Source organism: Denticeps clupeoides, chromosome 13 (assembly GCF_900700375.1).
Source record: "Denticeps clupeoides chromosome 13, fDenClu1.1, whole genome shotgun sequence".
Taxonomy (NCBI): domain Eukaryota; kingdom Metazoa; phylum Chordata; class Actinopteri; order Clupeiformes; family Denticipitidae; genus Denticeps; species Denticeps clupeoides.
In genome coordinates, this window is record NC_041719.1 from 16411118 (window position 1) to 16551258 (window position 140141).

Consider the following 140141-nt stretch of genomic DNA (forward strand, 5'->3'; position numbering starts at 1 on the left):
GGAACGCCTTCAAACGTACTTTACACGTGTGTGTGTGTGTGTGTGTGTGTGTGTGTGTGTGTGTGTGTGTGTGTGTGTTTCAGAAGATCCGTGAATGTGAGTAGTACATTTTAAGGAGTTAATATCTAATTGAATTGTTTTTCCCCAACACATCCCCCTCCCCCCTTGTTCTCTCTTCTATCATAAAGGAACACACAGTACACCAGGGCCCTCTAAACTACATATTTTTTAAAGGCTAAAAGAATTTCATCAGAAAAATTTGATTTCACAGTACTAATTCAGGAAATGTGTCATTTAAGAAAAAGGAAAAGGAAAATGTATCAATCACCTAGATTTGAATGTATGAAAACAGTTGAGGGTCAAAGAGGGTTCGTGAGAACAGTCACCATAAAGGTACATTTTAAAACGTGTTTAAATATATGCAGATAATCACAAAATATGAAGTGGTTCCATCGCTGATGTATTTACCGAAGTTAATTAGCCAGCAGCGGCCCACCCGGAGCCGGGTTATCTGAATAATGGCTCTTCCTCTGTAGCTCCGAGCAGTTGTGAACTGTTCCTGATCGATCGAACGGCCATTTCTATAATCAGTGCGGGAAAAGCACAGTTAAACGTGGTGCTGATCTCTGCACGTGGAGAGGTCATCCCCTTCTCCCCCACGACCAGTGGATTACGGACGGCAAGTTGGGAATAAAATGGGATGCAGGATGAGACTGAGCTCGGGTGCATTCTATCGGACGTAGCAGCCTTTTTTTTTAACTGTGTTACCAGACTGAACGCTGTTCTCTTTTGCTTTTTGCGTTGAGCTTTTCTTTTTGTGAGGTGGAGCCAGGGCACCCAGCCCTGGGCGGGGCATTCTTACTTCCAAAACCAATAAACATATTTGCCACAAAAACATTGCTTTGTGACTTTATTTAGATTTATTTAGAGATTTTTTTTTTGAAAATGGATTAGCCCAGCTTCCTGGTGAAATTCAACACCACAAACAACACCAGGGTTCCGTAGTTCAACGTAACGTTTAACGATTTAGTCGAGGGCTAAATGCAACCTCAAATCATGGTGTGTTCATATTGCCGTATACTGCCATACCGCCAATATCAGACATGGCACTGGAAGAAAATTTGTGCAAGTAAACCAAAGCATTTAGTTTTGAGAGCAAAACATTTTCGGCCAGAAATAAATTGAATCATTAAGGCATCTGGAACTGCTTTTTTTCACAGCGGCTGCAGCTTTGCTGGTTTTGTAGTGTGACTGCTTCTCTAAAATGGGTTCAGTTTGTTTGCTGCATGGCCCTATTACAGAAGGTGGGCACTGAATGTAATACAGTAATACAACGAGCAATATAATTATGATTATGAAGCCATGCCTCATCAGAGGAGATGAAGGCAGGATTCAGCGATTATGGACAGTGTGTGTGAGCGAGATCCTGGAACATTATTAGAATCGGTCTCCGGCGTTGGCCCGGTGTAGTTGAGTGAAGGTTTACAAATCATTCTTTTAAAAAAAGAATTAGAAGAAGGCATTTTTCAGTAAGGACACAATTAGTTGTCAGGAGTATCGGGGATCTTAGTTTTTTAACTCAAAATCTATAGAAACCGAATGAGAATTGCTGGTGTCTTCCTCTTGTAAGTCGCTTTGGATAAAAGCGTCTGCTAAGTAGAGTAAAGTAGAGTAAAGTAAAGTAAAGTAAAGTAAAGGAGTGTGAACATGCTTGGCCTGTGGGGATCTTGTCCCCGGTGCTGCTAGTGATACCCGGATAGCGATGTGTTGGTTGCGAACGAAATGGCTCCTGGAGCCGGCTCTTGGAAGTGAACGACTGGAGCCGTATCAGACGGGATCATCCTTTAAAGAGAATTCAGCGAGGTCTGGAAGATTGGGGTATAACCTATAATGAATGACATCCCAGAAGGTTTTACTATAATTGCACTCGTAGAATAAATGATCTGTTGTTTCAACTTCCGCTTCATAAAAAGAACACCAATTTGACTCTAAACCAAATCGATGTCTCAAAAACTCTTTGGAGGGGTAGACGCCATGCATCTCTTTGGCTTTTGGGGGAACTGGGTATTTTAAACAATCAAGTCAAATTCTTCGTGAAACAAATTCAGAAAAGGGATCTTATTCAGGGAAGAATGAAACTCGTAGAGAACTTCTACAAAAAAAAAGTTATATAACAGAGTTAGGAAGTCTATGAGCAGCAAGGAGGCAGACTGTGGGCAGACTTTGAACTTTTCAGCAAGAAACCTGAAATAAGTTAGAGGTTTGCGCAAATATATTGGCCAGGATTCCATTTCACGTGTATGCATTTACATTTACATTATTTATCAGACGCCCTCATCCAGAGCGATATACAGTCAGTAGTGACAGGGACAGTCCCCCCCTGGAGCAAATTAGGGTTAAGTGTCTTGCTCAGGGACACAATGGTAGTAAGTGGGGTTCGAACCTGGGTCTTCTGGTTCATAGGACAGTGTGTTACCCGCTAGGCTACTACCACGCAGGTCTTGCAGGTCATATTTGATAGAAATATCACTTTTGTCATTACTGTCTTGTTGTCATTCAAAGGGTACATTAAAAAAACCAAATGTCGTTGTCCATCAATGCAGTGCTGACTGAAGTTGGACATGTACCATGTTATAAGCCATATAATTAATAATTATAATCAATAATTATACATTCATATAATGTATGTTTTGTATGTTAGTCATTCGTTTTATTGATAATTTTCTGGCAATAACTCTAAAGGGCCTTTCTCTTTCATAGATATGCATGTCATAAACATCATTACTACCGATACCAAGACAAACACCCACCGAACCTCTATCTGCAATTCAGCAATTCATGTCGCCGGGTCATAATAATAGATCTACATAAAGTGATTTTTGCATTATGGGATCTGTAGTTTGTGCGTTGTATGTATTATTGGATCTGTAGTTTGTATGTTGTATGCAGTATTGGATCTGTAGTTTGTGCATTGTCTGCATTACGCGATCTGTAATTTGTGTGTTATTGCCATTATTGGATCTGTACTGGATCTTTTTGTATTATCTGCATTATTGGAATATTAGTTTGTGTGTTATCTGCATTGTGGGATCTGTAGTTTATGTGTTATCTGCATTGTGGGATCTGTAGTTTATGTGTTATCTGCATTGTGGGATCTGTAGTTTGTGTGTTATCTGCATTAAGGAAGCTGTACTCCATGTATTATCAGCATTATGGGATCTGTAGTTTGTGCGTTGTCTGCATTACGGATCTGTAGTTTGTGTGTTATCTGCATTATGGGATCTGTACTTTGTGCGTTGTCTGCATTATTGGATCTGTAGTTTGTGTGTTATCGGCATTACAGGATCTGTAGTTTATGTGTTATCTGCATTATTGGATCTGTAATTTGTCTGTTATTGCCATTATTGGATCTGTACTTTGTGTATTATCTGCATTATGGGATCTGTAATTTGTGAGTTGTATGTATTATGGGATCTGAAGTTTGTGCGTTGTCTGCATTACGGATCTGTAGTTTGTGTGTTATCTGCATTATGGGATCTGTACTCTGTGCGTTGTCTGCATTATTGGATCTGTAGTTTGTGTGTTATCTGCATTATGGGATCTGTACTCTGTGCGTTGTCTGCATTATTGGATCTGTAGTTTGTGTGTTATCTGCATTATGGGATCTGTAATTTGTCTGTTATTGCCATTATTGGATCTGTACTTTGTGTATTATCTGCATTATTGGATCTGTAATTTGTGTATTATCTGCATTATGGGATCTGTAGTTTGTGAGTTGTATGTATTATGGGATCTGTAATTTGTGTATTATCTGCATTTTGGGATCTGTGGTTTGTGCGTTGTCTGCATTACGGATCTGTAGTTTGTGTGTTATCTGCATTATGGGATCTGTACTCTGTGCGTTGTCTGCATTATTGGATCTGTAGTTTGTGTGTTATCTGCATTATGGGATCTGTACTCTGTGCGTTGTCTGCATTATTGGATCTGTAGTTTGTGTGTTATCTGCATTATGGGATCTGTAATTTGTCTGTTATTGCCATTATTGGATCTGTACTTTGTGTATTATCTGCATTATTGGATCTGTAATTTGTGTATTATCTGCATTATGGGATCTGTAGTTTGTGAGTTGTATGTATTATGGGATCTGTAATTTGTGTATTATCTGCATTTTGGGATCTGTGGTTTGTGCGTTGTCTGCATTACGGATCTGTAGTTTGTGTGTTATCTGCATTATGGGATCTGTAGTTTGTGAGTTGTATGTATTATGGGATCTGTAGTTTGTGAGTTGTATGTATTATGGGATCTGTAGTTTGTGAGTTGTATGTATTATGGGATCTGTAGTTTGTGAGTTGTATGTATTATGGGATCTGTACTTTGAGTGATTGAAACTGTAGCTTTCGTGTTGTAGGTTGCACGGTAGTAGTTATAAACGAACAGAATTCACTTAGGGAAAATGGCGGCATATTTACCATGCACTACGTCCACTTGAGGAGATCAAGATTAAACTAACATCAATTTTTATAGTCACCATGTTATCGCCATCACTCTGTAAACACTCCTCTCCTCATCTCTCGTTGCCGACTGATGAACGGTCATCAATGGCAGCAGCGTGGAACGTGAGTTGCAGCTGCTGCCCGATTCGCGCTCAGAGAGAAGCGTTACGCATCATCATCGTGAGTAGCGAGACACGACACTTCCGAAACGCATTTCCAAGTCAAGAACTATAGAAATGATCCCTGAAAGTATAGTCTTAATCTTCATCGGCTCTGCTGAGGAACGCGTTTCCTGCTGCTCATGGTCTCTCAGACGGTGAGCAATTCATAAGAGGTTCTCTAACGGCATGAACAATGTTATCGTGATGAACTTTATATCCGAAATAGCACTTAAATATGATTGTAATGTGTAATTCAATATGTTTCTTATTCTGTTGAAATAAATGCGCAAATATTTGGCTGTCCCAGAATGCTTTTCGGCAACGAGTAGCAATACCAACTTCTGATTGGCCTCAGTCAAACATGACGTCTTTAAAACGCGACCATGTGCCTGTCAGCAGGCGTCAATAGCGCCGCCATATTGGGGGGGTTCCAAGCTCATTCAATCACGCTTCTCTGACGGTACAAGCGAAGACGTAAATAACGTTATTCATGTTACAGACCAAAGCATCTGTCTTCCCTCAACCATAACATAGGAAAGGCACAGCTTCGGTCCCTCTATATATTGGAGTTGAAAGACCTATGTGTACGGACCTGCCCTGTCTAGAGTTATTTTTTTTTCCAAATAATCAGGTAAAAGTATGTTCATCTTTCATATTAAATATTAAATAGTTTTATATAGTTTTCTGATTAATTTTCTATAGTTCTCTACAAATCCATACAAATGTCTGTTGCTTTAGATAAAAGGGTAAATGTAAATGTATGAGTGGTAAAGGATTATCATGAAGACTGCTAGGGTCTTTCAGTGAACATTTTGGATGTGTTTGTATTGGCATTGTTCTGCATGTAGTACGAGTGTAGTTTAATACCTATATGCAGATTACACTTTAAACCTAAAATGATGCTAGATTTTTAAAAACCTCTTCTTTATCAATGTATTCGTGGCTTTGTCGCAAATACGTGTATGACATTTGAAACGAACCAAGACAATAAAAATCGCTTCTCGAATTTGCGGGTTTATAGATCTTTAATTCTGTATTCCACATCGGTCCTGTCAGACGACCGTTCATTTAAAAGGAGCGCCAGCCCCTTCCAAGATGGCGGCTCTGTAGACGCATTCGCTCCCACAGACGCCCGTATTTAATGCGACATCTAGGGTTGATATCTATGGAAAACAGTATGTAACGAAAGGTACTGAATCTGTAGTTTGTGTACTTATAAAAACATTAGGTGATTACCACCTGCTCAATCCTACAAAATCTTACATAACCTTAAAAAACTAAACACCACTATCCCCAAACACATAGGATAGGATAACATCCAAAATTGATGTGTTAAGATTACTTCTGCATAAATAAACCCCGGTAAGTATGAACAGAAGATTTGTTGGGAATATATTCTTTCACCTGAAGCACTTAAATTAAGGGGCATGTTCTCTCTCATGTGTGTGTTGTATACACTGCATGCACGTAAAAGAATGACAGGAAATACTTTTCCCATATAATATTAATGAAATTCCAGTCACAAAATACTGACTTACAGAGTCATACATTCCAGTACAAACATGGCATGTTAAAGCTAACTTACTGTACTGGTGTAGGCATTTATACTACAGAATAATGGTCAGATGCCACCTGAAATCCAAAAATGTGAGGTATGAAAAGTAGGCTACAAACATATATAACTTCTTTTATATAATGTTTTGTCATAAAGTACAGTTATATTTTTGGAGAGGTCCACATCTGACAAGGCCTTTAAACAGTATTATAACTACACCAACATTATAATTACATTGTATCTGACATACATAAAAATTTAGCTGAATCCACATGTTTCAGTTCAGTTTCTTCTCCAATGCATGGCACACAAGACTCTGCAGGGTTGAGGCTGGTCAATTTTTCATCTCCAAAGTAGCCTCTGGTGTGAGCATATAGCCCTTCCCCGGAGGAACTCCAGCAGCTAGGGCTTGTACCCAACTTCCAGTGTCACAGAATGTCAGAAGAATTTCAAAAACTGAAAGAGAAAGCGAAAAAAAAAAGAAAAAAAAAGCGGGGAATAGAAAAAAAAATAATTCTTGTAAAACCAAAACAGATTCACTTTCCAAAGTTACGGAAGTAAAATTCCAGGTTATAATAGGAAACTAATCTGACTTCTGAACACACCCTGGTTTATGGTTAGGATCTTCGAGTGGAAGTTCTTAGGGTTATCCTTCTTAATCATGTACTCCTCGATAGGGAGCCTGGCTGTACACACACCAAGTTCCATTGCCTTTGTGTAGCTCATCTTCTGCAATCACATATAAAAAAAAAAAACCTGGTTTAAATTTTTTTTTTAAATTGTTTAATGCCCTTAAAACATCATAGAACAATTATGTAAAATTCCTAAGAAGGCAATTATTCTAACTCTCCCACCTTCTGTATACTTTCATCCACCAGGCCACCAAGGATGTAGACCTTTTCTGTTTCCACACTCTGTAAAGCTGAGACACGAAAAAAGCAAAATGATTATGAAATCATATTATCTGGGAATTTCTGGACAGAACATTTGCATGTGGTATTTTCCCTTTTATAGTTACCAATTCAGCACATCTTAAAATAGTACAGGTATCTTGTAACGTCCTTATATGTGTTGCTGAATTCCACTGACAGCCCGTTAAGAAATGTACTTTTCAATGTGCCTGTACTGTATTATTGGATTTTTAAAAATGGATGCAATAAATGTAATTCTATTCGCAGGTATGTGAGGTTACAGATAAAAAAATATTTTGTGACTCCCAGACCATAAAGTGTCCATACCTTCCTCTGCATCTGGTGTTAAGAAGACAACATCATCTTCAGGAAACACTTCTAGCCAACTTTTCTCAGTCATTTCCATCTGAAAAGATCTGAAGAGAGTTACACTAAAAGGCTGAACTGAATGTGAAAATCAGCCGTAGTGCTTCTTATTAAAGCAACAAAGTGGCAGGACTGACCGAGTACTCCCGAAACCCATCATTCATTCTCACACACTCCCTGTAGAGCAGGCTGTCCTGGCTTAGATCCGTGAGGAACAGGTGGAAGGGCTGTGCTGCTTTCCGATTCAGTCCATATACTCTTCTAATCTGTCCAGCCAGTCGACTAATCTCCTGAAATAAAATGAATACATCAAACAATATTTTACACACCCTAGATGATTCAGAAGTAAAATATTGCTTTAAGTGTAAATACCAAAATCATATTTAAAAATAAAAACACACCTTGTGGGACATGCAGTCCGTCATGCTAAGGTCCACACAGAGCCTTGGACCAGAGAGTCTGGCCTCTTCTAAACGTTCCTTGGTGATTGCTTTTAACATACGCTTGCTCAGCTGAGGGCCTTTCGGGCAGATGACTGCATGACATGCACAGTTAAAAAAAAAAAAAGAGCAGCTTTAGTCTATAAACAGCAAGATATGTGAAAGTGAATTGATTGTCATTGTGAAGCATAGCACACGGTGACAACGAAATGTGTATAATCAATGCATCGCGATGTAGACTCGGACAATTCTACATCGATACAGTGCAGAAGATAATCTATTATTATCTTCTATTACCTCTGTTTTTGCTGCTATTACCTTCTGCTTCTGTCCACTTTCTGCCAAGTGCAATTTCCCACTTGTGGGACTAATAAAGGTTTGTCTTATCTCTTAATGAATGGAGGAAAAGCTGATCTTTCTCTGATTGTCCAGAGATCTACAACACGGCATTATCGGCATTTATCTTTCGCTGAGCCAGTTCGGTCTGAAAGCGCCTTTAGATTTTCTCCAAAGAGCATAAAAACTATCTATGACGCATGTGAGCTACAGCGGTGAATGTGTGCAGGGCCTGTAAACGCTGCTGAAAGTGTCACATCTAGTCTGCGTTGTTCCATTGACAAAAATGTTTAGAATCAAACCGCCCACAATGGGAGGCATTCGTGTCACCTTTATCCTGGACACGATTCTGTTTTCGTCTCCGCTTTTCCTCCTTCCTCTTGCTCTTCTTCAAAGCGAGCGTCCTCTCCCAGTTACGCTGCTTTCTCATCACATTTTTCTAAACAAAGAAAACGGGAGATGGAATAAAGCTCAATTGGGAAATGCGCGGAGTGGTAGGTGGAAGGTGGCCTAGCGGCGGAGGAAGCGGGTTCGAGCCGCCAAGTTGCCACTGAGCAGAGCACCGTCCCCACACACTGCTCCCCGGGCGCCTGTCATGGCTGCCCACTGCTCACCAAGGGTGATGGTTAAAAGCAAAGGACATATTTCGTTGTGTCACCGTGTGCTGCGCTGCAGTGTTTCACAACGACAATCACTTTAAAAAAAAAAAAAAAAAAGTCCAGACTGGGTTCAGACGCGCCGGAGATCGACATTTAACCGCGCAGCGTTACCAGTGTACTTACCGAGCAGCCGGGGTCCCACACGGTCGAAGACACGACTCCCTCGTCGATTTGAAACATCTCCAACATGTCGCAGATCGCGATGCCACCGGCCTCGCCCTCGTTCCTGTTCATTTTAAAGCGCTAAAACAGCCCGACAACATTCGAGCCCGTTCACTCGTCAAATTCATACTTCAAAACGTCACTAACATTTCACCGGAAACTCGTGAGCCGCGTAATATGCCGACGTCCAGCCATTCCAAGTTCTTCTGGCGGCGGTCCGAATCTGGCAGCGACAGTAGCGACAGCCACTACCGGATCTGGGGACTGCGCATGCGCAGAAACACTTCGTTTCCGCTTCCACATTACTTTACTTTACTTAGCAGACGCTTTTATCCAAAGCGATTTACAAAAGGAAGACACCGAATTCTCATTCGGTTTCTATAGATTTTGATTTACAAAACTAAGAGCCCTGATAAGGCCTAACTGATGAGGAAAAGAACATGCTACGGAATTGTTTAATGCTAAACGAAAATCTTTTTTTGTGCTGTGTGTGTTTTCACCTTTTTCTGCTCTGCTATTCCAGAATCACACAGAAACACATAAAATCCTGATTAAAATTGAGATTGGATTAGGTGATTTTACTTTTTCCGTTGCACAACCCATTTCAAAATTCAACCCAATCTGTTGTCCGAAATCCTACAGAATTTCCTTTTGAAAAAATGGGCCCACCTCTTTTTTGTGGCTTTGGACTACATTCCATAGTCTTAAGTGTGTGAGTGTTAAATTTACTTCCAAAAAACATGATTCTGATTGTGTTAATGGCTGTGATCATTTACTTTCCTCTTTTATTCCATCTGCCCCGAATCAAAGTAGGCACCAGGCACATAAACACATTTTGTACAAGATCTATTTATGTTAGTTATTAAAAACAAAGACATATACATATAAACACTGAACCATGGTAGCCTACCCCTCCTGTTCTCTGAAATACATAATATACATAACAAATAACACTTCAACGTTTGTCTTCCAATATTGTAAGGTTTCAAAAAGTTGAAATAAAAAAAAAAAGAAAGAAAAATATTGTACATCGCACAATTCTTCTGTTTGTGCAGAAACAAGCACACAAGGCACAAGTGAAAATCCTAAAACTCACAAGCCGCTGTTGGCATTGGTTGATAAGGTGCATATCATCCTCAACATCAGGAGGTTTGTGAGAAAGAAACCGTTCTGGCCAAAACGTAGTGTAACACTTCCTGTATATGAATGTATTCTTTAAATAATCCGATTTGATGTTTGGCATACAAAAACAAAAGTTCGCATAAACAATAAGGAAAAAAACTTCTTGAGGCCATATCATCTGTGTATGGGGGGCGGTGCACATTCAGGGAGACTTCATGACAACAACTGACTAAAAAGAGTTCCTTGTGCTCCAGAATTTCCAAAGGAACATTTGTGTTTTTGGTCTTGGAGACAGTATGGCAGTATGCTTTCACAGAGCTTCTATGGCATGGAGAGCAGTGGTGTGCAGCCATGCCTATGTCCAGATTGGCTAGCGGTTGTTTTTCATGGCTTCCTTGGCAGCCAGAATAAGCGGCGTCAGGCTGGACAGTGGCTTTGCCAGCTTTAGGAATGGGTGCTGTGAATGGAGATGCAAAAGGAGAAGATACATTATATGATGAGATATGATTAACCAGGAGACATTAAAAGAACACCGGATAAAAGGACTGATGTGTCAAATAGTACAGTAGTACAGCTAAAATATAACAACGAAACTCACCTGCAAAAGCTCTTTTCCTCCCCCTCTCTTTTCCACGTCCATCTCAAGGCAGCGGCAGAGGAAGTCGCGGAAGATGGGGGATAGTTTCTCTGGACTCTGCAGCTCCGGAGTGCCATTTGTGGCAATTAAGTAGAGCGCCTGGATGAGATAAAATTAATGTAAGATAAGGATGTTCAAAAAAAGAAGATTCAGCGTATCAGTCCATGCGATGCAAACACACCCTTAGTGGATTCTCATTGAGATATGGAGGCTCTCCTTCCACCATCTCAATAGCCATGATGCCCAGAGACCAGATATCTACTTTGGGCCCATATGCTTTCCTGGTCACAACCTCAGGGGCCATCCAGTACGGTGTTCCTACCATGGTGCTACGCTTGCTCTGCTCTGGAGTGATTTGAGCACAGAAGCCAAAATCCGCTGCACAAAAAAATAAAAAATAGAGAAGGTTAACTTGTAGATCATTACTAATAAACAAACAAAAAATATATAGTTTGAAGTATTTTATTATGTGTAGGGCAATATATGTGATGTTCAATTTTATGTTGCTTTTGTTTGTTTAAGATGGGTTTTGAAGCAAACAAGGTAATATACAACTTCGTCCTTTTCTTGGCTGCTCCCATTAGGCGTTGCCACAGCGGATCAACCAGTATGGCTGTCCACACAAACAACTTGGGTAAAGTTTTACAACGGATGCCCTTCCTGACAGAACCCTCCCCATTTACCCAGGCCTGGGACCAGCACCAACAAATACATTGTCACATGCGTCCTCAGTGACTGGGTTTAACCTACATCTACATCTAAAATGGGGGGGGGGGGGGGGACTGAATGCATTGTTAAAATACCCATTTCAAACTATTTAAAACAACTTACTGAGTTTAACAGATCCATCCATTCCCAGCAGTACGTTATCACTTTTGATGTCTCTATGGATAACTTGGTTTGAGTGCAGGAAATCCAGTGCTTGTAAACACTAGAAAAATAATAGAATGAAAGTAAAAAAAACACAATGTGAATTTCATCTTGAAAGCGTAATATTTCATTAAGGATATGTCAATACTTCAAAAGCACACTTTAATGGTTTCCATATTCATATAGAGCATATTTTACTAATGTATGAAATCATATTTAAAATCTCCCTAATGACCTAACATATACTTTACCAAGATATCTATCAATAAAACCACTGAAGGATAGGGGCAAAGAATGGTTCCATTGTCACCTCTCTGCAAACAGCAGCGATCTGGGCTTCATCCATACATGTTTCTGTTACTACATCAGTCAGCGATCCACCAGCAAGGTACTCCATCACTACAAAGAGCTCTTCTCCTACTAAGAAGCTGATAAAACACAAGTAATCCTTTAGTATCATATAGAAAGACTAATTTTCAGTGATAAATCATGTCAAACAAATTATTGTCTATAACTATAACTGTCTAATTCTGGCATTTCATAATTCAATTTACTAGTTATGCAAAGGCACCACACTTTAAACATGTCTTTCACAAATTACTATAGAGGTGGTGATGGTATAGTTTATTGCATCAAGGTAGTTCTCTATTTTCAGTTTCTTCACCTGTCTAGGAAGTTTACAATGTTGGGGTTCTTCAGTTCCTTCATTACCAAGATCTCATTGATTATTAGCTCCTTTTTGGGCTGCTTCTGAAGGTTAATCTGTTTAATGGCGACCTGCACAGTCAGGCAAACAAAATGTGATCAAGTCATCATTAATATAACAGACACAAACCTAAATTATAACACCCAAGCAAAGAAAAATAATTGAATTAATCACAGTGCAGTTTTGTGGCTCTAAAGGTGATAAAATATTCGTACCTCTTGGCCAGTTGCAACATCAATGGCAGTGAACACAGTGCCAGAAGCCCTAAAAAAGGCAATAAAATTTAATCTCACAGCCTGCACATTATTCTTATTAAAGATCAACCAGTTCCAAATCTTACCCTTGCCCAATCTTCTCATAACGCGTGTATTTCTTTTTGGGATCTCCAATACTGACAATAGTTCCTGCACCAAAGGGCATTGGCATTTACAGTCATATGTATTTGGAATGTGAAATACTGACAAGGAACACATCTGAAGTGAATGGAAGTCATACTAAGTTTGTCCATAATCTCTTCATCGGTCATCTTCCCCTTCTTCCTTTGCCTGTCCGTGCTCTTTGAGGCTGCATCTCCATCTGTACAGGTGGCTGGATGGGGGATGGGGTCAATGACTGAGGGTCGTGTATACACCTGGAAACCGTAACGGAATTAAAGCGAAATATCAACATATACGGAGGAATGACAGAAGTAGCCTGAATACTCACACTTTTGGTGTGTTCTGGGCGAGGTGCAACAACCGGTGGAGGTTCCTCGTCATCCTCTTCATCGTAATCACCAGTGTCAATGTCTTTGCTGTTTGGAGATGAAGGCTCTGTGCCCTTCTTGATGGGCTATTTTAAAAACATTTGAAAGAAAACTGCATACCAGGGTTTTTAAATCAGCATTGTGATGACGCCATCAAAAGCTCAGTACTTACAGACTGCGGGCCATCTTTTTCTAAAAAGGAAAAGCCCGGAAAATTAGTCGACAGGTGGTGTAACGTCTCAAAATCACAGTGTCACTGCGCACACTGGAAACACACATTCGCTCACAGCTTTCCACTGGCATTTAACAGCAAACCAATCCTACAGGAGGCAGGGTCTAATAGCAACAACATCTTGAAGGGGAATTGACAACATGTTTGGGATGAGCCTATAACCTAATGCAATACACTGAAATGGAGCACCTATAACACAAGCAGTTCCCGTTTCAACAGCTATTCAATGGCCATGCTGACCATTAATGCTCAGGGTTCTGAAATATGTTTACACAAATTCCACAAATTTTCATTACCATATGTGAAAAAGAAAAAAAAAATCCAGAGACGAGTAAAATGGGACCAATCGGATTCGAGTTATTTACGTGACTTTTAAAAGGAGACACGCAGGCTGTGGAGGTGCTGGAATACAGAAGCAATGCATGCAGCATCACATGACGTGGTTCACTATGTAAAGCAAGCAAGGATGCTATAGGCCTACATTACTTGTAAACGTTGTAGTTGTAAACGTGAGCAGTCTTACGGGAAATATGAACTTCAGATTTAAATTTCAGAACTTTAAATGTTTATTCTCTCTTCAAATTCCATTACTTTTCCAGGTTTTTATTGACCACTGGGACCGGAATGTTTTATAAAATATAACATGCAAACCGAAACCATTTGTATAACCTGGACTGCTTAAGAGTGTCTATAAGTAGTCTACCAATCACTGACATTCTGAGCAAATACCTGAGGAGAAGCTGAGGTACTTTTGCCGGCCATTGCCAGTAGAGTCGTAGAACTTTAGAACATCAAGCACTGCCTGAGGGTTCTTCTTTTGCTCTGATTTGGTGATATTAGAGGTCTGCAGAAGCCGTGCCCATTGCTCAGGCATACCCTAAAAAGCCAAAAAGGAGTGAAATTACAACAAGGTACATTCTAACGTCAGATGTCATAAATATAAGGTCTTACCGTGAATTCGCCAGTGACTGCATCAAAACCAACATGGATTGTGTGCTCAAAATCTGAGGGTGGTGAAATCTCAGGTCGTTCTTTGAGTTCTTTCCTTCTGCCAGCTGCACATGAAAACCCCACCGTAAACATTTAGATAAAACTTCCAGTGCAAGTAAAGAGTGAAAGAAAAGGTTGCTTCCATTGTCTAGCTGGTGTTGGTTGCGCTATACAGAGCAATAAAGCAATAACTTTCTCTTTGAACAAAATATTTTTGTTTACTCCTTGACTGACTGAAGTACAGACTCAAAAAGAATCAAGTGACTAGAATCTGCCAGGTACCAGATTATACCAGAGCAAAATTAATGTATGAAATAGAGCCTCTTTCCATCACATAATAATTGTTAAGGAGTATAAAACAAGTGTATCCCATTGTTCAGGTGACCCCTTAAAACAGCCCTTCACTCTTCTGGTCTGATTTACTGTGTTACTGACTGGGTCCTGACAGTTCAACTTTATTTGTTGTGAAGCGCAGACCGTTAGAATACAATAAAACTGCATCTATTAAGCGGCTTAAAAAAAAAAAAAAAAAAAAAACGGCGTCTTTTACGCTGTTCTGCAGCAACCTATAAAATACGTCACGAACCTGGAGATTATTGGCCGTGACTGCTTGCCATACATGACAAGCCGGTGTAAAAACCCGGCGGGTTCGGGCGAAGGCCATCAGTTCTATCTGCACCTAATGTGGCACCTGGTGTAACGACAGGCATTACCGGAAAAGGACATGCAGTTATAATTATGAGCAATTTGATGCCAATCTACGGCGGACCAACGGGCCAGACGTGGCCCAAGGGACGTAGTTTGCCCACCCCTGAACTCGAATCACAAAGGTACCAGATTATACCTGAGCAAACATCTTATACAGCTTTTAAAATTCTGCACAAATCCCCTACCTCTGCCAAAAATGACACTCTTTGTACCTAAAACCTAAAAAGTGTCCGTCGGCTCGTACCTTTCTCTGCCCCCGAGAATATGGAGATGATCTTATTGCGTTTCCTCTCTTCAGGCACCGATGGAAGCGGCTTGGAGGTGTGATTAGCTGAGAGAGGGTGGTCCTTCCCACTGCTGCCAAAATTTGTGCTGCTCATCCTAACTGGTGGGGCAGGGGGTTTATCCTCATGATCCCCGTTATCACACATGACCACACAGTGCAGCAGAATGAGGAGAGAGGGGGAAAAAGCAAACCAGGATGGGAAGAGAAGACACGCAGGAAGGCCGTGAAGGTGAAAAGGAAGAAGTGCGGAAATTTGAGGGGGGAAGAAAAGAGAAGGCAACGTTCAGAAAATAAAATGAGCCCTAGAATTGCAAAAAAACAAAAACAAAGATAGACGTCACGCTGATTACACACTGTACGGCGTCATATGATGGATGGATCTTCAAAATCAAATGACGTAATAATGGTCAACTAAAATTATATTGGTGAAGTTTTGGAAACAACGTTAAACTGGCTAAAAGCACGACTAAAACAATCATATTACGTGACGTTTCGGTAAATTAATAAAGTAATGCACATTACAAAAGAATCACATAATGTCTTCTGAAAGCTGCCAGAAAAACGAGGTTTTGGGAGCATTCGTTCATTAAAGTAGTGCGCCTAATCAAGGACAGTAACTCTACTGTAACTACTGTAATTTGTTCAGTCAGCTTTACTAAACTTTCTCTAAACTTGCCTTGCTAGCTAACAAGCTTGCTAACTGGTCAGCCGAAGAGCTAAATCCAGACTTAAAGGAACAGCCTGCGACATCCGGGCGACTCAAGGAAGACGAGACAGAGAAGCAACTCACCGAACTCGCGCAGGCTTTAATTAAAAACCACCCCCTGATCCACTATACGTCCAGAGATGCCTTCTATTCAACGGGACAAGGCGAGAGGGTGAGCTGCGACCTGGATAGAGCTAGCTTAGCAGCCGGCTACGCCGAGGGCCACGCCTACTTCTGGGTCACAGCTTTCCATTAAACGTCAAAATAAAAGTCACGAGCTTTTCATTCGTTTCTGGTTTCCAGCACAAAGTCTCTTTTGCATAAGCCTTGGTTGATTGACATCACTGTTGTTTGAGCTTCACCAGGTTCAATTATGAAGAAAAAATCAAACAAACTGACACAACGAAATTTATTTACAATTGAACACAATTTAACAAACATACTCAGAACAAATATGAAAAATGTCAATGTTTTTTTTTTTTAATGTAATTCAAAAAGTCCCATATTTCCAGATAGTTTGTGAGAGATATAAACTGCAGATAACTGTGATAGCTAATGTCCCACCACATACGGGCAACGTCAAGGACAAGTCACCAACTGGCAAATCCAGAGTCACTGCTTTTGGTCCCTAAAGATGAAAAATGATACAGCCATTTACATTCATACATAGTCGTATAATAGGTTTCTGTGCGTATCCGACACAAAGTATTGCAAAAATACCTGCAGGTTGTCAAACTCAATCCATGTGCAGAAACTATAATTTTTTGCTGTGCAAGGGGCTTCTATGACCTTGTGAGAGAGGCTGGAAAAAAGTGGTTTACCTTAAAGAAAAAGAAAGCAAAATACTAGTTTAGAGCCAATACATTTAGATTTTAAATATATTCTGTTAGTTCATTGTGCATCCTAAAGAGAAAATGTCTTAAATCACTACCATTACATGTGTGTCTATTTTATGACAGATAAAACTCACAGATATCTGACTTAAGAAGCAGTTTTGGAGGTTCAATCACCAATTGTTCCCACTTTCCAGATAAAGAAGGTCTATGGTAGCGGCCATGAAAGGGAACCACAGCCTGGAGATGCCAAGGCATTGTTGGATGTGAAGTAGGATACACAAAAGCAAAGAAAGCAGGAGACCAATAAGCTGGGGCCTCAAGGTCCACTTCTGAGTTAAGCAGCACCTTAAAAGAAAGACAAGACAGTTTATGAATTTAAAGGGAATTTTCAGGAATTCCTTTCAACATTCCTTGTCATTTGAGATTTAATATATAATAAATAGTTTGAGATATACACGTGATGTGAAATTGAGAACACCTTATACTACTGATAAATTACAAAAAATTGGTACCTGTAATCCTGCATCTTTTTTTAGCGATTCCAACTGGTAAACATCCATATAGATCCCACTGGGCAGCTTGTGAATCAGAAGAACCCGGAGATCAGCAGGAAGACCATTATCATGCCGAACAGAGTACACAAGATCTCTAAAAAAATTATAATAAAATGAAAGATGCTTTACTTTATAAAGTTGCAAGGGGCAACAGCAATAACGAATCAGATGGGAACATGCAGTCTGACACGGTTTTGTATTAGAAATTCTTTTTAACATTAGCGTAGCTTATTTAATTTTTAGATAAGAGATTAAAAAGCTTTTATTACGTCGAATCGAGTCATGAGGATGAAGAGGAGGCACAGACAGAACTCCTATAAAGCGAATACCTGTGAAAACCCCTTCTGTTCACATCCACGAGCAGCCTAAGTGAACGAAAGCCCTGCGCAGTGAAAGGACAGGCGTCGTGCTCTGTGAGATCAAACACAAATTTACAGGCTACTCGTGTAATGTCATCAATCTACTGCGTGGAAAGAACAGAAACGTATGTATTTTAACCTCCAGTAGCAGCTTCACAAATCCCAAGCAACAGCATAAATAAACAAATGTACATGTTAATCATCTCTAGCATTAGTTATTTCATTTGTCGTTGTGAAAAATCAGAAAGCGATATAAATGAAAGTTATTCTTCTCAAGTAAGACTGTAAATACGCCGTCCAACTCTGTCAACATATGGCTACGTTTTAGGTCCAGCATAAGCTGCCCTCAAATAAGCCAGTAAAGAAATTGGTTAAAACTAAGAATCTATATATATATAAACTCTCGTTTTTCTTAAAGAGGTATGGGCAGAACAGTTGTTCAGGAGCGGATTTTGTTTTCTTTATAAAAATTCTGACACTTTCAGGCAGTTGAATAGACAGCTCTGCAGCCTAGCAGCATTGGTGCGTTGCGTTCCGGTGAGAATATGTGGTCATTTTAAAACGTATTTATTTAGCTGTACGGATGGCGAGTATGTATTTTTGTTGGTGCAGGATTGTTGTCTGAGCCATAGCTACTCCTTGGCTTACTTCGCTTTCCACTGCTCAACAAATAACAGCCGATGGCACGCTAACTATGTCTTGCGCTGCTAAACGTTGCGGCGTGATATTTCGTCCGCCTTCGGTCGTATTGATTTACGAAGACAAAGACACAAACAAGATGCGGCGAAGAATTATGCCGGTTCGGAACTTCTCGCAGTTTTCAGGTAATTTTCATCTGAAAGTTTCTGCTCCGATTTCTACATTCGGTTAGAGATGGAAAACTAGCAAAAAAATAAACAAATCGATGAAAATGTTGCTAACCCACTCAGAGAGAGAGGGAGAGGAAAATATGTCATATATATATCTTATACGAATATATCTTTAAATATGTCTTGGTTGGTGTTATGAAACAGCACATTGACCCTGCACTTTTCTACAAACTCCTAATAACATCACCCTCTCAGTAAACAGGCCTTTTTCACTTAAAACCACAAAGATAAAGCTGAGCTGTGCAGAATCCTCTGACTGTGTGTGATGTGTGTTATACACGACTAGTAGTGCTGCTGATGCTCCCATTTTTGGGCAGTGGTTTCCTAGAGGGTAAGGAATCGGACCCGTAATCAGAAGGTTGTGGGTTCGAATCCTGAATCGCCAAGGTACCACTCTGCAAAGCACCGACCCCACACAACTGCACTGTTTCACAATGACAATCACTTCACTTTCTACAATGCATGGATGTCTTTGGATGCTCCAGTCAATATCTCTACAATACATGGATGTCTTTGGCATAGCATCAAAAGTCTAAATGTTCATAGTCCACTCAGTTAAAAAAACACACACATTTTGAGCATATTGAATAGAATATTGTCAATTTCTTATCAATTAAATAATTGGACCCCGATCAGTACCTGCTTACTGTACTCCAGGGTCACAGGTGCCAGAGTCCTTCTTGGGTAACTGGGCACAAGGCAGGACAAGGCATATTATGTTTGCAATATTTTCTTATTGGTTCATTGTATACTTGCAATATTTGCAATACTTTGATCTGTAGCAGTTGCTAAAGCATTTCACTGCATATCATACCGTTTATGACTATGTATGTGAAAAATAGAATTTGAATTTGGACTCACCTTTGGTGAGGTGCCAGCCCACCACAGCACTCGTAACTGTTAAGTCGTTTAAAATAAATATATCTGGCTCATGTTTTGTTCAATATTCCTTTTTTTTTTTTTATTCTTATAAAATATATATCTTGTAATGTTAAGGCTTATATTCTCAAACTATTATCTTTAGATGTTGAAATTTTATTGTACGAGAATAAAAGAACAATGCGTTACAAAGTAACCTGTGCTATAAATCACACAGTTCCTTTGTCTTTTTGTGTGTAGATTGTGGTAAAGCTGCGGAGCGGCTGAAACACAACGTACGCCACAAGGACTATTTAGAGGATGTGTCCGTGGCTCAGCTGGAGAGGCTCCATACTCTTCTCAGAGACCACTTGATGGGCATCAGTCTGGAACAGAGCCTGGCTGCCCAGCGGACACAAGACCCAAACGAAGAAGACCTCAATAAACTTGGTGATGAAGAGCTGGCATGCAGGAAGGCTCAGATGGATGAACTGTTTGAACGAAACCGGAAAAGGAAGGGAGATCCAGATTTTGTGTATGATCTGGAAGTAGATTTTCCCGATCAGGCAAAAAGAGAGACTTGTAGTTGGGATGAAGAGGAATCTGATGATGGTTTTTAGGGTCAATGAATGAATGAATCTCCAAACACGAAATTACAATTTTCCTCTTATCGGACATGTTTTTTAAAAGTCATGTTTGAACTCACAAATATCATAAATGCTGCATTTATTGTTTTAATATTTTTGTGAAACACTGATACAAAAGGTACAGCCCTCCTCCAGAACTGGGAGCCGTGTGCCAGGCAGGGTACAATCACAGTAAAAATAACCAAACCTCTGTCTTGAAAAAGAACATTTCAGTAGTTGCCTTTTGATTCGCCTGATGATCATCAGGTTGACGTCGGTAACAAATGACAACAATTACAAATTCAAAGCAGAATTCAACATCAAGTCTGCAAATTAAAAAAAAGTATGTCCTGCTGCAAACTCTTTAACAAATGCTGATTCTTATTTTATTCTTCACATTTACATTTGGTCTCAAACACAGAAAGGAAAGTGTTGAGCTTTATATCTGGACATAATTTCACAACCCGTATTTAAATTCAATGAAGAAAACAACAGCTCAGTAACAGCAGCAGACGTTTATGTGCTCGGTTATAATTATTACACAGTTAAGTCACTTTAGTTGACCGGGTCATTTTAAGTTTAAATATTCATAAAACTGAACATTATAGGACTGCTGTTCAGTGCTTAGAGTAGCCAGAACGGTGAACAACATTTCTCTGAAAGTTGTAAAGGTTTCCCCATTATAGTACATTCAAAACCAGTTAATTTGCTGTTCATTTGGATGGAGTAAATACATGTTTTCCTTTGGTTCAAGTCTATAGAAATGCTTTAAGTGCAATAGATGTGGAGTAGTTCAATTTTGAATCTAGACGTCCACTTTGGTGAGTGACAAAACTGCAATATATGGAGGCATAGGATAAAACTCTAAATAAAGCAACAATTAGATGTTAAATACAGGGATGAATTCAGTCAAGAAATAAGAAATATTGTTACTAGCAATATAGTAATTATGTACACTATCTGAGTCCCCACCCAAAACCTAATTTCAAGTACTTTTAGGGGAAAGAATAAAAATTCTCAATAATATTTTGTAATTATGTAAGGAAATAAGGTTGTATTTATATGTATAATATATATATCACTATTTTCTACATAAACAAAATACATTTATATAAAAATTTGTTAACTTTATACAGATCTTATTTTTTCTTCCGATCCTGGGTGCAACGAGGACAAAACCTAAACGAAAGAGAATTTAGGAAATGTATGAACTTTATTGATAAACAAGACTGTCAGATTCAATATTATCTGCCTATGGATTCATAGAAAAATATGTATTATTTCACTTACCATTTGCCTTTGGGTTTTGTGGTAAGATCAACACATGCAAAATGGAACCACTCTATTGGACACTGTTCAAAAAGTACATTGAAACATTAATAAATGCAATTAGCAAATGGCACCATGCACTGAGGTACAGCAAGAAATCATATTATAAAGAAACCTACATCTGGATTATCACATCCAATCATTTCACCATATGAAACCTGGTGGCATAAGCAGTAGGTTGGCTCATTGGGATCAACTGGCATGTCTAAGACATCTGAGGGCTGTACAGACAAGAGCGAATCCCCAAAGTCTGGGCTGAAAACGAAGACGGCATATAATACAAGCTTATTCAGTCATATTTCAAAAATCAAGTCATTGGACAACTCTTACTTATTTTACGTTAATATTTTAATTCCAATTCTTCAATGTTAGTGCAACCTAGTTATTTGCAAAAAATCATATATATATATATATATATATATATATGTGTGTGTGTGTGTGTGTGTATTTACCTTTTCATTTTTTTCTTTTTCGGAGAATCGTCATCTGACCCTTTTCTACCTCTAGCTTTTGGTCCTCGCTTATCTTTCAGTCCTCTTCCACTTTCTGCCAATGAGACCACAGAAGCCAATTAAAGCAACAAAAAAAACCCACAAACATTGGTTGGTTCTGTACCCACTCTTTATTGCACGGGCATCTGGACTCTCATAACCACTGAGGTCAAGCTTCTCTTTCAGTTCATTCTCAAAGCGTGCCAGATCTGCATCAAGCCGGCGAATGTGTTTGTCCACCTGGAGAGTGTGGTATTTAGGCAATATTCACTGATCAATGATATTCAGCGACACTGCTTATTGACTAAAATACCTGTGTGCCTTTCAGAAACAATTGTTGACAACATATGATAGATGTTAAATAATAGACATAATTCCATTCAGAATTACATATAAAAAAATGAATGGTGTTTAAACCACTTAATGGCAATAAAATAATTACCATTTCATATGTCTGCATAGCAAGCTGTACTTTGTCGTCGCTGTACTCTTTACACTTGCTGTAGGCATTCTGGATCTTCTGCAGATGCTCGACCCTCTGTTCAGATTCCAAACTTCGGACACTGGCAATGTATTCTTCTGCCAATTTATCGATCTCCCCCTTTTTTTCTATATTCAATTGTAAAAATAGTTTATATTAAGTGGACAAAAACTGCACGGTGGTTGGGTTTTCCCGGACTAACCGCATCCTCATTTACCTTCAGTTCTACTATCCAGCTCCCTCATCAACGTGAAGTTCCTTTGGAGTTCACAGGGCAAGTTTTCAATGCCTAGATTGAAAGAGGAACACGTTTCTGTAACCCAGACAAAGGTGAACGATTTGCACAGCATATAAAACTGCTTTGTGCGACTGACGCCTCGTGTTCTCTGGTGACCCCTGGAAGAACCGGGGTCGCCGACAGGCAGTAGACCGGAATTGTCCGGCGACTTTCCGTAGCCGCCTCATTCGGCCTGTGACGCACTTTCAAACGAACGATCCCGCCCTCTGTTTACTAGACGGCCAGCTGGGCTCGGGGAACTCGGCTAGCTGGCTACGAGCTAACTAGGTTCCCCCGAATCGCTGAAAATGAAAGCGAACACGGCGCTAACATTGACTGTGTGAAGAGTCCGAGTCTCGGACGATTTAATTCCCCTCAGAGAAGAAGTAAACGCCGAATCCGACGCCGCGCGTAGGGCTGCTGCTTCCTGGTCCACGAACTCGCACTTGAGCAGCTACGCAAGTTTCATTACCCGTGGATCAGTCACTCAAACTAGCACGCACAACACAGTCGTCCCAGCCCAACTTCGGGGTTACGACACAAAAAGGTTTTCGGGTATCGGACACAAAATTTGAGGTATAAAAGTATGGCTAAGCTAAGAAGCTACCCGGACAGCCTCGCTGTCAGGTCGCGGAACGCAAGAACGCCCGGCAGTCGCCAGTTTGTCCAAGCGGTTGGCTCACCAGTTAAATAACATTAAATACAATGTTAAATAACGTCAAATAGAATGTTGCCCTCCTCGTTAGATTCGGTTACTACTCACTGTCGAGATAATGTTCAAGGTATATTGCAGTCGCCATGTTTTGAGTTTCACTCTTTATTTATTACTGTTGATTGTTTTGCCCCTGTTCTCGCCCGCGTGACGAGCGAGCAAATTGAAATTATTCCTTATTAATAATTCATGACGACGTGTTTTGCCATTGGGCGACGGCGCCTTGTATTCGGTCTGCGCCGTCGTTGCGATTGGGCACCGTGTGGGTTTGGCTCATTTCGCCCCCAGGCCTGTGGAGGCGCTGCGGCTGCGCGACGTTTTCCGAACACGGCGCAGGTGACGGAGAGAGACAACCGCGCAAACGTGCATAACACACGGCAGCAACCTTAAAACCTTCCCTTCAAACGGCGTGTTTCTAGAAGGCCGTGCCGCCAGAAGAGCGTAATAGAATTGTTCCAACAGAATTCTTGTCGGAATTTCTTCCCAGTGTACACATGCACAAACAAACAAATAAGTAGATAACTAGATGGGGGATTATTAATAGCGAATAACCGGTAACAAAGAAAAGCCGAGAAGTCGTCAGAAACAGTGTGCGCATGCGTGGCAGGGAAGGGTAGGATTGTTACACGGCTGGAAAAAACGACAAAACACTTCTGTGCACCACTTTTTGTGAATTGTTGCATTGTCCATGAAATTATTAAGCTTGATGATTTAAGATCGACGACCTGCTATGAAATGGCCCCGTTTGCGTTTAGAAACGGAAACCGACGCTCTGGATCGTTCTGACGTCGGTCGGCTGATGCTGACGTCACTGGCAGGGAGGTTCTGTTGTGGTTCCGCGTTCTGCGACCGCTGCTCGGAGGTATACTGTTTCTATCACATCGTTAGCGACACACAGCAGGAATTATAAAATGAGGTTAATTCACATTAAACATATCAACGAGTTATGGGGTAAGTTAAGAGAAGTGTTAAGTGGCGATAGCGAGCTTAGTTCGCTAAACAGGTAGGCTTTTAGTGAACCACTGTTGGTTGAGCTGTAGCGAGAACCGGGTGTTTAGAACTCGTTTCGACTTAGTTACTTCTCTCCCCTTTAAAATGTTTCATTGGTTACTTATGGCCTGTGTCATTGAGGGCTTTGCGCACAGACTGTTGGGGACTGTGATACTGCAGACACCAGATCGCAGCTTTGCCTTTTAAAGAAACCCCAGTTTACTCTCAGCATTTTCTGTCTTTGTCTTTAGTGATTGTCTCCAGGGATGGCTTTTGTGAAAAGTGGGTGGCTTCACAGACAGAGTAAGTATGCTACATGGTTGTTCAGAATGTGTTTACTTTGTGTCTGTAAATATGAACTTCTTTGGAACGTTATCTACTCAATAACGCACAGGCACCATCTTGCGAAGGTGGAAGAAGAACTGGTTTGACCTTTGGTCCGATGGGCGCCTGGTATTTTATGATGATCAGCAACGGCGTGACATGGAGGATGAGATCCACATGAGGGTTGACTGTATCAACATCCGTAATGCCAGTGCATGCCGAGGTAAGAATGAAAGTGATATTTGTACATACAGTATAGGCCAAAAGTTCACCTTCTCATTCATATTTTCTTTTAATTTACATTGGTAGATTCTCACTGAAAGCATCAAAACTATGAATGAACACATATGGAGTTATGTACTTAACAAAAAAAGGTGAAATAACTGAAAACATGTTAGTTTCTTCAAAATAGCCGCCATTTGCTCTGATTACTGCTTTGCACACCCTTGGCATTCTCTCAATGAGCTTCAAGAGGTCGTCACCTGAAATGGTTTTCCAACAGTCTTGAAGGAGTTCCCAGAGGTGTTTAGCACTTGTTGACCCCTGCAGTCCATCCCAAACCATCTCAACTGGGTTCAGGTCCGGTGACTGTGGAGGCCAGGTCTCCACAAGTACATAACTCCACATGTGTTCATTCATAGTTTTGATACCTTCAGTGAGAATCTACTAATGTAAATGGTCATGAAAATAAAGACAACACATTGAATGAGAAGGTGTGTCCAAACTTTTGGCCCGTACTGTATATAGCCTGCTTTCATTTTGAGGAGACTAATGCTATGCTTGGTGGCCTGTGTGTTGCTCTTTGCTTGGGGGCCTGTGTGTACAGACCTGACACCATCTGAGGGCAAGAGCCGAGATGCCCTTCTGCAGATTGTTTGCAGGGATGGACGAGTCATCAGCCTTTGTGCAGACAGCTCTGATGATGCCCTGTAAGATGCTCTTATTCATCTCCTTTTGGAAATTGTCGATTGCTTAAGTGAGTTAATCCAAGTTGATGACTTGATAGCAATACAATAATTATTTCAGGGCTTGGACAATGGCTCTCCAGGACGCCAGAGTAAACACTGTAAGTAACTGTTTGCATTCTGGGCTGTGTAGTTGTGCGTAGTTGTGCGAATAGTTATTTTCATCTAGGCAGGGCAACAGAATAGACTATGAAGGTCATAATTGAATTTTTTTTTATCATACATTTTTGAAGACCAGCACACTCATTTGTGTTTAATTGTGTAAAGTGAATGTAAGCCTTTGATTGTCACTTTACACATGTACAGTGAGATTAAATGTAATTCTTCTAATGCAGACATATGTAGTACATAACACAAGATAAAGCAAATAGCTCAAGAAGTTCTTCAGCGCTATATGCATGTGGAAGTGAGTAATTAAATAAATGCGATCTTATGTCGACATTATTTAAATATTGCACAGTATACAGATATTTTGCAGTGTTTTCAGTAACATTAATATTAAATATTCCGGGGCTTGGGGGGTTAGTCTATGTAGTCTATTTGTCTTTGTTGTGAAGCACCTGTAGCGTCTTCCTGAGGGCAACAGGCCAAATAAAGAGCAGTCCTTGATGGACTAAATGAAAACGCATTTTTCTTTTGTTGTAGGTGGTGGCCACACCCCATGTTGGCCTCGCTGAAGAAGTCATTGCTTCAGCTCCTCCACCTTACTCTGAATTTCCACAAACTCAGGTAATGCTTCATTTCACTGGCTGATAACAGACCTCAGATCAGTTCAGTATGATTAATTCACCTTCTCTGTCATTATAACCACACCAACGGTTGAACAAACCCATTAAACCCAGGGTGGTAGTAGCCTAGTGGGTATTAACCAGAAGACCCAGGTTCAAACCCCACTTACTACCATTGTGTCCCTGAGCAAGACCCTGTAACTACTTTGTAAGTCGCTCTGGATAAGGGCGTCTGATAAATGCTGTAATTGTAAATGTTAACCTGTCAATTCTTGGTCTCTCGCGCAGGTTTACTACCCAGACCAGTATGGAGGATACGTTCATCCACAAGTTCATGGCACACAGGTGGTTTATACTGCTGATGGCCATCAATATGCAGTCGCATATCCATATCAATACCAAGGTAAGGATTCCATGTTTTCCCTGCCCAAATGTGTACTGTACTGTGTTAATATGAATACATTTACAAATATTCAGAGATGTCGAGATAATACTTAACTGAAGCAATTAACATAGTTTTTATTCTCCCTTTGCATATATAAGATGATTGTATTATAATGTGCACAAGGGTATAATACCTTTGTCTGTTCAAATATGCAAATGAGCCAGTGAAAGCTTTTTCCCTTTCAGGACCATATTCTGCACCTGCAGTCAACCATGTCATAATTGAAGAGCGTCGCCGTGACGATGCAGGGGATGTAGCACTGGGCATGCTCGCCGGTGCTGCTACTGGATTGGCTCTTGGTTCCCTCTTCTCTGTGTTCTAATATACATCTTGAAACACAACCTTCAGCCTCTGACCACTCATACTGTCCACACAGTTGCTTTGTGGTTTAACCACAGCAGTGTAATATTTATTTGCTTGGCTTGGAGATGTATATTTGTGGTCTGTGTATAAAATTAACCTTTTGTCCTTTGTACCAAAGACCTTTTAACTCATGTCACACTTTGCCATGCTGTATAGAGTGTGATGGTAACTCTTCTTTATGACTATGACTCTTCGACACCACAGTATATCACAAGATATCATTTAAGTAATTCAAATAAAAAAGCTAAACAAACACTAAAAAAAGTGAGAATTGACACCCGTTAATTTTAATTTTTACATTTACATTTAAGGCATTTGGCAGACACCCTTATCCAGAGCGACTTACAACGTGCTTTCAAGTTACCATCGAATATTTAATAAATGGGCGTCAATTCTCACTTTCTTTCCAACAAACTGGAATGGTAAATATGTTATTCTTTTCCATCACATTCTAATTTAATCTAATTAATTAATTAATAAGGCCTTTGCTGCAGGAGGATGTAAGCTTGTTTCCCCATGTTGCACTTTGCCTTTGTTTTGCACCTGTAATGCTGTCTTTCACTGCCTTAATTTCACCCCCCTTTTTAAGCCCTTTGTGTGCTCTTCTGTTTCGATATATGCTTTATGTTCTCATTTAAAAAGGGATGCTTTTGCTCAATTTGGACTAAGAGCCAACAAGTTGATAGTTTTGTCTGGAATTGGAATCTTTTGTGTTTTGAGGGCATTTTCATAGATCACAGTAGTTTAATTTTTGTTTTCTCAAAGGGTTTACAGATACTTAAAATATTTAAGTTACTAAGGGTGAGGTGAGCCCTGTTTCACGTAGTCATCACTCATCTGTTAACCAAAAGACACTTCTCATAACAACACTAGGACAGCACTTAGTATGAAACTGGCACTTTATTGCTTGTGTGGGTATGGATTATAAAAATTTGCATCATATGTACTGTAAATAAACAAATAAACTCAGATCTTCTTGTAAAATCTCATGATTGTGTGAAAGAGAAAACCTGCTTAGAATAACACATGCTTGTTACCCTATTAGCCATATAAGTATATTATAACTTAACAATTTATATAGTATCATCTAAATGTGAAAGGTTAAATATTAATAGTAATAGAAACTTTACTGCAATATGCATGTAATACATATATAAAATTAGGTTAAGGAGCTCATTGTACTATATATACACTCCCCTCAGCCACAACATTGATTTGCTCATTCAAATTGACATATTAGGCAGCAAGTGAGACAGGTAGTGCTGGGAGAGGGCTCTCAGAACACAGTGCATTCGATCTGGACCATGAGGCAAGGTGACCTGAAGATTTATAATTCTACATATCATGTTGATCTGAAACTGTGCAGTGTTGCAGAGCACATAGACAATGCAATTTCCTGATTACAATTTCTTCCTTAAAAATCTTTCCATGTAGCCAAAATTCAGGAATGGTTTGTCGAGCAAGACAAACTTTACGGTGTTGTTTTGACCTCCACATATCACAGATCTTAGAAAGCCTTCGGGCAGTAAGACTGGGACAATAACAATATTACTCAGTTGGGTTCAGTGGCGTAACATGAAGTCATCAGCCCTCTCCTTTAATAGACAATATCCATTATCAAACAAAAGCCTTGTTTCAACATATTGGTATTTCTTGACTTTTCCAGTTTACTCTAAAATTATATTATAACAGTAGCCAATATAATGATCTTAAATAATGCTTAGAAAATGTAATTTTATTAGAGAAGCATAAAGTTTACATTGCTGTTGTGCAAGGTCAGTCTTTGCAAAATAAATACTTCTGTTAGAACTCGGTAGGTTGCGCAATGGCTGACAAAACAGCACATAACACAAGGCATGTGCATACATTTACGTACAACATTGGCACAGTCGATATGATAAATGCTAATTCTACTTTGGCACATTCTATTCACTCCTTTATTAATAAACCCCTTCTATACAGAAGTCAACTATGTAAACAATAGGATAGGCACATATTTAATGTAAAAAAGACAAAACCCCTTGGACTTAAACAATGAACACAACAAAAATAAAGAATTCCAGTGGCCACCTCTGATTCATCTCTGTGTTGTTAACCTTCCTGGCCGAAGTCCTCTGTGAACTGCTTCAGCTTCTCCAAATCATCCTCATTCACAGTGGGCTTCGTCTTCTCAAGTGACCTCAGCATGTCCTCCTGGAAACAAAAGCTGAGATCAGCGACCTACCGCAGCTCTGCAGTTCAGTCAGGCAGGTCATCTGTCCTTACCATGCCAACAATAGGCTCCAAAAGCTCATCCCCTGCCACATCCACCCAGGTCATCTGTATGGCACTGGGATCAGATGGAGAGCAAGGAGTCAAGAGGTTCGCAACAATCACATCTGGGTTGTTCCCTTGTTTGCCTCTTACCTGATGACATAGGAGAAGATGGCATACGTAACAGTATTAGCAGGGCAAACCTGAGTAGAGCTTTGAATTGTTCTGGCAAACTGTCAGGGTTAAGCGTAATGCAGCGGGTACTACGCGGTTTGGACGATCAATGCACTTTCCATACCCGCTTGAAGTGTGTGGCTGACTGCACTTTGCGGATAGGCTGCATGAGAGCATCCCGCACAACAATGCTGACATCTGCACCCGAGTAGCCCTCAGACTTCTGTCCCAGGGTGACAAAGTCAGCGTCCGTGAGGTCATTAGGGGTGGAGCCCAGATGTAACTTAAACATAAAGGAGCGAGCGTGTCCTTCAGGAAGGGGGATGTAAATGCGCTTTTCAAACCTGTACCAAGTACACATGCAGCATTACATACAAACCAAGGCACTTGCATGTAATTTTTGCTTCCATTTAGGTTCTTCAAATGTAATGCAAGTCTTTACCGTCGCCTAATAGCGGAGTCAAGCGTCCATGGGATATTTGTTGCACCAAGAACAAGAATTCCTTCATTGTCGTTCCCAACTCCTACAAAGTGAGAAGAATTGTAAGTTGAGGGCGCCCATCTTTTGTGAAACAACCCGGGTGTCATGCTCACCCTGCATCTGGACCAGGAACTCAGTCTTGATTCGACGAGCCGCTTCGCTCTCATTATCATTTCTTGAGCCACACAGGGAATCAATTTCGTCAATAAAAATGATTGACGGTTTGTGCTGCCGGGCCAGGGTGAATAGGTTCTTCACTAGTCTGGACACAGAAAAGAAGGTAGCAAAGTGATAAAATGGTGGAAAATGTGTTTTTTTTTATATTTTATATTTTTTATATTTGAAATGCTCAAAACATATTTTTATTATGATGTAGAATACTACAACATCTTGAATGCACAATGTCTCACTTCTCACTCTCGCCGAGCCATTTGGATACAAGGTCAGAAGAGGAGATGGAGAAGAAAGTTGAGTTGTTTGCCTCTGTGGCTACAGCTTTAGCCAAGTAGGACTTTCCCGTTCCAGGAGGACCGAAGAGCAGGATACCCCTCCAAGGGGTTCTCTTTCCTGTAGAAATATTGACCAACAACTGAGGTGAGAATATTTATTCCTCAAATATGGCACAAGTCTTCTGCATTCATCTTGAGATGTTGGGAAGGTGGACTCTTCATCCTCCGTACCTGTGAACAGGTGGGGGAATTTAATGGGGAGGATGACCGCTTCCTTTAACGCCTCTTTGGCTCCCTCCAAACCTGCCACATCATCCCATTTGACGTTCGGCTTCTCCATGACAATCGCACCTGTGGCACATGACAGAAAGTCCCACCTTCACAGCCCATTTCATTCGTACAAACACTGACTATGTCCGTACCTTGAAGTTGGTTTTGAAACTTCTTTTTTTCTTGGGCTTCATCATCATCATCACTGTTGTTTCTAGGAAATATGTACCACAATCTTACGCAGGCTTGCATAGAATCAGTGAATAAAGAAAGTATCACAGATGTTCCTGCCTTACATTTCACTGTTGAAACGAAACAAGAGGAGTCTACATTAGAGACTGACTGATGACTTGGTTCTACTGACAAACCCCACATATTACACGAACGAGTCAAAGGATTTCAAAAAGACAGCGTTGCTGTCAAACTCTTCCCTGATTTCTAGAAACCCCAAAGGATCTCTTACCCTTTGTTATCACTCTCTTTGACAGGTTTGGCTGGTGGAGCATTCTCCTTTTTTTTCAGGTACGTCTTCAGCTGTTCCGCACGGTCCAGGTAGTCCGAACACTTTGCCCTGATGCTTTGTTTGGACTTCTCCCCTTGAGCTTCATCTGCGAAAGAAAGAACGTCAACGAGGGCAATCATTTAAAGTATCATGGCAGAACTACAGCAATTCAATTTAATAGGTCAAAATTAGAATAATGTAAAACTCCAAATCTGGACAGCTGCTTAACAAAATTCATCATCCCGGGTTATTACAGGTTGACTGAAGATGGAAGAAATCTGGTCAAATCCACACGAGTACAGTATCTACTGCATTAGCAGATGTGGATTTGACCACATCATTATTTCCATGGTGTTTTCACTCTAAATGACCCCAGTGTTCCGTACAACCGTAACACACATCTTCACAGTCGGGTCTCTTCAAGATGATAAAGGGCATTACGATCAAGCTCTAAAACCGACTAAACCCAACTGGCCTGAGTAAAAGGGAAAATACTTGCAGAACATACATTTCACCACATGGAGAAAGTACTGTATTGCGTGCTGGTACAAGCTCAGTGCTTCCTTGTAGTTCTTTGCTTTATCTTCTTCTGCTGCTCTATTCGCAAGGTCGATGGCTTTCTGCGGCGGGGGAAGAAACAATCCAGACCAAAGTGAACGGGCGTGTCCACATCTTGTTAAACAAGATGCTTTCCCCGATGACATCAGGAAAATTACCACCAGTCACAACCTGAAGTTGTAACATCTTTCTTATTCTATAACAATGTATTCAGAAAGTACCTAGTTCCTCATTTTAACTGGTTTAATAGGAAGTCGACGACCATAAGTTACTGAACTGTGTACTTTATTACCAAGTATTAATTGTATGAATTCCCTGTATTTCATGATTAATTGTCCTTCGTTGTAGGAGCACCATCTCCATCGCTTACCTGTAAGTTGTTTGTCATTTTGCAGATAGACGCGTCCAAATTGACTAGTGCGACAAAACCAGGTAAATAATAGTCCCAGACTTAAATATAAAAGGCCATTTCAGCTCCCGGGCGCACCTACACCACCTGGCATGGAGGCGAGGGAAACAGGTAAACTGCAGCCTGGGCTTCCGCGTTACCGGCGCCCACGTGACCCCCAGTCGCGCAACGCGGGCGTCGAGGATCCCTTTTAAAGGCCAAACTCCTACACGGACCCGCGCCGCAACTCGTTACGCGTGACGCGCTTTTCCGCGCTAACCGGGCTTCGGAAGGTTCAGTAAGTTTTGTGCCGCCTGCGGACAGGCAGCGGAATCGGAGCGACGCCGCCCTCTAGCGGACTGAACGCGTTCCTGCTCATCCAACCGGTCTTTCCAAAGTCACTGCGCTCCCAACCTGCCACATGCACCAACTATGCTGTTAAAGGTCGCCCGAGCCTAATTAAATGGTGGCTGGGGAAAAAAAGCATAATGAAAAATCCAGGATGAATTATCCAGAAGACTCCTGGGTAATAATCTATCTAATCATATGATGTATGTCATATTCGTCTTTCCTTAATGGTTTCAATTCGAGACAGAAAGTAAGGATGTGTAGGTATAAGTCAAAAACATTTTTATTCCACATTTCCACAAATGTAAAGTTTTCCTGAAATCAGAACTCAATTAGCAAAATATCTATATATTTAACAGCATCCAACATGAAAATATGAGCAAAGGTGGCAAATTCCAAGAGAAAAAACAGAAACAACTCTCTCCAAATATGGCGCTGAATGATGATTATGATCATGTAATGAGGCTTTGAGGATCAGACAGCTATGAAAATCCCAAACTGTCCCACAAGACCGTCAATATTTTTTTTTTACAGAGGCAGGGTCTCTCAGTTTATTGGCTCATACTATGTGCGTTTCTATTGAAATAAATGCATAATGCTTAATGTATCTCATGTAAACTATATTACATATTTTTTCAATGCGTGTCAAAGTACAGTTGAAAGGATGATATGGTGAAAAATAAAATGTAGCTCGGTGCAGAATTTAGCTGAGAAACCTTTCCTTGCACGTATTCATAACGCCACATGTGTAAGCAAGCACCACAGGATCTCTTGTTTTTGTTCTTTTTCTTAAATGCCTCTGGAAAATTCCAGATTTCAGTGGCAGGGACTACAATATTTTCTTTACAGTGCAAGATGTCCAGAGTCCAATAGTCATCAACTTCCATTAGAGAGATTAGGTCGTAGAATCCTAAGGATGCATTCATTCTTCGTTAGATCAGCAGGGAGATCGTTATTCTGTAGGGCACAGTGTAAGAAGAAAGCAGTATTAACAGTGACATCTGACTGCCTTCTATCCCACTGAACCTCGAAATGGACCAATGCCACAGATCTCTGAGGATCTCTGTCTGCCAGTCTCCCAGAGACAGCCGAACTCTACCTTGTTGGGTAAAGAAGGATCAGCATTCGCACTCAGCAAAAGCGCCACCGTTTTAATGTTCCCGCCCATCACTGCGGCATGGAGGGCTGTAGAGCCGTTCTGCATGGTGTGGAAGAGAGTTGGAAATGTTCTTAGTCCTTCTTATATTGTCACTCAGTTCCAAATATAAATCATGCAGTGAAACATTGCAACCTTTAAAAGGCCTAAAGCCGGAGAGAATTTCAGCAGCTCCTCAATCACAGCATTGTGTCCCTTAAATGCCGCTTTGAAGAGAGCAGTAGAGCCATCCTTCACACCAACATGGAGAGACATGAGAAGTCAAACTTTACCTCATGAACATATTCATACATACCAAAATTATTCAATAGCTTTACAACTGATATTAAAAATAACTGTGGATAATTCGTATAGCATTAAAAAGAAGGAGTGCCGTAGTTAACCAGGGAATTCTAGTAAAATTTGTGTATAAATAGATGTCCACTGGTGCATTATTAATGGTCCTTTTGATAATGGTCCAGTTGATAAAGAACCTGGTTGCTGGTGGTGCAGTTGCTGTACGGCGCTGCAGCAGGTAAGAAGGTGTGCGGTACCTGTCTGTCAGCATCACGATCGGCACCACGCAGCAGCAGAACCCTCACCACCTCACTGTGCCCCATCTGTGCTGCCATCCACAAGGGGGAAGCGCCATCCTGCAGTAATGCATGCGGGAAAGTCTGAGGTGAGACAATACACAATACTTAAACTAATTCTTTACCATCTGATTTGTGTAAGAAAACTAGACGGGGCAGTAGTGGCCCAGCGGTTAAGGAAGCGGCCCCGTAATCAGAAGGTTGGAATCCTGATCCGCCAAGGTGCCACTGAGCAAAAGCACCGTCCCCACACGCTGCTCCCCGGGCGCCTGTCATGGCCGCCCACTGCTCACCAAGGGTGATGGTTAAATACAGAGGACACATTTCACCGTGTCACCGTGTGCTGTGCTGTGTATCACAATGAATATCACTTCACTGTCACCTTTCACTTACAACAGGGTGCATATTTTGTGTTCATAGGTCGGTACCTCCAGGAGTTTACGATGTTGCGATCGCAACAATTACCGCAAATTCAGCCAATCAGCACGTTTTGCACTTTTGGCGAATCACCGCAACTTTAACTTATCGCAGCACTTTCTACATTTTGTGGCAATCTAATGTAATCAGTTTTACTTCTGTGTTACCGAAATGTGCGACTGGAATGCTTCTCATTTACCCTCAACAATTTCCGATGAGTATTGTGTTTTTGTGGAGGATTGTGCACAACAGTTTGCAAGTTTTCTGAACCAAAGTCGGGGTTAACTATTGCTGTTGCTGCTGCTAGGCCATTATTCACCGGGCTTATGGTTGTAAGGGTTGTACTGCTCCAACATCTGAACTCAAGTTCAATGTCAGGGCCCTACTGGCAACTCTTTTCTGTTTCACTAAAGTTTTTTTCACAAATTTAGATCGCAAGGGACTGATAGTTGGGGTCCTAATGAACTAGAACTGACGGTGACCTGAAGGCACATTGTAAGTCGCTCTGGACAAGGACGTGTGCCAAATGCCATAAAAGTAAACGTGATAGGCAGCAAAGTTCAGAAGGGAAGGTCACTGTTACCGTCGCTCTCCGCTGTGCTTGTCATTCCTGGCGTCAGACTAACTCAATAATGTGCGCCATGGCGTGGCCTCCACAAGGACTTCATCAGTCAGTCGAAATACAAGCGTAATTCTGGTCTTGGGATTACCTGACGTTGCTGATTTACTTTGGCTCCAGATGTCAACAACTGCCGTGCAACTGTTAAATGACCTTCCTGGGAAGCCAGAAAAAGTGGAGTTGCTCCATCCTGACACACAATGACAGAAAAACGGGCAGAAGGGGAGGCTGGGGTGATGATGCTTTAAAAGAGTCAGGGCTTCTGAGAATATTTAGGCTGTAGAAAGTACTCACATTTAACTGATCGTGGACGCTGGCGCCGTTTTTTAGCAGCGTCTCAACTACTCTGGAGTGGCCGTGCTGACAGGCAGCGGAAAGGGCCGTGCCGCCCTCCTTCCAAACAACAAACTTCAGTCAAGAATGTACCTAAGCATTTTTACTCAGCCAAGTTCTAATCTAGAATTAAAATGATAAAATTGTATTATATTTTATCTTTGAAAAACTGATCATGTTTTGCTCCCTCTAGTGGTACGCCAGGAGACGCGAGATGATTGTTAATAGCTGCTGTGTGTTCTTAATATCCTCACTTGGTGTAGTGACAGTGAATGACAGTCAATATTAGAAATAACATGCACAAACACACTACCTTTGTCCGAAACTCAGTCGAGGCTCCAAACTCAAACAGCATCTTGACTATGTCATTGTAACCCTGCTGAGCAGCTAAAAACAGAGCAGTGGATCCTGTCTGCAAAAAAAAAAAAAGAAGAAAATTCCCTGATCCACTCCTCCTCTGACTTATTTTTGACCGGTAACTATTTGAACAAGCTATTGTACAGCAGTTCATCAGACACGATGTGGTCCACATGAATAATGCAGCAATTCCTGCTTTGCACAGGAAGTGACTGGTACTGTACTGGAACTGATGGCTCCGGGCGCGGTGTACTGATGCATTAGTGCACCACCTTCTAAACAAACACAAAAAACCGAGCACAGCGGTGAGGCTTAGGACTTGGCGCACGTACCTCCCTTTGCAGGTTGACATTGGCCCCCTGCATGACGAGCTCCCTGGCACACTCATGATGGCCACTGTATGATGCCACCATCAGCGCTGTGGTACCATACTGGCGGTGGTAAACAACAGCATTAAATAGTCATAGCAGTAGTAGTTCCACAATTTTAATGGGTAATAGGAGATGCTTAATAAAATAATGTTATGTCATATATGTGACCTTTTAAGTCATATATAGGGAAGTGGTGGCCTAGCGGGTAAGGAAGCGGACTCGCTTCCTGCAGTAGGTTGCCGGTTTGAGTCCCGATCCGCCAAGGTGCCACTGAGCAAAGCACCGTCCCCACACACTTCTCCCCGGGCGCCTGTCATGTCTGCCCACTGCTCACCATGGGTGATGGTTAAAAGCAGAGGACACATTTTATTGTGTCACCGTGTGCTGCTGCAGTGTTTCACAATGACAATCACTTCACTTTTCATATATTACATAATTTTATTTCATATAAACACAGTTGAGATATGAGATAAATCTTTCTAATCTATAACCTTCATTGTCGTTCAAAAGTTTGGGGTCATTACGATTTGTCCTATTTTTTTTTTTTTTATGAGAAACTATTGTTTGGTCTGTCATCAGATGGGTGAAAACTTGTCCATGTTGTAAATGTCTGTTAATGCAAAAGTTTGTCTTGAGTTCCAGAGGAATTCTGTGTTAGTTAACCCAAATCTGTCACTTTAAAAGCACAATTTATTATTAGAATTTTTTTAAATTATCTTAGTATAGTGCTGCAAACATCTTGGGTGATTAACAAAGCAATGAAACTAGCCAAATTCACACTAGACCAGTATCTAGAGCAGTATATTCAGTAGATGAGGGATCAACTACTAAATTATTTCAAATGATGGTCAATTATTCCTTTTGTCCTGTTTTTTTTTCAAGAACATTTGTAAATGACCCTAAATTCTAAATGGTAGTGTATATAATACACACATCCACACTCAACCTCTGCTATTCCTGAATTCCGTTGAGCTGACATTGCATTACATTTAGGAGACGCTCTTATCCAGAGTGGTTTACAGTCACTGATTTAAAGACAGTCCCTGTGGGGACAGTCCCTCTGGAGCAGTGTGTGGGGACGGTACCTTGCTCAGTGGCACCTCACTGGCACCATGGCGGATCAGGACTCAACCCGGCCACCTTCTGATTACGTGGTCGCTTGCTTACCCGCTGGGCCACCACTGCCCCACTTGATCACCCACTAGGCTACTGGCACCCAAACGTAAGTTTCTGGATCCTCTCGCTCTCCCATCACAAGCGCGAGGCTTGCACAGGGTTAATCCGTACACTGTCTTTGCAGTCCGCATCCACGCGTCCACTGTTCAGGAGTAGCTGAAGCAGGGCCAGGTTCCCTTTCCGCGCTGCCCAAAACACAGCATTGGCCAAGGGCGTTTCCTTCTGCAGAACACAGACCGCTGCGGTCACTTGCACGCATGCACAGGTGAGGCACGGCAGATGTGACGCCAGAACTACTGCAATTCTCCTGACGCGTGTCAATCAGAATCAGAAAACTTTATTAACCCCGAAGGAAATTGCTTAATCACCATCACAGATGCTTCATGCAAAGGTGTAAATGATACAAAATACCCTCTTCACCAGATCTGGATGCGTTGTCAGGGTTCATCAGAACTCTGACTCAGCTAATATTCATGTCCAGGACGAACAGGTTAATATATATCTTCTGAAAATAAGCGACAGAGAGCATTTTTGATCCTATGCATAATACCGTCTGCATCAGTCTCCCAATGCGCTGCACCATGCACGCCACAGCCAGGAGCGTGCGGCCTCTCACCTTAAACGACATCCCGTCCACGCGTGTTTTATTCGCGACGCATCTCTACGCCCCACGCCGGAAAACGCCAAATCACAGCCGGGCGCGGCAAGACCCGCCAGCTGCCGCAGTGACGTCCGCCTTCCGTCAACCCCCTCTCTCCACCCTCCACCCTCCACGTCCACGTTTCCTTCCCCCGCGTACGACCCCTCGGGCTTGTTTACCACAGCAAGTGACCCGATATGGACAGCAGGGCGACACCGCGGCAGGCAGCGCGCCTGCTGGCCACGACAGTATGGCAAGCCGTGCGTGCCAACGCACGCCACTTTCCCGCCGCGATTTTGTAGCGAGTAAACGCCGTTCAAACATAGTGCTAAAACGCCGAGAGAAACGGCGTCGTGGCTGTTTGAACGGCGTCGTTTACTTGAACCACTACTTTAAAATCGCGTGGTGAGAGTAGAGTTCATTGGTTCCGTTGGCTTGCCATAGTATGGTCCCTGCAGCCCCGCTGCCACACGCCGCCTTTCTCCTTAGAATGCGCTTCGAACCTTTAACCTTTTTCTTCGTGCATTTCACAAAACTTTATGTATTAGTGCGCACATCTTGCCGAATATTTATTTATTTGTGTCTTTTTTTTTGGTCACTACACCATTGTTATTATTCCATCAAGTCAGATTTCATTTTTTTTATTCTGCAAAGAAATATGTTGAAACCTTTAGCTTTGGGTGTTTAAAGTTCAGCACTGTGCAGCTAATTGATTATGTGAATCATTACCTTCAATCAGTACCGCTCACCTTCACAGTATCAAAATAGCTGTCAAGCAACAAAGGTCACACTGTAGGTCGTCCCGAGCTCATCGCGTCTAATAACATGTTTTGGTCTATATTGGACTATACTTACCAGAGATGTGCTGTTGTAGCCTGCACATTAACAAGATGTTGTCATGCCCTAACCATAGGTGTTTAGTGTAGAAAAATTGAAATGTGCAATTAGGGCAGAAAAGTATATAGTGCGGTGAAAAGAGAAGACCATTTCTAGGGACCGGTTGGTTCATAGTTCTGATGGTTCATATATTATTCGTAATATTAAATGTTGCACCAATGGTTACAACTGGAATTAGAGTTGGATGGCCAAAACGTAACAATACATAATTCACCCTGAATATACATAGTTCACCTTTACCAAGAATCTGTTTTGTAATTATGTTGAGGTGACATTGTGACTCGCCTGTCATGGCAGACCCTTCATTAGTGAGTATATAAAAGAGGTGCGGCTGACCTGCCACACTTCAGGTCTTTGCTGCTGGGAAGATGGGTGAGGCTTTGATCTAATTGTTTGATTAATGTCATGGCTACGTTACGTTTATTCTTTATTGGTTATGCATTTTATTTGTGCAACGTGATCTAGTTCATTAACTATGTGCATTTGGTAAGTGTTGCTAACATTGACTTTCTGATCAGCCCTGCATCAGGTGTCCTGGGTTACAGCTGTGGCCAGAGCTCTGTTGGTGAACCTGCTCTTATGGGACCCACTCTGTTTGGCGGCAGAGTCGGATGAGGAGGTTCCTTCTGAGTGGACAATGTGGAAGAAGAGCAATGGTGTATCATATGATGAGCAGGTACATACACCCACACACACAGAGCATGTTGCTGTAGTTTTAACATTGCCTGAGCGTTTTCCGTGTGGATCTTTCCTTGAATGAAGAAGGATGACGATGAAAGAATGACCATTTGGGGTGGAAACATGAGAATGATAAGCGAGAACAATCAGAATTTTGCCAGAGGCTTCAGTAGCTTCACAATGGCCATGAACAAATATGGAGACTGGGTGAGTTACTTCTCTCTCTTTCTTGTCAGAGGTGCTATATGGACATTTGAGTCCTCTTTACGTGAGAGTAAATATACACATTGGTCCAATTTCAGAAACCACATGAGTACAGAAGATTGCAGGGGGCTATGATAAACGGTCAGACCAAGAGAAGAGGCAAAAGTGCATCTGCTCGTAAACTCAGATTCAACGCCAGGCGCTTAGGACTGGTTACCATTGACTACAGGTCCATGGGCTATGTTACAGAGGTTAAGGACCAGGTATGCTTTCAAAATTATTCATTATACAGAGACTAATAATGGCATACATGTACTTCTGAGCAGTTTTACATTTAGTTTTCTATTCACTTTCATTTCGTCTTTTTTTCTGTCCACTTCACCGTGACAGGGTTACTGTGGTTCATGCTGGGCCTTCAGCACCACAGGGGCCATAGAAGGACAAATGTTCAAGAGGACAGGCCAGCTGGTACCTCTGAGTGAGCAGAATCTGCTGGACTGCTCCAAATCTTATGGCACATACGGCTGCAACGGTGCCTGGATGGCTAACGCTTATGATTATGTGGTGAACAATGGGCTGCAGTCCTCTGACACTTATCCCTATACATCAGTGGTATGTCCCATTACTGCAAAATGGCACTACAGAAATGACTGGCATGTCTAAAGACATTTCGATTCCTTTTCACTTCCTTAGGACACCCAGCCCTGCTTCTATGACAGCAGTCAGATTGTCGCCAGGATTAATGACTATAGGTTCATCCCAGCTGGAGATGAGCAGGCTTTGGCTGATGCTGTGGCTACCATTGGCCCGATCACAGTTGCTGTGGATGCTGACCATTCCAGTTTCTTGTTCTACAGCTCGGGTAAATTCCAAAGCAACTTCATTGTACTCTTGATTACGTTATATACTTCAAATATCTTTGCACAGTCACAGTCTACTATAAACGTAAAGTGAGACCGGCTTGTTGTAAATTAACAGGCTGCAGAAATAATGTTTTCAACGTACAATGACAGGGATCTACGAGGAGCCGATGTGTGACCCAAACAACCTCAGCCATGCTGTCCTGCTAGTTGGTTATGGTTCTGAAGGAGGGCGGGACTACTGGATAATCAAAAACAGGTAAGTGTGATCTCTCTCTTACGGTGGAAGATGTATAGGTTTGCATGTTTATTCTGTTTATTTGTGTCCCCAGCTGGGGTACTGGTTGGGGAGAGGGAGGCTATATGAGGATGGTCCGTAATGGAAGCAACACCTGTGGAATTGCCAGCTACGCTCTTTATCCCGTTGTGTGATGTTTTTATTTATTTAAATAAAGCGCTGCGCACTCGGTGTTTGTTCTTTCATTTTGATGGCTTCACATTAACATTGTAAAGATAAAGATGGTCACCACGGTTGCTCTATACTTTTCCTGTTATCGGAATGAGTGGTGATTGACAGGTTCTGACTGGTGTGGAAATTATGCAAAATTCATGAATTGTTATAACTATTACATGATTAGCCAAAATGTGTCTCAATTGATGTGTTCCTGCTGAAAAAAACACTATTAAAATGTAACAACACATACACTATAACACACGAGGAACAGGTTTTACAGGCTGCCGCGGTCACACTGAAGCCTGATTTCACAGACACTTCAGGCAGCTTGAGATCCTGAGAGTACAGTCCGGCGACGAGAACAGTCATTTAAAAGCAAATCCCATTGGCTTATCAGTACTTTGAATAAAATTTGAGTAACGTGCAGTTTATTGTCATTATTATTTTTGCAGTACAGAAGAAAAAAGGGAATTTTGAAGGAAGCATATGGAAGGGCCGCCATTATTTGTGGTTTGATCTTGTGAGTGGTGGTGTGGGAAGTGCAGGTCTTTTTCCTCCCTCCTTGACACACGTACACACACGTTTTGTTTATTTGAGGGTGCGGCTCCAGCAGGACGTTCCACTACCTATTCAGTGTACGCTCATTAAACTTAAGGGTACAATAACGTATAAATTCAGTTTTAATTCAAGTACGGGGAAACCAGCTGATTGCTGGCAGCACTCCTGGAATAAAGATGTGCATCGTCCCTGAATCTGCACTGAAAAAAAGGGAACACTTTGTAACTCATCTGTCCCACCTAATATTTATTGCATTGCCATAATGTGAATCAACCAAACAAACCTGCTGTCAGAAGCATCATAGTAAATTAGAAAGAAAAATTACTCATGAGCATAAATTTAAAAGGACAAACTAATATTTTTTAACTACTGTAATGAGAAAAAAAAAAAAACACCATCTAATATTTTACGTGATATATGCAATCTGTAAATAAACCGAGCCGCTTATGATGCTGGCGAGGCGCAGGCCGCCGCTGATTGGCTGGACGCCGCTGCGCGCCGCCGGGCGGAAGGTGGCGGCCGCCGTCGCGCTGGCTCGGGGGGAGGGCGGCTGATGGAACCGGGCGCAGAGTCGCTCGGCTCGGCGCGGCGCGGCGGTCGGTGCTGGGTGGCTCCGGTTATGTAACCGCGCGGTCGCAGTGTGGCTGGACGGATATACGCGCCGCCATCCGGCATCCGAGGGAGGAGGACCACAGCTCGTCGTTCGTGGTTTGACGCTCCCACGCAATCCGCCGGGAACGGAAGCGTTTTGGGACCCGCGAGGCCACATATTGCGATCGCTTATCCGTCACGTCAGAACCAAATCGCCTCCTCCCTGGTTCAAAGCGGCCAGACAATGGCGGGTCCGGAGCAGCAGCAGCAGCAGCAGCAGCAGGTTGAGGAGGAAGCGGAGCAGATAGACGACGCGGAGCTCGCCCTGCAGGGCATCAGCATGCTGCTGAACAACGGATTCAGGGAGAGCGACGAGCTCTTCAGGAAATACAGGTAAAGGCCCTGCAGGCCCGGCTCGGATCGACTGCTGCCAGTTCGTTCCCTGCCCAATTCTGCGCCAAATTCCACGTTTATCGTCTTTTTTTTTCTTTCATCCATCCATCCATCCATCCATCCATCCATCCATCCACCCAAAACGTTTCAATCGCGATATCTAATTGGCCTTCCATTATCTATTTGTACTATATAATTTGATCAATCGAGGTACTTTATCTTTTTGCATAGGAGGTGCACATTTTTTTTTTACTATTTCAAAGAGCAAAGCGGTTTTATTATTATATGCATCTGTTGTCCACAGAGCACACAGCCCGCTGATGAGCTTTGGAGCCAGCTTCGTCAGCTTTCTGGTGAGTTTCTGACTTCATGCCACCTCTGCGTGTACAGTTTATTAATACAAGCTAATAACATTTCCCAGAAGCATGACGAGGTGAAGAATCACACGCAGAAAAAGTTGACGTGCCGACTCTGATGCGTCGTTTGCACTGAAAACGATTGTTCTCTCTCTCTCTCTCTCTCTTTTTTTTTTGTTATTCGGTTTTCTGTCATGATGATTGATCATAGTGATGTCATCAATAAATATATATTTTTACAGTGTGCCGATCCTCGGCAGCCGTCTTGATGAGTTTCACAGTTGTCATGAATTGTGCAACCGTGGCCACTAAATGGATGAGTTGGAGAGAGAGAGAGAGAGAGAGAGAGCACAGGCCTCTGTCACATCTGTTCATGTCAGAGTGCGTGCGATGTAAAGCGATGGATGATGTCATTTTTGCCATAAGATGTAGAGAAGCCAAACGCAGGGTCACGACGCAGGGGTCTGCACGCTCAGGTTGCCAGGCAGCGTGAATCTGATCGTAAACGTGTGTTTTGGGTAATGTAGCATAACTAAGGTAGATTGAAAACACATCAGTTTCACTACGTGTTGCGTTGCACATCACAATCTCAACATCAGTTAAAAAAAAAACGGAAACTGAAAAGGAGCCTCTGAGAGAAAACTCTGTGACATACACTCACCAGTCCATACGAAAGAGAAAGTGAAGTGATTGTGATACACTGCAGCACAGCACACAGTGACACAACGAAATGTGTCCTCTGTATTTAACCATCACCCTTGGTGAGCAGACATGACAGGCGCCCGGGGAGCAGTGTGTGGGGACGGTACTTTGCTCAGTGGCACCTTGGCGGATCGGGATTAGAACCGGCAACTTTCTGATTACGGGACCGTTTCCTTAACCGCTAGGCCACCGCTGTCCCAACGTGCCACTGTATCTTGCTATAAGCACCATCAGCCTGATTCCCAAAATTGTTGTCATTTTGAACTTTCCACTGATTGTGAATTTTAACTTTTGTTCAAATTTAACGTTAGTTTCTGCAGTCATGGTGATTGTGAGAATTCCCGTGTGCTGTGTGACTGCAGAATGCTATGATGACTTTTGAGGAAGAGAAAATGCAGACAGCATCTGACGACCTGAAGACAACAGAGAAGCTTTGCGAGAGTGACATGGGTGTCATTGAGACCATCCGCAACAAGATAAAGAAGACTGTGAGTATGAGGGAGGTGTAGTGGACTTGCAGAAACGATGCTGTGCTTAATTTAAGTAGGTTTACTCGTTCATATCAAGTAAAGCCAAATCATTTCAAAGAACTACCAAAAAAAGACCTTCTATAAAGCATCTTGATGGCTCTTAAAATGACAAATGTTCTTCTTCCTTCAGATGGACAGCCAGAGCTCGGGGGTCACTGTGGTTGATCGTCTGCAGAGGCAGATCATAGTGGCAGATTGCCAGGTTTACCTTGCTGTTCTCTGCTTTGTGAAGCAGGAACTTTCAGGTCAGAGTTTCCGCCTAAACGCTGCGACCTTGATTGGTCCCTTCAGGGGGGGGGGTTTTAACGCCTGTCGTGCAGACGTCACAGCCGTTCTTAGTAAGAGTCTGGCATGGCATGGGCTCCAGATTGCTGCGAATATGTGCATTCATAAAATTTATGAGTTTTATGTCAGCTGTTAGATCATGTCGTCTTTGGGTTGTCTTGGAGATTGCAGGATAATTTGAGTGAAAATCCAGCAGACAACTCTGTATATGATGTAATGTATGTTGTATATGATGAAATATATATCTATATCTATCTGTTTATATATATATATATATGTGTGTGTGTGTGTGTGCGTGTGTGTGTGTGTGTGTGTGTATATAGCTGAGATTTTCCCTTCCTGCCTCTGTTATACAGCATACATCAAAGGAGGCTGGATCCTCCGCAAGGCCTGGAAGATGTATAACAAGTGCTACAGCGACATCAGCCAACTACAAGAAACCTGTTTGAGAAGGTCCTTCACCCACCAGGAGCCAGTCTCATCTGACCAGGCCAACCACAACACGCTGGAGCCTGAGAACGGTGGAGTCACCACCGAGGTTCTTGGCCGACTCAAGGGCTCTGTCAGCTTTGGATATGGCCTCTTCCACCTCTGCATCTCCATGGTGCCACCGCATCTTCTCAAGATTGTCAACCTGCTGGGCTTCCCAGGTGACCGTCAACAAGGATTGGCCTCATTGGCATATGCCAGTGAAAGCAAAGACATGAAGGCTCCATTAGCAACGTAAGAACTCATATTACATGATGTGTAATGTTTTTGGCTCGTGCTGTGGCACATCAGAATCAGAAACAGAGTCGAGTTTATTGGCCAAAGACATTTTTTCTCAAGCACAACAGTATAAAACAACAACAACAATATTCAATATAGTCTAATATCTTATACACAGAGAATACAAAGATTAGAGAAATAATTCCAGAAGTGTATATGAAGTTCAGCTGTACAGGAGGGTGACGGCGAGGGGAAAGAAACTGTTCCTGTGCCAGCTGTTCAGGTTAAACTGGAACCTTGTTTACTGAAGTCTGGCTCACGGTTCACTGGGATACTTTTCCATGCCGTGATAATACTAATTTTTAATTTTTTTTTCCCTCCGTGTTTTTCATAAATTCTAATAATGTGACATGGCACTGTGAACTGCTGTAATGCGGATCCTTTGCTTTCTTGCAATTTATGAGGGGATGGCTGGCTTGGGGCAGTTCGCGGCTGCCCAGATGATCCAGGAACAGGGGCTGGACGCAGCCTGCTCATCCGACTGGAAAACCGCCGCTGAGCAAACTGCCAGCCTGTGAAAGAGTTGTGTATGATGATGTTAAAATCATGTCAGTTTGCATAGCTCAGTATTTTGGTTGCTTCAAGGATTTCCAGTCTTTCACAAATCACAGAATCTGCAAAGTCAGCTACAGGCCTCAGGTAAAAGGCCGGTGTCATTTTCATTCACATGAAAGTGGTCAGCTACAGATCATTTCCAGGGTTTAAATTTAGACCTACAAGAAATTTAGACAACCGTCATATGTTGGGTGAATTCTGTTGGGATGACACATAGAGGTGTGAACCTTCACTGCTCTCATTCGATTACGACCATAAACGCAATGCGTGATTACTTCAAATACAAGAGTTAAGGCCTCGTACACCAGTGTGGACACTTTCATTTGCTACAATGAGCAGAAAAGCTATTGGAACAGTCGAATATACTGGTAGATGTTCTTTAAAATCACACAGCACTGCACTGTGGGCGGGGTTAGTCGTCTGCCCCGGTCCTGACGCAGATCGACTCTCCACCAAGCAGAGGAGCCGAGCAGACTGGTCCAAGCTCCTGTGGTCCCTTTATTATTTCATTTTGTATTAGATAATTGTTTGGTCCCTGTCTCATGTACGAGCGGTTACTGACATTTACCCAGGCGTGGCAAAACTGAGGTGCTGTAAGCATAATATGATTATACGATTAATTTTAACGCCCCCAATGATAAATATGAATGAGTTAAAATGTATTATATTGGGACACACAAACAACACAAATCCAGGAGCCAATAGAAAAAAAAAGTGAATATGGTGCTGCGATGGATTTGATTGGTGTGAAGTGTCATATTGTCTCAGAGAATGAACAATGAAAAAACTGGATGAACTCACTGCCGACCTAACTGGATTTGTCTCCTGGTTCTTCTCTACCCATGCTCAGGCTGGCCCTCCTGTGGTACCACACGGTAGTGCAGCCCTTCTTTGCTCTTGATGGCTCTGACTGTCTGGCTGGCCTGCAGGAGGCAAAGGCCATACTGCAGAAGAAGTCGGTGGTGTACCCCAACTCCTCTCTGTTCATCTTCTTCAGGGGACGTGTGCAGAGGCTAGAGGTTTGTGAGTCCACTGCAGATAAAGTCACTGAGGCCACGAATGCACCAATGTCTTTATAGTCCCTGAACAAACGTCTTGTCGCTTGTGTACAAATTGATCTCAAGTGCCGCTGAAATATATTTCTAAGATTACAAGAAATGGCTAATTTTATTCCCAACAGCTTTTGTAATAATGTTTCAGTGCAAAATGAAACTGTCAAAAAGGATTCTAATATTCAAAGCTTGGTAAAGCCCATCGAGTCAATTTTTGCACAGACATAAGTGTTGGCGCCTTGTCATATGAGCTTCACCTGTGACTACTAATGGATCAATTAGGTGTCAGTTGTGTATAAAAAGTACCACAGTACACTAGACCTTCACATCACCTGCAACTAGACCTCTGCAAACATGCCTAAGCTTCACCCTGCGACTAAAGTGTTGATTATCAAGACGCTGAAGACCAGATCCACTGCTGATGTGGCAGACACCTTCAATGTGTCTCAGTGTCAATTACAGAAGATAAATAACAGACTTGAACAGACTGGAGATGTTTTTGACAAGTTCAGGTCAGGCAGACCCCGCAAGACAACTGCTCGAGAGGATCGTTATTTTCCACTGCAGCAGAGCTCCACGAGACCTGGTCACCTGAAGTCCCTGTGTCAACCAGAACAGTTTGTTGGATTCTGTCTCGAAATGGCCTCCATGGTCGAATCAGTGACCAGAAGCCAGCACTAAAAGACAATTGAAAAACGGTGCGGCATTTGCCAAGACCCACACCCTGCTAAAAGGATGGATGCTGGAAAAGTGGCAGAAGGTGGATTTTTCAGATGAATCTTCTGTTGAATTGCACCACAGTCGGCGTAAATAATGCAGGAGATCTACTGGAGCCCGCATGGATCCGAGATTCACAGAGAAAACACTAAAGTTTGGTGGTGGAAAAATCATGGTCTGGCGTTACATCCAGTATGGGGGTGTGTGAGAGAGCTGCAGGGTGGATGGCAACAGCAATTGTCTGAAATACCAAGAAATCTTAGGTACCTTTTATATTACCAACCATAAAAGAGGCCAAATTTTGCAGCAGGATGGTGCTCCATCATATACTTCCATCTCCACATCAAAGTACCTCAAGGCGAAGAAGATCAAGATGCTCCAGGATTGGCCAGCCCAGTCACCAGACATGAACATCATTGAGCATGTGTGGGGTAGGATGAAAGCATGGAAGATGAAACCAAAGAATATTGAGGAACTCTGGGATGCATGCAAGACTGATTTCTTTGTTATTCCTGATGACTTCAAAAAAGTGTATGAATCCTTCCCAAACCGCATGGATGCAGTCCTTCAAGCTCATGGAAATCATACAAGATATTACATTTGGATCTCACAGCACCACTACTTAATTTGCTGACATATTTTTGTATTTGCAGTAAATTTGTTCATTTCAATGCATTAAACATATGGTAGGGTTTTAGCTATTCCTAATACCAATTCATTAATTAAAAGTCAGGTTAATAGTAGGTGTTTCTACAGAATAGATAAGCGACAAGACTTTTGTCAGGGACTGTAGTGGATACACCAATTTGTATAAAAAAATATACAGCAAAAAAAGACGTGGACAATCATGTCCATTAACATCTTTCTATCCTCATACTGAACTCAATATATTAATAATGTGAGTGGATTGTTGCTGAAACTGTATCAAACTTGGCTGACTACTCTTTCTCAGTGCCAGATTAACAGCGCTCTGGCATCCTTCCACCATGCTCTGGAGCTGGTATCAGACCAAAGAGAGATCCAGCATGTGTGCCTCTATGAGATTGGTAGGAGACTGGAATGCACACGCTAAAAGACACAATTTAACATTTAGTGCTCAGCATAAATGAGTGCACCCCCTTTAAGTTTGAATTTAAGCAATGCTCAATGAACAAAAGAACAATTTCCAGAGATTTCACAATGCTGGGTTTTATTCAAGATTTGTTTAACTCCATAACATGAAATTAAGGTTAATAACATAACTTAGATCACAAAATCTTCAGTTTCATTAAAATTGGTTGAAGCAAAAATGAATACAGCCTGCAAGACTGAAAAAACTACATCATCTAGTATTTTGTATGACCACCATGATTTTCAGCACCATGTCTTCTAGGCATGGAACGAACAAGTTGGTGACATATTGCAACATCTTTCTTTTTCCATTCTTCAAGAATAACCTCTTTTACAGCCTGGATGCTGGATGGAGAGTGATGCTCTTCACTTCAGAATTCACCACAGGTGTTCGATTGGGTTCAGATCAGGAGACATACTTGGCCATTCAATCACCTTCACCCTGGTCTTCAGAAATGAAACAGTAGCTTTAGTGTTGGAAAAGTGCATGACAACCAAGTTCTCAGCATGTTCTCCTTCAGTATAGAGCTGTAGCAGCACTCATGCAACCCCACATAAGGACACCACCACAACCATGTTTCACTGTAGGCACCATGCATTTCTCTTTGAAATGCTCACCTTTACGATGCCATACAGTTTAGTTCCAAAAACAGTGATCTTTGTCTCATCACTCCAGAGTATAGAGTCCCACTAGTCTTCATCTCTTTCAGCATGGGCCCTAGCAAAGCCAAGGCATGCTTTTTTTGTGCAGGGGCTTTAGGACGATACCCATGCATGCCATTCCTCTGCAGTGTGCACCGTATGGTGTCACAGGAAACGGCCACTCCAGTTTGGCTTTCTACAATTAACTGCAGTGAACTTGAAGGCCGATTTTTTTTTTTTTTGTGTGAAGAAATGATTTCCTTTCTCAGATTTTGTGACATTTCTCATCCATGTGGAGCCATTGCTGACAGCATGAAATGGGAAGGGGTTGTTTTGTTAAGGAATGTCCTTTTATAGTCACCTGTATGCTGGACACCTCTTAAATGAATCATTAGACTCACCTGTGGTTGAATTTTGTAGTGTTTAAGTGCAGCTTTTCTCCTAAGGCTATAATTGGGGTGTACTCATTTCTGCAACATGGGCTTGAATGGATTTGTTAGGAAAATCACTTTTTTGTGTGTGCAAATTAACAAATCTTTTTTGCAATCAATTTTGTAGTATGGTATCTCATAGAAAATGTTGATTCTGAAAGGGAACTAAAGGTTTGCTGATAAATGTAGTGGGATGTACTAATTTATGCTGATAAATTTATGCAAATTTATGCAATAAATGATCATTTATGCACTGTACAACAGAAATATAATAGCAATACACAGGGTGGTAGTAGCCTAGTGGGTAGCATACTCTGTGTACACAATATGTGTACACATGTATATTTAATTAATTGTAATGTTAATTGTATTAAATATATTATTTTGGAAGACTGTAGATGTTAGACTCTCATTAGACCCACCAATACAGTTTGTCAAATCACGAATACTTCATGTTCCAATACTGTCATGTTTTCTAACTGAAATGTTCAGGGTGGTGCAGCATGATCGAGCTGAACTTCGAGGACGCCCACAAGTCATTTGAAAGATTGAAGAATGAATCCCGATGGTCACAGTGCTACTATGCCTACTTGACCGGAGGTGACTCTCTGCACTCGTCTTGATATGATCATTTACGATAAATGTGTAGGCTTTGTTAATGGTATGTCATGCTATATAAAAGTATTACACTTTCTTGCATGTATGTCTCATATTACCCTCTCAAAAAATTAGTTTGTCAGGGAGCCTCTGGTGATCTTGAGGGTGCCAGGGCTGTTTTTAGAGATGTGCAGAAACTGTTCAAGCGGAGAAACAATCAGATTGAACAGTTTGCACTCAGGAAGGTGGGTTCTGTCCATTAAACTTTAGGTCACACACATGCAAACTCTGAAAATATGTGTGCAAAATACCTGTTCCCATATCTGTTTGTGTTCAGGCTGAACGGCTAAGGAAGATTTTTCCCACTCAAGAGCTTTGCATCCTGGGAGTTGTTGAGGTGCTGTACCTGTGGAAGGCGTTGCCAAACTGCTCCCCCTCCAAACTCCAGGTTATGGGCCAAGGTCAGTAGAATTATTTAACATGTCGTGGGTACGGGCATCTGAATTGCATACAGATTTACAAACAACTGTAAAAGAAACCGAAATATATATTTTTTAAAAAGCCTTAATAATCTCTGTATTTGTTTCAGTGCTGCGAGCCTTGGACGACCCATCTTGCCATGGACTGAAAAACCTGCTCCTTGGCTCCATTCAGAAGTGTCTTGGAAACATAAAAGATGCAGTCCAGGTACATGCACCTCACACCATCTTCACCATGTCTTTTGACATCTTCAAACAGGTCAACTAACTCTTGTATTTCACAGTCTTTCCAGTTGGCTGCCAAAGATGAGTTGGGTCGACAAACCAACTCCTATGTGCAGCCATTTGCCTGCTATGAACTGGGATGTGTGCTACTGGCAAGACCCGAGGTAAAATGTTCAAGTGTACCAAAGAATTGCTTGTTTTCTTACATTCATGTGTTGAATTACAAGGAAAGATACTATTTTTTATTATATACACCCATTGATAGATGCACAATTCTCCTTTTTTATTATTACCATTTAGACGGTGGGAAAAGGCAGGTCATTACTTCTTCAAGCAAAGGTAAAATTAACACATTAACCTGGCAGATACTATCCATAATAGTTCTTATAAGAAAAAAATAATTATATATACCTACATACATACACACACACATGTATATATGAATTATATTTATATATAAATACACAGGCCAAGGACACACAGGACACCTTCTCATTCAATGTGTTTTCTTTATTTTCATGGTAGATTGGTGACATTGGTAGATTCTCACTGAAGGCATCAAAACTATGAATGAACACATGTGGAGTTATGTACTTAAAATTGGAGACCTGAAAACACATTGAATGAGAAGGTGTGTCCAAACCTTTGGCCTGTACTGTATACAGATTGTCATTATCAGATTGGTCTGGTTCTTATTAACCAAGTGTCTTGATCACACAGGAGAACTACACGGGCTATGACTTTGAGAACCGACTGCATGTCCGTATCCATGCTGCTATGGCATCCATAAAGGAAGTGGTCCCTCAATGACCTGACCTTTCCCAGGATTTGATTGTTCGGTTCCCCACAACTCCATCCCTGCCTATGATTGTTCTTTTTAAATGTTCTAACCAGGAGTGGTACATTTTTTTCTTTTTTCTTTTTAACTGTTTTAATGTTAAAGGCTCATGTGTGATCATTTATGTAAGATTCAGTCCAAAAAACTCAGGAACAAAATTTCCAAGGGTCAGAGTTGGGCTGATGAGAATTTTTCCATGTGCAGAGCAAGTATTTACACAAGTAATTACGGAGGAATTGGTTTTATGATCATAATCTATTGCTTTTTCTATCCAGGTCTTTGGCTGTGTCATGTGGCACCTTGATTTCTGAGTTGTTGTTGTTTTTCTTTAATGTCTGAGCTGTGAAGTAGAACCTGAACCACATACTGAACATTTTGATGTTCCCTCACATGACAACATCACATTTAGCTAGAAAACACTTTAGCTAGAGATCCTCTTCCTTGTCTTAAAAATAGATGCATTCTTGCATAAGTTCAGCAACTTCAGTTTTTCATTTATACAAGCCGATTCATCACATTTTACTGCATGATCTACTTTACCCACTGCAGAAACAATTCATACGTGTACCATTTGCTGATCAAGCAGAGCATAAGCAATTATAGGGTCATTTAAGGGAATTTGAGAGCTTTTCGCTTCAACCTATTACAGCAACCATTTTTCCAACCATTCCATCTATTTACAACAGATAAACAGCAGTAATAACTTTACAGTTGATGGGAGACTTTATACATCTTTGCACTATGTCTGGTTTGCCTTAAAATGGCAGCTACACTTTTCAGTGTTGTTACGGAATTATGCTATGAGAACACGTTCCTTTAATAACTGTTTAACAAAGGGAAAGGGCAACAAATGCAACACAACAAAAAAAAAAAAAGTCATTTTAACCTCACCTTTTTTTGTCGTGTAATTGTCTCCCATACTGGTGACAAGTGCAGTCCCCAAAAAGACATACGTCATTCAGGGTGTACAAATATCACAATACAACATACACTTTGAGGTGTGGGAAATGAGCAATAAAGATCAGCCAATTCTGTGCAACATGAAGATGTCAAAGTGTGTGGAGCATAATGGAAATGCAGAAAAGCCATTTCCTCATGGTGAATTTCTGTGTGTATGAGTCAGTGTGTATGTGCCACAACCAATGCTGAACATTTGCAGTATGACGTCTGTGACTTTGCTGTGATGCCATGCCGTAAAATGGACTGAAGGACGTTACACATGCACACCCAAGACCTAGACCTTTTCCTCATCATCAGCTATTGATCTCCCCCCAAATGTCATCTTTTCTTTACCATCTGCCGGGGGAATGGGGAGTGGACTGCGGAGCTCTGTGTCCGAAGCGGCTTGAGTCGTGACCTGAGTCCACGTATGTGCAGATTGCTCTTAAAGTCTCAGGGGTTGTGGGGGTCGACCAGGATGTGATCAGAAATTTAAGCAGGAACTGGTTTTCCTGCATGCATCTGAGCTAGCTGTAACAAAATAAAGTGCTAATGTTGCCAGTTAAATCAACCTTACGTGTCATTATATTTCTTTCAACGCATACTGTAGTACAGTGATGGTGCAAAAGAGATAAGTGTTGTCTACAGGTGCATTTCATAAGTTTGAATATTGTGAAAAAGTTTGTTTGCTTTCAGAATTAAAAAGGTAAACCTTCACGTGCCACTTAAATGTCTACAAACAAATTATGCAAATTCTACATATTTGTCAGTGTTCTAAAGCTGGTGATAGTGCAGCTTATATTTTACCTGATAATATAGCGCACTGTTGGAGTGTCCATAAAGCCTGCAGCATCACCCTGAGACCCTCACACTGTCCCCTCATACTGTGATCCAGGAGGACGTGCTGCAGCATCAGAGCTGGGTCGACCAGGATGTGGGACATCTTTTACCTCGAGGCCTCCTGGGATCTTCTACACCACACCACTTCTACCCTGAACATATGCACACTCTCCTGAGAACTGAAACTCACACACACACCTTTAATTATTGCCTGACTGTCAAGTGCATGTGAATACATTTAAGTAATTATGATAGATATAAAAAATATATATATATTAAAATTAACAAACCCAAATCCTTTGGGTTTGTTGATAAAGCAAAAATAAATGCTTGAGAAATATCTTTCTATGTGTAATGATTATAGCATATATTAATATTTAATGTTTTGAATTGAACTGAAAGTAAACAAATGACCTTTATTACAATATTCCAATTTTGGCATGTTTGTTTTAATCTTAAATTATGGCAGATATTCCAAAGATGTTTCTAAATGATAGAGGAACATCCACTCAAATTATTAGGTTTAAGAGATGTTCTTTAGGCATTAACTTGTTCTCAGGCCGGTGACTGAAAGAAATGTAACAAACCTGATCCACCAGCAGAGGACAGCATCTGAACAACAACTGCAGAACCGGGGTAACAGTTCACTTTCCATAAGACAATCACCAATTGGATTGAAATAATGAAAAGATCATGGCAGAAATTAACCAATCAAAAGAATGTGGACTATTTGGGAGAGTTTAATTTGAATTGACAGTGAAAACATATTCTCATGATCACAGAAAATAGTTAATTGTGTTTCAAAACAGAAATTTGGTCAAGAAATGGTCAACATTTATTAAAACCCAGGGGAAAACTGCATAATTTATCACTCATTTATAAATGACTGTGAATAACTAATCACAGAAAATCAGAAAAGGGACAGAAACCAGAGCTGTAAATGCATATACACAAGCACTATGCACAGAGAACAAAGTCACTTGTTGCTGAGGAAAATCATAAAAAAAGTTTTACATTTTACAAATAATAGACAAATAAAGGCTTCAGCAACATTACATAGCCATTACACTATACAGGTCCTTCTAAAAAAAAGTTCATTATTTCCTGTAATGTACTGATAAACATTAGACTTTCATATATTTTAGATTTATTACACACAACTGAAGGTAGTTCAAACCTCTTATGGTTTCAATATTGATGATTTTGGCATACAGCTCATGAAAACCCAAAGTTTCTATCTCAAAAATGATATCATCATGATATCAAAAATGAGCATATCATGAAAAGGTCCTCTAAACGAGCTTTTAACCTAATCATCTGAATCAACTAATTGACTCTAAACACCTGCAAAAGATTCCTGAGGCTTTTAAAAACTCCCAGTCTGGTTCATTACTCCAAACCGCATTCATGGGTAAGACTGCTGACCTGACTGCTGTAAAGAAAGGCCATCATTGACACCCTCAAGCAAGAGGGTAAGACACAGAAAGAAATTTCTGAACGAATAGGCTGTTCCCAGAGTGCTGTATCAAGACACCTCAGTGGGAAGTCTGTGGGAAGGAAAAAGTGTGGCAGAAAATGCTGCACAACGAGAAGAGGTGACCGGACCCTGAGGAAGGACCGATTCCAGACCTTGGGGGACCTGTGGAAGCAGTGGACTGAGTCTGGAGTAGAAACGTCCAGAGCCACAGTGCACAGGCGCGTGCAGGAAATGGGCTACAGGTGCCGCATTCCCCACGTCAAGCCACTTTTGAACCAGAAACAGTGGCAGAAGCGCCTGACCTGGGCTACAGAGGTCAGGATGAAAGCAAATTTTGCATGTCATTCAGAAATCAAGGTGCCAGAGTCTGGAGGAAGACTGGGCAAAGGGAAAAGCCAAAATGCCTGAAGTACCCACAGTCAGTGATGGTCTGGGGTGCCATGTCAGCTGCTGGTGTTGGTCCACTGTGTTTTATCAAGGGCAGGGTCAATGCAGATAGCTATCAGGAGATTTTGGAGCACTTCATGCTTCCATCTGCTGAAAAGCTTTATGGAGATGAAGATTTCATTTTTCAGCATGACCTGCTCACAGTGCCAAAACCACTGGTAAATGGTTTACTGACCATGGGATTACTGTTCTCAATTGGCCTGCCAACTCTCCTGACCTGAACGCCATAGAGAATCTGTGGGATATTGTGAAGAGAAGACCCAACACTCTGCAAGACCCAACACTCTGCATGAGCTTAAGGCCGCTATCGAAGCATCCTGGGCCTCCATAACACCTCAGCAGTGCCACAGGCTGATTGCCTCCATGCCATGCCGCATTGAAGCAATCATTTCTGCAAAAGGATTCCGGGCCAAGTATTGAGTGCATAACTGAACATGATTATTTGACTTTTTTTTGTATTAAAAACACTTTTTTTTTTTTGATTGGTTGGATGAAATATGCTAATTTGAGATAGGAATGTTGGGTTTTCATGAGCTGTATGCCAAAATCATCAATATTAAAACTATAAAAGGCTTGAACTACCTTCAGTTGTGTGTAATGAATCTAAAATATATGAAAATCTAATGTTTATCGGTACATTACAGGAAATAATGAACTTTATCACAATATACTAATTATTTTGAGAAGGACCTGTACACTATGCAGCCTATTCATCAAAGAGATCTTTCTTTCTAGGATTCATCAGTTAATTCAGGCAGCATTAGTGTAATGTCCTATATCTTTATTGATAATTTGCCATTCCCTTGTCGATCATCTATGTTGCATGCCACACTCTGTTCCATTTTAAATTCAGACTTTCCTGAGGATCATTTCTGAGTTGTGTTTTAGCCATCATACCTATTTTCTGTTCTTGTAGGTTTAGCTACCACAATACCATTACTTATCACAATACCTTTGGGATGTGCTGGTAAAGACTTGGAAAAACCATTACTACTGGAATGAAGAAGATGCGTTATTAGCGTTATTAGCCATGCCATGATGAAAACATGCTGTAATCAAACATACATAACTCTTTGGATGTAGCCTAGTGGATTTGACACTCGCCTTTGAACAAGATGACCACTAAGTTACAGGTTCAAGCCCTGCTTAGACTCCAAGGTGACAGGGTTTATGTTACACCCATTCTGCACACATTCCATTGGCCGCCAGTCTCTTATAGAATCCAATATAAGAACTTGATCCTGACCTACAGAGGAGCCCTGCATGGAAGAGGACCAGATTGCTGGTCTCCTGAAACAGTATGTGGCAGGACGGACACCTAGGTTGGGGGCAGCAGGGTCTCTTAGTCATTCAATGGTTTTAAGACGTGGTCACTGTGCTTTTTAATCTGTAGCTTCAAGACTTTGGAATGGTCTTCCAATAACTTTGCGCTCAGCTGAGTCCATCTTCTCAGTTAAAAAAACAGCTAAAAAAACCTGTTCAAACAGGCCTTAGAACTAATTAGAGACTAATTAGTATTAGTATTTCACATTGGTGATGTTCTCTTTTTTTATATTAATTTCTTTTATTTAATTATAAGTGTACATATGTTAGTCAATTAAAGTTCTTGAGAACTACAGCTTCCCACAACTACATCATTTTCTGCAGAGGATCTTCAAAACCACCAAACCTGCTAGGAACAGAACAGTAACGACATCAGAAAAAAAGGACATGTATATATCAAGATCTATGTATTACGCAGGAAAACCTTGGAGGTTTTTCTTTGAACTCCTTCCCTCTGGCAGATGAACTCCAGGACCAGCCATATTCCCATAAGCCATCACCCTCATAAATGGCTGATCACTCTAATACCATCTAATACCACTCTGATCACTCTAATACTATCATAAGTATATCCTGTATTTAAACTGTAAATAGGAAACATATATTGTGTATTGTGTTGTGTATTACATAATAGATTGTATTGTGTTGACTGAGACACAATGACAGGGATCCCATAACATAAAGTTTTTCTTCCAACCATGGCTTAATTGGGTATCAGGTGAAAGCAGGTTAATTAAAGCATTCCATCAGGAACTGAAATACGTGGTTTTGACATTATGAATTTGATTCGAGCGTTATATTAAATCATCACACAAATTATTTTTATATAGGGTTTGTATGCATATCAGTGAGATTTATTTGTCCACCTTATATTCTATATATTGTAAATATATGTGTATAATTTTTTAATAAATGTCTAGACCCATAACATTATGTTCTTATCTAAAATACATTTAATGTAAAAGCCCTATTGCATAGAATTTTTGAAGGTGTGCTAATTAATCCAGGAAACAGTTGTCACAGTAACACTATGGATTTCACACTTTTTCAATTTCACAAGCAATGCTTTTGACAAATCTGAATGAAAAATATTTTTATCCCCTTACTCAGTCAATAAAGTTATAGATTTTACATAATAAATATATTAGAAAAGCACATATATTAAATCACTTACAAAAGTAACAACATTGTAGACTAGTAATTAAATTAGCAAATGAGCAATTGTCGGTTGTGTGTTCCTTCCACTGAACATACTGTTAGTGCATAGTGGACACTGGGCTGACAGGAAACCTCTGCTTGGTGTTGTGTGCACTTTAAATGAAAATCCCAAAGGGATTTGGTGTGGTGTGCAATTAGCTTAATTAAGCGGCTGCAAACATTTTTGTGGCCTGAACTCATTAGTGGGATATTTCCCAATCTGTCAGCAGTCTCTCTGGGATCAACATGTCTAATAACCTAAGGGTGGAGAAGACTGGACAGTTTTCACTGGTTAACCACTAAAGTGGAGTGCAAATCCAACAGAAATGGCCAAGGCAATTAGAAGCATTTTATCAACTGTCTTCCACATGCCATTTCTGCTCTTAATGGATATTAATATTCTTGTCAATATGAATGAATACAGGCAGTATAACATGTGAATAACATGTATTGTTCTGGAGTAAATAGGGATTACACAGCATTAAATGTGTAATCACCAGGTGTCTATAAGTATTAAACGTTATCACTGAATAAAAGCTGTATTTGTCAAAAGGAACACCACTGATGAAAAAGGACACTTGCAAAGGACACTTACAATGGTTGCCAAGTTCTACTTTCGAAAGAAGAACTGGCATAAACACTTGAAATGTCTGTCAGGCAGGTAGGTTTCTGTTACATAGATTGTTGCACATTAGCCTTCAAAACTCACATGAGGGGTTTATTTGGTATTCACATTAATAAACTGCACAGAAATAAATAGTACATATTCACAAAGATCTCAAACTAATAATCAGAGGCAGTAAGGCATTGTATATACATAAAGTGTTAGACCTTTGAGACACACACAGTCACACAAATAACTACAGATCAGTATCAGTCACACACAAATCTTGGCAGTTTATGCCCATTCAAAACTGGAATGGAATGTGTCTGCCGTTATGGTTTCACATTCTTAAGTTGCACTGCTTGTCATTCTGGTTTAACCTTTCTGACAAACACGCACATACCACTCACAACTGCAGCAACAGTACAGCACACACTAACAGATATACATTTATAATTAATCACAGTGTCATTTCCTCCTCTTAGGTAAATGTAGTGAACCTTCTGTAGCACAACAAAAGGTCTTGGATAAAGGTAACAGACTAAAACATGACAGAGTTGCTCCAAGGTCTAAATGTGTGAATTTCTGTAACACATCAACTGTGTGAGAACATACATCAACACACAGTGGTCCACAGAATTAGAGTGTAGATCAACAATACTAAGATGAGAAAAAATAAAAAATAAAATAAAATTATAAATATATATACACACACACACACACACACACACACGCACACGCACACACTATTAACTATTAATAAGCTTATAGTATGATTAAGATATAATAAGTAACAAATTACTAATTGTCATTCTCAAATCACAGTATAATTAAAAAATTATACTAAACTACTGGTTGCATCATATAATTCAGGGGTCAAATTTCTCTTTCACTTCTTCTGAAGAAACATTTTTTATAGTTTATATTTTTAATTTAAATTGCATGGATGTTGCTATTACATATACAAAGTACATTACGTCTTAAGGTTAAAAATTAAGGCCAGCTTAAGATTGCATGTCTTATAATTATGTAGAAACATTTGGGTACAAAAGGCCCAGTTGCTATGCAACTAAAAAAAAACAAAAAAAAAAAGGTCTTACAGATTTCACTGATGGAAGCAGTGATGTAGTTGTCGTTTTAGGAGGATGTTACATAGTATATACAGTATATGCAGTACTGTACTCGGAAGTTGCATAACACAATATGACAATTTCACCGTGCTTCCCAATCACATATAGATGATAGTATAAAGAGTTAAGATTCCTGTTGAAATGACTAGTAAATATCTGGCAGTTGGCTGTAGTTTCGGTCCCAGTATCTGCTGGAGAAGAGCCAGTCTTGAGCCCCATTGTGGGGGTTCGAGCCCTGCTGAAACCACCTGCCAAAACAAGAGAGAAATCTTACACGCTGTGAAAGCATAAATAAATAAATAATCTAATGAATTGTCACTTATTAAAAACCAGTATAAAATACACCCACAATGTAGTTAAAAGGCTCAATCATATATATTTCATTCGTCTTCAAAGGGAGGGAATGCAAATGGTGAATATGATATCCCTACCAAAGGTTTAGGTTTCCAAACCCTGGCTGTTTATTTAGTCATAAAGTCCAGGTGATCTAAATAATCAATGTTCTAATTATATATTAAACAATAGATTTCTCACAGTTTTAATAGTGTCTTGCATCAGCGTTATGTAGGTTTACATTAAGAGCATTTTCATTTAACAAGCCAACAGTGTTTTAGTAATCTCTAAAAGATGTTTTACATGCCAGCAGATGGCAGCAAGACTCAGAGACCACTACCACGTATGTGGATACTTTTCTGTGTGTTCTGTGAGAGGACCGTAACAGTATGGTCAGTGTCTTCTTTGAACTGAAATAAGACAACTCTCTGACAGAGGCCTGTGGTGAGAAGGAAGCAGAGGCAGAACATAGAGTTGACTGGATCAAACCTGGGGCCAAGGGCGGGGTTTCTGCTCAGCACAGCGACGGTGTAGCACAGAAAGCAGCGAGGTGGTGGCAGAGAGAAGAAAGTGAAATGATGAGCTTCACAATGCATCAACCATCACTGGATTTACCAGAAGACACCTGCTGCAGGTGGTCTTATAGAAGATTAGCATATATGGATGGTTTAATTTAAATAATCAAATAAACACAATCTTCAGTAAACAGGGTTAAAATGAGTAATTAGAACAAAATTTGTTTGATTTCTTCAAACTTCTCTTCATTACAATTCATTTGTGCTCCAGGAGGTTGTGATGACACATCAGCGCATCTGTTATGCAACGAAGGTCTGCAGTGTTAACAATAAAGACGTCTCAGTTCAGAACCAAATATAACTCGAAACTGTGACAATCTCTCCACAACAGTCCAACATTTGAGCAATAGCAACAAGAAAAAAGGCATAATTTTGTTGAGTGCATTGCTAAAAATGTCACTGAGGTGTAAATCCAGGAACTAAACTGCTGCCAAAATGGGAATTAGAAACTTCCATATGCTCTAAAGTGCAGATGACAGTTTTCATATGCATTTTCAGGTGAGAAGCTAAATTGGTATGAGTAAAATCCTGTTTCCAAGGGTTCGTGACAGTCATTTAATGAATGAAACCTATGGCAAGCTGATGAAAATGCATATGAAGGGTCAGACTCCTAGGGTGACAACTCAGGCCCCAAGACAAAAATATTTGATTTACTGGACAGTTAATGTTCGGAAAGGTCAGTTTTCAAACCTGGTCTTCCATTCTTCATCTCCTTTGGAGCGGCCTTTGCGCGCAGCCCGCTGTTTTTCCTCCAGCCGCTTCTTCTCCTCGCTCGCCAAGTCTGTCATGGGAGGAAGATCAAACAGCTAATTTGAACCCTAGTGTAGAAAACTTTTTTTTCCTATTCCTTAGTGTTCAGGGAAAAACAAATTGCCATCTGGGGGTGGTGCTAGCCATACACCAGCCCAACTGTTGATTTTCCACCAGAGGAAATGAGTGAACATTACCAATCTCTCCATTCTCCATCGCCCTGATGTCAGGCCGCAGCCTGCAGTCAGTCTTGGGAATAACTGCCTCCATCTCATTATCCAGCTCATTCAGCTGCATGGCAAACGTAGTGAAGCTGTACATCTATGGAGTTCCAACACAGAAATCCCACATTTTCAAACAAACCGTGCTGAAATGGGAAATATGATACAACTCAAATCCATGTTCACGTTTAGACACTGTTACACTGGTGTTTTCAGAGATTGTGCATTGATCACATGTCAGATCAAGCGTTAGTCTGACCTGTGTAGAGTTTGGTGGCCTGGGTGCTATTCTCCAGAGAAGCTGGCTGCCTGGGATGACCTCCACGCTGTCACTCTCAGGCATTGGTGTGTCTTCAGACTCTGCGCCCGGGCCCTGTGCATCATGAGAAAACAGTCCATCATCGAGCAGCTCTGGATAAACACGACTAACAAACGAGTGCAATGCCACACATCACATTAAAACCTCAATCACGAGTATGTTTCAGTTCTGCGCTGACACCCTTAATATGGGCATAAAAATAAATAAAATACATTGTTGATTTATTTAGAGACGTGTCAGTGAAAACGTGAGAGATTTTGTGCAATCGATTGCATTCTTCTCCACTGAAAAACTACAGTAAATACAGTAGCCTTCTAAAATAATCCCTGCCTTGTTCTTCTGGAAACATCCTGTGGGAGACGTGATCAAGTCTGGCCACTGAGGAACTTTTGATTATCCCAACTTCTGTTATTCATTGTGCATATCAGCTTTGTGAAGTCTACAGCAACAGGGACAAAGCTACGTACAGATTTGTTTTTCTTCTCCTCTGCAGCCTTTTTGTCATTTTTCTTATGCTCCTCAAAGGTAGCCGGGTCCACCATATACAAGCATTCCGTCCACTTCCCGTAAAGAACGCAGAGTTTCTTTTTACTGCAACACACACAGACATGGCAGCCATAAGTCTCGGTAACACGTAATAAGTAACACGGTGTTTAGTAGCCACTAAATGTAAACCACAAAAACATACCTTTTGTCTGTGATATAGCCTTCAACCTTGTGCAACTCTTTACCAAAAAGCCCACAGGGTTTGAAATTCAGGTAGCATCTTTCTCCTGATCTACAGGAATAAGTAGAAGGGTCTTTTAAAAAGCCTTCTGCATTTCAACATTAACATGAACAATTTCATTCCAACAAAGTTGTACAAAAGGTCAAGGCCTATGTAAACCGTGAAAGAAACTGTGATACAATAAACCACAGACCACAAAAGGAAGACCAAACTCCACAACTGACCTGTGGTTGATCACTTCCACATTGCCATACTGCTCAATCCACAGCTGACCTACAATGATGTTATGAACACAGCAGGTCGGGTTTGTCCATGTATAGGCCTCATTATACCTTCAAACAGACATGGCGGTCTCAGGTGAATCTGGCAATAAGGCTCACAAAAACACTGCTGAATACTTCATCACGGTGCATTGTTTTGGTTTATGTCCTAGAAACTATGATGCAATATAATGATAATCGTTTTTTTTTTTTTTTTTTTTTGCTTGAGTAGAACTGTAATACCCTATTCAGCTATGTGACGCATGAATCTCTGTGCACTGGGCATGTGATAGCATTCTGAACACAAGGCTTACTTGGGCAGCTCTAGTGTGATCACACCCTTGGGTTCAGCCTCCACGCTCTTCCCCCAGAACTTCAGTTTGGGGTAGATGGAGCCGTGGAATACGAAATCCTTCTGCAGCCCCTCTGCATGAAACGCACTGACAGGGGGGTGGTGGCTCACCTGCTCTGATATGAGCCGGAAGCCCAGATCATCTCTGAGAGTGAGGAGAGGGAAGGGGACAAAAACAGAAAGCGGTGAGAGGTCTGGGTAAGATTTAATGAGAAATATAATAGCTAGTTACAGGTCAAAACAGGGGCTGATTCTAACCTGATCAGTTCGTATGTCTCTCCCAGCAAAGGGTTAAATGGTTTTCCAGTCCTCTCCCACTGAGATGCCACAGCAGACACTGCGAATGCAGCCACACACTGCAGAGGTAAAAACATACAAAATGTACAAAGATGTGCAAAAGCAGTCAAAAGGTTTAAAAACAGAGGCATTTAGCAATTAATATCCATCCCCCTCCCTCCCTCTCTCTTATCCCAGTATCATGAGATGAATGCAAAGCATTCATTAAAGGCAGAGCACACACATACATAAATGCATACTATGTGCACACAAAAACAACCAATCTATTAAGCAGCAGTCCTACAAACTGAGACAGGAGACAGTAGCACTCACAGGAGACACATGAAGAAAGTGTACCTTCATTCTCTCTATGGAGTCGGTGGAGGCATTGGCCTGGTGGATGAGGTATGTGTGTTCCATATACTCAGTCAGTCTCTGTAGGAAGCTGAGTGGCTCATTAAAGATCACAGGCATGGTGATCTTAGACAGCTCCTGACAATATAGGAGTGGATGTGAATACAAGACATCCTGGCGCCATCCATCAACCATTTAGAAAAACTCTTATTTGCATTTCAGTTGGATGTAAGAATCAATGTACACTACCAGTCAAAAGTTTGGCCGCACCTACTCATTTATGGCTCCTGTTGGAACAACACTGAAGACACAGGACTATGAAGTAACACACATAGGGTTATGTAATAAACAATAAAAATAGCAAAGAAGGCAAAAAGTTGAGCATTCGTGTCTCTCCAAAGCAGGGAGCTTTCGCTGTGATGGCAGCATTTCACATTCTTGGTTTCTCTCCACCACCTTAAGTTAGACAACAAGGATGCTTTCCAACAGTCCTGAAGGTTTATGCTGAACACTTTTACTGCACTTCACCTTTTGTGTCCTCCATCTTAGGACAGAACAGGTGCATCCAAACTCTTGACTGGTAGTGTAGTGTAGTCTTAAATGTCCCCAATTAGGCTTTTATATAGGTCCCCTGATAACGTCTCTTTCCAAAATTACAGCCACTTTTAGCCAGTCCCACAATGAGATTTCCCCAGGACGCACCATTTTGGTGTGTGTAGCTTTAAATGCAAATGAGCAGGAGAGTGGCCTATTGAAGTGAGGGGGCATTCGCGGAAATAATGTCGTCAGAACCATTCACGAACAATGTTTGGCGCAAAGAACAAGTTCCAGAAAAGAATTCATAGTCTTCATAGTCTCGTGTGATTTGTGCTCATTTTTACATCCAATCACCGAGCAACTGCAATGCTTTGCATGTTTTTAAGATCTGATTTTTTTGATGGGAAGGGTGGGAAAATCTAGTGAAACGCACGCGAATTAGGAGGTAACCTTTCGCACTATGACGACATAAGGGGACAAATTCCAGATCCGACCGTCTGAGCTGCCGCTCTCTGTTAATGGCCACTCTCTATCACCATTAACAGACTAGGGGAAATCGTATTCATGTTAAATAATCTCACATAGTGAAATTTTCATTAGACTAGGGGAAATCGTATTCATGTCAAATAATCTCACATAGTGAAATTTTCATTATAGGGGACCTTTAAAAGCCATTTTCACAATCTGATTTTTATTTATAGGCCAAACGTGACCCATTGATCTTCTAGAGATTGTGAAAGGAAACACTAAAACAGTGGCAGGGGCATCTCACCATTCCTATGCATTTGCGTAGGATGCTCCAAATACTAAAGTCGTTTCTGGAGAACATGGGTGCAGGTAATGTAGTTCTGAAAACACACACACACAAATTCAGGACGAATGAGGTATTAAAAAAGAAAAAGGCTGGCTAAAAGACTAATTACTGACTGAGCACGAATGGTTCACTACTCCTGTTGCTTTGTCTCTGCAGTTGTCTAGACGGACCGCCAGACATGTAAACGGATGCTTTATATCTTCCTCAGACTAATGAAGGCTTGAGACAGATCAGATTCGGACATGTGGCTCACAGAACAAAGTCTGGTTCTGTTAGCGAAGCCCCCACTGACATATATTTTATTGGTTCTTCTTAAACGAGGAGTGGAAAGAAAGTTTTTGGTTCATGTGAACGTTATCCAGTCTGTGGCAGACAGGGCATCATTAGAAATATCTCTGCACAGCCAAGACTACAAAAAGAGTTCTTTATGAGGGACGTTTTTCCTGGGGCTCGTGGTACAATTCCCTGCTGCACAGAGCCTTCAACGGAAACAGTAAGGTAGACTTCCCTGGACATTTAGAAATCTTTAACAGAAAAGGTTTGTAGAAGACTAGAAGTGTTCGTAGAGGTGAGAAACCTGCTGTCAGTCATGATTCCCATGTAAAGACTAAATGAATGCTGCAACCAGACTTTAAGAAGCTGCCCTCAGTCATCAATCGGTCAATACACTGTGCCTTCAAAGTTCAAATTACTATGTTCCTCAGAGGGCTCATCAAACTTTAAACAGCATGTTTCATTGAGCCTGGACCTTTCTAAATTATTCACGTGCAAGACACGGGCAGCAAAACAAAGCTTCGGCAGGGCTGTTATTACAATCAGATGCCCAACTTCAGATAATAAAGTAATTAAGGCTTCACTCGGCATGCAGGACTGCTTTTATCTTAGAAACACCAGACGATCAGACAGCTTCATTTCTGGTTCTTAGCTTGTGAAACACTTGCGCCAAACCAGCATCTTAAGCTCAAACAAATGTGCAAATTTCATATTTCATAGTCAATAGTCTTCAACAGAATTAACTGATAAACCTATCAGAAAAATTCAGCGGTAAAACTGAAGATGTCTGTGGTGAAGTTCACCTGTGGTTCCTCACTCCATTCTGCCTGGACTCCTCTTCCTCCTCCTCACCCCGGTGACCCTCCCTGGACATGCTGGTGGGGGGGCGGCTACGTGTACTGAGGAACAGTTCCGTGCGCTCTTCTGTGTCCTCGTCGTCAAAGGAATGGCTGGCCACCGTCTCGAAGCCACTCAGGGAAGGCTCGGACTCGGAGTCTGGAGGGGAAAAACCCAGGGGCACATTTTTCGTGGGATGGAGTGTCGCTGGTGGCAACCAACACCTTCAGAAACCTGAGCGGGGTATCGTATGGCATTTAAAGGGCCCTTGCAACCATTTAGACACATGACCAAGCATAGAAAAACCGGTCACTTAAAGTCTGATTGAAAATATTTGTGGTGGCGCCTCGTCCAGCAGTTATTAATCAGATACTTGCTACCATGGTTCTGTTTCGGCCTGATTTCCATTTTGCTCACCCGACACTACATCATAGAACTCGTCCTCGCTGAGCGCGCTCCGTGGCGAAGAGCCTTTAACCACAGACTGCTCCAGCTCATGATGCTCAGTTGCCAGAGTCTGTAGAGCCTCTGACAAGATCTTGTTTTTCTCCACCTCCTGCTCCAACTTCTGACTCCGCACCTGGGACACAAACTCTAAATGAGCCACTTCACAGGAGAGGAAAGTCTGTTCAGCATTTAAACAGATTCAAAAATACAAATTAAACCCAATTGTTCTCGTCTTGACCCGTGATTGCTAGTTGATTAGAACAATATAATGGTCTTTAAGTGCAGATGTCTATCCCATATAATTTTAAAAACAAAGATTTGTAAAGAACAATTAAATATTATAAGCTACTGCACTAATAGCGCGACTCAAGGAGAGAGGACCCACAAACAACCCCATCCTCATCCATCTTAAGTAGCACAATGCACAACTTGGGTAAGAGTCATTTAACACGGTCAACAATCATAAAAGTATGTAGTACAGTAAAGACAATCGGATCACAAGGCCATGAAAGGGGAGAAAAAAGTCTCAACACATTTACTGCTCTCGGAAAATTCTCCAAGCAAGAACCGAAATTACTTTGGGTGAAAAATTTGAATGGGCATGTTTACAGTTACTCAGACACTCCAATACAGTGACTTACATGCAGCAAAGGATGTAAACATCTTGTTTAAGGACACTAATGTGGAGGCACTATCACGCAGAAGGTTTCATACCGCGCACGGTCATCCCTTTTTCTGCAACTTATCGTGTTCCCCAGACACCCTGCTATCATAACGTTCTGACTGCAATCTAAATAGAAACAATATAAGGATTTTGTGCAGAGCTCTGCTGCTTGTCAGATGGGTTCTATTTTCATACCATCCACATGTGAAGTATGAAGGAATAACTCTCTGTATGTTCCACGGTAAGTATAACAGACGGGGACAGTGTGAACACACTACCTCAAAGAGAGAAATAATTCCAGCAGTTCAAAGAAATTCTGTACTGTTTTGTACTGTACTGCATGGCACAAATGCATTTTTAAATTACTTTAAAAATTGCCATTTTATGGTCTAAACAGCCCAAAACAGCAGGTTCTGTTAAATATCATCCAAGGCTTATGCTGATCACCAGATCCTCCAGAGCACAAGGGCTATGAAGACATGGCATTCATGGACCAAATTATTTAAGAGCTGCATTTCCATACTTAAACAAGATGGTCTAATCTTTAGATAATTACTACATCCCCAGTTTTAACTTTCAGTCAAGAAGCACCGTACCTCAAAATTCTACCAGAGCATAGTAACAACAACAATTTGAATGTAGCATAAAAACCTTATGATGAAAATCTCAGCCAATGATTCATTTGCACCCATGTTACCAAAAAGAGAAATTACAATGTAAACTATGGGATAGGCTGGAGCAACGGATTCAGAAGGTGAAGGACGCATTTGAATGAGCCTCCAGATTGACACAGCCTTGCCTGGCAGTTTATGTCACAACCAGACTGATGTCTCTGAAAGACTGACACTCAAGCCCTGCCTCACACAGCCACAGACAACCCCCTCCTCTAGGAATTAAGCTCGCAATGTCGCAATGTTACACTTTAATGGAACACTAAGGTTGTGTTACTGAAGCAGGAGGTGAAATATAATGAACAATAGAGAGAAATGCCCCAACTGGTCCATTTCAAACCTACACATAAATGACATGCTTTCTTTTTCGGCTATTAAAGGACAACTGCAAACTGAATAAAACTGCCTGGATCAACTGTGAAGCAATAAAAAAACTACTGGGTCATGTGACATACCCCTTCCTGTTTGGAGAGCAGGCTCAGGCAGTGTCCCAGGGTACCGGAGGTGGCACTGGAGAGTTCACACACGTCCCTCACCTTCTGCAGCATGCCAGATGGAAACCCTGACCGTGCAGAGGAAAAAAATGTTAAAAAATCATTGGTCTGGAGGAAACATCTAACACCCACAATGAATGCTGAATGAATAAGTGTCCATCAACGTTAGCGGCTGTGTCGAGAAAGTCAGATTGATGTTATCCAGGTACAATAACAATTCACTTCAATTTCCAAGCATTACGGTGATGCCATGTCTACACGTGGACAACAGATGCTTTGAGTAGTCAGGGGCACAAGCTCATAATTGATTTGAACATGGAGGCTTTGAGACAACGAGGCACTGCTGATGCAACTCTGAAAGCTTTTGTGAAACACATCCCTCTCTGTAACTGGCTGAAAGGGTACTTCAAATGAAGAACCTGTACGCAATCATTTTTGCCAAGGACTTATCCGACAGGTTGCGCACTCAGGATGTGTCTTCACCTTACTTAACTTCCAGCAAGATTGATGAAACCACAAGGTTTTTTTTTTGTTGCCAAGATTAGATTTTAAGGTTTACATAAGCTCTTTTTTAAAAATGCAATATCGTCACATTGTGGCCAAAAGCGCAGCTATTGGTGATGCACGTGACCCAAGCCTGGGCAAATGGGGAGAAATGGCATAAAACTTTTGCCAGGTCGAGTGTGTGCAAACAACCAGACTGGTTCATGCACTGTGACGACCCTGAACGAGAGCAGCCGAAGGAGGAAGAAGTGACATCATGATTAAAATTGTGTACCATTGTGTACTTGAGCAAGACACTTAACCCTGAGTGTCTCCTTAATGTTACAGCCTTATTCCAAAATTGATTAAATGCAGTTTCTCAGAATTCAGAACACCCCATAATGACAACGTGATAAAGTTTATTTAAAAACTTTGAGCACCCAAATTTGAGCACCCAGAGGAAACCAATGGAGAACATAAGGAGAACATTCAGAATGAATGAAAATGAATGTATAGGACCTTGGCTGAGAAATGAATCCAGAAATCTAATCGCACTGGGTTGTGAGGCAGAATCTCAAGCCTTCGTGCTGGTGATGCATTGACAAAAGATAAATAACTGAAATAACAAATCGCGTCTTACGTTCAGCGAGGCCGTTCTCCTTCACCATGGAGAGGAAGGACCGCACCTCTGCCTCCAGCTGCTTCTGAAAGGCCTCAGCTTGCTGCCAGAGAGATACACAGACGTTAGCTGTCTGCTTCAGTTGCAGCATTCCCACACACCAGTCAAATAGTGCCTTTCAGTGCTCTATTCTGATCAGTGTAACTCGGGTAACGCATCACGGATACGGGTGAAAGAGCTCCTCCGCTCCCAGCGGAGAAGAAAGGCAAACGTGAAACATCTAAAGGATGCAGAGAACAGAGAGACAGAGACGGCGAGAGAAGTAGACAGGCGGTGTCGCTGTACCTGTAGTGAATTAGTCAGCTCGCTGAGCGACACGGCTTCTTCTTCCTCCTCCTCCTCACTCCCCTGCTCCTGGGAATGATAGTGAGTGCTGAAGGCCGAGTGCTCCTCCAGGGCCTCCAGCCAATGCTGCGGACAAAACACAACGTACAGAATATTCAAGCAATGTGCATGTGTTTTGGTCCAAGAGGTCTGCTAAGATGAAATATTTCACCCAGACGCGACCTACCACATTTTATAAAGGTCTTAGCGATTCCCTACACTGTATCTCTTTCCAGAATTCAGCCTTTGTTTTGTCAGCCGACAGTCATTTTTACATTTCATGATAGGGGACCTTTAAAAAAATAATAGTATTTGCGCAATTTCAAGAAATCTAACCAAAATTATTTTACAGATTATTTCAAGATTACAAAAACGTGCTCAAAAGCTAACACTCCTGCTTCACTTGCCCATAACACTATCGTAAGAGTATTGACTTTCTGCTATTGGTGCATTTGAATGAGTTGAACTAAAATGACATGGTGATAAAAGACTTTCACAAACCTAATGAATTTAATATAAAAGGTACCACAAGGAACTTGTACTGCACATTTCTATTCTCAACAACCATGTAAGATACTACAATAAATTTGATTGTAAGTTGTTTGAGGTGGACTTAAAAACTTCATCCAGAAGCATGTGATAAGCAACACTGGAAAATGACTTTAAAGCAGGAGCATACAATGATGGAAGGAAATGATGGGCAGTCTTCCATCTGTGTGCTATCGAATCCTATCTATGTGTGCTATATAAAATGAAGCAGGATCTACCATGGTGTGCAGAGACTGAATATCTTTTTATAGTGACAGGTAAAAGCGTGGAATAGGTGTCTCACTTTTCGAGTGGCCTCAGGATTGTTCTTTGGCAGCACTTTGAAATGATGCAGAGTGTCATCAAAACACTTTATATTGAAAGAACTGCTGTCCTTTGCTTTGATCTAGAATTGAATGTAAAAAAAAAAAACAGAACAAACACTTAACCTTGACTTGGCAAACAATGATTTCAAAGTGAGTCGAAATAAAACGATTCTGACTATTAGAATCAACCTTTCAACTTTTTCCTAAGGAAAAAGACCTACCACACAGTGGGCTTGTGTTAGGGGCTTGCAGCCTTGTCGGTTTTTGGAAGCAGCAGCATCTGACCTTAACAGATGAACAATAAGAGAGATAAGTTTTTTTTTTTAAAAGGCTAAATATGTCCAGCCTTGACATACCATGAAGAAAATGAGAAGATGGTAAAGGTGAGATTCGACTGTAATATCTGTAATATTAAGGATATTTTTGATATCTTGATAATGTGAGACTCTGAGGAGAAAACACACATAGACTGTCTTCATATTTTGAGTTCCAGGAAATTAGCTTTTGAGTTGGGAAAGTTTTTCAAATAAATAATTTGGCAAAACTGAATATTGGACATACAAAACAAATAAGAGTATATGCAGTGGTTTTGGGGATGAAACCACAATAAGTCATTTGAATATTTTGCTTAAATGTGATAAGCAACACTGGAAAATGACTTTAAAGCAGCAACATACAATGATGGAAGGAAATGATGGACAAATAAAACAAATAAGAGTATATACCGTGGTTATAAGGTTTTGGGGATGAAACCACAATAAGTCATTTGAATATTGACTTAAATATGATCTATAAGCTGTGCATTTAAAATTGAACTAGCAAGGGAAAAAACCCAAACACTGGTTGCATAAGTCAGCACACCCTTAACCTTTTGATTTAATTACAGCTTCACACCTTCAATTAAATCAATTAAAGAGACTCTGATTAACCCCAAATAAAGTTTGGCTGTCCTAGTAGGACGTTTAATTTTGCGACACCAAAAGCCAAATGTATCTCTTTGTTGAAAGGTCAGCAGAAGTGTACAGCACTGCAACAGCTTTGGATATACACTGCTCAAAAAAAATAAAGTAAAGGCAGCAGGGGTTCATCGTACAGCCAGATTATGACCAAAAACATCCAAAAACATCCTTACGAAAAAATTATTTTAAGATTTTAAGCTTGAAAACGTGGAGTAGCCAGTGGTGGCTTAGTGGCTAAGGAAGTGGAAACGTAACCAAAAGATTGCGGTTTCAAATCCCAAGCCGCCAAGGTTCCACTGAGGTCCTCTTGAACAAGGTACCGCTTACTCATGTGGTAGATGACAGGTCAAAAAGTGAGAAAAATAAATACTAGCCAACGTATTCCTTACTGTTTGGGGTACCATGACAGTACTCCATCCTGAAGGATCACCCAGTGTGCACGCCATCCAAAAAAACGAGAACTCTGAAGGAGATAAGCATGAGTCATTTTGGGTTTGGACAAAAACAGATAGAAATGCAGGTTGTTCTGGGACATTCTCTGCCCACCTATGCCCAATCGTACCCACAGATTCTCTACAATCATGCACAGAGTCATTACCTTCAGCAGTGGTCCTTCAAATGTTTGAACATGCCGTGTCATGCCCTTGAAATGGCAAAGAAAATCACTGTTTGCAATAAAAATCTCAGAACACTCTTCCCTCTCTTTAATGAGATATATCTTGATTTTGGCAGAACATTCTGAAACATTAGACAAAGTCTGAAACATAGCATAACTACAAAAGAAAAGGAATGATTGTCAGGCTTTAAAACACCATAAAATAAAATTGTTTCTGTTCATGTGAAAACATACCTTCTTCATGGTGCCTTCCAGAATTTGTCTAATCTCCCCATCGCTGGCAAGGTCAAATACAGTTTGATCTAGGGCAAAGGTGTAAAATGGAAATAAATAAGTAAATAAATGTGTATATGTGTGTGTCAATAACACATGATCTACCTTAACAAATATTGATCATTATTTCATAAAATATACGCTACCATTTAAAATGAACGAATTTCTAATACACTAACTTTTTCATAGACTTGGCACTTTTTATGACCTGGTGTGAAGTGCAGCATGCTCATTATTGCAAAGAAGGGTAAACCTAGGATTTCCATAAAAACATTAAACAAGAAAAAAAAACGGCTTGGTGTTCTGTTTCTTGAATATTCTTTTTTTGGTGTGTAACCCTGAACATCATCTTGTAAAAATAGTTGGGAGGATATTGCCTGTTAAAATATCTAATGCTTGCTTTCCATCATAGTTAGTTCCTAGAAGTTTCGAAAAAGTCTTACTGGTCCCTCTGTAGAAAATGCTGTGGCAGAGAGCTTTAAAGTTAATGTATTTCCCACCTGCACCTTTCTGGCCTTCACACCACCAGCTATTTCGCCTCCAACCTCCATCTTCCCACCCACACTGGCATTAGGTGCTATTGTGAACCTGAATTAGGGCTGCCAACTGCAAAATTTCCTGACAGCCCTTAAAATTAAGGGCCTTTACCATTCTTGTTCTTGATGTTGGGATTGGCCCCACTCTGCAGGAGCTTGAGAGCACATTGTTTCTGACCACGGTAGGCAGCACAGTGCAGGGGAGTGTTTCCCAGCAGGTCAGTGCAGTTCAGATCAGGTGGCTTCTTCCTGTTCAGCTAAAAATGAGAGAAAAGCAGAACAGTTATAGGCCCACACTGCGCCTGTCATGGCTAAAATCAGAGGACAATTTTGTTGTGTGCCGTGTGCTGTGCTGCAGTCTATCACAATGACAATCACTTCACTTTCACTGCTAAACTGCAATGACAGTTTCATAGTCCCTGAAGAATAAGGCAGGTTAACTACCACCAAACTGGAAAGACTGTTTCAGATGAAAACTTATTTCCAATGTAAAAATGCACTCCAGTGTGAAAACCACAATGGAATTCTCATCTCACTCATATTTTAGAGTGTCTACGTTCTACCGCAAGTCAGGATTATGTAAAGATTTCACAATGACACAACACATGGGGGTGGACTTGCTTGGGTTATCTGAATATGTATCCTTTGCCTGACGCAATACTCTATGTCTGATTCATGCCTGACACGGACGTTAGACGTATAGACGTAATAGACGTAAGCATATGCAGGATATTTTTTTTTGCATGAAGAAATGAGAGTGTTATTTGGCAGCTGACGGATGACTGAGAAACAGTGTAAAATCCACTGCTTTAAGGGAATGGTTGAGCGGCTTGGATCAGGTAGGAAAAGATGGGATGAAAGGCAGTTTTCAGTGCCCTTGACGGCTTAAAGAGTTACTCAGCTATGAGGCAGTCTTGCACGTCTAAAGTGAAGGTTCACCCGACTGAGACTCAGAAGCTCCGCTAAGACTAACAAGTCTACGGATTAGTGTTTGATCCCACCAGCTGCATTAGGGTGGAGAGGGTTCCCTCCCTCGCCGCCTCCAGGAGCTGCTCCTCCAGCTTCCTCTCCTCGGTCCTCTGAGCAGCTAGGAGAGAGAAAAGCATACGGGAACTGGTTGCGTTAAAGCCCCACAATCAAATGTGACAAGACTTTATTAGTTCTGCGACCCAAACTGACAAACAATATTAGGTATTTGGAGACAACGGCTAAATCAGAAGACACATCCATTTAGGCAGAAATCTGCAGTAAAGAAACAAGACACCCTTTTACACTCAATATGGACAGTGACCCTAAAAACAGCAAAAAAGGAACAACAACAAAAAAGGAAAGCATCAAGATGGCTGCAGCAACTGAATTCACCCACAATGCAATATGGCCAAAGAGGGAAAAAATGCATCAGGGACAAGGGACATGACAAGGACCACAGGACAGAAATTTCCACAATGTTTCCTCCATGTGCTCACAGTACCTTCCAACATGCTCCTGATCTCTTCGTTCTGGGTCACGTCTTTGGGTATCTGCGCAGTCCCATTGATGACTGCGGCACAGGCGTTATACCTCAACAGTAACATAACCACCTCCTGACAGAAAGTAAATACACAGCTATGAACATTAAAATGAAAATAAAATACACCCTGAAACAAAGTAAAACCACACTTTCTATATAAACTACAATGAGCAGCAAAATAAACGAGGAGGAGGGCAGCTTGCACATGCTCTGTTGCATGGCAACATTGTAATTGCTGCATGTACCAATTGTATATGGACTAGTTTTATGAAACCCATTTGGGGCAGTGTTGGCCTAGCGGTAAAGGAACCGGCCCTTGTAATCAGAAGGTTGCCGGTTCAAATCCCGATCCGCCAAGGTGCCACTGAGGTGGAACTGAGCAAAGCACCGTCCCCACACACTGCTCATGTCATGGCTGCCCACTGTAGTAGGTGGTAGTAGCCTAGCGGGTAACACACTCGCCTAAGAACCAGAAGACCCAGGTTCAAATCCCACTTACTACCATTGTGTCCCTGAGCAAGACACCTAAGTTGCTCCAGAGGGGGTAACTACTGATTGTAAGTAACTCTGGATAAGGGCGTCTGATAAATGCTGTAAATGTTCACCAAGGGTGATGGTTAAAAGCACATTTCGTTGTGTCACCGTATGCTGTGCTGCAGTGTTTCACAATGACAATCACTTCACTTCCTGGTAGCTCCTGCAACATGGTTTTGTCAACAGTATGTGCTGTACAGAACATTTTGTGGACATAGTGTATTCAGAAGTATTTGTCGCATTGGAATACGACTTAGCAATAGCCATGAGGATGCAATGAATGTGTAACCTAAGAATCTAAAGTAAATGTCTTAAGAACACTGGATTGTGCAGGATCTACCTTTCGGCCAGTGAAGGCTGCTTTGTGGAGAGGAGTGTCTCCAACATTGTTTGGCAAATTCATCTCTGCTCCAGCCTATAAAAAAAACAACACATGCACACTATATGTGTGTGTGTGTGTGTGTGTGTGTGTGTGTGTGTGTGTATATATATATATATATATATATATATAAATTATGCCATGGAGTATTGCACTAAAAATTACCTTCAGCAATTCCTCCACCACATGTGTGTGGCCAAAATAACAGGCAAGATGTAGGGGTGTCCAGCCAAGATTTGATTTGCTTTTACCTGAGAAATTGGAACAACAGGCATGTCACACAAAATATCTCTTGATATGATCAATATCGTGCTTTCTTATATGAATACCATATAAAGAATGGCTTTCCCTTTAAGAACCATGTTAAAGGTGCAACATTATGAATTTAGGTAGAGTGGAATTTAGATTTGTGGCTAGTATTTGCAAATGTTAGATTCAAAAGTTTGACAATGTAGATGTATTATTATCATTCCCATATTTTTATTACATTATTATCATTCCCACTGAGCAAAGCACCGTCCCCACACACTGCTCCCCGGGCGCCTGTCATGGCTGCCCACTGCTCCCTCAGGGCGATGGGTTAAATGCAGAGGACAAATTTCACTGTGTGCACCGTGTGCTGTGCTGCTGTGTATCACAAGTGACAATTACTTAACTTGACTCAGATATGAATCCTTTATATATTGTCAGGTGGCAGAAAATTAAACATTTTACATTTTAAGTGAAGTGAAATGAAATGAAACCATGCCTTTGCAGTTGATGTCGATCTTAGCTTCTCCTTTGCTGATGGAGAGTAGAAGGCTCTTAATTCCCTCCAGGTTCCCATTCCTGGCATCCCTGAGGAACTGTTCCTCTGGCTCCACAAATTCCATTGCTCTTCGAAAGATCGGAAAACAATGGCACCTCTAATTATTTGTTCTCTAGCCAAGGCATTAAATAAAGGATAAATTCAGCATTATCACAAATAAAATTAGGTTTGGGTGAAGATTTTGCATGTCTACCACCATCACTTTGAATATTGTGTATCTGAATATTGCTGCATCTAATCTAGTGAGATCCATCACCATGCCCTAAGAACAAATATTTACGCCACTGGGCGTAATAATATTGGTCAAGTAAAATAAATCTGAGATAAAATCATGCACAGAATTGCATTGTTGCTCTTTTATTCGATTGTTGCTCTTTTATTTAATTTATTATAATAATTTATATTACACCATACTAAGCTTTTAATATAAAAGTTAGAATACTGTTACATAGCCGAAATATTTGTTTTTAACGCATAAATAACCTACATTGCAAACCGCGATGATGGTAATGTGTTACCACCTAAACCCCTATTAAGGCCTACATCCTAACAATGTTGCTGGCATAATTTACCATTTGACATGCATAATTACTGTATTAATAAAACAAAGCTTGTGGCTATATTTTTTTTAAAGATTGAAAGAATATTTAAAATAAATAAATAAATAAATAAACAAACAAACAAATAAATAAAATAAATAAATAAATGAATATACATACACACACACACACACAGGTGTTCTGAAGAACTGGTGATGCCATTTCATAATGGTTATGTGTTTCTTAATACTCTACAATACAAAGCATGTGAGGCATTAAGGAACAGCATAACTAGAAATAAAAAAAACTTGGAATGTGCTGAAATCCAGTTAATAACAAGACTTTGATTGTGTAAAAATTAATTCCACTTTTGTATGCACTAGACCAAGTGCATGTCAATAGTACTCTCACGCAATGGCATGCATTTTGCAGCACGTTTTCATCCTACAGATTCTTTAATGAAAAAGCCTACATTCCATTCTTCTTTTGCGTTGTGGTTTGTAACACCAAAAGCAATGCATTAGTGGCTTGTTAAAAAGCAGATATCTTCATCCTCTGTCACTCCACGGTTGATCCCAACACGGAGCGCACCCATGTCGTGAACCGAAACTCCAGCTCTGCGGCCATGGCAGAAACCCAAACACAATACACAGCCTGGCCTGCCTGACTCAAACATGGACAGCCCATCCCAGCCCGTTTGAACAAGCCCGTACTACACTGTAGATGCAGAAAGATCATTTTCCAAAAAATTTCCATTGCCTCTGCTCATTTTATTCAACAATAAGTTTGCGACTATTTCTGCCACAATTGTTGCTTCTAAAAGTTATTATTATTATAACAACGTATTATAATAAGTAATAATCCCTGCTGATCCACTGAGATCAGGCACGACAGGCTGATGCCCACATTAACTATTAATGCCTTTTGTGTAATAAAGTTGGCCGAACCCGAACTCATCCAAACTGATTGTTGTTATTACTGCATAATAAACTGTATGCCTGAACCAAACTGCGTCTTTTGCAGGCAGCCAGGTCCAAAAGTCTGATTGATCGTGGAAAACCAAGGAAAATACGTGTGCAGATAATGGGGGGGGGGGGGGGGTCACTTCAACACTGTTCAACACTAAAGAGCACATCGAGCCCTCAAAACACAAGTCAGCAGAAAACCTCGGCAGCTGGAAAGAGGAAACTTTCTCCAAAAAGCTCACGTCATCGCGAAAGGAGAATCTGTACGAGTTCAAAATGGTAAAAAAAATATATTGAAAACTTTTCTCTCTCTCTCTCTCTCTCTCTCTCTAGCGAGCAACGCTAACGTTATCCACAACTGACAATGCAAGAACTAAAAAGAAAAAGTGCGAAAATGTCTTACTTTGAACAGTCCCATCGCTGTGACACGCACTGTCCGCACATTTAAAAAAAAAAAGTCGCGACATGACTCGTATGCGGAGGGAGGGGGGGGGTTACCGTTCACCTGACGAGGCGGGCCGGTCTCTCTCTCCGTCGGTCTGTCCGTCTGTCTGTGTCCGCCCTGCCGTCCGAGGTCCGGCATGTGACGACTTTAATCCCCGATCCCCGCTCCTGTCGCGGTTTCGCAATCGCAGCCAGCGGTCACGGGTCGGGCCACCGGTCGGAAACGGGCCGACATCGCGGGGGAAGCGGTCTGGATGCCTGGACGCTTCATAACCCCGCAATCGACAAGTAAATGAAGTAAACACCGATGAAGTTTTTCTTGGCTAAACCGCCCACTGTTAGTTATTGGTTCAAATTACACCACATCTCATTGTCCTGACACTGGTGTGTCTGTCAAAATGACATTTTTGTAAATCGACGGGTGGAGAAATATTCTATAGTAAAATTCCACATAAATAGTTGTCCTGAACACATCCCGGAAGTAAAAGTGCACGAGTTACGCGTTGGCTAGTTGCGGTTCATGTGAGCTGTGGTGTTGCCACATCCGCTAAATTTGTGCAGATCTTTATTTTATTTAACCGTGAAGTAAATAAGATGTTTTCTGCCGTGTCAGTCCAACTGAATTATGAACTAAACGAAATCCTCTCTTGACAGAGTTTTGCTGACTTTTCACAGTATTCAACAACATTTATAATCTTTCGGGTTAACAAATAGCAAAGTACACAGATATGCCCATTTCTATCGGGCAACTCCTACGTTCAGCATTAGACTTTAGCTCTTTTGATAAGATACTTGTTTTTTTTGTGCTGTACCTGGCAACACAGCATACGGGCAGTCCCGTCAAACGTGGAGTCCCCGTGTCAAAAGCGACCATCCTAGCTTGTGCTTCTCGAACTAGCTCTCTAAAACCACTGTACCCTGAACAGAAGTATGTTATCTCCTTTAGCTTGGTTTTAATGGCTTCTCGTCGCTAAGCCCCGCTGCCCCCGTGGCTGGTTGCTGTTAAAGCCAGCCGCTCTCGTCCAGCCTGGGCTGCGGGTTCCGTACAGGCAGCATGGAGGAATAACTATGGCTGTGCAGGAGACCAGTGATTTGCAGTCCCAGGTACAGTATGTGGCGGGCGAGGATAAAGGGCAGATTCTCCCAAAGGCTGCTGAACGGCCACTGGCAGCACTGTTGCTCGAAGAAGGGAAGCAGGTTGGATTTCCACTCCAGCCAGCGTGACGTTGCATCTAACGATTCTCATTACAAATACAGTACAGGCCAAAAGTTTGGACACCTTCTCATTCAATGTGTTTTCTTTATTTCACTGAAGGCATCAAAACTATGAATGATCACATGTGGAGTTATGTACTTAACAAAAAGTGGAGACCTGGTCTCCACAGTCACCGGACCTGAACCCAATCGAGATGGTTTGGGGTGGACTGCAGGGGCCAACAAGTGGTAAACACCTCTGGGAACTCCTTCAAGACTGTTGGAAACCCATTTCTGGTGACGACCTCTTGAAGCTCATCGAGAGAATGCCAAGAGTGTGCAAAGCAGTAATCAGAGCAAAGAAACTAGAATATAAAACATGTTTTCCATTATTTTGCACATGTGTTCATTCATAGTTTTGATGCCTTCAGTGAGAATCTACCAATGTAAATGGTCATGAAAATAAAGAAAACACATTGAATGAGAAGGTGTGTCCACATTCACCATGCGTATGGTGAAACAAGTCTTTGTCAGGTCGCTAAAATACAAAATTTGATTTAATTATGGAAGCAGGGCAATGCAATTCGAGGGACTTTCTTCTCTCCTGACCTTTGACCAGATAGAAGATCACATCTGCACATGCCAGCACACAAAGAGGATCCACATCTGCATTCATGACCTTTTGTCTGACAGATTTCCCAGCCTTTGTTTAAATGAATGCTTTCTTAACATTTCTGCATTTCAGTTCATTTTTATTTAACCTATTATTGTAGAAAACTCAAACCAGTCACTGTACAACATATCAGCATTTCAAATGCACTGTTTTCCGTAAATGTAAAAGTCATAGCAAAACATTTGATACAGATTTAGGAGAAGAAAAATTGCTCTGGAATAATATTTATATACACAGCGCATCTCTTTTACAGCTCAGCTACTTTTGCCTGTATAATGACCTTACCTCATTTGAGGGATTAGTGTAAGAGTGGGGTGAGTTTGAAATACCTAAGTCAAGTCAAGTCAAGTCAAGTCAAGTCAACTTTATTGTCAATTCTGCCACATGTACAGGACATGCAGAGAATTGAAATTACGTTACTCTCTGACCCATACAAGTAACATTAAATACAAAAACAGTAACAGTAACGAATACAGAGTATAAATACAATTTAAAAAGAAAGGCACAATATACAATTTTAAAAACACCATATACAAATAAGGGCACATGGTGGAGAGTGCAAAACCAGGAGAGTGCAAAAACCAATAGTGCAACAGAGTTTAAGTTTAAAGTGACGAAGTGAAAGTGAGGTAGATGGCAGACCAGAGCTGCACAGAGTGACTGGTGCATGGTCAGTTTGTGTGAGTTAGAGTTCAGAAAGTTTGTGGAGCTGAAGAGGGGAGTGAGGGGAGTGGGGGCAGAGCTGGGAGGGAGTTGAGTTTCCTGACAGCCTGATGGGTGAAGCTGTCCTTCAGTCTGCTGGTCCTGGCCTGGAGACTCCGCAGTCTCCTCCCTGCAGGTCTAAATGACACAAATTTGCTGAAATATTAGCCGGGCCGAGGTCTCTCCTTGTAGAGCTCTCAGTTCTCTGAAGTACACCACAGAAATCAGGTCTGAGAGGCAAATAGTGGTAGCTGGGAGTGCATGTTATCGTAAGGATCTATTCCACCCTCTTCAAAATGAGAGAGAGGAAAAAAAAAAAAAGTTGACTGCCCAATTTTCATCTTGAAACCATGTGTGCCTGAAACCCACCAGCTTGGACTCTGCACAGATTTTCATATTTTGTTCTTGTGTAGATTGATGAGATTGAAGCCCTTTCGTCAATATATGGGGATGAGTGGTGTGTGATTGATGAAGCATCTAGGATATTTTGCATCAACATATCAGATGACTCGGAGCGTCCAAAATGGACTGTTAGTTTGCAGGTAAGTGTTTTTTACAGTTGGAAGTAATATCAGCATCTATCAACTTTAACAATATCAACTATAACTATACTTTCATTCTGAAATGTCCCTTCTTTCCATATGGTTTTAGATCATTTTACCCCAAGATTACCCCAGTGCAGCACCACCTATATATCAAATTAAGTTAGTAAAATTACTGTAATCACTGAATGGCTCTTTTACAAAAAGGATTCAGCGTTTTCTGATGCTTTTGCAGTGCCGGCTGGTTAAGGGGTCCTGCTAGAATGGAGCTGTCAAACAGCCTTGAGGAGATTTATGTGTGAGTAATAACGATTTACATTAATTCATTCAGCTCCCTCTCTGATCCCGTGACTTACATGAGGGCTGGGCAGTATAACCGTGTTTAAAGGATATATTTCCAGTAGAGACACAGGATGGGTTATGCTTTTTTTAATGTTTTTTTTTTTTTTTTTAACTTATCTTACACTCCATGTGTAATCCCCCTCAGCCCCCTTTCGCTCCACCTCGCAGCATCTGCACGTAGGCCGTTTTTGCAAATTTACGGTATTTATCAGATGCACTTAACCAGAACGACTTACAGTCAGTAGTAACAGGGACAGCCCCCCTATTGTGGCTCAAAATGTAATTTGTGAAAGCAGAGTAGAATTTTTCCATGAAAATTGAATGGATTTGTACTCTTGACTGAATATCACAATCCTCCTTCAAAAATGCCCTGTTAATTGCAAATTCTTGAAAGATTCGTGGAAAAATTCTACTCTCTGCTTTCACAAATTACATTTTGAGCCACAATAGATTTTTTTTCCTAATCATATTTTTTTCACAATTTCAAAGTGCTTGAACTGTTCTGTGCACTGTGTGTAGTTCGTGTGTAGATGTCAGATGTCTGTAATAATGTCTTTCCTTACTTTAGGGAACATGCCGGAGAGAGCATCCTCTATCTCTGGGTGGAGAAGATACGGGAGCATCTTGTTGAGAGGTCTCTAAACTCATATCCAGGTGCGGTACACACACACACACACACACACACACAATTTATTTCTTAAATAACCCATTATCACATACAGAATGTCTCAATGGGCTTTGACAGGGCCTACCGTTGACACCCCCCACACTTGACCCTTCTGCACACAAAAAAAAACTCCTCACAAAATAAACTCTAGGAGAGAGAAGAAACCTTGGGATGGAGTGGTACAGAGAGCAATTGGTGTCAGTGCAGGTTTTTGATGGTTTGTCCAATAAGAGAAAAAGTCCTACAGTTGTAGAGGTGGAAAAGTCCAAAGTGTAGTATAGAGCCTCTATCGTAGGTACTGGACAGTGCAGAGTAGGTTTTGAGTAGTCATGATGTACATTACGTGTCCATTATAATGATATTGGTCCATTTGAAGATCCCTGCAGCTTTAGCTGTTACGGTGGTGGTGGCTATGGTGACCCTCTGGTTCGTTTCGTGCTAAGTCGTCTCGTTAGCAGTTGCCAGGAACCAGGATTCATCTGTTGGTCTCTTCACTGGAGTCTGCCGGTTGTCTGTGCACTTGATTCAGTGTCTCGGAGAGAACAAACAGAAGCAGAGGCAGATGGTGGCATTGTACAACTAATACTGAAATATGTGGCTATAATGGTACACTAGTGTAATAGTGGCCTGGTACCCTAACAAGGACAGCCTAGCTAAGGTGTCTGTGCTTGACTAGGTCACAGTGTAATTAAGTGGACTTAATAATCGACACTGTGTCTGGGATTTTAACAGAAGGCCCGAGAAAACAGATGTGTTTTCAATATAGATTTAAACACTGAGACCATGTCTGAGTCCCGAACACACGTACACTTGCAGGCAAGTTATGCTCTCGTGCTGTGGCATTATCTGATTTTGGGCTTTTGTGGATATCTGTATGATGTGTCATGATTGTGTATTCTAGACATTATTGGGTAAATGTTCATTCTTTTAGAAGAGAATGAGACATACAATGTCAGAATGGTTTTGGTATTTATTTTGGTATTTTTCACCGGAAATGAAGAAGAAAGTTTTTGATATTGTGTCAAGGACAGCTACAGTGTCACTCTTGCTTAAAATGTTTGTCACTATGAATAGTTAATTGAGTAGAAGACCAACGGATCATCAAATAGCATAGTAAAAGGTGATATTTTATGATCAGCTGCTGTGTTCAGGTGACCAATGGTACCAAAACATCCTCCGACAGCACCTTCTCCCAACCATCCAAGAACAGTTTGGTGAATAACAATGACTTTTCCAGCATGATGGAGTACCGTGTTATAAGGAACGGTGCAATAGTGATCAGGATTCGAACCGGCAACCTTCTGGTTACGAGGCCGCTTCCTTACCAGCTAGGCCACCACTGCCCCTATTATACTTCAATACAACACAGAAACAACTGACAAAAAGACCCACTGAAGATCCAGAACACTGAAGCAGCAAACTTTGTGAACGCTAGTATTTTTGTCACCTCAAAACCTTTGGCCACGACTGAAATTTACCAGGAGATTATTTGGCCTGTGCATTTAGCTGGATTAATGAGTGAAATGAGTTTTGCATGCAGCGATGTTGAAAAGGCAGTTCGACCCTGGTTCTCAACACCAGCACTTCCAGATCAAAATGGTTTGCAAGGAAGATCCATTTTTTTTCTGACAGACTGCAAAATTGGAAACCCCACTTTCCCAATTTTTATGATATTGCATTCCGCCTGTAATCTAGCATGATGGTGGCAGTTTGGCGGCGTGTATCTCAAGCATAAAACAAGCTGGGAGAACGATGAAGACTGCGGAGCCAGATTCATGAAATTTAAAGATACAGTGTCTACAGAGCTGGACCAGAGGGAAAGAAGAGAAATATGGTGCTGGCGCTTCTATAAAATACAGTGCCAAAATGACTCTTGTTTAGCCCACATCTAACAGCCATGTCTGGCTGATGCTGGAGACCAAAAAAAAAAAATGGAAAAAGCACTACTTAAGGAAATTATAATTTTTCTGCATTATTTTATGAATTCGTTTTTTTGCACAATAACACCTGTTTCACTTCAACAAACAGCAACATATATTGTAAATATTTTCATTTATTATCTTTTCTGATGTGCCTTTTCAGGATGTGCACTAGATGGCGATATAGGTAACAATCACTGAGTGACAAATGACATCGTTCGAACTGTACTGATTGACTTGTCCACCTTCCAATCACTACACAACAATCACACTACTCCAAAGCAAGAAGTTCTGTTCTGTTTCGACTTTTACAGTACAGTTAGTTATAGTAATATACAGTAACTAACTTTTATTAGTTACTGCATATTAATAACCTTTGAGTTGTGTCCCTCTGCCTAGGATGTAAATGTCATTTAAAAAAAAAAAGAGATTGCAGTTGATCAGTAAGGTTCAGTAACTGATCAACTGCATATCACACGTCTGCCTGTAATTTAAAATCATAATGCACAGATGGAAACGTTGCCATGCTTAGTGGTCAAAACCGTTGCGATCTCTCTCGCTCCCAGCCGTCCAATTATCTCTGCACAAATCAGCAGTTCTAATACATCGTCAAACCTTTTCTGTCTTCTTCTCCTTCCTCTCCTTTTGAATGTAATGGTAGTCCGCATGCTCACTGCATTATGAACAAAGTCCTTTGATCTAGGCGGCTTTTTAACGTGAAATTGTTTGCAAAGCAAGCTGTGGAAATGGAGGTGGGCGGAACTACAGCCCCTTTATTCTTTCCATTGGGTGTCAGTCAGCTGAAGAAGGCACCAAAGCAGGATTTAATCACTGCCCGGAAAAAGTGCTCTTAACGGAGGCTAAAATATTGCATTATATTAATGACGCCTCCAAAAGTGACCTGAATGTTTATAGCAGTGGCTGTTAATTTGCCAGCGAGTTTTTCTTTGAGGAAAAAGCCCTTTTTAATATGACGCCTTGGTCCATAGGGCTAATGTTTCATTAGTTTCATTACCTTTTATTAGTATGGGAAAAAGGCTCGCTTGTCCTGTAAATGTTGTGTGCAAAAGGCATTGTGTCCATATCAGTTTTTCTTTTTATTTGTGGCCCTATTGTGTAGTTTAATCTGCGTCCACCAACACACTGGCTAATGCGCTGTACAGTGAATGAGATGCTCTCAGGAAAATACTTAGGTTTCATAGGGAAATGGAGGTGAAAAAAAAAAAACAAAACCTAAACTAAAACTATAGTTCATAATACAGCAAAGTCAATTAGAATTAAGATAAGAAAAAAACATAAAGTGTCATAGAGGTAGAATATGATGATAAAGAAAGTACAGACCAGAAAATGATCAATTACAGTGACCGTGCTATCAGAATTTGCCGGAACCTTTTGGTGCGTGTGCACATTGTTGTGACGCTTACCACAAGAAAGAAAGGGAAAAAATGTCAGTGCTGCGTGACTACAGTCTGTCATCATCTCTCTGGGACGTCTCTGGGGTTGCTGAGGGGTGGTCTGCTGATTATCTTCTGTATGCTGTGCAGCCACCACGCCAGGATGCGATAAACCCTTTGAGGACGGATGCCTGCAGGAGCTGCAGGAACTGGCCGGGAGTATGGGCAGCATTGGGAGCGTCGGGACTTTCCTTAGATGCCTGGGAAGTGAAGGCGTAGGAGGGACTTAAATAACTGATTAAAAACAGGGTTTTGGAAGGACAGGTTTAAAAAAAAAAAACAATAATTGCAGAGACTGTGACACAAATAACTCTCTGATGAGAAAAGACAGCCGTTTAGGAATTGTTAATGAAAGGAATAATTACTATTCACCCCTTCCCCACCAACTGACTTGTGAGCTGTCATATTGCTTGAACACAGCAGTGGGTTCATTTGACAGTGGCGAGATGGATATTCAATTAGCATTTGAGAAAGAAGGTGAGTCTTAATGTCTTCCATAATTATCCTATTAAAATGATTTAATTACATAAAAGCATAACGATGAGGGCAAACGGGAGCTAAGTGATGCAGAATTAAACTAGATGGTCATAGCTATACATGTTACATACGGCTCAACTTTCTCATTACCGTCATTGTAATACTCTGGAATGGCTTCCCCTGACTGCTGCATGACCTTGTTGATTGCAAGGACAAAGCCTTGCAAATCCTCCAAAGATGCAATACGAGCCTCTAAATATCCTGTGTGCAGTGCGCCCCACCCCACGGCTGGCTGCAGTTCTTTGGGGGATTATGGGATGTAAGGGCACAGTGTGGTTGAATGGCAGCCAGGTAGATGCGATGCCTGTGCCTTGAAACATGACAAGTTCGGCTGAGTTTTGGTGGGTGTTTTGTTCAGCTTGCTGGAGAAATCCTAGGCGCTCAGCTTGGATGGCAGCAGGCGCAGACTGCAGATGCCGTGATGTGCTGGCCCCCATCGCAGTTCCCAGGCCACAGCAGTGTTTAGGGTTGGACAAATAATTCATGTATTTTGACGCTAATGACACATCAACGATACATACCAACAAAATAATCCATGAAGACACCAATATTTGTCCAAACCTAGAAGTGTCATTTACAGAAATGTTACAAAAATGTTCAATCAAAATGCTGGTCATGTATTTGCCTGTTTGGTTTAAAAATATAGTGCATTATCCTCCAGGACAATGGTGGCCTAGCAGGAAGCAGACCCGTAATCAGTTCAAATCCAGAACCATCCACACACACTGCTCCTTGGGCTGCCCACTGCTCACCAAGGGTGATGGTTAAAAGCATTTACATTTAAATGTACAACATTTACCAGACCTTTACAGACATTTACTACTGAATTACAATCAGTAGGTACAGGGACAGTCCCCCTGGAGACACTCAGGGCAAAGTGTCTTGCTCAGGGACACAATGGTAGTAAGTGGGATTTGAACCTGGGTCTTCTGGTTCATAGGCGAGTGTGTTACCCGCTAGGCTACTACGACACATTTCACTGTGTGCACCATGTGCTGTGCTGCAGTGTTTCACCATGACAATCACTTCACTGAGACCGTGTGCCCTTATATGGTGACATTTTGGCTTTCCCTTTGCTATAATAGTTTGCTATATTTACTGTGGTTAATAGTAGGGACGTTTTACTTTGCCCTCTAGTGATCAGAAAAGCACCACAGACAAAATGTAAAGAAAACAAGAAGGCGGCAATATCGGCAGCATTCTAATGTACTATTGTGGTTGAGGTTGAAATTTTGCTTTAGAAATTTCTTTTTGAATTCATTTAAAAAAAAAAAAATAATAATAATATAAGATTGGGACCCTTTTAGTAATAGTATAGTTACAGAACCATGATTTTACTGTGTTCTATTTTAAAATAAGTCCCGACCTCATGCATAAAGATATACATTTTTGAGGAAACTATATATATTTTTTATGATTTCCTAAACTGTTAAAATGGAAGAGGGAGGATACGGTGGTGTTTTTTGTAAAAACATCATTACATTTTGTGTTTTGGGTGACAAATACTGACACACCAACAAAAAGTGCTGGGTCCAGTCTCTTCAAGACACAGATAACTAGCAAGCAGTCCTTTCTTGTTTGTGTCTTTTCATTGTAAGTCCTGCAAAGATCACATGCCGCCTCTCTTACAGAGCCGTGAAAACAAGGCCCTTGGTGTGCCTTTCTTGCGCAGTGTTATGAAATTTTGAAATGCTAAATTCCAGTCCATAAGGCTGCGATATAATCTCGGCTACACCCACACCACAATTTTGAATGCTTGCTGCATGATTATATAGATAGGATCTGATAAATAATGATAACATGGCCGTGGTCACAGTAAATTCTGCAGAGGGCAGAATTTGTTGTGATGAAATTCACCAGAGGCTTTTTAAAACGGGGTTGTGTTTTCCCGATGTGATGGGCTTTGAGAGCATCCAGCAGTAGTTTCTGTTTTTCCCCAGAGGGCTTGGCTGTAAGACTTTTTCTCCTCTTCAAAGAGTGGTGTCATCTAACATTTCGGGTTGTCACAAAAACCACAATAGTTTGTATGGGGTAGCCTGACGTTCAGACTAATACAGTTGATGGAATGGTCAAGTGAAAGGTACCAGGGTGCCAGCTTTTGCAATTAATACAAAGTCAAAAGAAACCATTTTCCCTCCCGAAACACAAACACGGGTCTACACATCTCCATTGTGCAGATGAATGCAAACATTGCTGTTGATTCCACATTAATTATGATAATGATATTCATGTGTCGTGTTGTAGGGCGCACGCCTGTCAGAAGGATCAAAAGGGGTCACCGAGCCGAAGTCATGAATATTTCAGGGAGAGCTTTCAGGTGGCACCCGAGTTGAGCTCAAGTCAGCCATTGTTGCCAGTCTAGCTGCACCAGCCAGATCCTGACATGTTGTAATTTAAACGCTGTTTCCTGTTTTCTCTCCAATAAAGGCCGGCACCAGTGTATGTGTATGTGTATGTGTATGTGTATGTGGTGTGTGGGCTTATCATCCCACTGCCAGTACGCCCACACATCACATACACACAGTTTTCACACGCTGACATACCACTACCCGCGCTTGGCGAACACACACACACACACACACACTCTCACACTCACGGCCGCTGTCCCTTTTTGCCTCATTAAACCTGCGAAGAGCATTTGGGCTATAATTTAAGACACTTATATTTCTGCGGAGGCCCTCTTTGGTCTTCACGACCTAATGCATTTCATATACAAAGATCAAACAGCCCTCAATCTTTGCTGATGCTTTTTAACCATATCATCCTAAAGCGTTCCAACGCATCCTTAATTCCTGCATGTTTCTTTTTTTTTTTTTTTTTTTTTGTGCATGTGTGTGATATAACCGAGACACTGCCATTTTGTAGGCAGTGCTACGGAGAAAGCTGCCTGTCTTCAGTGCAAAACAACCCTTTTCAGCCTTCTCTCCTTTAGCTGAATTAAAGGTTATTTCTTTAAGGTCAGGGCACAGTGATTTACTAGAGAACACTTCAAGCAAAATGTAATCAAACAAAAACGCACAGCTACTTAGTTGCAGCACTGAAATGTGAATAAATCTGCACTTATTAAAGCGCTGTGGACCAAGCAACTTTCTGAATGAATAGAAGTCCAACAAATAAGACGTCATTCACAGGGCTTGAAGACCTGGGCACGGCTTTGGGTACGATGGCTGGCGGTGGCGTTTAATTTAAAGGCTATAACTCATATTATCTCCACTCCCTTGGTGTCTCCAGGTGCTGTTTCTCTCCCTGTCAGACCCCATATGTGCAAACTCAGGACGACAGGAGAAAGGGTTCCTTTCATTTGAAATTGTCTGGTGGAGGGGTGTTGAAATCATTTCACTTTGTTGACAAATCTCTTTGTGATTGGCAAAGTGTTGATAGGTGGTTCTGAATGTGTGTGGGTGTGCGTGTGTGTCCCCAAGCAGAAGGACCCGAGGAAAGGAAGACAGTGATGACTGAGGAAGAAGACGACGGGGACGCCTTTTTAGACTACAGCACGCTGAAGAACACACAGAACACTTACCTGTTTACCGATCGCCAGGGGGGTACGTTCAGTAAACATGATCCCCGGATGGCAGTCAAAAGTGTCCTTCCACGTGCTTTTAAATGAAAATGGACATGTAATATATAGGCTATTAATAGGCAGTACAACATTTTTGCAAACTAAAAGTTAATTCTGAGGAAACATATTAAAAGCAAAAAAATGATTTGACAGGAGTGTTAAAGGAGCATGAAGGATGAGGCGTTAAACAGACTATCTGCTCAATGAATCGCATTTTAATCAAATCAGTCACTGTACTGTGCATGAGAGTCTCAAATTATTTCTGTCCATTTTTATGTAATGGACATAATGTACCATTTTTAAACGTATCCCGCAGAATCCCGAAATGAGGTGAGGCTAAAGAGATCTGTCACCATTCGGACGTTTCTGTCATTTTGTACACCCTAAAGTGACATCTCATCTGTCGACTGTGCCAAGAAGCCTAAACCCTAAAGCCATGTGGAGGAAGACTCTATTATTAGACGCCAATATTTTGGCACCAGTGCTAAGCACTGTGGCTGGCATAAGCCTGTGCAGCTGCACACTGTGCGTTATCCTTACCAAGCACAGTGATGATGGGAGTGTAAAGCTCTGGATATGTCATTTCATGGCCATATTGTGGAAATTGAAGAGAAACCGAGTGAGATATTGACATATTTTGGCCAAGGCCTGACTTATATTGCCATATTCCTATCAAGCGTGATGCAGAAGCTAGAGTGATGATTTGAAATTCCCAAGCCTCTGGGACTTATGTTTGGTGAAGTCTGATGGGAAGAAAAATAACAAAAATGCAATTCAATTAAGTTCATTTATAAACCATGACTGCAGGGCACGTTGTTTACAACAGGTTTGAATGCCTTTGGTTTTACATTACTTAATTTGGGTAAAATCAGATTAACATTTCAATTGAAATAGTTTTGTTTTGAGGGGATACTTTCTAGAGTGCAGAAGAAAACAGCTTGCGGGTCTGGTTAGCCATGGTATAGCAAAAGTCTAACACCTATTTTGTGCTTGTGTGTGTGTTTAATATGAGTTCAGATGAAGAACTGCCTGAAATTAGACATGGCGAGACCATTACAGACAGACGGAGCACTTTCCAACCTCACCTGGCCAGAGTGATAACCCCAAAACAGGTACGGTACCCTGTCTTATCAGAGCGCAAACTGACAAAACGTCGACAAAATTTGTCTGCCTGGAGATTAGCTACCCCTCCGTTTCACCAACCAGTGTCATGAGTAAAAATATTAAAACTTGACTCCATTGATATGATAGTGGTCTATTAAAATAAACCAAAAACAGACCAGTTACATGGAACTGTGTACATAATTCCTAAATCTGGAATCAGGCATGTTCTATTAGGTGCTATTGGTTAGGAGATGGTGGCCATGCAGGTGGAACCTGTCTTACTAGGGCAGTATCATCACGCAGAGATCTAAAGATGTGGTTGCCTGTGAGGGATTAAAAAAGATCTCCAAAGGATTTGAAATAAATCATCTCTGAAGTTGCATACATTTAAAAATGACTGACAAATTCAAGCAGAGAGTAGATCTTTTGAAGTTTCCAAGAACCCTGAAGTTTTATCACAGGAAATGATATCACAGGATGACTCTTATGAGAAAAACCTCATACTATCATACTAACTGTGAAACATGTTATCTTCAATCTCTCAGAGACTGGGCAGAAAGAAGAAATAGCATTTTGGGGATGTCCTAGACAAAGCAATGTTTTGGAACCGCCTTGAAATATTTTTGGGGATGACTTTTTTTTATATATCACAATTTATATTGTGTATGTGAGTGGTTTCAGCACCAGTCAGAGACCCATTGAAAAATCCCTACGATAAGCTGTTTCTGTGAAGGGCACAATAGCTTTTTCACATGTGTGACCTTCAGGTGAATTTACATTGTGAATTAGATACATTTAGGGGTAAAAACATGGTTGAACAATAAGTAGTTAAGTAGTTTACATTCTAAATTGTCCCTGTTTTGAAATAGCTTTCAAAAGTGAAAAAGTGAAAGTAAAGTGATTATCATTGTGAATCACAGCACACGGTGACACAACAAAATGTGTCCTCTGCTTTTAACCTTGGTGAGAAGTGGGCAGCAATGACGGCTTGGGATTCGAACCCGGCAACCCGCTAAGCCACCACTGCCCTCAGATTAAAAAAAACATGGCAAAAATAAGACTGAAAGTGTAACACACAACTCTTAGTTCTCTAGCGTCACTATTTTTGTCACGCCCCCACACACTCGGTGACAAGGAAACAAATGCCTCAAAGTCACAAACAGTGCTGAGTGACTTATCTGAAATGGCGCCAGGGGACGAGTCACTCGTGCACCTGGCCCCTTGTCCTCCAAGATGCTTCCCATTCAGTGACTCCGGCAGACATACTCACGTCCTGAAAAGTAACCGTAATAGATTTGTTTGGAGAAGGAGCCGGCGGATGTGTAGCAGGCACACAGGTGTTCGCAGATTAAAGTCCCCGACGGTGCGCTGAAGGGGCGGGAGGCGCACAGATGATTGTGCACGAGAGCGCCTTGAGAGCATTGAGATAAGTGTTAATGTTTACTCTTACTGACAGGTAAGCGTTCTGGATTAGGCTGCAGGAAGGGGTGCACTGAGATTGATGTAAAAAGTTGCTTTGTCTGCCAGTGAAGGGTGCAGAGACACTCCTGAACAAAATGTTTTGGGAAAGCATTTGCATTTCATATTTCACTTGTAGGTAGAAATGCCAAAAAAAAAAAAAGACGAGTAAAATACAGAGTAGGCAATATATTGAAAATGGCATTTAATCTGAAACAGGCTGTTCATCGGCTCATCGAGTGTTTAAGACCATGGACCCCCCCTCCCACCACCAAAAGAAAAGACCATCCATATGCAGTGCTGTGTTTCACAATGACTTTCAAGAGTGCCGTTATTCTCCTGGATGGAGTCTTTTGTCACAAACTTCGGCGCGATCAACGTTGGAAGCCGTCAGGACCGTCAAGGATATTGTGTCCCCTTTCAAAAAAAAACTTAATTTCACTTTTGAATAAACCCATTTGCCACTAAAGTCCACCTTGCCAAGCGTGACTTTTGAAGATGGCTGTCAGATCCTCTAGCTCAGCACAGGTGAAATTATTTTGGGGTCTTCCACTTGACTTGTCTGTCCCATAACACTCAGGATCTCTCACTCACTCGCTTTCCATAATCACTTTTCAGGGTCACCGCCTCTCAGGGTGGGGAGTCACCTAGGGCGGGCTCATACTCACACGCATACACCATTCACTCATATACTCGCAACTACGGATAATTCGAGTCTCCACGGAGGAAAGCCTTGGCTACGTAGGGAGGGAAGGCAAACTTCTCACACAAGGTCAGAGCCGGGGGAATTTAAAATGGCTGCCTTACCGTGTCCAACCTCGACATCGATGGCGTGTCGTGAAACACTCAACAATCCTCAACAAAAGCCATGTTCAGTCTGACAGTGTGAATGCCTGACAGGACACGAGTTTTGAGCAGATTCTGCCTTTAGTGAAGTGAAAGTGAAGTGAAACACTGCAGCACAGCAGCGAAACGTGTCCTCTGCTTTTAACCCATCCCCTTACTGAGCAGTGGGCAGTCATGAGGGAAGCAGTGTGTGGGGGATGGTACTTTTGTTCAGTGGCATCTTGGGAGCTCGGGATTTGAACCCACAACCTTACGGGTCCGCTAGGCCACCACTGCCCCACTTTACGAGCACACTACTGTAATACTGATGGAAAACCTGTTTGAGTTCAAATGCAGATTTCAGTAAATTGCCTACTGCTCCTTGCAAGCTGGTTCCAATCCACCAGCGCAAAATGTGAGTGTAGACATTTGGAGTGCTTTATTTCACAAAGACTCATTTCGAATGCTCGTGCACATGGCATGGTAAGTATCTTTGGTCAAAATAGGAAATCCACAGTTGGTGGAGAATTGGTGTGACAAATCCAATGAAATACAAACAGAAAATGTCAAAATAAGCGTGAGGGATGAAATGTTATGCAGCCCACAAAACGTGCTTTAGTATGAATTGCTCGTTTGCAGTGAATGAAATAAAAAAAAATGTATGTAAATGATTGAGGCTGTAACTGCAGTGGCTTGTGGAGGGTAATTGTAACATGGAAACAGCTGAAGTCTCCAGAAGACTGATATTGCTTTACATTAACAGGAAATTACTTTATCATAACTATGCTTCTGTGCTTCCAGCTCCCGCTGTGCATCACCTGGTTAAGAATGACAGGGGTAATCCCCTGATTTGAATGAAGTAAATGTTGGAACTCTGGTTTTATTCTGATAAATGCTATTTGAAGCAGTGCAATTAAAGTTACTTCATGTGCATTTCATGTGTACTTCAGTGGTCCTTGAGTTGGTTAAATCTGAGGTTACAATTAGAAGCACATGGTTCCATTCACTGCATGTCAATCAAAACATGCAAATATCTCCCCACTGCTATTTGATATTTGATGACCTATGTTTACATTTATTTATTTAGCAGGCACTTCAATCCAGAGGGACATTCAAAGAGGCTGCACCTCAGAGTGGCTCAGAACATACATATATAAATATATACATAAAGAAGGTGTAGATGTGTCCACTCGAAACTGAAATTATTTTATATTGCACCATATGAGAAGGGACTTGCAATAAATAGGGTAGGAGCTAAACTATTAAACCATCCAAAATTACACATACACTCGATATGGACAGTTTAATTTTTGTGTGCACAATATTAATATTTGTGTGCACATTATTAATAAATATTGCTTATATTACTATTTAAATCATTCTGAGTTAAATATTATACAGTAGCAAAAGGCGGCTATTTTGAAGAAACTAGAATATAAAACATGTTTCAATTATTTCACCTTTTTTTGTTAATTACATAACTCCACATGTGTTCATTCATAGTTTTGATGCCTTCAGTGATAATCTACCAATGTAAATGGTCATGAAAATAAAACCTGTACTGTATATTAATTGTGGCCACTGGCAAGACTAAATCTCCAAACAGGATGATAAGTTATCACCGCAAAATGGCATTATTAATAGCAGTCCTGTCACATTCACAGTTGGTAAAACTGCTCCATCTTTGAACATTTTTGGCTCGGTGAAGTTCATGTTTAATTGAAATTTAATTAATCATTTTACACAAGACTCAGACTTGCGTTGTAAATGAGCGATCAGGTGGTGTATTTTGATTAGAGCGAGAAATGGAAGCTATTACGTTAAATCTGACATGTGGAAACATTTTAACCATAAATGATATTAATGTATAAATGACATAAATCAAAAGAGCTGTGTATATGCGCATATTGGAATAACATGAGTTATTCCATGAGTTTTTGCCGGACCTGAAGGAAGAAATTAGAGATTTTTAATTGTACATAGTGATAGGCAGAGTCAACAGTCCTACACAACCACTTTTTGCCTAATGACTAACCAGTAAGCTTATTCTGCTCTTATTTTCTGACACTGCACAACAGAGACGGTGCCTAACTGCTCACCTACACTACCTCTCAACGCGCAACATTCATCCATTTACATCCAACCAACTCGTTTCCCTTCACATTTGCTTTCCCTGTGAGGCCCCATCAACACATGAATGTTTTTCTCTAAAACTGTAAAAAATTTTATCCGATCTGGTCTTGCGTCCACACAGAGACAGGGCCCCTAACTTTTATTTTCTGAAACAGGTTCCAGAGTGAATTTCTCTGACGTTAAAAGCACTGAAGTGACATAACTCAACAAGGGACGATGTGGGAAGTCGGAAATAGGTGATTCCCACAACATAAAACCAGCACAGATCGAAGATTCCTCTCCCAGTCAATGACGTCACAGATAAGAATATGAAACTCACCTGCGTATGTCTGCAATTGGGCTCAACCCACAGCCAAGACCAACTCTCCAAACAGGATGATAGGTTATCGCCACAAAATTACAATATTAATACCAGCCCTGTCACATTCAATGTTTGTGACACTGCTCCATCTTAAAGATCAAATTTGCCATGTTTCACAAACGATGACATCATACTGTGGTGATTAGAGCTGAACATCATTGCCCGGGTCGGGTTCGGGCATAATTGAATTTGGATTAGTCATTTTACACAGGCTTGGGCTCTCACTTGTGATGCGATCAGGGGATTCATTTAGATTAAAAGGAGAAATTGCGAAAAAAGGATGTTGGTTGCACTGGCAACAAAAGCAAAAACTGTTTGCTCTGCCACCCGTCCTTGACGTATTAGCCCAACCTCCAACTTGACCTATCACCTCAAAGGGGTTACCGAAGCTACCGAAGCATTTGGCCCCTCAATGTAAGACTCTGAAACAGCTTCATCCCACAGGCCATCAGACACCTGAACATTCAGGGACTTTCCACTCTGGAGTGGCTCTACCTGTGTTATATTGAGTAATATTGTCTATCTGTAATATTAGCTATTAATGCACCGTTCCAATTTGCACAGCAGTATTTGCACTATTTTACTTTGCACATTTATTATTCATTTCACTAGTCCCCACACACTGCTCATGGCTGTCCACTGCTCACCAAGGGTGATGGGTTAAATGCAGAGGACAAATTTCACTGTGTGCACCGTGTGCTGTGCTGCTGTGTATCACAGGTGACAATCACTTCACTTCAGCTTGGCCTGCCCCCACCATCATGCTGTATACTGGTTCATCGAGCTCAGGCCAGGTTGGGCGTAACTTTTAAGGCCTGAATACAGCTCTAATGGGGACATCACAATTTCCCTCTATGATTGATGTCATTACACAGTTGGTGCAGGCCGACTGATCATTGTGTGGCACACACATTGTCCTGATGTGGCGTGGTTTCTGGATCATGAAATTGGAGCCCAGTGGCGCTGCCATCTGTCAGTGTCTGTGAGGCATGGCCAAGCTGCACTTTTCATCCTCAGTAACTCCTTCTCGTACATGTCCACATTGGGTCAACTTTCCCAAAGTCAAAAACTAAGGAGTCAGGCGTGGACATCTGCTGGTGCCTCCGTTAACTGTCTGCTAGACGCACCCCTGGTCAGCTGGGTAATCTTTTTTGGGAGGTGTAATCTCTTTATTGATGCCTCAGGGGAAATCGGTTTGTCAACAGAAATATTATGTCCCGTCACAGAACAATGATGCAGAGGGTAACGCGATAACGGTAACGCAATAATATGTTAAAAAAATACATTGACTCACCTCTTATAAATACATTCAGACCCCCTGCTCCAGGCACAGGATCAAGAATACTGTTCCATGCCCCTGGTACACTTTTTCCAAATGACGATATGTACTCCTATGACCATCCAACTATCAATGTTTTTTTTTTTCGTTCAAAATGCACCATCCCTTTCGAAACATCCATTCCTGTCTCTAAAACCCCTCTGTTTAAAATGCTGAGGAGGAACAGCCATGTTAAACATGGCACTTTAGCAACCTTCTTCTCACAGCAGCGTTGCTTCTAAATAAGCGTCGCTGGGCTTGATGTGTAATGTCCTTTTGACTTATGAATATTCATACATCCATCCGTCGTTTTCAGAAACCGTATGTAGTGTGTGGTATGCAGGGGGAAGCTGCCAGAGCCCTTGTCACCAATTGAACCCAGGTCTCCCTGTTTTGAGGCCATGCCCCCGCCCCCTCATGAATATTCACACATAGCAGATTCTAATCACGTAACGCATTGAACATTGCTACATGCAGAGACATTTAACCCCAGATTCCGAAGCAATCCCACCGTGTGTGAAGAAAAGGATGGTCGATTCAGAGTCCATTTTTATCCCCCTGGCCTGTTCCATTCAGGAAAATGGCAGTACATTTTATGCAAAAATTATTCTTAAATACATGCCAAAATAAAAAGCAACAATATCTGTTAATGCTAATGTATACCCATAATGTATATTCTAATCACTCTTCATTCATCATTTCTAAAGTAAATAGTAATACATTCAGACTGAATGAAACAATTCCTCTTAATATCTTGAGGAACAAATGGCGTCTTCATTGCACCTTCCTTAGCATCTCACCAGGTCTTCACTATAAATCTTTTTCATGATCAGAAATGATCGCTTTTCTGTAGCCAACATTTTACCATCCCTTTTTTGTAGGTGTGTATTTCTGTCTGACAACCCAGTAGATGTTGACTTGTCAATGACCTTGCGTTCGGGGGGGGGGCACATTAAGCTGAAATACTTGAGTGAGATGACATTCTGCAAAAAAATGAATAAAAGCAGCGTTTTGGCTGTCAATTTTTTACGTTGTACCTGCTCTTACTTTGATAAGGAAGCCTTTGGCATCGCATGCAGGTGTTAAGCTTTATCTCCACACTTTATCTCTAAAAGCTAGGCAGTGTTCTGCACACCTCAAATCAGTCACGGCCACGAAATAGCTGCAGGAAATTTAAATCAGACCGGCGTGTGTCTGCAACGTGTTTGTCCCAGTCTGAGCAGTGCCAGGGTTGAGCTGGTAGTGGGATTTGGCATATCATTCTACATGAGGGTCACCTGCTGACATCTCCAGTGACTCCGAGAAGGAAAGTGTGTATTTAGCGCCAGGTGGATTATATATTTTACTCTGCTTTTTTTTTATAGGCCTGCTCAAAACCATGCTCAAAAAGGCCAGTGGGGGAAAATTAGGTCAATAAGCTGCATCCAGTTTCCGTGCAGTACAGACTTTTCCTACGGATAATAAAGGTCATTCTGGTCATTCTGGTTCTGGTTGTGCACTTCCTGCAGAATTGCTGCTTGACACCGTTTAGAGAGACACCCTCTAAAATAATCTAGAGTTACAATCCCTCATGTACACTCATGGGAAAAATCACTGGGAATAAACACCAGCAGACAACCTGTTCTTGCTAATTGACTGTGAAGCAAGGTTCCACTCAGCCTGACTACAGAACCTGTTCTGGTTAAAAGGATGCAGGGAGAAATTTTTAAAACATCCCTCCCACTTTATCTGGTCATGGATGTGAAAACCATCAGGTTTTTGATGAGCATTATCACCTTAAATAGAGACATCGTCACATACAGTGGCGTGCTTACAATGTCTACTACCATCACCTGCAGGAACACAATGGAAAATTGCCAAAAAACTTTTGAGTTCAAGTAATCTTTGCCAAGGTTCCAAATATTAATTAAACTGTGCAGGCACGGCTCACAGTCGTCATTTGGGAGGGCTAAGTCATGGCGATTTCAAAGTTAAAGAAATTCTGTCACTCTTCCAACTTGGCTCCTCTAAGCAGCTCCCTAGTGTTTTGAAAAATAAAATAACTGGTGCCCACAACGCAGGAGAAACCAGGAAGAAGATTTAAGTGGCAGTTAAAAGGAAAGGTGGAGGTCATGGAAGGAAAAGAAGACCGTCTCCAGCTATTAGCATTGGGACGACTCAATCAGTCAAGCTTCTGACTGGTGTTGCAACCAGAGAACATTTAATGGGCAATCGATTTGAATATATACCTTGAAATTCTGGACGCAAACATCAGAACATCTAGTTGAACATATCACAGAATTTACAATTATTAGTGCTTTGAAACAGAAAAGAAGAATCTGGTAGAATTATAGAATTTTTCAAGGACGAATTGGCAGAAATCTGCCAAGTAAAAACTTAAAGACTCTTAGCTGACTACAAAGATCATGTACAAGCTGTGATCGTTGCCAAATGGTGTGCAGTACTACTAAATACTGGTCATGTCAGGAGCCAGAACTTTTTTTTAAAACCTGTAACTGATGGAAATAGATGTTATCTTGATTGAGATATTAATGAACTGTGGGGTGATCAGTTTTTGCTAACCAAACCATTCACAGTTGTAGACATTTTAATCCTGGATGCTATTCCTGACTGGAGCAAGCCTGTGTGGAAAGACTGAGAACTGTTCAGGGATATATAGTGTGTAGTCAAGTTACTTTTCTCAGCTATGTATTTATGATAAAATTGCTTACAGTTAAGGATTGGTGGTAGTAGTCTAACACACTCGCCTATGAACAGGAAGACAACAAGATCACAGGTTCAAACCCCACTTACTACCATTGTGTCCCTGAGCAAGACACTTAACCCTGAGTGTCTCCAGGGGGGGACTGTCCCTGTAACTACTAATTGTAAGTCGCTCTGGATAAGGGCATCTCATAAATGCCATAAATGTACATGTTCTGATATAGTATATCACAAAAGATAGTAGTAGATTACAGAACTGCACCAGGATGCCATATTGAGCAGTGCTCCATATTAAGCTGTTTTTGTGAACAAATTAATAAATTCCAGTTCAAGAATTGGGTTCTAATTTTACATTTACACTTTATTGTTATTGTTTCTTGGCAAACGTAAAATTCTCAGAACGGTTTCTCCAGGTATAGTTTATAACACGCATGCACATTCCATGTGCATTTTTCGGAAATTGTTTTTTAGTTTTTGAGAGACAGGACTGGATGTTTCTAACGGGATGATGCATATTGAATTTCGGGATGAAAAGAAGTCTACAGAGTCTTGAAACTCAATGTGTAGAGGAGTGTTCAGAAAGATATTCCCGTTTCATTTAGAGCCTCATATTGAAGCTCTCTCTACCCTCCCCCATATACTGTGTGTGGCTAAGATGGTTTGAATGCTGGGTGGCATATAAATGGATTTCAGAAGTTTAGGAAGGACTTCATCTTGACCGAATAGTTAATATTTCTTGCCACTTAATGTATGCTATCATGTCACCGTGGTCTCTGAAGGGAATTTCAATTAATGCCACTGATGTTAAAAACAGACAGCGTAAAATTGCTCGTCGTTAAGCTGTGATTTATGGGTCCTGCTGCTGTGAATGAAACTGGCCAGCTCATCAGGGTTCTCACATCATTTTTTTTTTTCTTCTTTTCTTCTGTAACCATTCAGGTCCGAATGATCCTGGACAAATTGTATGAGAACAAGAAGATTGCCACAGCTACCCACAACATTTACGCATACAGGTACGTGATGCCACTGACCCAGCATAATCTAGTGAAAGAGTTGCTGAATGCAAGCAGGAAAAGAAGCATTCCATAATGCTTTTTCAGTTTTCAGTTGCATTCATTTAAATATTTAATTGAGTAGAATCTAATTCCATTTTTTTTCTTCCTCCTTAAATTATTTTCACCTTTTTTTCTTTTTTTTTTTTGATGAGGGGGTGAACAGAGTGGATATGCATCTTTTAAGTGTGTGCATTTCATAATTTGTGCTGTGGCTGCAGTATAATGTGGCAATTTGAATGCAAAATACCATATTTATTGTCTATACAGTATAAAAGATAGGCTTTTAGTGACCCTAAGATTATGGCTTACTGTGTTAAGCGGCTCTCACGGTTCCACTATGTAGTGGACCTTATGACCTATACAGAAATCAGCTAGTACTGGCTGCTAAATGTAGCGTTTTAAGAATCCATGGCAGGGTTACACACTTTGCCTTTGTTCTGTTGGCTGACAACACCAGACTCACCCTGAGATGAGGTGGTTTTAATAGCACCACGGAGTGCTTGGCCAAGGACATTAGAAATTTCCTACCAGCATGAATGTTCAGTCTTTATCTCTGAAGCTTCATGTGGTAGACGATAATTACTTAAGCTTGCCGTGGGCTTTCATGCAGATTTCAGACAATGCACATATCGGTGGGAATTGGCGAAGAATGAGGAAGCCAAACTGCGAATGGCAGATGTTTGCCGAATAGTCTGGGAATTGTGCTCCTACAAAATATCATGTGCATTGGGAAAACATTATTTGGGGGTCAGATGCTGTGTTTAATCTTAATACATTGTTTGTTTGTGTGTGTGTGTGCATCATTCATTATGCTAATATGTTTTTTGTGTTTTGAGGATTATGTTTTAGCATATATGTGAAAATGTGTTGGTTTTTTTGTTTACGTTTGTGTCTATGCCTACATAATTATCCATGTTTGTGACAGAAGTAATTACACACAAACAAAAGGGGAGTTCGTTCCCCTGTTTAAAGTGAAAATGAAGTTACTGTCATTATGAAGCACTGTGCTCGGTGCACACACCAAACTGCGTCCTCTGCATTTAACCCTCTGATCAAATGGCAGCCAGGAAAGGGGAACAGTGTGTGGGGACGGTACTTTGCTTCTGCTGAGGATGCCCTCGGCCTTACAAAAGTGAACAGGCCGCATTGAACATAGAACTCATCTCAGAAACAATAATAAAAAGGGTTAGTGTGTAAAGATAATGTGAGATAATGTGATTTGGACCAACTACATCAGAGTCCAAAAACACACATGCAAAAAAGAAGAAAATGGAATTTATAGGGCCTAGTCAGCCCTGATTAGCTCTAAATTTGAAAATTTTGTAATTTAATGGTTTTGCTTGGAATAGCATAACATCAACTGTGTTGCTTATTCAAATCTTGGTGGAAAAAATATATCCTGCAAACAGTAAATAGTGTATGTGCGGTATACAGAAAGCTGTCTGTGTGTGTACATGTGTGTATGTATGCAGTTATGTACATGCAGAAATGGGTGTGCCCCACAGCCGTAGCTGTAATGAGAGCGTTGGGCTGAGTGTGTCATCTGGGACAGATTAAACTGCAGGTGATACTGACATTCAGACCATTGGAGCTCCATTTATTCAGACATGAAAGAGACACATTGGAGACCTGTGGTGCTGAGACGCAAACATTTGCATAAACATTCAGAAGCAGTTCTCCTGTTGCACGGATTGCACTGTTCATACACTTTTGAGGGAGAGGAATTCCTTCTCTGTGATTTGCGTTGCCAGGTTGGGTTCACTGAAAATGAGTGAATATATTTCCGTGTAATCTGATTAACACTTCATCAGTAGCAAATGAGAAATTAATTGTGTGTTCTACTTTTCTGCCTGTTCAACGTGTGTTGATTGTCTGAGTAACATTTTAATCAGCCACTGATCCAAGGCTTTTGGAAGGGTGAAAAAAGAATTGGGAAAACTCTGCTACATAATCAGTGGTTTATTTTTGATGATTGAACATCATGATTTGATGAAATTTTACTAGTGTGTGTGTGAATTGTACCTGGGCTACACTATTTGCTTTCAAACACAGAAATTAGTGAATATGTGCACAGAGTCACGGACATTCTTGCTGGTTTATGTTTTATTTAGGATACACTGTGAGGACAAAAACACTTTTCTTCAGGACTGTGAGGATGATGGGGAGACAGCTGCTGGAGGAAGGCTACTTCATCTGTTACAGGTATGGAAATGTGTGCTTGTGTGTTCCTGTATGATGGAGGGCAGTGGTGGCCTAGCAGGTAAGGAGGCGGTGGACTCGTAATGGAAAGGTTGTGGGATCAAATCTGTTACTGAGGTCTCCTTGAGCAAAGTACCATCCCCACATGCTGCTCCACAAGCACCTTTCATGGCTGCCCACTGATGGGTTAAATGCAGAGGACACATTTCATTGTGTTCACTGTGTGCTGTGCTTTATGTGTATCACAATGACAATAAACCATCACATTAAAATAAAGAAGACTCTAAGTCAGTACATAGAAAAAAGTTTATTTACAACAATTCAATCACATTTTTTACTAGATTTTATTACTCCTGGCTTTCGTAAAGTTTAATCTCTATTCTATATTCCAGTGGGAATTTAATGAAGCATGTATCTATTTACTGTGCTGACATTTTTGACAATTGCCAGCACCTCCCTATTGCATAACCACATGTCAAACCTCACTTTTCAACCATCAATAAATCTTCCCCTGCCAATCATCTGTCTGTACAAGGACATCCATAGTTAAAGTATTCATATGTGAAATCATGTTCCATTTTAATCAAAACCCAATTCCCCTGTTGAATCACAAGCATTCTCAATCAGTCTTCCTAGATGTCTTATGAAACACATGAATATACAGGGAGTGCAGAATTATTAGGCAAATGAGTATTTTGTCCACATCATCCTCTTCATGCATGTTGTCTTACTCCAAGCTGAAAGCCTACTACCAATTAAGCATATTAGGTGATGTGCATCTCTGTAATGAGAAGGGGTGTGGTCTAATGACATCAACACCCTATATCAGGTGTGCATAATTATTAGGCAACTTCCTTTCCTTTGGCAAAATGGGTCAAAAGAAGGACTTGACAGGCTCAGAAAAGTCAAAAATAGTGAGATAGCTTGCAGAGGGATGCAGCACTCTTAAAATTGCAAAGCTTCTGAAGCGTGATCATCGAACAATCAAGCGTTTCATTCAAAATAGTCAACAGGGTCGCAAGAAGCGTGTGGAAAAACCAAGGCACAAAATAACTGCCCATGAACTGAGAAAAGTCAAGCGTGCAGCTGCCAAGATGCCACTTGCCACCAGTTTGGCCATATTTCAGAGCTGCAACATCACTGGAGTGCCCAAAAGCACAAGGTGTGCAATACTCAGAGACATGGCCAAGGTAAGAAAGGCTGAAAGACGACCACCACTGAACAAGACACACAAGCTGAAACGTCAAGACTGGGCCAAGAAATATCTCAAGACTGATTTTTTTAAGGTTTTATGGACTGATGAAATGAGAGTGAGTCTTGATGGGCCCGTGGCTGGATTGGTAAAGGGCAGAGAGCTCCAGTCCAACTCAGACGCCAGCAAGGTGGAGGTGGAGTACTGGTTTGGGCTGGTATCATCAAAGATGAGCTTGTGGGGCCTTTTCGGGTTGAGGATGGAGTCAAGCTCAACTCCCAGTCCTACTGCCAGTTTCTGGAAGACACCTTCTTCAAGCAGTGGTACAGGAAGAAGTCTGCATCCTTCAAGAAAAACATGATTTTCATGTAGGACAATGCTCCATCACACACGTCCAAGTACTCCACAGCGTGGCTGGCAAGAAAGGGTATAAAAGAAGAAAAACTAATGACATGGCCTCCTTGTTCACCTGATCTGAACCCCATTGAGAACCTGTGGTCCATCATCAAATGTGAGATTTACAAGGAGGGAAAACAGTACACCTCTCTGAACAGTGTCTGAGAGGCTGTGGTTGCTGCTGCACGCAATGTTGATGGTGAACAGATCAAAACACTGACAGAATCCATGGATGGCAGGCTTTTGAGTGTCCTTGCAAAGAAAGGTGGCTATATTGGTCGCTGATTTGTTTTTGTTTTGTTTTTGAATGTCAGAAATGTATATTTGTGAATGTGGAGATGTTATATTGGTTTCACTGGTAAAAATAAATAATTGAAATGGGTATATATTTGTTTTTTGTTAAGTTGCCTAATAATTATGCACAGTAATAGTCACCTGCACACACAGATATCCCCCTAAAATAGCTAAAAATAAATGAATAAATAAAACTACTTCCAAAAACATTCAGCATTCAGGGTTCATTGAGAACATGGTTGTTGTTCAATAATAAAATTATACCTCAAAAATACAACTTGCCTAATAATTCTGCACTCCCTGTATTTTTAAACTGGGTGGTAGAAGACCCAGGTTCAAATCCCGCTTACCACCATTGTGTCCCTGAGCAAGAGACTTAACCCTAAACTTCTCCAGGGAGACTGTTCCTGTAACTACTGATTGTAAGTCACTCTGGATAAGGGCGTCTGATAAATGCTGTACATGTAAATGTAAATGTAAACTGACAGATACATCTATTAGGAAGATGTCTTGGGTGCCATTATTAAACTAATCACTAAAAATTATTGAGATTAATCATTTATTTTCATTTGAGGTCAATTATAAATACAGGCTCAGTTCAGATGTGTCTTTTATTGATCTTGATCATTGTATTGGTTACTACAATTCTAAGACTAATGCAATATTAATACAGATGGAGGCTAAGCAGTGTGCTGTGTGCACAGCAGGAATAAGTAGTTTGATGTGTTATGAAAAGATTATGTAACAAGAGATGTTGTCATGTTGAGTGGGGTGAAGGACGGGGCACAGAATGAGGAGGAGGACCCAGGCGTGGATTTTCACCACTTTTGGTTGCAAATTACTCAAATTGAAACACAAAGCAACATCAGGAATCAGCTTTGGGGAAAGGAAGGTTGACAGGGGAAGGTTGACAGGAAGGGGATCACTCCACACCCCACCAAACCTGAAACACAAAAAGTAACAGCATTACTCCACTCTATGTGTAAGAGTGAAAACACATTTTTAAGTATATGTATATAACCAGATGTATTTTTAGAATCTTTGGTCTGATTATTTTTCATACCTTTTAAACTTGTACTGAACAAGTTTGGTTTTCAAATGTCTGAAGCATTCATCACAATGAAATTTCGCTTTCGTTTTAATGTCCTGTCCAGCTTCACAAGCTTATTTGCATCAATCTCAAGTGCTGTGATTCTAAATATTTTTCCCATCTTGTGCCTAGCGCCAGGGCAAAGCTAAAGCCATATATTACCATTATTGTGGGGTAGTGGTTGGTAGCGTAAGGAAACAGCTCCGTAATCGGAAGGTTGTCAGGTTCCACTGAGCAAAGCAACGGTTCCACACACTGCTTCCTAGGCGCCTTTCATGGCTGCCTTCTGCTCCCTCAGTGTATGGGTCAAATGCAGAGACCACATTTCACTGTGTGCACTGGGTGCTCAGCTGTGCTGTGTCGTGACAACTGATTACTTTCACATTCATTAAAATGGTATCTTTTCCTATGTGGTGTGTGAAATGTGTCCTCTGCATTTAAATTTGCTCAAAAGGACCTCAGTGATCCTATTGCCACTGTCTTTGATGTAAAACAATAATATATAATAAAACAGATCCATTAAGCACTCCATCCCAACACATTCAGTCTTTATGTTTTAGCATAAAGAGAATCAAATAAAAATTCCTACCAAAATAAATGTATGTCCCTATTCTCAAAAACCTGTGTGGTTTTATAAAATCAAGGCAGTCAACAGCAGCTAGGGTCTTGAATAGGCTCATAGTGGGGGATGCTGAAATCTCTTTCCTTGAATTATGGTTAATTATCTTGAAAACCTGTGCCAACTACACTGGAGTCTAAATTAAGCAAATCAATGGAAAACAAATTCACAATGTCCTCTGCTTTTGCAGCATCATTGTTTAAACCCTGTCAAGTAAGTGTAATAACTGAAGTGTCACACAGTCTTTTCATCCCTTTCTCTTTTTGCCGGCACCAGCTTCCTTTCCTATCTTTTTCTGTTTCTGACTGGGTCCGCTTTCTTTTAGTTGGGCTGAATGTGGCAGCACGTGTTGCCGAAGAACAGATCTTCCCCATTTATAAATTTAAACAAGCAGATGGCACCGATACCCACTCCACCAGCCAGTGCTCTGCCAAACACGCCCTCCTACGGCATCAAAGAATATGATTGACAAGTGGCACAGGAAGCTCACTTTAATTCAGAGGATGATAAACTTTCCCTGCACTTATTTTTACACTAAATTAATCTACTCTATCCTCAGATGGATCCCACCACTGGATGTTTGAGTTCTGCTGGGGGGTCTTGACCTAGATTTGGATTCACCAAGCAATTTTATGGAAAGCTGCTATTTGCCATTTATTCATCTGACAGGCAGATGAACCTTACTGAAAACCTCCCGACGGAAAAAAATCTTTCTTTCACTGCAGATTCTGGATGCCCGAAACGTGATGGTCATAGTCACTAGATGGTACGGTGGGATCCTTCTCGGCCCTGATCGTTTCAAGCACATCAACAACTGTGCCAGAAGCATACTGGTCCAGGAGGGCTACACCGACACAGTGGTGAGAATCTGTCAGCTGCCCAGCTGGAAGTTTGCACGTCAGAGTGGCCATTTGCATGAGTGCGGAGTTTAGAAATGGCTTCAATTTCTCCCGATTTTCAGTCATTTTGTGAACATAAAAAAAAAAAGACATAAAAAGCCCCTTCGCATTTTGGCGGCGAATGAAACTTACAGGCAGAGTCTAATGTGACAATGCAGGGGAAATCTGCTCCCCTCCTGCTTGGCGATGACAAACAGATTTGATAGCTTATTTGAAGGAGAGGCTCTCAGTGTATTTGACTTCTACCAAGGACTCAATTGTTTATTTTGTTCAGTTTCATTTCTGTGCAAATGAGGCACTATAGGATTGTCATGACTACAAGGGTGGCAGCTTACTCGTTGGCTGCTCAGATGTTGTATCGGATCATTTTCAAAAGTCACGAGTGTGATAAGATGTGTTCACAAGCAAATTATAGTATTACCCAAACAGCTATTAATCACCAGTGTAAATCTTTGAAACTGACCAATCGTAAGGGCCAGTTCACATTCACCCCCTTTTTTTTTTTTTTCGGCCTGACTGGTTGGGTTTGAAAAAAAATATTTTGACAATTATTTCATCTTCTTCTAAAGTTCACATTCAACATTCATCTGACAGCACAGTCTCAGTGCACAGTAGATCAGATGGTTCTACTGTCTGAGGGAGTTTTCCCCTCAGGGATGTCGTTAGGCCTGATCCCAAGCACCCCTGAAAATATAGTAATTATCATACTATTTTTAAATTATATAGCTGTGCATTTCATCCCCACCCCTCACTCCATGTCCATCAAACATCTCCAAATTCATTCCCCAGTTTTGGCAACATACAGACTAACATTTATTTCCAAAACCTTTCACTGTTTAGGTATTAATTTGTTGAAAAGTGATTTAAGCATGATATAAAAAACATAAATAATGATTCATCCAAAAAACATTGACCCATTATGTTTAGTTTAAATAAAAAGGTATAGTTTCCAGTTAATTGATTAAACCTTCTCCTTCAGAACTTCAGTGAAATGATTCGGAATGAATCATTCAGAAATTATTTCTAGTCTAGAACTAGACTTAGTTCATTAATAGGAATCAGACCTAATGGATTTGATAGACTCATATAGGCCACCTCATTGACTTAAACCCAATACTTGTTATGTATGTATGTATGTCACAGAAAGCATGCAGTTCTTAGTAAATAAAAGTAGAAGGGGCTTATGTGTCTATGGTGAACTTGTTTCAGGATCTGACGCATAGTAACATTTATGGGCAAGTCCATGTCCAATTTACTACTTTCACAGACTTCTTGGCACCACATCGGGAGAAAAGTTCTCTTTGTTTTGTGGTGCTGAATACCTGTCAGTTCATGGTGCTTGTGTCCAGCACTGTGCTCGATTTTAATGACTTGTCATTGTAATAAGACGATATATGTTAATCTTATTCTTTTTGTAAAAGGATTTGCAAGAATAAAAGACTTGCGAGAGCGTATTCACAGTCCTGCTAAATACTGGCAATGCACATTCATTACTGTACCACTGTACTGTAATATGCAGTGGCTGCACCCTAAAATGGCAAATTTTGTAACAGGCACACCAACATGCAGAAGAATACCCTTCTCACACTAATTGGCCACATGGTTTCAGTCCAGCACATTAGAAGCGAGGAGGCATATGTATTTACATTTCGCTCAGCTGTGACCTAATTCGATGGCTGAGAGTTGGGAAGCGTCCATAAATGGTAACAGCGAAGCGCACAATGTCCACCTCGCTGTGGTTTTATTAGCATGTTAATTAATGTTCAAAGTACTTAGGCAGGACTGAGCCTTTTTCGAGTGTCATTATTAAATTATGCATGGACCCCTCAGATCACCAAGATCCCAGCTGATGTGTGGGTTTTAAAGGCTGGTCCTCTGTTGTTATTTTTGAGTGTCGTCCCAGAGGGAAATTATGCAGACACAGATGCAGGGCCTGTGCTCACAGTTGTAGGTGATTGGTTTTTGAGAGGCTCAGAGTAGTGGAGCATGGGGCTTCACCTACTACAATGCCCTCTCTAAACTGTACCTGACTTGCCATGGTGCCAAAAGGTGCACTCTTATTTGTGGTATGTCATCTGGTGGGTGATTAAAGTCCTAAAACTGTGAAGATAAATTTGCAGAATAGCTGTAAGCCCCACACACTTAGGCCACTTTGCTTCTCGTTCCATTTTCATTCCTTTTTGACACCACAAAGACGTGGGATGCTGAGGGGTGTCTTTGGCCTCAGATGGAAGCATTGGGTCCCATTGCTGAAATTAGATTTATTATAAAATAAAAGTACAACAACCTTTCTGAAGGTTCAACTATATGTCGTGTCTTATCATAATAATTCGCACCATCCGGATTCGTGGTGGGGAGCCTAATCTAAGCCTCCACCACCATCACCTTCACGCTGAGATGTCTGACAACCGCTTCCGTCAGCAGCATACGTTGAGAGGTGGGGCTTTAGAGGTATATGGAACACAGTGGGTTCATACAGGTATTCAAGCAGCACGCTACACATTATCACAACGCACCAAACGCACTGTCACATGCAGCTCAGGCCGAGTATGGAGAGCTGACAGCAGTCTGAAGACCATGGTCGAATGTGCATCATTGCATCCAAGGGTGCATTCACACCATAAGGATGTCAACTCTGCCTTTTACTTAAATGTCAAGAAATCCTTCAATTGTCTCTCCCTGTTTCTGCTTTCAACGTTGATTGACTTAAATATCACTTATTTGCATTATAGCTTGTCCACTTCTTTTTACTACTTTCTACTAGTCTTATTCTTCTTTTATTCTTTTTATTTACCTCTTTATTCTATTACATAGCTATGCACAGTCAACCATAGGTTGGTTCACGATGCATTTCTGCAGGCTGTTGTACTGCTATAACTATGCGTGTGACAAATTAAAATCCTGAATTTTGAATTTTGAAGTTGAGCCCCTTTAAAATGGTTTTCGTCCGAAAACCTTTTAAAGTTGCCAGATATTCTAAAAGCATTAGGCTTTCCTGTTCCCTGTCTGTTCATTAGAACCCCAGGATTAGGGTTAGTGTTAAATGTCTGTTGATATCTGTAAATTTTGCAGACTTTTGTTCTTAGACTTACTCAGTCCCTTCAAGGGAAATCACTAAATGTTTATATGCATTTGATCTAATACATGTGTGGTGTGAAAATGCAGCTTTGGTCTGCTTTGTTGTGGTAAAAAGCTACTACGAGTGGCAGAAAAAAAAATCCAGGTCCAGCCAATCTCTTTTTGTCCTTTTAGATAAGAGCAGACTTTAATCTGTGAAACAGACATATATGTAGTGTTAAAAGTTGGCATAATTGTAAAAGGCAAATAATGAGGGTGCTAAACATGTCCCCGTTTATAAAAAAAAAAAAAACGATGGCAACTTCAGGCTAATCAGGCCAGGGGAACTGTCATGACGGCAGAGACGTTATTAATATAAGTTCATTTAAATGCAAGCCCACCTCTCTCCTTTCTTTTGAGGTGCCGCTGTGTCTGCAGTGGCTTGCCACCCACTGAAACGTGTAAAAAAACCCAAAAAAAAAAAACACTGTGAATTCTGAAAGAATCATTAGTTGTGGTTTCCCTCCTTACTGCTGGGTGTATTGTAGTGATGCTTTTCATTTAGTACAACAAGTTTCAGGGCCAAGTAATATCCTGGGTAATACATTAGATCGGGGCTTTTGTCCGGGCAGAAAACTTGTACTAGCATGAAGGAAGTAATCTTGGTCTCTGATCATGAAAAAATAGGTCTATATATGAGATCCAGCCTTGTTTGCTGTGTGAAATGGCTGGAACCTTTTTTTCTGTTCCCGCATCATTAACTTGGCAACTGATTCTCAGTTTTCTTATGTTTGCAGCAGATTTTGTGGAACCGTGGCACAGAGTGTTTAAATAGATATAATAGCTCTGTACACAGCATACTCCTGATCCCTGCTCTGTTTAAAATGAGCGTAGTGTCTGCTGGGGGCAAAGAGGATACCAGTTCTGCATAACAACACGATTTGGGGATAAAAACTCAACAAGCCAAGTATTTTGTTGTCAAATTAGACAAATGAAATACAGTTTGCAGATTTAATCAACGTGAATCTGGCTAGTCTGGGGGTTTCCTTCAGCCAAATCACTGTATTTCCTGTACATTATAATTATTATAAAACCCATTATGCTATTTCTGCATGAACTAATACTGTTCTAATACTATATCTTAATATTTTCTTTCATATGACAACCCCTGCTGGCCTCACATATTCTGCGTTCAATTTCATACATGGGTTGTGCACATCCTCGGGATGGTACATAAGAATGTACATACGTAGTGGCAGAGGCAATTACAGAATGCTTGGAATAGAAATTATAACCAACACTGCAATTACAATCATATTTCACTATCTCTGCTGCATAGCAACCGAAACGCATTCTAAAACATACAGTCTGAGTTTTCTGCTGTGTCTTCTAGTACATCAACTATTATACGAACAGCCACGCTGATCATGTGTCCTGTTGTTTGTGTTTTTAAAACGCAAGTCTATGTCTCCATTATCTCCATTAGTCTACTTTTGAGCACCATAATTTGATGTTCATCTTTTGATGCCCTGGAAAACGTGTGCCTCCCTTTGGCAGAAATACGAAGCTGAAATGTCCAAAATGTAAGAGAAGTCCAAAAATGTAAGAGAAAGTTTACTCAGATGATTGGACAATGACTCAAATGCTACTTTGACAGTTTGTGAGCGGTGCTAAAGAAAATCTATTTGGCAGTTACATTTGGACCGTGGAAGTGTGTGGGCTGGAGAGCTGAGGCGTTTGAAAAGGCCACTATCTTCTTTGTAGTCCTGTTTGCTGTTTACTGGCATATAATCCCCCCCACTTCATAAACCATGGATGGACAGCAAGGTTCACATGCTATGTTGTGTGCAGTGTGCATTTTTCTGTTACTTAACTATTACCTTCCTTGTGAACTTGACCTATTATCGCTTCATTTTCATCGCTTTTAGAATTTGTGGCCTAAAGATTTTGTTCAGTGCCATTGCAGACACAATGGTAGTAAGTGGGATTTGGTTCATAGTTGAGTGTGTTACCCACTAGGCTACTGCCACCCACACAACATGACTTCATCAGTGATTTAAGGGTGAGAAAAAATATAAAATGCTTTGAAAGAATATATGTCATTGGATTTGAACACAGGATGTGTTGTAAGCTGTTGGTCTGTAGTGGACAGGACCTGCCAAAAGAGCTTCAAAGAAGGAAAATCAGTAAAGCAATGGCATGGTCATAATGAGGAGCTGTGTTCTAACACTGTGTCAGTCTAGGACTGATCTACTCTAGCTCAAATTCTGATAAAAAGGTGTCAGCTAACAGTACATCAGAGTTTATTGTGTAAGGGGATCCATATGGGACAGGCCCATGTTTACAGTGGATGTGGATGGCATGGCAGATGAATCCACTGTGGGAAGAAGGCAGACCAGCAGAGTGGGGCAGTGTGATGCTCTCATTTGGTCCTGGTCCTGTGTTCATGTGGATGTCACCACCTGCCTAAATAATGCACTTTTTCATGGGGTACTTCCCCTGACATGCCATGCAACTCTGCAAAATGGGCTGAGGAACACAACAGTGGGTTTTAATATGTTGACTTGTATCCAGTCAAGCATCTGTTGGATGTGCTGGAAAAACAAGTCTGATCCATGGAGGCAACACCTTGCAACTTACAGGACTTTATGGATCGGCTACTGACTGCTTGGTTCCAGATACCACACCATTGTTTCAGAGGTCAGGCCTGTTTTGGACGTGTCAGGCTGGTGGTAGTAATGTCTAGGCTGACTGGTGTTTTATTGATTACACTTCCTTGTTAGTTAAAGGCAGAAATTTGTCAAGCTGCACACACTGCCAGCTTGAAGACTTGATTTGAAGTGTTAGTTGTAAAGCCACACATGGTCTGTGGAAATATCCTAACCAGGTCACCTGACTGCAGGGGGGGACAGCACTTTCTGTTCAAGCTTTTAGTGTCTGATTACTTGTGTCTTTAAAAGTGCCGATGTTTAAACATCTGTTTTAATTGGCACTCTTGGTGTGCCCTCCACAATTATTGGCACCCCTTCAAATATAAGGGTTAGGGGAAAAAACACAGTAGTTTAATCTTACACTGACAAAAGGAGAGAATGTCCCACTGTTAATTAACCCTTTAATGCAGTGCACATTATATTTGAGCCGTACATTCCTGAGACCCGTTGCATTACCATGAGATATAAACGTTGCATAAAACATTTTTGTATACTATCTGATGCTTGTCTTGTGTCCCCTATTGGATACCTGGGTGGCAGCAGCCCAGTGGGTAACACACTCGCCTATGAACCAGAAGACCCGGGTTCAAATCCTTCTTACTACCATTGTGTCCCTGAGCAAGACACTTAACCCTAAGTTGCTCCAGGGGGGACTGTCCCTGTAACTACTGATTGTAAGTCACTCTGCATAAGGGCATCTGATAAATGCTGTAAATGTAAATGTACCTTTTGCACTACAACAATTCTAACAAACAGCCGGTATTTTCTGGATGTGAAATACAGTGTTTTGATAAATCAGTTACACAAATTACAGATTGAAATGTGGTATGTACAACAAATTCAATATTTATGAATTCTGAGTCTATGCAATGGCTAATTTATATGTGGCAAAAAGGAAATTTCACAACTGAAGATGTCCTGTGGTTGCCTGATGGCAATTTTAGTGACGTAGAGGGCCTTGTGGAGATAGTTGACGAAGTGGAAGATAGGTATCATACTCCCAATGCAGAGCATGATGATATTTTTTACATTTTGTTAAAGGGCCCAGGATAGACTAAAGTTTAAAAATTGAATTTTCTGTCAATTATTTCTTGGTTCAGGCTTTAAAGGGTTAAAATACATTTCCCTTGAAGATCCCTTGAATAATTAATTATTTTTAAGAAAAACATTTTTAAAATTCCCTTTGCTGCATCAATGGGTTCTCCGCAAGGTTGGAGAATACAGAACCATACCTTGATTTATGAAGGTCAACCCAGTTCTCCATCATTTGGTTTGTCTGTTCGCTAATCTTCCCTTGTTTGATGGAATTTGTCATACTTTAATCCCAGTTAATCAGGAAACCATGGATTTCATCTTGAAGGTTCCTACACACTCCAATCAACTTAAAAATGTCATGTTTAAGCATGCTTCAGTTACCATGGGTTTACTTTAATTATCAGGAATGCCACTAACTAGGGGATATAAATTTTATATTGAAATATTTGTTGAGAGATTTATTTTTCTCAGAAAAAGCTTGTTTCAATTAAAGGTAGGATTTTCTCTGCCTTTTTACTAATATTTTCAGTGGGCACCGATAATTGTGGAACCACAGGTCCATTTCTGTTCATATCCCATTCAAATTCATGTTTAAGTCTGTTTTGTCACACTTTTATTTTTAACACCCTTAAAATGCTGTATAAATACAGACTTTACAATGGCTGCAGACTTCATTATTTTCACCTTTGCCTAGCAACCGCAGAGGAATTGTAATTCAGCAGCCATTGTTTCTCCATTCAATAGCACTAGCAGTAGCAATTCTATTTACAGCAGTAGTACCTGTAACTCAAGTGGAGGCGGCATTGGTGGAAGTGCAGCAGTGATGTTCAGCTCTGTTCTCAGTGTGGGCCGAAGGTGAACTCCAAGCACTTCTTCACATTAAGCGTCTTTCAGGACACTCCTTTGTGAATTGAAACATTTCAGTTACATAATGATTATGAATGTATAAAAAATCAGTGGCTGAAGCAGGGCTGCAGAACTGTTTGGTACTTACATTTTGAAATTTCTATTTCAAATAAAGAAAGTCCTTCTATTCAGAGCTGAATGGCTCTGGATGTTTTTGACGGTTGACTGCCAGGATCAAAGAGGGTTATATTATATTATAAGGAATTTTCCAAGATGACATGAGTGCTCTAAACCTCTTTAGAGACAGGTTGGGTTTCACATGCAATTGTCTTTGAGTGTGGATTCGTGTGGCAAAATTTGACTACCTTTGGTTCACTATCAAGCTTCTTTAACTGCACACAGAGGGGACACAAACTGTGTCTGCTTACTAGTGGACAAATCACAGCGCCACAGACTCCACCACTAGCCAAAAGATCTGTTACTCACTGGGGCTGCTGCTATGTAGTTTAAACCTCAAAGAGAGAGCTTTTACCATGCATCTGGATCTAGATCTGGAGTTCATGTACCTTCTTTTGTAGATTAACAGTAACGTTTCCTCTTCAGTTGGTCTGATTCTGGCAACTTGGAATGAAGTAAGATCCAGACCAGTGGATAGGGAAAAGGTGAAATGCTTGCTTGCCTTAGTTTCCTCCTTCGTCCCAGGCGCCTGTCATGGCTGCCCACTGCTCACTCACTAACCCTAAATGCAGACAAATCTCACTGTGTGCACCGTGTGCTGTGCTGCTGTGTATCACATGTGACAACCACTTCACTAAAAATTTAATAAATAAATAAAACAATGAAATGCCTACTCTTCTCATTCCACTTGTTTGTTCTTGTGTGCTTTCTGTGATCTTCTGCCATCTGTGATATATTTGCAGCGGCTCTCCTTCTGACACCACTGCCTTTGTCCACTTTCATTTTGTTACAACCGCTCGTTTTATCCTGTCAATCAGAGCAGTTCCCAGGTGTACACGTCTTAGTAGTTTCCTCTGTACCAATCTTTCAGTTCCCTGTTCTGCTCCATCCTTTAATAGCCGTTCATCTGCTCTCTCTGTTGCCACACTCCAGATATAGCAAATTTCTTGCCTTGCCCTGAGGTCTATATTTATCCCATTTGAGCTAAGGACCTTATTCTTTAGGAATGCTGTTAACCCTACGTCCTATGTACTTGATCCATGAAAGCTAACTATTATATATCTGATCATTTTCTAATATAGAGCCTTATACCTCAAATCAAAAGCTTTTTTGCAGATCCATTTTTCTATGTATGAAAAATGGTGCAGTGTAAAATAATTTGGTTCATGAACTTTCAACATGATAAGAAGTTGGAATAAAAAAGGCATCTGCTATAAACAACACAACCACCCATTCTAAATTTACATCAACTTAAGTTTATTGAAGTGGAATATTTGTCAGAGACTTTGGAAGATTGCCTTTGAGGGCAGACTTGATGTTATAGACACTCTATACATACTCTATTATCTGAGGTATCCGCTGATTTTTCTAGACTGTTATTTCTTCCAATTCAGTTGATAATTTTGGTAATTTAGAAATGTTTCACCTATAACTGCCCCGGTTTAATAAACCATAACAGAAACACATAAATAGTTATGTAATTGTTAATAACAGTGCATCTTACCAACCATTCCTTACTGGTACAGAAATCCAGTTGGTAGCCTTAATATCCATCACACATTATTTTATGGTTATATTTTAATATTTTGTCGTGGTTTGTTCAGAATTTAGTCCTCAGTCCCCACACATAGCTTTTTTGAAGTAATTTACTGTTAATTTGGCTGTTTTCTTTATAAAGCTGTTTTTGTGCTATGGGGCTCATGGTTTGGTGGGATGAAGCTGGTTTATGGCTACTTTAAAACATTATGCATGTTCTTTCTGAGACATAGATTAGGTTGTAGGACTGTTTATTTAAGTATTGTAACTGTGTTTGGCTTATTTGGCTTAGAGCAATGCTCAAACACCATTAATGGATAATAGTACCTTAAAACTGAACTCTAATACCCTGATGACAGCTTGAAAAGAAAGCTCATTGTAACAATTTTAATTTGTTTCCTTGCTTACATCCTGGATTAAGATGGACTTGCTTTTGAACTCTTAGAAATAAAAGTAGACTAAACTTAAATGAGGGTTAAATAAATGTTCATATTTAATAACCTGTTGCATAACCATCCACATCAAAGCCAACATTACAATTAAAAACCTGTAAGAACCACATTATAAATGAGGGTGGGGAAAAGACACACACACACACACACACACACACACACACACATATCGGGCAGTGGTGGCCTAGGATTCCCCTATGACTTTATATATTTGTGATAGTGAAACTTAGTCAATTTCAGATTCATTTTCTGTACACGTTCAGATGAAATTTTTTTCCTCATTTGTCGCTCTCTATTTCCCCTAGGATGAAGCCCCAAAAGCCGGAGGGAAGTGCAAAAAGCCTAAAGGCAAAAAAGACAAAATGAAGTAAAGGACCTGTGTGACGAGGGCAGCCCAGGATTCATCAGGCATTCTAATACAGCTGAGACTATATGGGGAAAAAACAGGATGGCGTTCTTCTTTGAAGCGTGACATAATACCTAAATACCCTTCTAATGGGAATGCAGTTGTCTAGAAGAGCCAGTCAGACGTACCTGACCATCTACCTGTATGTCTGTCCGGTCTGGCACTTTAGGGGAAGACCCTTGTCAGTCCAGAGACTGGTTTGCGCTTCAGCGCTCTGCAGTTGAAACTCTTTGATCGATTACTGTTGAGTATCATGCTGATTTCAGTTGTACCTCGGAAAATCAGTTGACATTTAGATGTTTAACCCCGTAAATGTCAGGAGCGCATTTTGTACTATGGTATGGTCATAAAATAGAGAGGCACTTGTGAATAAAGATGCCCACTAATTCTGCATCATAAAGGACGTCAGCAAACTGTTTTTTTTTTTAAGCGTAATAAATGGTGAGTAAGCCATTAAGCCAAAATGCTGATGCCCCCCAGCTATCCCACTCACTTGTGACGCTTCGCTTGTGAGAAAATTTTCATTTGTGTTCAAGGAAGGCAATATAACCATTGGTTTTATCTCTCTCTCTAAATTGTGCCATTCGTTTTTTAAAGTCAAAATATGTACCTCGTACACAGGATGACGTTATCACATAGAACTTTGTATTGTTGCTCATTCTGGGTCTCCAGTTTCTATTAAAAATTGCTCCGTCACCACGATCTGGTATTCATGTCCTGCCCCTCGTATTCCCAGTCACACCGGTACTCGAGTGCTTCTTGCCAGGCAAATGATATTCATATCTCTTTGGCCAAGCTGACCTTTGGCTGCCGAGCCAGACGGTTAATCAGAATTTGACCCTGCTATAAAAAATAAAAAATCGCTGCTTCCTGGAGATGACTGATCCACCGTTGTTCACGCTCTATTTTTTTAATAACACATACACCATATTTTCACACATTTTTTCTCTTTTTCTTCAAGAGACTGTCATCAATAATCTGGTGTCTGGCCCCTGTTATCTGAGCGGACTCAGTAAATGTATTTTCTTCAGACCCTTAATGTCCCCCGAGCATTTTTTTTTTTTTTCTGACAGCCCGGAGCATTGTTTTCCATCCTGTTCGCTTTCTGTCATCTCGCTCCTCTTCCTCTTCCTGGTCCGTGTCTCCTGACCCGCTGCCATTCTCTGGCGTCCTCGGCGCTCCAGATGAATGTCAATTCACCTTTATTCCGGATCCTCTGCTGTAATCTCTTCCTCTGAGGAACGCTCCAACTATTTCACTGTGTCTGTTTTTGCGTCTGTCTGTCCTTTGTCTGAAGAGCGGTGCTTTGCAGGCTGCATGTAAAACGTGGGCCCTTGCGCAAAAAACAAAAAAACAAAATCTGGCCTGCAAAGAAGCGAATCTGACGCCACGCTGGGCTCGCAAGAACTTTGTGTTGCATTGTGCATTTAGCGACATTTTATTCATTCATTATTATTCATAGTGGTTTATTAGCTGTGCCGTGACTCACAGCCATTATGTGAGTGCGTGAAGATCTTTTGACAGATTTGCAAGCGATGTGAGACTCCTGAGACTTCTTTTGTGACAGATACGCGTCCTTTGAGTTCCTTGTCCAAACTGAAGTAAGCCGGTGTTTACTAAAATTGTTCAATTTGCTGATGTGTGTCGTGGCGCCTAAAAGCAGACAAAGCTGTACGTTTCTAATTCCCAATGGACAAGAAAGCGGCGGTGAGTTATTGGGAATGACATTTCTAAATAGAAATCTCAGTAGGACGCTCAACCTTAGCAATTACACACTCTACTTCTCTGTCCGCCCATCGTCACTCCGTCGCTCTCCTCTCCCTCTTCTCGCTCGCTTTCTGCTCCCCTTCGCAGCACGAGCCCCCCAGCTTCAGGGTGCCGGGTTATCTTCCAGAGGTGCCCTCCTTATTCAGCGTGCGGCGGGTGTCCTCACCTTGTTTTCGGCTGTTTGCCCAACCTCTTGCCAATGAGGCCAAGTCATTTCCAACCCCCCAACCTCACGGAGAATGTGTTTGTACGAGCCACAGCTTTGAATATGGAAGGTTGTGCCTTTTCTTATTTTGCCACCAAAACATGATTTTCTCCCTCTGCCTGCATGTGGCACGTGGCTGTGGCCATCAATATGGATGCAATTACTTTGAATGAAAATGATTCATTTGAATTTCATGTAATGAACCGTGTCCTTTTAGGTCAATGGTCTGTTTTAGAAATACATGACATTAATTGTGAAAGAAATCTAATCAGGGAATTAGCAGAAGCCAAATGGGACCCCCGGCCCAAATGAACAGCTAATGGTTTTGTATGTGTTATTTTCGTTTCTTCTGAAGTGGGTTCATGAGATGGCAAAGGCGTAGTATTTACCAAAATAGGAGCTCCAGGCCCTTCATCACAAGATCAAACATCATTAGGCATTAGGGGGAGAGAGCGCTTTCTCTGAAAGTGTCTCTTCCTGGAGACGGCCAGATGGGCCTGAATGAATTCAATCTATCACCCTGCTCCCTCTGCCACAACTCTGACCAATTGGGACACTTATTGGCGTTATATCTTTGATTGCATTAATCATGTCCAAATGTTTGGTTTAACAGGTTAATTCATGTTTAATGTTGAGTTGTTAAACATGAACTGCCTGTACTCACTGCTAAGGGTGCCATTCATCCAGGGGGCGCCACAAACAGAGGGAGACAAAAAGTGTTTCTTAAAACTCATTGGTATTAAAGGTCCCCTATACTGAACATTTCACGTGTTCCCCTAGCCTGTCTAAGGTCCTGCAGTGGCTAGAAATGGCACTATGTACAGCTCACAGTGCAGGTCAGAGCAAATGAGAATCATGAGGTCAAAAGAACTGCCTGAAGAGCTCAGAGACAGAATTGTGGCAAGGCACACATCTGGCCAAAGTTATAAAAATTTCTGCTGCACTTAAGATTTCTAAGAGCACAGTGGCCTCCATAATCCTTAAATGGAAGACTTTTGGGATGACCAGAACCCTCCTAGATCTGCCGTCTGTCCAAACTGACTATCAGGGAGAAGAACCTTGGTGAGAGAAGTAAAGAAGAACACAAAGATCACTGTGACTGAGCTCCAGAGATGCAGTCAGGAGATGGGAGAATGTTGTAGAACGTGAACCATCACTGCAGCCCTCCACCAGTCGTGGCTTTATTGCAGAGTGGCCCAATGGAAACGTCTCCTCAGTGCAAGACAAATGAAACCCTGCGTGGATTTAGCTAAAAAAAAAAACACCTGACTGACTTGAAAAATCAAAGATTCTCTGGTCTGATTAGACCAAGATAGAACTTTTTGGTCTTAATTCTAAGTGGTATGTGTGGAGAAAACCAGGCTATGCTCATCACCTGTCCAATACAGTCAAGTTACATTCCTGCAAGGAGGACTGGCAGAGGATCCCCAAATCCAGGTGTGAAAATTTTGTTGCATCTTTCCCAAAAAGACTCATGGATGTATTAGATCAAAAGGAGCTTCTACTTCACACTAATCACATGGTCCTGAATACTTAGGACCATGTGATATTTCAGTTTCTGTAAAAATGTCAACAATTCTGTGTTTTGTTCAATATGGGGTGCTATGTGTACATTAATGTTGGAAAAAAATTACTTAAATGATAGCAAATGGGTGCAATATAACAAGAGTGAAACTGAATACTTTTGGTACCCACTGTATATAAAAGCAAATAAGAAAAAGCACGTCATTGGATCTTTAATGTCTCTCAACAGGAAAAGAGCAAGCCCACTTGAATTTATCTGTGTGGAAAACCATATTAAGTAGTAGTAGTAATAATAATAATGATTCTATGAGGCCATTGGCGCACCCCCTCCCCTTCCCCCTCCACCATTGCAAGCCAACAGGGCCAATAATTGCCATTCATGGCGTGTTTTTAAAAGTACTGCCATTAAAAGCCACATGTTGTTGCAAGAAAACAGTGTAAAAAGGTCACTAAATCTTCCACTACGCCGTTTTTCTATGCCGTTTAGTTGTAAAACACTGTATAGCATTAGTGTGCAAGCACGTGGACACGCCCTCGTCACTGCCTTTAACACCATCAAGCCAGGACGGCCTAAAAAGCGGCGTTCTGGCTGGATTATGGGGGCGCCACCTAAAATCTTGCCCAGGGCTCCAAATTTGTTAAGGCCGGGCCTGCTCGCTGCATCCTCGGAGTACCAGAAATATGCCTGGAGGCTGTTATTTAACAGCCCCAAATAAGTGTCATCCTCCACGTAGCCATGGATTAATAAGGAGTCATCCTACCGTCAGCCATTTGATGGCGAGAGCCTACGTGCGAGATGCAGAAACGAAGCGGGGATCGTGTCATCCGCGCATCTTTTCTGAAGTCCGGGATAGTCTGCCGCTATTACGGAATGGCACTATGGGGAGCCTAACAGTCACACGCTGGTGCCAGACGAAGCCTTCATTAGACACCGTGCTTCCACGCCGACAGATGCGAATTAAATACATTACATTTCTCTGAACGCCATCGATGACACCAGCAGCCCCACCCCAAACACCCTGAGGCGCAGCTGTGTACACCCGCTTGTGCGTCTGGTGCGCTTGCGAGCCAGTGACTCATCCCACACACACACACACACAAAACGAAGGAGAGGGGACACTGACAAGGCTGTAATTACCGACCTGACAATAGCCGGACAGAGTAAAGATAGGATGGTGATGAGAGCGTGCGCAGGGGCCGGCTATCACGCTGTGCCCCCTACAAAGGACCCTGGCTCACAAGCCGGTGTCAAAGCAGCGAGATTCGGGGACACACACGAGGGCTGCGCTCGCTGCCTGAATCCAAATCACTAGTGACCTGCAGAGGAGCCACGTGGGACGAGCCACTGACATTCTTCTGAGCTCGTAGGATTCCTTTCAGAACTGGATTTGGAGGCAAACGGGCGCCAGCGGAGTTTTCTACCCATCATAGACCCAGTAATAACAGCCGAGCCTCCTCCTCAAGGATCTGGAGACTGTACATAAGGTTAAAACAAATTAAACGTTGCAATGCTTGACTGTTCTGTGGTCACACAGTAGTACTCATCTGGAGAATGTCCAGAGGGTACTTGAGAATGTGTCAGAATCACAGACCACATAATTTACTGCCATGTGCAGTGTTACAGAGACTGGTTGCCATGTGAACGCTGATGCTCTCTGTTGGTTTGCATTTTATGTTTTCTGCTTTATTTCATTTTTGGAAAATTCCCACACTGCTTGTTGGACCCGTAAGCGTCCACTTGTACATTGTTTTTTGTCTTTTGCGAAAATGCCAGTCTTACTCTACACAGACATGCATACAAAGACAAAATGGAAATTTGCAATCAGACCGATGTCTCGCTATACGTTTATTGTGCTTTTCAGTCCTGTTCACACACACACACACACACACGCACACACACACATACACACACACACACACACACACACACACACACACACAGGGGCAGACATGCATGTAGATATATAGGCAGGCTTCGGAGCTGAGAGCAGATCGATTCTAAAAAATTCTTATTGCGAAGTCGCGACGTCCTGCAGGAGCGACGAGCGCGCGCGCGCGCGCGCGTCGGACCCGTCGCCGCCGCCGCCGCCGCCGCCAGCGCAGCAGACGCAGGCGGGCATGACGCCGGTGGAGGTCGCGACGTGGCGGGCTTCCTGAGGACCGCGACGATGGGCGCGTTCCCGCCGGAGCGCAACGCCAGCTGGGGTCTCCCTCCCGACGCCGACGCCGCCGCCGCCGCCGCCGCGCTGCCGGGCTACGTCCTGGTCATCCTGACCGTTCTCATGGTGACCCTGGTGGTCGTGGTGGTGGGTGGAAACGCGCTGGTCATACTCGCGTTCGTGGTGGACAAGAGCCTCAGAAATCAGAGCAACTACTTCTTCCTGAACCTGGCCATCTCGGACTTCCTCGTGGGTAAGCTGACTTTTTATACCACTTTTTAAACTCAGTGGCAGCGTGTGCGTGGAATACTTCAAGTGCATTAAGTGTTTCAGTCGCCTCGTGTTAACGCGAAAGAAGCCCCGGACGTGTTGGAAAATCCCCCGTGGACGCTGCGCTGAACCGACCCAGGTAACGATGTTCCGGGTCCTGAGTGGGAGAGCTCGGCGTGGGAGAGGGGGGGGGGGGGAAAGTTCTGAACCCTCGCACGGGATCTCCAGCCGCTCGGGATGGTGCCACCACGCCAGGAAAGAAGACTTTCGACTTTTTGGGGTAATTGTGCAAGGATCTGAGCCTTTCACTGAGACCCCCGGGGGATGGGGATGGGGATAGTGGGGAGGAAGCTGCATGGCACCCCGACATGTGACCTTTTCTTTCTTTTTGTATGTGTGATGTATGCCGAAGGATGCGGAGTACACGCTTGGAAGGTGAATGGCTCATTGAGGAAACTGTTCTGGCGGCGGTGACTGTGGAAAAGGCGTGCACACGAGCACACGCCCTGCTGGGCCCCCCTCTTTGAGTCTCGCCTGGAGCTTGCAGATGGGGGGGGCTTCGGGCCCCGCTTTCTCGGCGCGGCTGCTTTTATTTCGTCATTTCGACAGGGCCCATCCAGCAATTAAGCCGAAGCCCAGAGAGCCCGTCTTAACGTACGCTGCGCTGCGCTGATCATTTCCAGGCATTTTTACAGTTGCCGTGTGTCTCGGAATCAGATTCAGAATCGTGTTTTAGTGGAATTTGGTTCCCTGCCGTCGGTGCCTCACCAGCAACACAATCAAGGATCTTATTTAGACAAAATACATGTTATAAACAAGATAACAATATGGAACGAAGGTATGAAGTGGAAACCGGTGTCATTTGTATATGCCTCACACCTTAAATTTCGTTGTTCCGTGAAAAGTGGCGACGGCAATAAAGATTGATCTGATCTTTATGGATTAGGGGTCAGAGATGGTTCAGAAGGGGTCAGAAGTCCTGGACCGAGGGCAGGGGGGATTCTTTCCGCCGTTCTTACAGTCCGCTGCAGGCGGTTCCTCTCCAAGCCGGACTGTGACGGTGGAGCACAGGACGTGCAGAACCGCATGGAAGGTTCGAAGAGTACATCCTGTGCTGGGCCTTTTTGAGGATGGAGGAGATGTCATGGGAAGTGGTGGTTCCCGGGAACTCTCCACAGTCGGCGCATTGCTGCATGTTATGGTGAGGGGACGAAGCGATGAAGGAAGTGTCTTGAGTGTGTTCAGCCATGGGTTGTTTTGTCGGCACCGTACCACCCCGCTGTTCAATGTGCCGTCGACTCGGACTCGTCACCATCTTTAATGTAGTGTCAGGAATTTCACAATTGGGACCATGGAATCACAGTACAAACTCCAGGGCAAGGCAGAGTGTGCATTGTGGGTCTGTGAAGATCGTCACGAAAGCGAAACATTGCCGGAACAATGAGGTGAGCACAGCTTCAGATGGGTTGGACGGCGCATAGTGAAACGAAACGGCGTTTCTCCGGGACCGGGTGCTACGCGCAACGTTTAAAATACACGACTGACATAAAGTGCCCGTGTGCGACAGAGACCAACCAGACAACACATAGACAACAAAGAAGGAAAGTAAGGTGCCAAGCAGAATCAGTGCAAATACAAAGGAAAACGAGCGGATTCTGAAGCTGGCGTGCCCTTTGACCTCCTACTTCATGTTGTTCGGTGTTATGGTCCAAACAGGTTTAACCATAGACTCACGATTTTGCCACAGTGCCATTAACCTTTTTTTTTTGTTCTTTTTTGAAGGAGCTTTCTGTATCCCCATCTACATTCCCTACATCTTAACCGGCCGCTGGATGCTCGGGCGCGGCCTCTGCAAGCTGTGGCTGGTGATGGATTATCTCCTGTGCACCGCCTCCGTCTTCAACATAGTCCTGATCAGTTACGACCGCTTCCTGTCTGTCACCCGGGCGGTGAGTGACTATGCACAGGACACAGTGAATGAATGAATGAATGAACGAACAGGCATATTCGCTAGTAATTTTCCGTCTTTGTTCTTTGCAATCTGGTTCAAGATTCATCACGATGGATAGAGTCTGACAGTGAACAGCAATTTTCATGACACAACCCTGCATTCTGATGCATCGGTAAAAAAAAAAAAAAAAGATGAAAATTGCTCCCAGCATCCGGCTTGTATTGTGTGAACTGAGCAATGCAGCTGAAAATCTCATCATAGCGTATGATTATCTCGCGCAGGGTCTCGGGACCACTCTACTGTTGGGCGACTGTTTTAAAAAAACCAGCAGCAGCTTTGGTTCTGTCATCCTCACATTGGAAAGTCTGGGCTTGTTAAGTTCCTCTGATGCTGCCGCACCTTTCATCACGTGATTCTGGAGCCTCGCGCTGGACTCCTGCAACAGTATCTCATTTCCGGTTGACTTCCACCGCTGACCCATGTTCTGGGGTGAGCCTAGTGTGTAACAGAAGACCACAAAGCCACTTAACCCTGAGTGTCTCCAGGGGGGGACTGTCCCCTGTAACTACTGATTTTAAGTCGCTCTGGATAAGTCTGCTAAATGCCATTCATGTAAATGTAAATGTTCTCTCTGTCCTCTTATGGGCATAATGGTGCTCCAGGGTAAACAAATGGAAATGAGCTGGAAACATGTGAAGAATTAAATACAAGAATTCATCTCTTCTTGGCATTGTTCTAAAGCAAGTATCCTTAATCAACCTCATAAACACCCGGGTTTAAAAAGTTAAAGTAATTACCAAATAAAGTCATGACGTCTACTATAAGAGGATAAAATGGTCTGAGCAATCGATGGCTCTTGGCCAACTCAAAACTGCCCCTGACATATGAAAACAGTCTGCGGGATTTAGAATAGAAAAAAAAGTTGATTTTCCAGAGCTTTCCAGAATCAATATTCTGTGACCACAATCATGTTCTCACAAAAAACATTATGCTAGAGTAATGACGTATGCTTTTACAAGAAATGGAATTATAGACACCTTCAAGCAGCGATTCTCCCAGCTGACACGGGATAATATTGCATTTTTGTGCACAGCGTGACATGATTGATACTTCAGAGGGAGATGGCACCAGACCTCATGGACTGCATTGTTTGGTTGGGGAATTTGTATGGGGTTGATATTGATTGAATGTTAATCTATACAAGACCTTGAGAATGTGGTGAAATATGTCTTTAGATTTACAACTATATATTTATATTAGGGCATTAACAACAACATTAACAAGCCACATCTCCAACTGTCCTTTGTACGTTCCCTCAAAAATATATATATATACTATAATAAAAAAAACTGTTGCACACACACTGGTAGTAGGTTGACTTCATGTCAGTTTTATAAGCGAGTTCACACGCACAGAGAGAACCGAAACCTCACAACCAGGAAAATCCAAAATGGGGAAAACATCTCCTTTCACCCCAGGAGACCAACCCCCAGAGGACAGTTGTGTTTCCTGAAATACGGTACAAAACAATAAAAAAAAAAACTCGAGCGTTTCCTTTCATTTAGTCAGCTTTGGATCAATGGGGCCGAATAATACACGCTGGCCAGGTCCCTGTGACAGACAGAGGAAACTGTTAATGCCATAAAAAATTGTTTGCATTTATAATATAAATGTATATGTTTTATAGCATTAAGCATTGTTTAAATTTGTCAATTGTTTTATGGCATAAAATGTATATACCTATAGCGCACACACACACACACAATCGCTCAGTCCTCATATTGTTACCATCGTCCCTAGACTGGGAGCTAGTTAATCTGACAATGGTATGCCTCACTTTTATCTCCAAATTTTTTTTGTAACAAGATGCACAATGTCCTGTATGAATTACTTCATAATGTGTTACCTGTCTGAAAAAAGACTTTTACTTGATTATGTCTGGTTGCATTCATGTGCGGCATTACCGTTTGCACTAAATCATAAAAAAAAACAAAACCAGCTAAATGTGACAGAGTCAATTAACTGGTAAGGCCACACACTGTGTCAAAGTAAGTGTGTGTGTCATGCTCCCATCAGCAGCCTGACACTCAACACCGTGGACTTGTGAGATTGGGTTTTCACCCGTGCCTTGTCCTGTTTTCCACTGATTACTTTGTCCCTATGTACATACGCCGATCAGCCATGACTTTTAATGCTCCTGTCTACTTTTGTGTAGATTCACCTTATGCCACCTCATACCAAAATCGCGGCACAACCCAAGGTTTCCCAGCAGAACGTTGTCCTATTTTCAAAGCCTATTTTCATGGTGATGACTGACAGCCCTCTAGCATCCTGTTTCCTCAGTCTAACGGATATCAGCATGTCACACACGCAAAATCGTGCAAGCAGTGCATCCAGATATGCAATTTTTCAATCCCACAGTAGTCCAACAATGCACCAAAGCATGCATAAACATATCTGATAAGTGCTGTGACTACTTAATATACTTACTCAATAATTAGTCTGGTCAAATATATTTCCACCAAATCTTGTTCATGGAACTGTTACACACCAAATCTGCCACCAAACCATACATGCAGATAAATGATCATTTTATCAGTTTTATTCGCAAATTGAAGTAGTAAATCTTACTGAAGTCTGCTGCTTTTATTTCTGTTTGTGGTAGGTGCGATACAGAGCTCAGCAGGGAATGACCAACCAGGCTGTGGTTAAGATGGTGGCTGTATGGGTGCTGGCCTTCCTGCTCTATGGACCTGCCATCATCTTTTGGGAGCTGGTAGTGGGCAAGAGCATAGTTCCAGCGGACCAGTGCTTTGCCGAGTTCTACTGCACCTGGTACTTCCTCCTCAGCGCCTCAACCTTCGAGTTCTTCTCTCCCCTGGTGTCAGTGGCTTTCTTCAACTTCAGCATCTACCTGAACATCCACAGGCGGAACAAGAACAGGTGCAGGGCGGCGCGCAAAGACAGACAGGCAGAAGTGGAGCAGAGGTGGACTGATTCGGGCGGAGTCTCGTCATCGGTGTTCTTCGTCAAGACGCGAAAAGTGTCATCCAGCGAGCCGGCCGCTGTCTCCGCCGTCATCGAGGAGGATGACGAGGTGTCACCCTCCTCCAGCTGTGAACCCAGTAGCGGCTTGACCATAAGGAAGGCTAAAGGGAAGAGAAAAAACACTGGCGCGTGGATCCTGGCCTGTTCCATGCCGGGCCAGGCCTCCTCCTCTGCAGCCTCCTCTAGGGAAGGACAGTCGCGCCTGTCCCGAGACAAGAAGATTGCCAAGTCGTTGGCGGTGATAGTGTGCGTGTTTGCCGTGTGCTGGGCACCGTACACACTGCTGATGATCATTCGCGCGGCCTGCAGTGGGAGTTGTGTGGAGAACCACTGGTACGAGGTGACCTTTTGGCTCCTGTGGCTGAACTCTGCCATTAACCCCTTCCTGTACCCACTGTGTCACAGCAGCTTCCGACGGGCCTTCGCCAAGATCCTGTGCCCTAAACGACAGTCGGTACAGCCTCATATTGAAGTACAGTCCAGTCAGTGACAGTTTTTGGATTGAAAAACATTCAAATGAAGCCTTTTTGAAAATTAGTTCTTTCCATGAAACTATAAAAAAAAAACTATTGCATGAGGTTACTTTAAACAGGCAGTTACACTGCAGTGCAAAATAAAATTGCAAGTCCATGTAGGGAACAAACATAATTACAGTCAATATAGAAATTGTGTTTTGTACTGACTCACCAGTTGTACTGATGTTATCATGCCATTAAGTGAATGTGATTTTTTGGTGTCGAATTAGCATGACTGTCAAAAGACTTCAGCACTTTTAGCAGGTTTGGCTTGCAACAGGCAAGCCAGATCATTCCCATGTGGCATATTTGATAGTGAGAAGAAAAAAATCCCTTGAATTAAAAAAAAAAAAAAAGCAAATGTAAATGTGTGTATGTATTCACTCACATCATCTCACTTAACTCTTGCTATGTTAACAAGACTAATTAGAGTTTCAGAGTGTAAATCAACTCATCCAAGAGAGGCTAGATAATTGGCCCCTTCACTGAGGTGCATCTTTAAAATTTCATTTATTATGTCATTATAAATGAATTGTAATTCATTTATGATGTTTTCTTGAGATGCCAATTATCAGAACAGTTTCTATGTACTGTTTTTATGTAAAAAACTGATTGAGGGTTGGGGAAGATAATAAATATATTAAATTATTTGAAAGAAGATTTTTTTTAATAATGCTTTTTCAATTTTTGAATGGAACCTTTGTGATTATCTAAAGCTACATTGTTGCTTTTATAAATCAGTGTTCCTTCCTGAAACACCAATATGATTAGAAGGATGCGTCTATTACTTCAGTCCAGTGCTTCAAATCCCCAGACTACTGAGCTTCATCCCGAGCCCTGTCTCATGCTTCCCGGACTGTTCTCACCTGGGTTTCTCTGCATGTTCCGTCTGATCGTTCTTCTGCCCTAAACCAGCTCTGACTTGAATATATGAGTTATGGTGGGAGGAGATAGGACCTTGCGCCACATTTGCATATGTTGCTTGTTGATAGGATGGTAGTTTAAATAATCCAGAATGTGTTGTCAAGTAAAGTTCATTAAAAAAAAAAGTTTGTCTTCTAGTTGTTGGCCTAGTGGGTAAGGAAGCGGACCCGTAATCAGAAGGTTCGAATCCCAAACCGCCAAAGGTGCCACTGAGTAAACTTGAACTAATTTGCTAATTGATGATGCACTTTATGATTGAAAAATCCTCATACGTGGGTTTGAACAATTTAAATCAGCAGCATGTCTAAAGGTTATGCAAATTCTTGTTTACACATTTGTCCTTTGTGAATCCATCAGTGTCTGTGAAGTAAATGCCAGTGGGTCTCAAATGTGGGTCTCGAACCCCACAATGCCAAAAAATCTTAACGGTCCCGACTGACTGGTTTTTGACCCTGATGTCAGATCAGGGTCAGGCGTTTACCCTTCACTCGACCTATCTGACCAACAACTCAAAAGACTTGTGTTGTATAGGTTCAAAGCATTGCTGGTGAAAGAAAGAACATTTGTTATCTTTCACAGGGAAAGAAAGGTCTCAGAAGGTCATAACACACCGTGGTGACAGCATCACAGCAACAAATGTATATTTTACAGATTACAAGAAGAAAAAGGGGTTCCCCTTTTTGGGCACCCGTGTGGACGGATGGCGCCCCCTCAGCCTTCATTTGTACCTCCAGCGGCCGACATCCAGGCCAGTTCTGACAGGTGTGTGGGGGAGCTGTCCCTGGTGCTGATCTCTCGATTTTAACAAGCGCGTACCTTGGTGGACACTTGCCTCTCGCCTTTCTGGTAATAACACTCAGTGTGTCAGTATGTGTTTTGGAACCAAGATCAAGCCTACATTTCTGTAGGTTTCAAGGCTCAATAAAAAAAAAAAACCCTGTTATCAGCAGAGTAACATTTTAAATATCACCATCCCCAGATGGTTGTGTTCTGGTTTACGAATGTGATTGTGGGGATATATCTTTAACATGCAAATCACTGCTATATAGACACAAGAATTAGGGCAGCTGTTGAGCATGACATTTTGGCAATGTCTCCATCCCCTGGTCAAAGCATTTGGGAGAGAAGAAGAGCAGAACTGTCAGGGCCTAAGCATGTAGATTCCTCTCTGGGATGAGAAAATCGAAACATTGTTAGTGGATGCCAGGAAAAACAGGAAATGCCGTATGAAATTCTCCTGGGGAATATTATACGTGTGACAGTTTAATCTGAAAGACAGATACTAAGCGTTAACGTCTCCAATGATTTCTCAAACGCAATATGGCCCGACTGGCTATGGAGGCATTTTCGAGCGACTCCTGCAAGTAACGAAGACAGAAACTCACATGAAATAAATATGTTTGGACCACACCCCTATTCCTCATATTTAATACATGTAGTTACTGTTTTTTATAACAAGCATGTAATAACTAATAAAGATAAATTGTCTGTGATGTGATGCTGATCCATGGAGTGTTACGTTTTGTATTGTTACATATATATTTTACAGCACAGTGTGATTCTCTTGCCACATCTGCAGGTAGGAGATTTAAAAACATTTAAAAGAAAGACCTTTTAAGTATTGTTAAGTAGTATGTGGAAAAATACTTGAAGTTTTAGAAGAGTTTCTCTTGGTAAAATCTTTGCATTTTATTTTCATAATTCATCAGCAATATAATCTATTACATGATCCATTTTACTGATTTTCTTTTGTAACTGACAAAAAGCACAGAATGGGTTAGAGTCATAGAGAAAATTCGGAGAAGAAAAATGCTGCTGTGAATGAAAATGAGCCCAAATACACCCAAGTGATACAACCAGAAAGCTGGAGTGAAACTGGAGAGCCATCTAGTGTTGGTTGCTTTTGAAAATTTGTAATGGGTATATCAGAAGAAAATTTGTGCTTATCGGTATACAACAACCAGTAAGAGATGAAGTGAATGATACTGATAATTTGGTTAGGGGTGGGAACATATACTTTGCATTTTACACTGGATCACTTGCTGAACAGCGTGTTTAAATACTGTCTTCAATAAATTGCCTACTCTCTGATTTTGTCTCATGTTCCTGTTTCTTTTTGCAATTTGGTCATCTGGTCACAATCCACCAACACAATCTCAAAACCAAGAAAACCTAAGATAAAGATGGGAAAGTATAAAATGAAGAAGGGATGGGTGGACTAGTCATGTATCTCCAGAATAGACCGTTTAGTGTTTAACAAACGTAGTCCAGGGAACCACAAGTAGTGGCCTGGTGACAGCTTCTTGTGAATTTAGACAGACGGGACACTGTAGCTACAATAGATGAAAATCAAATTGCCGATAGCAAGGTGTAAAAATGATAAAGATGACCATGGAAGAAAGTATCACCCCGACAACAAAAGATTGTGTGTTTGGTAAGGTGAGTGTGATAAGGTGGAAGTGGAATATTCAGTGTGATGCTGAAACAAGGAATGTTCTGCTGTGGGAACTGGAAGTGCTGTGGATTTCAATTAGCAAACCATATACAGCCCTTGATAGCAACATTCCCAGCAGCATAATGAGTCCTGTCATACTGCACAAACAGAACAAAAACAAGATAACAGTTTTACAATAACTGATGAATCCATTAATTAAGTCATTCTAATCCCTGTACCCAGATTCCACGTATCATGAATAATTCAGTCCAGAATAATTATCTCTACAAATTAAGTTTGATTATTATTGCTTTCTTAATACAAAGGTTATTATTTGCAACTAAACCAATTAGTTGAATAAGAAAACAAGGCAACTGCATTTCATTAAATTGGATATAGGAAAAAACGTTTCAAATACTGAGTAGTTCCGCACTCTTCTGCTTTTCGACCAGTGACTCTCTCAAAAGTTCTACAAATCTCACAATGTACATTATCATTACTGGTCACGCCCTGGACTACATCTTTAGAAATGTTTGGGTTAAACCTATTTGTCTGCTTATGAAAATGGAAAATTATATATATGCCCGAGACAATTATGAATTAGAAAATTACACATTAATTCAATTGTCTTTATTTTTATAATTCTCACCAGAGTTTTCAGAAAACCAAACATTAAAAACACTTCAGAGCAATTATAATATACTTTAAATAATATTATTTTTTATGTATATTGTCATTTTATGTCTGTGTCAATGATTTTTAGTGTGTACAAGTTCTCCTGTACTGTTTGAGACTGTTATGAATGAATGCTGTTTACTGTTCAATAGATTTTGAAAAGCAGAGCTTTGACAGTCAATATGCTGAAAATAAAGATCTAGTCTGTGGTGGTAATGGGAGGAAAGGTTTGGTCCACTTCAATGTTATTCTTCATGAACAAACAAAAAAAATTCCAAGTAGGATTGTCCAAGATGACAATGCCTAAATCCACAGGGCTGAATGCCAATGATGAATGTGAAAATATTTTTTGGAAAAATGATGTGAGATCCCTCCAGCAATGTAATGGAGAGTGCAGATTCTGTGTCATGGTGCACTGCTGCCTCAGTTTTGTAACCATGCTATGGCTGACCCCTTTGGTTCTGACTTCTGTAGGTCCCTCCTGTAGGTGGTGTGAAGCATAAGTCCACATTGAAATGCTGAACCAGTGCACTGGAAAGACCTAAGGGAATGACTGTCCAGGGTTCAAGTTCTTTTGGCCAAGTTGACAGGCAGCTGTGTTTGAAGGTCTGTAGGTGTGGACATCTGTCTCAGAAACCTTAGGTTGAAATCCAGATCACATGCAGTCGTCCCCACCCCCTCCTGCTATATCAATCTATGCACAGTGCTCCGTTCTGCAAAATGTCATCCTCATGTATGTAAAGACTTCCCATGCAGTTAAATACTTACTTCCAGTGAATGACAATGAACCTACATCTTGATTTTTTTTTCATAACAGGTCTGCAATTCTTCAAGTGAGGCACAATTTAATAAACCTTTAAAATAAACTACACATTTACATTTACATTACAGTTCTACCCTTTGAATGCATATACAGTACAAAGTGTTTTAGAATGACATTTTGGTGCATTTGTATATCAGAGAAAGGAACACACATTGGTTCGCTTATTTGAGGGGAAAAGAGAATCCAATAAAAAGACCAATGCAGGTGTCAGAATGCAAGCAAAAAACAGTTCTGATATTGTTTGTAACATGTTTTCATGGTAACGTGACCTTTTTTGCATTTAGACCCTCATCTTAGTGGTAGTAGTAGTATGTCAAATGATCAACAGTAGCTGAATGGGGATTTCCATAGTGACAGTATTACCATCATGCTATATTTGTGCTATATTTGTCCCACTAATATGAGCAGCATGTCTGATGATACAGTAATAGGAGCATCATCCTGTATATGAGGCAAACAAAATAAATGTACTGACTTACACAGGTCTTTCCCTGGATGAGGGAACCTCTGCTTAATGTAATAACATATTTATTGATTATTCATTGAAGTGAGTAAGTAATGCTTTCAGGTAATGCCATACATTTACATAGCTTCAGTGGGAATATCATAAATGTGTGTTTTTCTTTTACATAAGAAAAATGTACCATGGCGTTCATGTCATTCTTTGTGCTGTTTATTGTGGTAATTTTACACATTGCATACAGAAAATTTTACAGAACATGGTAAAATGTATATGATATTTTACTGATGCATGGGTGGATGGACTATGAGTCATAAATACACAGCATAATAGTATACGACATAAAGTCACAACTATACATAAATATACATGGCTGCCACCATGTTCTACTTTTTAACGATGTCCCAACTCTCTGAGGAAAAGGCAAACGCAACAGCTGACAAATTAAAACATTTCGCTGTTTTATAAATTACATATATGCACGAGACAATTATGAATTAGAAAATTACACATTAATTCAATTGTCTTTATTTTTTATAATTCTCACCAGAGTTTTCAGAAAACCAAACATTAAAAACACTTCAGAGCAATTATAATATACTTTAAATAATATGATTTTTTATGTATATTGTCATTTTATGTCTGTGTTAATGATTTTTAGTGTGTACAAGTTCTCCTGTACTGTTTGAGACTGTTATGAATGAATGCTGTTTACTGTTCAATAGATTTTGAAAAGCAGAGCTTTGACAGTCAATATGCTGAAAATAAAGATCTAGTCTGTGGTGGTAATGGGAGGAAAGGTTTGGTCCACTTCAATGTTATTCTTCATGAACAAACAAAAAAAATTCCAAGTAGGATTGTCCAAGATGACAATGCCTAAATCCACAGGGCTGAATGCCAATGATGAATGTGAAAATATTTTTTGGAAAAATGATGTGAGATCCCTCCAGCAATGTAATGGAGAGTGCAGATTCTGTGTCATGGTGCACTGCTGCCTCAGTTTTGAACAGATGTAACCATGCTATGGCTGACCCCTTTGGTTCTGACTTCTGTAGGTCCCTCCTGTAGGTGGTGTGAAGCATAAGTCCACATTGAAATGCTGAACCAGTGCACTGGAAAGACCTAAGGGAATGACTGTCCAGGGTTCAAGTTCTTTTGGCCAAGTTGACAGGCAGCTGTGTTTGAAGGTCTGTAGGTGTGGACATCTGTCTCAGAAACCTTAGGTTGAAATCCAGATCACATGCAGTCGTCCCCACCCCCTCCTGCTATATCAATCTATGCACAGTGCTCCGTTCTGCAAAATGTCATCCTCATGTATGTAAAGACTTCCCATGCAGTTAAATACTTACTTCCAGTGAATGACAATGAACCTACATCTTGATTTTTTTTTCATAACAGGTCTGCAATTCTTCAAGTGAGGCACAATTTAATAAACCTTTAAAATAAACTGCACATTTCCATTTACATTACAGTTCTACCCTTTGAATGCATATGCAGTACAAAGTGTTTTATAATGACATTTTGGTGCATTTGTATATCAGAGAAAGGAACACACATTGGTTCGCTTATTTGAGGGGAAAAGAGAATCCAATAAAAAGACCAATGCAGGTGTCAGAATGCAAGCAAAAACCAGCTCTGATATTGTTTGTAACATGTTTTCATGGTAACGTGACCTTTTTTTGCATTTAGACCCACATCTTAGTGGTAGTAGTAGTATGTCAAATGATCAACAGTAGCTGAATGGGGATTTCTATAGTGACAGTATTACCATATTTGTGCTATATTTGTCCCTCAAATATGAGCAGCATGTCTGATGATACAGTAATAGGAGCATCATCCTGTATATGAGGCAAACAAAATAAATGTACTGACTTACACATGTCTTTCCCTGGATGAGGGAACCTCTGCTTAATGTAATGACATATTTATTGATTATTCATTGAAGTGAGTAAGTAATGCTTTCAGGTAATGCCATACATTTACATAGCTTCAGTGGGAATATCATAAATGTGTGTTTTTCTTTTACATAAGAAAAATGTACCATGGCGTTCATGTCATTCTTTGTGCTGTTTATTGTGGTAATTTTACACATTGCATACAGAAAATTTTACAGAACATGGTAAAATGTATATGATATTTTACTGATGCATGGGTGGATGGACTATGAGTCATAAATACACAGCATAATAGTATACAACATAAAGTCACAACTATACATAAATATACATGGCTGCCACCATGTTCTACTTTTTAACGATGTCCCAACTCTCTGAGGAAAAGGCAAACGCAACAGCTGACAAATGAAAACATTCTGCTGTTTTATATCTAGATGGTTCCACCTGAACTTCTGAATCAACAGTTTCTCCTGATCTAGCATAATAAGCAGATTTTATCCAAAGCGATCTTTCATGCTGCAGCTCACCATTATTTTTCCTTTATATTTAACGTATTCTGAGCTGTGCCAAACTCAACGCTGGGCCAAATCATTATCCCTGCAGGAAGCAGGAAGCAGGCAGCGTGCTCAAAATTAATTTGACAGCAGTGAAGTGGGTTCTTCTGCCCAGGAAATCAGTGAAGCTACTCCGAACCCGTGAATCTATCTGCTACACATCTCCATGCCATAGCAATTCTACGGTGAGCGTGGAAGGAAAATATATAGGGACGCTGAAACGTAGTTATGTGATGCAGAAATAATGGCTGTTGAAAAAACTGGTTGACTCTTCAGAGCACGTCTTGCTAAAAATAGGATCTACAAAACCTCTTCTATTCCAACTGCAATTTTTATCTTAGACAAGAACGCGTGGGCTTGTATTTACAATACGGTTGTACTATTATGTGTGTGTTTGCTTTTATGGTTACGTCTTCACCTGCTTTTCTCTCATTACATGAATTGTCAGTGGCCACACAATGATCTCTGAAGCAGTTGGTAGGAAGGCAAAAGGCAGACCTGGATAAGAGAGGAATGGCCAATCAGACACATGAACATGCCGCAACAGGCCATGATCTGATGCTGAGTCTGGCCCAGTGAATGAGAATGGAGATGAGGTAGAATGAACGACTGGCCTGTTAAAGAACAGCAATCAAAGGGCGAGCAGTGACAAGAGTTTATAATGGATGGAGGATAAGAGTTTCTGAAGCAAAAAAACAAATGCTTGTGTCCTAATATAAAACCTGACTATATTTGCTGTCCGGTAATGAGAACATTTCTGTTTTTTAGTAAGTTTTACTCATGTCACATCAGGATTTGTTTTCTTTTAATGGGGGTTATATTGTGCTTAGATGAGTCCAGGATATATTGAATAAAAAAAGCACTATGGGTCAGGTTCTCACATTTGAACTTAAAGTTGCATGCAAGCATTACACCTATTTTTGGAACATATTTATATTATTTTTTTAACTAATGAAATTATGATTTTCACTAGTTTTAAAATGTGGTATTTTCATAGGCATGGCTGAAGACCCTTACCTGCTGAGCAGGTACTGTGCAGCATAACTTCATCAGAAAAGAAATGAAAAAATACATGCTATATTGAATCGCTCCATTTTATTGTGTTTTATTGATGGCTGCTGTATAGACACAGGGTGGTAGTAGCCTAGTGGGTAACACACTTGCCTATGAACCAGAAGACCCAGGTTGTCTGGATTGACTGCAGCTGTGCTTATCACCGGTGGCCGATCCTGACGCCGCATAAATACCCTAGTTTTCCACCCCTTCGGAAGGGACGGCATTTTTGTGGACCTGAACATGAACTTGAGTTTCTGTTTGATGTTTTGAGTTCTGGCAATCGCCACACGCCTGCGGGCTCATTTTGTTCTTTATTTAAGTTAAACTGTTTTCGGCCACCGAGCCGCATTTGATTATTTGTGTTTATTGTTTGATTTATAATAAAACCCCTTCCCAGAATGTCAGACCTCTGCGCTTCCTTCCCCCGTAAGTCCGTAGACGTGACAGAATGGCGTCCCTCTCGACAGAAGCGCAGAGGAGAAAAGCAGAGGAGAAGAAAGCCACGAAGGACGCAGCCTGGCGCGACGAACGAATCCAATTTTCCTATATCCGGGGGAGAGACGCTACACCCGTTCTAGTGGAGCGGGTTCTCCCCGAGAAGCCGTGGTACGCGGCGCTGCGTGATGACGTCACCCCCGGGAAACTCCGCGAATCCCGGAAGCGACAACGTCGGCGGGTGAGGGGGCGGAGCGAAGACGGTTGCGTCGGCAGCAGCGAGGAAGTGACGTGGGCAGCGAGGGCAGAGGATGCGACCCCCACGATCTTCGCCATTTCGAGCCAGGAACTCTGCGCTCTGCTGGCCAGGCTCCCGTGGACAGGGACGACACGGACGATGACGACGACGAGAGCACGGGAGACGCGGATTCGCCCATCACGCCCGTCCATGATCGTCGCGAGGTCCGTGGGGACCCACGTCACTTCCAGGGGGGTAAACGACGACCACAGCAGCATGGGCAGGCTCCAGCCCGAATGGCCAGAGTACTGCCCATGGGAGCTGATTGTGCCATGGGTCCAGGATGTCCGCAGGGTGGACGACCCTCGGAGTCACCGGTGGGAGGGCACAGATGACGAAAGCGGCGATGACATGGATTTTCTTTGGGCGGTCGGTGCCGGGATGGCTCCGCCCATTGTGTGCGTCCGAGATCGTCGCGACATCCGTGATGACCCACGTGACTTCCGGGGGTATGAGGAAGACGAGGGAGACACACACGACGACGAAAGTGACGAAGACAGTGTGCCCGTTCCAGATCGTCTCAAGGTCCGTGGAGACCCACGTCCCTCCCAGCAGTGTGGGGACAGCTGGTGGAAGAGGGCAATGGGAGGTCGCCAGCCAGCAACTGCGCTGCCGGGACTGCCTTGCGGGGAGAACGCCTTCCCAGCT

The 140141-nt window shown here is 41.4% G+C and overlaps 13 protein-coding genes and 1 non-coding gene across 27 annotated transcripts; 6 read left to right on the forward strand and 8 right to left on the reverse strand.

Moving 5' to 3' along the window:
* Positions 1-4540: 4540 nt before the first annotated feature.
* LOC114802767 (small nucleolar RNA U3) lies at positions 4541-4752 on the reverse strand. The gene has a single exon (XR_003751782.1). It is a non-coding gene; the product is annotated as a small nucleolar RNA U3 (small nucleolar RNA).
* A 1388-nt stretch (positions 4753-6140) lies between these two features.
* Positions 6141-9339, reverse strand: trmt10b (tRNA methyltransferase 10B). The gene is made up of 8 exons (XM_029000955.1): positions 9045-9339; positions 8593-8701; positions 7888-8021; positions 7624-7776; positions 7448-7526; positions 7064-7131; positions 6815-6938; positions 6141-6665 (listed from the first exon to the last, which is right to left on the reverse strand). Exons 1-8 carry the CDS (start codon positions 9153-9155, stop codon positions 6544-6546), a joined length of 900 nt encoding a protein of 299 aa, XP_028856788.1. The 5' UTR covers positions 9156-9339; the 3' UTR covers positions 6141-6543.
* A 577-nt stretch (positions 9340-9916) lies between these two features.
* Positions 9917-16325, reverse strand: pak2b (p21 protein (Cdc42/Rac)-activated kinase 2b). The gene is made up of 15 exons (XM_029000954.1): positions 16170-16325; positions 15338-15681; positions 14347-14450; positions 14125-14272; positions 13336-13355; positions 13124-13249; positions 12914-13049; positions 12759-12822; positions 12634-12682; positions 12377-12489; positions 12023-12140; positions 11674-11773; positions 11024-11220; positions 10804-10941; positions 9917-10662 (listed from the first exon to the last, which is right to left on the reverse strand). Exons 2-15 carry the CDS (start codon positions 15522-15524, stop codon positions 10576-10578), a joined length of 1587 nt encoding a protein of 528 aa, XP_028856787.1. The 5' UTR covers positions 15525-15681; positions 16170-16325; the 3' UTR covers positions 9917-10575.
* A 152-nt stretch (positions 16326-16477) lies between these two features.
* pigx (phosphatidylinositol glycan anchor biosynthesis, class X) lies at positions 16478-18145 on the reverse strand. Its single transcript, XM_029000956.1, has 6 exons — positions 17974-18145; positions 17805-17886; positions 17434-17569; positions 17056-17266; positions 16806-16906; positions 16478-16713 (listed from the first exon to the last, which is right to left on the reverse strand). Exons 1-6 carry the CDS (start codon positions 18044-18046, stop codon positions 16576-16578), a joined length of 741 nt encoding a protein of 246 aa, XP_028856789.1. The 5' UTR covers positions 18047-18145; the 3' UTR covers positions 16478-16575.
* A 195-nt stretch (positions 18146-18340) lies between these two features.
* Positions 18341-21318, forward strand: cep19 (centrosomal protein 19). Its single transcript, XM_028999804.1, has 2 exons — positions 18341-18658; positions 19823-21318. Exons 1-2 carry the CDS (start codon positions 18529-18531, stop codon positions 20179-20181), a joined length of 489 nt encoding a protein of 162 aa, XP_028855637.1. The 5' UTR covers positions 18341-18528; the 3' UTR covers positions 20182-21318.
* On the reverse strand, positions 20271-23731 carry ing5a (inhibitor of growth family, member 5a). Its single transcript, XM_028999801.1, has 8 exons — positions 23529-23731; positions 22706-22777; positions 22450-22616; positions 22136-22247; positions 21969-22062; positions 21636-21771; positions 21478-21539; positions 20271-21366 (listed from the first exon to the last, which is right to left on the reverse strand). Exons 1-8 carry the CDS (start codon positions 23563-23565, stop codon positions 21327-21329), a joined length of 720 nt encoding a protein of 239 aa, XP_028855634.1. The 5' UTR covers positions 23566-23731; the 3' UTR covers positions 20271-21326.
* On the forward strand, positions 23723-28276 carry plekhb2 (pleckstrin homology domain containing, family B (evectins) member 2). 2 transcript variants are annotated; one of them, XM_028999803.1, is made up of 8 exons: positions 23723-24428; positions 24719-24770; positions 24862-25014; positions 25618-25720; positions 25818-25857; positions 26402-26485; positions 26773-26887; positions 27115-28276. In XM_028999803.1, the coding sequence occupies exons 2-8, from the start codon at positions 24734-24736 to the stop codon at positions 27249-27251; spliced, it is 669 nt and encodes a 222-aa protein (XP_028855636.1). In that variant the 5' UTR covers positions 23723-24428; positions 24719-24733; the 3' UTR covers positions 27252-28276. The 2 variants fall into 2 exon arrangements, with proteins under 2 accessions (XP_028855636.1, XP_028855635.1); XM_028999802.1 differs by having other exon boundaries at positions 23725-24339.
* A 730-nt stretch (positions 28277-29006) lies between these two features.
* On the reverse strand, positions 29007-32722 carry LOC114801651 (vacuolar protein sorting-associated protein 4B-like). Of its 2 annotated transcripts, XM_028999797.1 has the most exons (12): positions 32350-32722; positions 31930-32041; positions 31383-31527; positions 31216-31221; positions 31072-31133; positions 30881-31000; positions 30611-30767; positions 30314-30462; positions 30162-30243; positions 29844-30063; positions 29558-29698; positions 29007-29485 (listed from the first exon to the last, which is right to left on the reverse strand). In XM_028999797.1, the coding sequence occupies exons 1-12, from the start codon at positions 32365-32367 to the stop codon at positions 29384-29386; spliced, it is 1314 nt and encodes a 437-aa protein (XP_028855630.1). In that variant the 5' UTR covers positions 32368-32722; the 3' UTR covers positions 29007-29383. The 2 variants fall into 2 exon arrangements, with proteins under 2 accessions (XP_028855630.1, XP_028855631.1); XM_028999798.1 differs by lacking the exon at positions 31216-31221 and having other exon boundaries at positions 32350-32719.
* Positions 32723-32980: 258 nt separating this feature from the next.
* On the reverse strand, positions 32981-38508 carry ankrd29 (ankyrin repeat domain 29). 2 transcript variants are annotated; one of them, XM_028999799.1, is made up of 10 exons: positions 38333-38508; positions 37828-37938; positions 36502-36600; positions 36126-36224; positions 35774-35872; positions 35571-35669; positions 34405-34503; positions 34007-34102; positions 33815-33913; positions 32981-33672 (listed from the first exon to the last, which is right to left on the reverse strand). In XM_028999799.1, the coding sequence occupies exons 1-10, from the start codon at positions 38342-38344 to the stop codon at positions 33592-33594; spliced, it is 894 nt and encodes a 297-aa protein (XP_028855632.1). In that variant the 5' UTR covers positions 38345-38508; the 3' UTR covers positions 32981-33591. The 2 variants fall into 2 exon arrangements, with proteins under 2 accessions (XP_028855632.1, XP_028855633.1); XM_028999800.1 differs by having other exon boundaries at positions 37708-37938; positions 38333-38351.
* A 1063-nt stretch (positions 38509-39571) lies between these two features.
* On the forward strand, positions 39572-41464 carry cts12 (cathepsin 12). The gene is made up of 8 exons (XM_029000039.1): positions 39572-39625; positions 39772-39929; positions 40016-40138; positions 40234-40398; positions 40526-40747; positions 40829-40997; positions 41149-41254; positions 41328-41464. The coding sequence occupies exons 1-8, from the start codon at positions 39622-39624 to the stop codon at positions 41425-41427; spliced, it is 1047 nt and encodes a 348-aa protein (XP_028855872.1). The 5' UTR covers positions 39572-39621; the 3' UTR covers positions 41428-41464.
* Positions 41465-42525: 1061 nt separating this feature from the next.
* ttc39c (tetratricopeptide repeat domain 39C) lies at positions 42526-53788 on the forward strand. Its single transcript, XM_029001818.1, has 14 exons — positions 42526-42991; positions 43296-43344; positions 44412-44537; positions 44710-44824; positions 45221-45587; positions 47038-47206; positions 48909-49002; positions 50632-50739; positions 50872-50981; positions 51074-51197; positions 51326-51423; positions 51500-51604; positions 51741-51779; positions 52161-53788. Exons 1-14 carry the CDS (start codon positions 42843-42845, stop codon positions 52248-52250), a joined length of 1743 nt encoding a protein of 580 aa, XP_028857651.1. The 5' UTR covers positions 42526-42842; the 3' UTR covers positions 52251-53788.
* A 5404-nt stretch (positions 53789-59192) lies between these two features.
* Positions 59193-80075, reverse strand: osbpl1a (oxysterol binding protein-like 1A). 7 transcript variants are annotated; one of them, XM_029000084.1, is made up of 29 exons: positions 79855-80075; positions 79097-79307; positions 77035-77160; positions 76452-76537; positions 76248-76322; positions 75335-75446; positions 74865-74950; positions 73976-74120; positions 73289-73356; positions 73037-73081; positions 72828-72901; positions 71701-71764; positions 71458-71559; positions 70587-70712; positions 70263-70344; positions 69101-69207; positions 67281-67443; positions 66830-67022; positions 65712-65787; positions 64406-64540; positions 64031-64128; positions 63735-63917; positions 63385-63492; positions 63122-63211; positions 62901-63024; positions 62374-62487; positions 62091-62214; positions 61834-61924; positions 59193-61078 (listed from the first exon to the last, which is right to left on the reverse strand). In XM_029000084.1, exons 2-29 carry the CDS (start codon positions 79179-79181, stop codon positions 60895-60897), a joined length of 3066 nt encoding a protein of 1021 aa, XP_028855917.1. In that variant the 5' UTR covers positions 79182-79307; positions 79855-80075; the 3' UTR covers positions 59193-60894. The 7 variants fall into 7 exon arrangements, with proteins under 7 accessions (XP_028855917.1, XP_028855920.1, XP_028855916.1 ...); XM_029000087.1 differs by lacking the exon at positions 79855-80075 and having other exon boundaries at positions 59193-60483; positions 61058-61078; positions 79097-79835; XM_029000083.1 differs by lacking the exon at positions 79855-80075 and having other exon boundaries at positions 79097-79837.
* On the forward strand, positions 78762-119202 carry impact (impact RWD domain protein). 5 transcript variants are annotated; one of them, XM_029000093.1, is made up of 11 exons: positions 78762-78877; positions 82025-82153; positions 82263-82315; positions 82389-82451; positions 83064-83149; positions 90495-90617; positions 91652-91746; positions 101476-101549; positions 103703-103793; positions 108107-108241; positions 118400-119202. In XM_029000093.1, exons 1-11 carry the CDS (start codon positions 78875-78877, stop codon positions 118463-118465), a joined length of 918 nt encoding a protein of 305 aa, XP_028855926.1. In that variant the 5' UTR covers positions 78762-78874; the 3' UTR covers positions 118466-119202. The 5 variants fall into 5 exon arrangements, with proteins under 5 accessions (XP_028855926.1, XP_028855927.1, XP_028855924.1 ...); XM_029000091.1 differs by lacking the exon at positions 78762-78877 and adding an exon at positions 79844-80146; XM_029000092.1 differs by lacking the exon at positions 78762-78877 and adding an exon at positions 79845-80146 and having other exon boundaries at positions 90498-90617.
* Positions 119203-123596: 4394 nt separating this feature from the next.
* On the forward strand, positions 123597-130427 carry LOC114802215 (histamine H3 receptor). Its single transcript, XM_029000925.1, has 3 exons — positions 123597-124408; positions 126208-126374; positions 129042-130427. Exons 1-3 carry the CDS (start codon positions 124165-124167, stop codon positions 129912-129914), a joined length of 1284 nt encoding a protein of 427 aa, XP_028856758.1. The 5' UTR covers positions 123597-124164; the 3' UTR covers positions 129915-130427.
* Positions 130428-140141: the final 9714 nt, after the last annotated feature.

What these genes read in the sequence shown, in the direction of transcription:
- trmt10b (XM_029000955.1), bottom strand. Translation starts at nt 9,155, where the DNA reads ATGAACAGGAACGAGGGCGAGGCCGGTGGCATCGCGATCTGCGACATG. An exon ending in GAATCGTGTCCAGGATAAAG is followed by an intron (nt 8,022 to 8,592) that starts GTGACACGAATG and finishes CATGTCATGCAG; the next exon opens with TCATCTGCCCGAAAGGCCCT. An exon ending in CGGACTGCATGTCCCACAAG is followed by an intron (nt 7,777 to 7,887) that starts GTGTGTTTTTAT and finishes ATTTTATTTCAG; the next exon opens with GAGATTAGTCGACTGGCTGG.
- pak2b (XM_029000954.1), bottom strand. Translation starts at nt 15,524, where the DNA reads ATGTGTGATAACGGGGATCATGAGGATAAACCCCCTGCCCCACCAGTT. An exon ending in AAAAAGATGGCCCGCAGTCT is followed by an intron (nt 13,250 to 13,335) that starts GTAAGTACTGAG and finishes TTTTTAAAATAG; the next exon opens with CCCATCAAGAAGGGCACAGA. An exon ending in TCAATGAGAATCCACTAAGG is followed by an intron (nt 10,942 to 11,023) that starts GTGTGTTTGCAT and finishes TATCTCATCCAG; the next exon opens with GCGCTCTACTTAATTGCCAC.
- pigx (XM_029000956.1), bottom strand. Translation starts at nt 18,046, where the DNA reads ATGCTAGAGATGATTAACATGTACATTTGTTTATTTATGCTGTTGCTT. An exon ending in TTGTGAAGCTGCTACTGGAG is followed by an intron (nt 17,887 to 17,973) that starts GTTAAAATACAT and finishes TTGATCTCACAG; the next exon opens with AGCACGACGCCTGTCCTTTC. An exon ending in GCTTCTTAAGTCAGATATCT is followed by an intron (nt 16,907 to 17,055) that starts GTGAGTTTTATC and finishes TTTTTCTTTAAG; the next exon opens with GTAAACCACTTTTTTCCAGC.
- cep19 (XM_028999804.1), top strand. Translation starts at nt 18,529, where the DNA reads ATGTCTTGCGCTGCTAAACGTTGCGGCGTGATATTTCGTCCGCCTTCG. An exon ending in GAACTTCTCGCAGTTTTCAG is followed by an intron (nt 18,659 to 19,822) that starts GTAATTTTCATC and finishes TTTTGTGTGTAG; the next exon opens with ATTGTGGTAAAGCTGCGGAG.
- ing5a (XM_028999801.1), bottom strand. Translation starts at nt 23,565, where the DNA reads ATGGCGACTGCAATATACCTTGAACATTATCTCGACA. An exon ending in CCTTGAACATTATCTCGACA is followed by an intron (nt 22,778 to 23,528) that starts GTGAGTAGTAAC and finishes CTTTCAATCTAG; the next exon opens with GCATTGAAAACTTGCCCTGT. An exon ending in AGATGCCCGTGCAATAAAGA is followed by an intron (nt 22,063 to 22,135) that starts GTGGGTACAGAA and finishes TCTCATTGGCAG; the next exon opens with AAAGTGGAAGAGGACTGAAA.
- plekhb2 (XM_028999803.1), top strand. Translation starts at nt 24,734, where the DNA reads ATGGCTTTTGTGAAAAGTGGGTGGCTTCACAGACAGA. An exon ending in TAATGCCAGTGCATGCCGAG is followed by an intron (nt 25,015 to 25,617) that starts GTAAGAATGAAA and finishes CTGTGTGTACAG; the next exon opens with ACCTGACACCATCTGAGGGC. An exon ending in AGGACGCCAGAGTAAACACT is followed by an intron (nt 25,858 to 26,401) that starts GTAAGTAACTGT and finishes CTTTTGTTGTAG; the next exon opens with GTGGTGGCCACACCCCATGT.
- LOC114801651 (XM_028999797.1), bottom strand. An exon ending in CTTTCTCCATGTGGTGAAAT is followed by an intron (nt 31,528 to 31,929) that starts GTATGTTCTGCA and finishes TTTCTTTCGCAG; the next exon opens with ATGAAGCTCAAGGGGAGAAG. An exon ending in ATTCCCCCACCTGTTCACAG is followed by an intron (nt 30,768 to 30,880) that starts GTACGGAGGATG and finishes ATATTTCTACAG; the next exon opens with GAAAGAGAACCCCTTGGAGG.
- ankrd29 (XM_028999799.1), bottom strand. An exon ending in CGGCTTTAGGCCTTTTAAAG is followed by an intron (nt 33,914 to 34,006) that starts GTTGCAATGTTT and finishes CACACCATGCAG; the next exon opens with AACGGCTCTACAGCCCTCCA. An exon ending in ATCCTTCTTTACCCAACAAG is followed by an intron (nt 33,673 to 33,814) that starts GTAGAGTTCGGC and finishes TGTGCCCTACAG; the next exon opens with AATAACGATCTCCCTGCTGA.
- cts12 (XM_029000039.1), top strand. An exon ending in TTTCTTGTTCTACAGCTCGG is followed by an intron (nt 40,998 to 41,148) that starts GTAAATTCCAAA and finishes GTACAATGACAG; the next exon opens with GGATCTACGAGGAGCCGATG. An exon ending in TACTGGATAATCAAAAACAG is followed by an intron (nt 41,255 to 41,327) that starts GTAAGTGTGATC and finishes TTGTGTCCCCAG; the next exon opens with CTGGGGTACTGGTTGGGGAG.
- ttc39c (XM_029001818.1), top strand. Translation starts at nt 42,843, where the DNA reads ATGGCGGGTCCGGAGCAGCAGCAGCAGCAGCAGCAGCAGGTTGAGGAG. An exon ending in GAGCTCTTCAGGAAATACAG is followed by an intron (nt 42,992 to 43,295) that starts GTAAAGGCCCTG and finishes TGTTGTCCACAG; the next exon opens with AGCACACAGCCCGCTGATGA. An exon ending in AACAGTTTGCACTCAGGAAG is followed by an intron (nt 50,982 to 51,073) that starts GTGGGTTCTGTC and finishes GTTTGTGTTCAG; the next exon opens with GCTGAACGGCTAAGGAAGAT.
- osbpl1a (XM_029000084.1), bottom strand. Translation starts at nt 79,181, where the DNA reads ATGCCGGACCTCGGACGGCAGGGCGGACACAGACAGACGGACAGACCG. An exon ending in TGCTCTCCAAACAGGAAGGG is followed by an intron (nt 67,444 to 69,100) that starts GTATGTCACATG and finishes TTTGTGTCCCAG; the next exon opens with GTGCGGAGTCAGAAGTTGGA. An exon ending in GATGGAGAATGGAGAGATTG is followed by an intron (nt 61,925 to 62,090) that starts GTAATGTTCACT and finishes CTCCCATGACAG; the next exon opens with ACTTGGCGAGCGAGGAGAAG.
- impact (XM_029000091.1), top strand. Translation starts at nt 80,111, where the DNA reads ATGGCTGTGCAGGAGACCAGTGATTTGCAGTCCCAG. An exon ending in CCACCTATATATCAAATTAA is followed by an intron (nt 82,316 to 82,388) that starts GTTAGTAAAATT and finishes ATGCTTTTGCAG; the next exon opens with TGCCGGCTGGTTAAGGGGTC. An exon ending in GTTTACCGATCGCCAGGGGG is followed by an intron (nt 90,618 to 91,651) that starts GTACGTTCAGTA and finishes ATATGAGTTCAG; the next exon opens with ATGAAGAACTGCCTGAAATT.
- LOC114802215 (XM_029000925.1), top strand. Translation starts at nt 124,165, where the DNA reads ATGGGCGCGTTCCCGCCGGAGCGCAACGCCAGCTGGGGTCTCCCTCCC. An exon ending in CATCTCGGACTTCCTCGTGG is followed by an intron (nt 124,409 to 126,207) that starts GTAAGCTGACTT and finishes TCTTTTTTGAAG; the next exon opens with GAGCTTTCTGTATCCCCATC. An exon ending in TCCTGTCTGTCACCCGGGCG is followed by an intron (nt 126,375 to 129,041) that starts GTGAGTGACTAT and finishes TGTTTGTGGTAG; the next exon opens with GTGCGATACAGAGCTCAGCA.